Genomic DNA, 144179 nt, shown 5'->3' with positions numbered 1-144179 from the left:
CAGTCGGAGATGTGACAGTACTGCCCTCTCCCACAGCTGGCAGTCCTGTCACCTGCTCTCTCCTGTATGAATGCTCCTGCTGACACAGAAGAAAGTAGACTGGGAGCAAATCAGACTCTTTGAAATGAAACTGCTCCCTCATTCCCCCTTCCTCCCCCACCCCAAGGCACGCCTGACATCCTCCAAATTTTGTGTAAAGCTAATTGTCCCTTCCCTCCAGGGACTCCATCAAACAATGCTGCTATTGTCTCAGCCTTCCAATATGTCTACCCCAGGGCTCCGCAAGGCAAGTGAAGAGCCTCTCTTCATATACTTTGAAAAAACTAAATAACCTTTTATCCCTTTCCTACTTACATTTTGTGTTAAATGAAATTGGACACTCTTTCTACTGACTTTCACCAGTACTCGCCAAATAAGTCTGCTCTCTGAAAAACCAGCAGGCCATCATGCAAGGGATGTGCAAACTATGTAACGGTTGCTAATCAATTAACTTTTGTCCAAAAAACTCTACCTAACTAGGAGGTGTCTAGCATGCAGACCTACTCTCTTGTCCTCTTGGAACCTGAAACAAAACCACAACAGAGCACGAAGTAAATGAAACTTGGGACAACCATTTGCTATGTGTATGAAAGACACCAAAGTACTTTGAGGCAAACTTCCATGGAGTAAAGTACCATTGTTCTGCTGACTTCTGAACCAATTCATCTATCAAATGTGACCTACATTACAGATTACGTCCTGACCTCTGAAGTAACACCACAGCTGTGCTCCTCTTGGACAGTTCAAAGCTCTGGTTGAAGTAAGGAAGGGCTGGAGACAAAACTGTCTCTGTCAAAGAGATACAGAGATAGAGCAAACTTCCGGAGAAGAGGATGATCCGGAGTAGGAAATGTCGCCAACCCTTCTCTTTTAAAGACATCTTTCCATCGTTTGTGACACTGATCAATGCTAACTTCAATTATTTTTTTCTTCAAAGGGAGTGTTAAAAAACTTTTTGTTCTGCTGTTGCCTGATAACTGTTTCACCTAGCAATAAAATACTACAGGAATTAGGTTTTCCAACTACCAAACTGTTAATTTCAACAGGAAAGGAATTGGTGAGCAGTAATATGTTTCATAACTGTGAAATTGCTTTCTTGCCCTTTCAATAGTGTCAGAATTTTGCATACTCTTGAAGCTGGTCATCAGCTTCATAAAAAACAAACAGAAAACCCCTCCTCAAAATTTTTTTGAACTTACAAGAGAAGTTTGGAGGTTTGGTGAAATTTACTGATAATTCTTTTTTTAATTTTATGTGGAAAGTCACTTACAAATTCACATTAGCAAAACTCCTAAGTTTCCTACTTACATCTTCTGCATTACACCAGTGTCTATGCTTGTGCAGTTAGCCAGTGAAACTTTCATTAATGGACCTGGTAAGCCCATAAAATCAGACAGAAAAGCAAAAAATATTTTAACCTGTATTATGTCTGCACTTAAGCCTGTCAATTATCTGGACTTATGTGGGAAAGTGTTGAAAAACACATAACTTAAATACCAAGTATAGGATGAGTTTTCTTGCTCAGCTAAATTATGTCTCATCTCAGTCCCCTCAAAGAAACTCCTATGTCTACAAGATGCCACCTGGAAGGCTTCTTACTTTGGTCTTTGAGGTACAAAAAGGATATGAAAAATTGTTCACAGACAGCTCTTCCCTGACCGCGTATTTGAGAAGATTCAGTTGTGCTGTTGAGCACACCACCTGCACAGACTCATGTACACACGAGCACTTCGGGACGGCTACTGATTTACGCACCATGGAACACGAAGGGAGGAGAAAACAGCGTGTGCTCTAGGGAGATGCAAGGGAATTGAAAGCTTAATGCCTTTAGGATGTCAAGGCAATATGCTTGGAGGTCTGCACATGTTTGCAAGACACAGTGCTCGTCTTGCTGCCCTCTTGTAATTCTATGCTAGTTGCCCTCTCAGGCAATTCTGCCAGTTCCACTGTTTTCCCTCCATCTCTGAAGTAGCCAGCGTTTCCACCTCACTGACGGTAAATTGCATTGCCCTCAGCGCCTGTGGGCACATGATTTGGCACATACCTATTTTTGTAATAGGATTATTTAAGATACTAATATACAAATGAGCTCAAGAATGGAATAAACTGCAGGACTCACTTCTAGGACAGCATTTCTAGGAACTCTTTTAGCGCCATATTTGGAAACCAAAATCTCATAGGAGTACATTTAAGATGCTCTTTTTCCCTTTAACCAGGATATTACTTCTTCCGTCAAGGTATCTTCCACTAATACACATTATAACAACTCTATGCATACATCCCAGGCTATTCCACTGTGGGCTGAGGATTCAGTAATTGCACAGATTTGTTTAAGAGTTGAGGCAGTAAAGCCTAGCTGACTGAGAGCTGGTGTAGACCTTTAACTAAGTCTAAGGTTGTGCCAACAGCAATATTGGCACTTTAAACTTACATCCTACAGAGGGGAAAATACTTTAAAAGTACAGATCTGCACAATCTCATTGGCCAAGCTCTCAGGTGGTTACGAAGTAAAAACAACTCCTTTGCCTTGTATAGTTTTAGATAGTGTAGTGCTTTTCTTGTCAGACTCGGTAACATATATGCTCTGCCAGGGTTTGAAGGAAGGAAGGAAAAATATGAAAAAATAAAAATATATGTATGATGAACAGATGGAAAGAAATAGGGCAAACTTGTTCTCACTGCTCAGCTTATAGGTCTGTCAGGTTATTAAATAAATAAACTTTGTGTGACTGCCCAGAACTTGCTACGTTGATGCTCATTCTTCTGTAACTCACTTACTAAGGGTCTAATTTAGCAGAAATAGGGTCCATAGCTACATAAAGTCAAGCTTTTTCAGTGTTGTTACTGAAGTGATTCATCAGCTCAGTTGGCCTGACTTCAGAACTATTAATTCCTGAGACGTGGTTGTGAGCAGAGACTTTAGTTAGAGTATCTTTTTTTTCTGTGAAACACTAATCTCCAAAGTCAAAACTCACCTTACACAGCCGCTGAAGCTATTTTTGTATATCCAAAGTTAATCCAGCTCTGAGCTACAGTAATGATGATCTATCCCTTTAACAGCAGGCATGGAAGCTTTACTCTCTTCTTTTAAAACTGTCCCTAGCACGTATTCAATTGCACATCTTGGATATCTGACAGGCCAGCATCTGATGGGGTGCTATCATTCTTCCTCAAAGTTATCTAGAAGTTTAAATATGGCAAAAAAACAAAACAAAGATTTTTTGGGGTAAGGCCAACTTGAATTTTCATTTGTGTTTAAGCTCGAGTTAATGAACATTGATTGACTAAGATGATTCTATTATAGTGGACACATACATTTTTGATTAACCATGTTTAAGGATCAAATGTTTGAGTCATGGGACAAATATGTAAACAGTGTTTGCACTACAATTTGTAATTGCATTAATTAATACACATTAAAACAGACTGACAGTTTATGAAACTGCCAGTGGAAAGTCATTATATAATGGGCAATGCAAATTATGGCCTGGCAGTAATTAACAATTAACTCTGTAATTAACGAAGTAATTAACTCTGCTGGGGAATAGAAAGTAAGAATGATTTTACTAATTTCAATGTAAAGCCCAATATCCTAATCTCAAGCAATGATCAGCATGATTCAATAAAGCACGTAAAGCATATAGTGATAGTATATTCTTGTGGTCTTGTCCACTGGCATTTTAGAGCCACAGTTGTATCCAGGACTTTGTGCTTAACCGACCTTGATGAACTTTTTTCTAGGAACTTCTCTAGCTGCTTTTTGAACCCATCTATACTTTGGGCTACCACAATGTCCTGTGGCAATGAGTTCCAGTTTCTTATGTGCTGTCTGAAATAATCCTTCCTTTTCTTCATATTCAGAATGCTGCCTGGAAATTTCACTTGATGCTCCATAATCACCTTGCGTGCACCTATTCTGTGCTATTCCTGACTTTACAGAGCTCTATTATACCTTCCTTCTCATCCCCAGCTTTGTCTTTGAGTCTGATGGGAGCACTTTCACAGCTTCGACCATCCCTGACATCCTTTTATATCCTTTCTGAGCTGGGTGAGCGGGCAGAACTGCCCACAGTATTCAGTGGTGCAATGCCATTTTCTATTTGTTCTTTCTTCTCTGCTGATTTACCCTGGAAAATGGATCATCCTCCCATGCAAATACCACAGGGCATCGTTGCTGCCTGCTCTCGGAAGAGATGGTGCCTGTGTGGAGATCACGCCTTGTGGGATTCTTTCTACCGGACCTAGCGTGGGACTTCTCTTAGGAGCCATTGTAAGCTCTGCAAAATAAAATGAACTCATATTTCATCAATGAAGGAATGGGTTCATAGTCAACTAATTAACAAACTAGTAGTTCTCTAGGGCTGACAAAACAGCTGGTGTTGGCCCTCGTTTCTAAATGAGAGTGCCCATATGCACGATCCCTGTTGGAAATTGTCCCTGGCCTTGGCCAACTCCCAAGCTATGACTGGGAATTGCTTGGGAGAGGTGTGCCTGGGCAAAACTCTTCAAAGGACTACTTCAACAATTTAGCAATACAGACACTTCAGTTCCAGACCATGGCAACAGTCCCAGGCGCTGATTTACTCGTACAGAGAGAAGCTCAGGGGTGGGTAAGATGGGCACAGCGGTGGGCATGCTGAGTGGGTGCAGGTCCTCCCACATCTGTGATATTGTATTTGCTCTGTATTTGGAGCTGGAGAAAAATGTTCGGAAATTAGATGAGTCCAGCTGTTTTCTTCTACAGTATACCTAGAAGACCTAGGAGACATAATAGCGTAAGAGAGCAACACTTAGGACCGAGAAAATGAAAGATATGCCCTATTTATATAGAATATATATTTAAAGAAGGAGATGATTCATGTTAAGCAATTAAATATTTATAAGGTAATCCAGGAATCAAGATCAGGTGATTGCAGAGGGGAGGAGAGGATTTCCTCTGATTTAAGATTAGGAATAATCAGGATTAGATACAGACATTAAACCGTTGGAGTACACAAGTTCTGCAGAGTTAGCATATCCAGAAATCAGATTTTGCTTCATAGCACATGAAAGAATTTTTAATATACATACCCATATACAAATCTGGCCTTGCATGGGAATAGATATCTCCCTAATGCTCTATTTAAATAGTTATGTAAGGGCATAATTTATATGTAAATAGATATTAATTCCTTTATGGCTGGATTCTGATTCCCTTACTCACAAGGAAGAATATTCTGCTCGTTGTCCGATGCCCTTGCTATAAATAGAAAACTGACAAAAAATATTATTCAACCTCTGTTCCAGTTTTATTGAGGGGATTTTTTTAAGGACAAAGACAAAAAATAACATATTTCTCTCATATATATATGGCTGCATGTACGTTTGTAGATGAGTATGTTTAGATGATAATTTTTGTTGCTTGATTAATTATTTAGGTATGGTATAAAAATCAAAGTTTCAGATTAAAATAGCTGTTGTCTGCTTTTATGAACAGTCAGAAACTAGGTCATTGCAAGAACTGAAAACATCCCAGTGGTCTGTCATAGGTCTGTCATATTCTATATTTTCATGTGTAGGTAATACAGCATATTGTTATGTGAGATCTGGCATGTCTTATTCTAGCACTGCCTAATTTAAATTGTGTCAGCTGTGAAACTTGCAAAGTGAAGTAGAAGCCAAGCACAGTCTCCAGGTGCTAGGCTGCCTTAGGAATTTTTATGTGACAGCTCAGAAGGCTCTTGACCTCCTGTCCTAAACCTCCTTGCATATGCACATGAAAGTTTCAAAATTCAAGGTTTCTGCTCTGTCCCTCTGGGTGAGCTCCGCAGAGCATGGTCCTGGTGCTCCATGGAGCTCTGCAATGTAGCCAGGACGTGTGGCCTGAGCATGGGGCTCTGCTGGTAGTGTTTTGTTCATGGGAAACTCATTCCAGTCCCTGGAAGACAGCAGTAGGCAATAAATTAAACTCCTCTGTAGTACTTATCTCCCTGTAGCCTTCTGCTGCTGCTGTTCCCTGTGCATTCCTGTCTTCTTGTCCCACACAGCCACTAACATCATGGGCATGCCGTGCCCTTGCTCTTTGCTGTCAGGTGCTCTCTTTGGCATCCCATGCATATTACAGGCAGCAGCTCGCTGGAGAGTGTCACTTTTCCTCGCTTCTGTAACTCAAGTTACAAATAACCAACGTATGAGAAACCTTTGCCAAAGGGTCTGTGGCTGTGTGCCACTTTTTGGCTATGGCTACATCTTCTAGCACTTTACCATAGCTGCTTTTATCATAGCTTCATTTTCTATGGGTTAATCTTCTTATACATACATTGTCTTCAGAAGAACTGACCTATAAATAGGGAGTTTTTTTCCAAAGTGTACGAAGTAGACCATTCATCTCACTGATTTTTCTTAGGTGGCCCCAAAGAGCCCAAAGAGGGAAATGAGTAACAGCCTAAAATAATAGCTCAGAGTGATGTAAAACATTCTGCTTCTTGTCCTGCACACCCCTTCTTCTCTTCCCAGGATCCACACCCCCTCCTTGCTCTGAGGAAGTTAATAAGATGATGACATAAACAAGGGTGACAAGACTGGGTATTCTATACAGCTATTTTTCCCAACCATATGTATGTTTTAGATGATTAACTCTTCATTTATGTAGTTGCTTACACACATAAAGTTGAATTCTTTGGCAACAGACACAACCCAACAACAAACCTCTCTGAATAACAATAGATATTATAAGAAAGAAAAAATACTATAATAAGAAATAATAATAAAGTTATCATTTATTATCATTATTACTTGTGTTCTGGTGCTCAAGGTTTGTCAGGTGTTTAGAGACTAACAGAGAAGGAATGACCTTTCCTCTCAAATACAGATATGTCAAATCATCCTTTAAAATTGACGCTCGCTTAACGTCCCCCCGTCCCATGTTCCCAAGCCATGGTACCAAACAATCAGCGACCTCCAGGACGTATCCCCAAGGTACCCTGCATCTGTTTTCTGGCTCCAGGGTCTCATAGGCCCCGTGCAGCTGAAAGGCCAACCGACCAGCTGCATATGGCAAGGAGGACAAGGGAGGCCACAAGGTTGAGAAGCAACCAGCAGTACGTGCTCAAAAACAGACTCCCCAGCTACAGTTTTGCCCCTCAGCTGGTCCCTTGTTGTATGATCCAGTGCTTCAAGGAGGGAGCGAGCCACAGGAACTTTGTCACGTGTCCAAATTCAGGGAGAAAAAAGTGGGTGACAAAGATGTCAAGAGGTCTGAAAATTTCAAAATACAAATATGGGTTTCATGTAGTACAGGAGAACACAAAAAAGAAATCTGGAAAAACAGCTGGGTTTTTTTGGAAGCTGAAGCCAGGATAACACCAAGAATCCTATCTTTCCATGGCCTTGCCATGAGCTGTTAAAAAGAAACCTTATCTTAAAGTACCCATCATCCCCATTTGCCTGGCTAGCTCTTTAGACACACTTCTAAACCATATCCTGCCCTCTGGGAAACACACTAGTGCAAGGAGGAAAATGAGACTGCAGCAGAAAACTGGTAACTGTGCATGTCTCATCGGGCTTGGGCTCGTTTGTTTTCTGCCCGTAAGTGCATGTTCTGAAGGCCCAAAGTGATACTGGAAGCTGATGCAGAGGAGAAGGATGAGGATAGTGGTTGTGGGTAGGCAAGTTTTAAAAATCAAAATAAAGTGGCAGAATAGGAAGATAAGGAATGTGATGGGTAAGCTTAGGAATGCAGGGCAGGAAATGGATTGTGAATTAGCATCTTGCCATGGGGGGAAGGTATACATCGTCTATCATCATCACTGTCAATGGTTAAAACTGATGTTGAAAGAAACATCGATCTATAACTTTGTCTTAAAATGTTAAAACTAGAAAATCACATACTGAGAACAGGTGAACAAGTGAATAACATTTAAGAAGCTGATTAAGCATCAGGCAGGAAAAGAAAACTCTCTTTAATGGAATACAGTAACGCTATTAGCTGTCTTCAATGAAACTTGAGCTCGGGTTGTACTGACTGATGTAAAGTTACCCATGAAACCAAGTGCTCTAGGAGCTTCTGGAGTAAGAGCTGGGGAGCTACACTAATCAATTTTGCGACGTGAACAAGCTCTTTAAATGGCAAATTCTAATAGACTGTGTTTAGAAATGTTGAAAAATTTAAATACAATTAACTGACTGGTCTGAAAATTTGATTTTTGTACGCTGGAAGCATTGGACTTTCTGCAGAAACTATCTATGTCAGATACATTTTTAGATAAGTTCTGGTATTTTATTGCCTTGCTGACATTTTGCATTTCTCCAGTGGTACTCATTACAAAATAATTGATGAGTACTAAATCAATGTATGTTAACTCCTGAGTCTATGATTCTATATCCCTTGTGACTGTCGTAGTGGTCAATATGTCTAGCTGCTTTTCAGAGAAGAAAGTACACAGGAAGGAACTGATTTTGTACCAAAAACCAGATTCCAGACAAATCACAAGACAGAAGTTGAGAGAAACAAAAACCAACAGCTTTTCATCCTTCACCTTTTCACTTTCAATATTTGCAAAGAATTACTATAAGTAAAGGATACTGTTACAATAAGTGATGTATCAGGAAGAAGCTTTAACACCCCAAAACATTTTCTCTCCTAAATTTTGAAACATCCTACCATAACACGTTCATTTTACAAAGCACAGAACAGATCTCAGCAGAACACGAGTCATCTTTCAGTCAGGCACAAAAATAACTTACGTTTGCAGACATGCTTGTCCCAGATGGCAGGTGACTTTCAGCCACAGGGTGCAGATTCAGACTTTTGGAGGCTCCACACCAGTGCATCTTCCTCCTTGCCCTGTACGAGTGCATTTTGGCTGTCCCTGCTTTGGGGGTAGTATTAGGCAGTTGCAGGGTGGTGTCTCTGCTCTCTGTTGGCTTCTTACCACTGGAAAGCCCAGAGCCAAACCCCACAGCACCTTTAATCCGCATATTAGGATGCCTGCTCTCTTCAGAAAGCAGAAGAAAATGCCCCAAGGGAGACTGGCAACCATCAAACAGTGCATTATGAAACCTGAAGACACAGCAGGTGAATTAAATTTTAAGGCCAAAGTAACTTTAGTAAAAGTGCTTTCACTTAATAGCTGAATGACAAGAGCTGTTCAACTTCAGTTAGGTGGTTTATAAGGCTGGAGGTGCAGGGGAGGACGACAGCCTGTGTGAGAACTCTGTAAGATGGGAGCCTAGAGCCTGCCTGCCTGCAGCGAGCTGAGAGCCAGTGAAGGAACTAAAGGTTCAGGGCTTAATTTCCTGATAAGAGTTGTGGTGCCTCAGGGCATTTCAGCTACAAGTTGATGTGTAAGGGTTTTAATCGTGTTCTGGGCAACCTATCTGTGATTGCTGAGGAAGCAAATGCTGCAGCTTGTCATTGTGTCTCACAACGAAGGAACTAAACGCAAATCTGGGTCAAAGCATCTTTTGGTGTTTTGTCTGTTTTTTCAGAGCATGGGTAAGATCCTGCTGGGATATTTGCCTGTTGTGGCAAGGTCTCTGTGCAGATCCTGGGTATCACTTTAACTTTTTAAGCGCAACTGAAAGACTGTATGGACCGCAGGAAGAAAGGGTTGAGCAGAGAGACAGAAGCAGTCAGCAGCTTTGCTGCAGGCAGAGCAGAGCAAAGCAGCACAGCGTGAACAACCAGCAGAAACAACAACAGGAGGCTGTGACTGACGGCAGTAGCTAATGGTAAACCCGGCCAGTGTGAGCAACCGGTACCAAACACAAGAACATTGCTAGTGAGAGTAGCTAAAGGCAAATAGAGCGTCCCTCAAAAAAAGCAATTGAGAGCACAACTCCTTCGTCAGCTTTCAAATGGCGAACTATGGGGGAATAAATTGCAAAGTATTCCAGGAACAACGATCAATATCTGTTACTTGGATGTCTCCAAACCTGGACTGGAAATGGAAATTGGACTTTGTCATTATCTTACAAGCATTCAGAACTGTAGGATGAGAACATGGTCAAGAATATTAGGAAAATAAAAATAGCTGTACAGGAAAAAGCCAGAAGTCCATCCAGGCTGACACCCCAGCTCTGACAGCAGATGCTCAGAGAAAGAGCGTAAAAAAAGGGCAAGTGGGGAGTGACAAATGCCTGCTATGTCCTTCCTGTGAGTCTCAAGCAGAAGGGTTAAATCCTCAGCTTTTTTTCTAGTAGAAACAGATGTGCATAGGGACTATATTTGGAGCTGATCATTTGTTTTTCTGAATAAGTTTATGACTAGGAATATTATTCTTAGATTACTTTCTCCACAAAATTTTCAACATGATAAATAGTTTTTCCTTATCGAGTTACTTATCAGTAAGGAGCCAGTCAGAATAATCTACTGTAACTCATTAAGGCTGACATCTTGTGGTTGGTTTTTGTATGCTGCCTTCTGCTCGAGTTTCTTAGAAAAGACTGAATTCCTCCCTTGGCTTAAATAGCTATTGTACATCTTTTCTGTGTCGCTGATTGTGTATTAGCTACACGATTCTGAAAATTACTCGGTAACCTCAACAGGTAGCTGAGAAAAGAAGTAATGCTGGTATCCAAATTTACTTCCATTTTTTTCCAGAGCTTTATGGTTTTGAGTTGCTAATGTACGAAAGCCTTCTTATCACAGCAATCACAGCCCTCTTTAACACGTCTCTGTTTACATGCTGATATTTAGCAGCTTAAATATTTTTAAAACTGTTAGTAATCCTACCCTAGAACACTAAACAAACTTAAAGGCATTGGCTAGAGTAACAAGGGAGTATACTTTAGTTTGAAAATCTCTCTAATGATGTTCTGTCTTTTGTGAGTTAAAAGCTACCAGCATCCAGCTGGAGCAGCAGAATGTGTGTAGCAAGGCCTGCCTTTTGCATATATTCAGTCAAGATAGTTACTTGGAGCACTGCTGTGCTCCCCAAGGTTTCATCATGTCTTTTTTTGTGGTGCAAGCGTAAAAGACACACCGCCAATGTCTGCAGAATAGGATCCATTTCAGAGCATGAAATACTATTATTGCCAGTCCAAACAGTATAGAAATTGCTGCATTATTTTTTTAATCTCAGGGATGGCGTAACAATATGAGGCTACGTCTTCATATTCTTCTGAATTTGAAGATAGAAGTTTCTTTCTTAGACAGCAATTTGCAACTTTCAATATGTTGATACAAAGTTGGAAAGTAATTTGGATGTTTATCTGAAACTTTCTGATCTTCTGCTGGTACTTTATTAGCTTGTTCACAGGCATTAACAACTTCTGCAGCAATACCTTATAGGAGGCTTGGGATACCAAGGGGAGTCCACCTGTATAGCATCAGCAGCAAGTAGCAGAGAAACAGCAGATCAAATATCTCCAGTTATTATTGTGTTAAGTAAGGATGGAACAACCCAATATTTTCTGATGTGTATATAATTCATTCATTTATTTATTTGCTTGAGAAATGAAAGGAGATTGCCTTCCTTTGAAATTTTCTGAGTGACAGAATGCTCCCTTGTCTCCCAACAACTCTCCCAAATTAGCCCAGTTTTAATCCACCTCCAAGAAGGAAATCAGTTGATCGGGAACAAATTAATAGATTTTGCTTGTCCTTCAAAATAGAATCTATTCTAGAATGACAGCAAATAATGTCAGCCTGAATGCAATTTTTACAGAGTTAACGAGGACCTGAAACAGAGATAGATAATGAAAATCTCAGTATATCGTAAACTCTAAATTTGCAGCAAATTCAACAAAATAATTAGTTCCACTCTTCAGGTTGGAACAACATAGGTTGTTCAGGATGCAATATAGTATTTCAGCATTGTTCACCTTTCAGGTTTCCTTATTATGACCTTTGATGAGTATAGAGGTAATTAATTACCAGACCTTAAGTCATTATTACCATTGCACAACTGTAAATACGCATGTTCTAGAAACATGACAGAATATAAAGAAATTGCCATAATTATCTGGAGGAAAACAACCCCCCCCCCCCAACAGTTGTAGAGAGCTGCAGCTGCACAGAATAAAGTTGCAACACAACTAACCGAAGAAGTGGTAGGGAAAACATGACAGCAAGCAAGACTGTTACATGGACAGCATCACCAAGGTTAGACAGACAAGGACAGAATGATTATTAACTTCTTACTGCCCAAGCAGATGTTTAAATAGTCGGCTCTTCACTGATTCCACCTAGACTGATACACAGAGAGAAGCATAATGATTAGCAAAACAAAGGCTTGTGTCTATGTCTTACTCACCTCTTGGTATTTTCTGCTCAAAAATGCTTTGTGCAGAAGATGGGTTTTACTAAAAGAAGAGTGATGCTGGTTTTTTTTTTTTTTAATAAGACATAGTTGTAAGCTTTTCAAACTCCAGTGAAGATCTTGCAAAGTTAAGGGCTACGACATTATGGAAATAGTTCAAAGTATCTTCACTCTAATCCTTGAGCACTGTGGATTTTTTTTTCAAGGCACAGTAAAACTTCCTTTTGAGAAATTAATAGGGAGAAATATAACAGAACTGACAGAGTTGCTTCAGACCAGGAGCATAGATGTGTTAGAGTTAAAAATATATCTCTGAGCCTGGATGCTTTATTACTGAGAAATTTCAGCAACTCGGCTTTAAGGAAATGTAGGTAGGCGTCAGGTAGCACTAACTGCTCTGGAGAGAATAGAAATGGATGCTGCACAAACTGTAGTTGATGGTACTTTAGTTTAGAAATGTTGAGAGTCAGTGTAAATCATGTGGGTCATAAAAATAGGCAGTAACATTTTTAACCTTATGTTCGGTTCTAATTAGAATTACAACAAATTAAAAAAAGATCTGTACCTCTTTTGCAGCACTGTCATAAGTCTCAGAAAGAGAAACCAGGATTTAGTATAGTTCATATAGCAAAGCAGGAAAGAAATAGCAGGAAAGAATTCAATAGTTCAACAATGCAGATAAAATAAAACCAGAAAAAGTGATGGGGAGTTTCTCTGATGTCCTGACCCACAGCTACTCACCCGCCAACTGGCAGAATCAAAGCAACTGCAGTGCTTTCAGAGCGTCCTCTGAGTGAATTTCCCCCCTTGATGAAATCTTTTCATAGTACAATGAAAGGAAACCCAGCCAAAGTATACAAGATTTGTACTTTCTAGAACACGGCCTTCAGTATTATTTGGGGAACTAAGTTCATCCACTAAAAAAGGATATTAAAATGGGTTTATGCGATTATAAAATCAGCATTTTTTACATAGGATAATATTCCTCAAAAGTAAGACAAGATATAGAAATAACGTGTCTTATTTTGTGACATATTCTCTATTAGTATTGCTTTGTCACCCACAGCACGAATAATGAGGCTCAGAACTCAAATCTGAATACAGCCAAGTTCACATTTCATTTGGCAGTAGAAATGAATGTGGATATAAACCAATACTATTATTATTATTGTCTTATAAATCCCATTGACAACAAAGTAAGGTTGCATTGATTTTTTTTAAGATGGATATGCAAATGAAACAATTGATTTCCAGTTCGGATAACAGATAAAAGTGAAACAGCTTAATGCCACATTTTCTTACCCTCAATACTATTGACAACAAGGCTGAAGATAGATTTTGGAATCAAAAAGGCATCTGGAAAAATAAGGATTCGTGTATATATGTATAAAGCCTATCTATCTACTGATACACAGTGAATATATCCCGAAAAGGCTACTGTAAGTCTAACTGCAGTAGCATTTTACATGGTCAGATGTACTAAAATACAGCTGTATGAATTAGTATGTAGTGCAGACATGCAGATGCGTTAGTTGTGGAATTCACAGACACATATAGATCCTTCATCATTGTTTTCACTGGGATTATGCATGGTTCTCTGTCCTGATCTGATTTTCTCAGTCCCTAAGAGCATCTATCCAGCAATAAGAGCAGTCCTCTCAAGAGCAGAGGGAAAGCAGCATGGACTTGTTTTCTGTGAATGTCTCATATCTTTTGATGGTAACATAGGAAAGAGGAAGGTAGCTGAAGTAGGTCTCCGTGAATTAAGTTGATCTCCACTATAATTCTGCAAAGGTCCTCTTTTACATAGCCTCATCTTCAGCACAGGCAAGTTCCTGCACAGAAGATGCAGGCGGTTTCCAACCTCAGTCTGCTGGCGTGTCCAGAAGAAGCTGGCTCAGCCCACAAGGAGCACGTGGCTGTTGGGAAAAATGGCTCCAAGCACACTCCGAAGATCTGCTGACTCCTAACACTGCAATGCAGCGGAGAAGAAAATCTCTGCTGGCAGAGCAGCTTCCAGGAAGAACTTAAATTGCACTCGTGAGTCCACTGCTAGGGAAGGGAATCAAGGCTAATGGAATTGCAGGGGGAAGCACATCGGATCATGCCTGCCTATCTGGAGTATCCCATAAAAATATCATACTCTCTTAGATTTTTAGTTCATTCCTTGATGAAACGTGAGCTACTACGCTATCTGCTCCTTCAGTATGAGTGGCAGACAAAAATGAAGATACTCTTTTACCTATTTGTAAATATTTAATGATATTTTCCCTTTCGGAAGAGATTTGATCTTTTTTTCAAGTAGTCCCGTCTCATAGCTTGCCAGTAACCAAATAGGGCCTGCTAAAGTGAATCTAAACTTTGGCAGAATCTCTTTTTTTGGTAAAAGGAGACAACAGAATATATCTGAAATGCGCTTTCCCACACACTGAATTTGTTCCTGTATTTTGGCATCCAGTGACGCCAAAAAAGGTCCAGTTGAGGACTGGATACTTGGGCTCAGCACTGTCCAGAGAAGACTCTTTGTGAAGACCTAGCAATCTAATGATAGACAAGATGCAACAAAAAATGAGATCCAAAGTTCGCTGAAGTCTTTATGCCACAAATTTCTCTGGGGATTTAAAAACAGAAATTTCATTATCAATTTCTCTCTTTCTTCTATGCTGTAGGCTAACTAGCTTAAAGTTTGTGTAATTTTGTATGTCTGTGTGAAGAATGTACAGAGGAAAAACAGAGTGAAAGAGCTGAACTCTCAGCTTTTTATTTTTACTTAGTACTGCATTCCCTTTCTGACAACAATCTGCATTCCTCCAAGTCCTGAAAATAAAATAATTTTTATCTCTGAAGAAGACTTTGCTCGTAGCAAAATAAATGCCATGAGCTCCACAGTTTTAATTGTTTTGATGTTATTATCTTTTTGAAAAGAAACTCAATCTGTCTCTGGTTTCCCCTGAGAATGCTCATGGCAATGAACTTCCTGTAAAATCCAGGGACAGTGTTTTTCTTGCAGGACTGACAATTGATTTCATTTCATTCACTGTGAAAGACAAATTTGACCAACTGCTCTTAGGCAGTTGAACATGACATCTTTAGATATGCGAGTGCAATGGATAGATATATTGGTGTCTGCTTATCTCAGTATTGAAGAGAACTCTGCTGACTGCATTCAATGAGCAAATGACTTAAACGCCGTAAGTGGTAAGTTGGGAATCAGTCTTTCCTTGGGACGACATTTTTTTCCTGGACACCAAGGAAGTTAATAAAATTTGGAAGTATTATTGATGATACCTGTCATGGTGTAACTAATTTTAGCTAATTGTACTTTCAGCTAATTTTAGTCACTTAAAAATTTTCAGTTTGAGACCTAGTCTTACTACAGGTGTCTTACAGACACCTTAGAAGGTGTTTCATCCCTGTGTAATACCAATTTCTAAACTAGGTGGAATTAATTACCACCTGGAGGTACCTAATTCTCCATGGCCGTCAATATAGGCATGGACAGCAGCAATACCACTAGAAAAGCACACTGTTCAGGTAGAAATTTCCCAGGACATACTAACAGCTTATAGGGTTGAGCTGAGGCTGTTTGGATGATGAAGTCTACTATAAGGTAGTCTACTAAAAAGAAAGACCCTTAGCCATTTATGCAGCCCTCAAACCAGCTGAGTGGATCTGGAGTTTAAGTCAGCCTCCAAAAGTGATACTGAAATTTGTGACCACTGACACTGACCACTGAGATCATGTTACCACTAACTGGTTTGCTTTTCGGCCTCCACTGGATTTTCCTTCCTTGAATTTTTATACAGTCATCAACCAAAGGAGTTGTTAGACTTCAGGAGATGTTTTTCCTTGTAGACTTCTTTCTGCTACAGTGGAAAGAATAAGGCTTCAAAGCTGCAAACGCCCATCAATATATCCTACCTGTTTGGGAACCTCTTGGCAAGTAGAATGAGTTCGTGCAAGAAAACCTGAAATAGGGTAAAAAAATGCAGGAGCAAAATTAGTCACGGGGCTTGGCTGATGATCTTCCCTGATGAGTCAGGGAAAAGGGCCTTGTTTTTCCTACCCTGATGAAGCCCAAGCTGTTTGGCTGGATGCAGACCTCATGAGATCGGTAGTGGAAGACCCTGTATTTAGGTCGAGGAAGACCTTGTATTTAGGGCTGGGAGACTGTGTAGCTTGTTGCTAGGGAAAGGAGTCAGGTAGTGGGTATCCTCCTTCCCTTCTCTCCTGAGCAGTTTGTGACAACATGGAAGGTAATAACCATTGATTCTATCCATTCTGCGTCCCAAGAAGAACTAAGAAAAATCTTAAAAACACAATAAACTCAAGCAACTCCAGCTGAAGTAAGAGCAAGAGCTTATATTGTTCTCTCTTCGCTGTCCACCTGCTCTCTAGTAGCATTTCTTCCCTGCTGACTGCAGATCACAGTGCATCCAATGTTTGACTGTAAAACATTCTCTATCTAAAACAAAATTTACTAAGGATTTTATATCACTGCTGTAACAATCCTTTAACTTTTGAACATGTATCCCTGAATATATTCTGCGTTTAGCACTGAACTGGAAGCTAAATACATAAGAATTTATAACATTTTGCAATTGATTGCATACCCTTAATGTTTTTGTTTTGTTTCAGCCCTTTATTTTTATGCTCTTAAAAGATGCCACTGAATATGTCCTGTGGCAGTGGTGTACCCTTGAAATATCATTGCACTCACACAGGGTCTCAAAAGACATTAATTTAGAAAGGACATATATTTTCAGGTTTCCTTGTTTTTCTCCTCTTTGACTGCTATGATGAGCAAAGGCAAACAACGGTTGTTGTTCACACGTGTTGTGGTTCTACTATTAGGTGTAACCAGAATCATACACACACAAAAGGAAAGGGACCTCAAGAGGTCATTTCATTCATCCTCTGCCCTAGTAAGGCCATTTAGAAATTGGAGTAAGCTCTAGTCTTAGCCCCTGAACAACCTTAGTTCTTCGAAACTTGGAATAAAAGGAAAAAGCTCTGCATATGCGCACAGATTGTCACTTTAAGAGCATGCCAATACTGTTTGTTACTATTAGCAGCATCAGCAGCCTTTAGCGAAGCTGAATGTGAAGTGTTGCCGACTCACCTACAGAAGTAGACCGAGGAGGGGAGGATTGCATTATACTGTTTATTTTACTTAACTAGAATTCACTTACTAATTTTCCTAAGGAACACTTAAGTGTGGAGGCATTCTGTAGTTGGTCCTTTTTCTTTCTTAATACCAATGAAATAAGAAAAAAGACAACTATAGAATGTTTTGGACCAGTAGAGGTAGGCTGTGACACAGGATGGATTTCAAAATCATGCATAACGTGATGACACCCCATTTATATCCTATTGCTTGTTCCATTATCTGCCAGAAGAAACACGTGACAAACTCAAGTTGGGCTAACATTCTTGTTGAAAGGGCTCCTCTACTCCATCAAGTATTTGCAGCAAAATAAATCATGTTTTACACATAATACTTAAAAAAGTATTTAAATTTTGTGCTCTAAAAAGCATTTAATTTTTGTGCTCTAAAAAGCGTGTATAGGACCCATTTTTCATTTTACACCCAAGCCTCCACACTTAGAGAAAGTCTTCTATACAAGTGCTGCAGGTGAATATTGTTTTGGCAACAATATCATGCAGGTCTGGAAGGGAAGGAGGAAAGTGTGGCAAGATCCAGGCAGCAGAACCCTGTGAACAAGGGAAGGAGAAAGCATTGTTTTGGCAACACAGCCAGGGATAGGCACATTTGCTCTTCTGCGGAGCTCAGCAAAGGCATCCGCATGGATTTAAGAATGCCAGAGCAGAGCACATGCTGCTCCAGGTAAGAACCGTCATACCACATAAGACCAGTCTGGCTTCTTGTGTCAGACCATGAAGGGTGATGAGTATGTCCTCTTACATCTCTTGCATACTTACAGAGTTTACGGAACAAGGTGTGCACAGTGTGATTCTTTACCCGGTTTCCGCACCTGGTTGTGGAAGTCTGTAGTTCAGCGACTGAGTCAGATTGCACCTACACCCGTCATGCTTAAAATCTGCTGATGACCCTGTACTCCACGAACTGTTTAATTTTTGTTGGAACACACTTTGCACCCTGGCCTCTGCAACACATTTGTTTTAAGCTTGTTGCCTGTTAACTTCATTTCCTAGTCACCTTCTCCACACTGATAATATTTTAAGATTTTCTAAATCTTTATCATGTCCACTTGAATCCACCCTTTTCCCATGCAAGAGTCCTAGTCATGTTTGCTTTATCTCATAGACAAGCCATTCCACATCATTGACCATTCTTGCTTCTCTTCCTAACTTTTCAGAGGTAATAAAACCTTTTTTTCTGAGGCAGGTTGACCAGACACGTGCCCATAATATTCAAAATATGTAATTTTTTTCTGTTCTTAATTCCTTTTACATATTACAGAGCTATAAAACCAACAGCTTTAAATACTGTAATTCATAATTAAAACTAAAAAATACTCTTCAATCACCAATAAAACAAAGGCTTGAGAAAACAGATGGGCTTTGCAACATTCTTGAAAGTTGATATTCAGACTACCAGATCAATGGAGACAATGAACTCCAACGCTGAAGGTCCTTCACTGTGTATACCCTCTTAGCATTCTCCAGATGTTGTAATCAACCGGCTTTTAGATGGAATACCTCAACTGCTATCATCTACCAGGGGAGTTCAGGCTGTCATCTGGGTACCTAGGAGCTTTCTGAAGATCAGGCAGTGTTATTATATGTTGTTTTTTTTTTTTTTTAAAGATATGTAGGCAGGTTAGCAACCTGTTTTCCTCCTCTGAACCTCCATCTGACTTTTGTTCTTTTTTTCTCTTGTTAAAGGCTGTCTTAGAATTTAAACAACTACTCTCTCTTATCTGCTATCTGTAAACTAAGTCTGATCCCTAGGAAGCACAACCTCCTTTCATTCATCATTGGGGTGTGTTAAATTCACAAGTCTTGTCTGCATAATCAACATCTCAATTACCTTTTAAAAAACACTGTGAAAAATAAATCTGATAAAAGGACTGGAAGCCATCTGATAATTTCTTAGTAAAGACTGGAGTCTAGCCACCACATGACTAGTAGGTATTAGTTTGAGACAGGATCTTATTGACGCAGGACACTAATCTTTCTTTTCCCTCTGTTCTGACAGATCAAAAAAGTAAACCTTAAGCAGTTAGGTATTTAAATTTGTCACATGGAACTAGGTATTGTGGTACACCAGATCATTTCTAGTCTACTACAATATTCCATGTAATGCTAACCAATAGAAACGTACATCTAACAAACCAACAGTAATTAAAATTGCATTCAAATAATTAATTTTGCTGAGAAAAGAAAGTTGTTAGCTGGTATCTCATTTATACATTAATGGTAAAGCTTCATTTCCTGTTAAGCTTATTAGCATGTTCAGAATAGGAAATTTGCACATCACAAATTAACTTACAGAGTTCTTGTTTACAATGCTGTGGGTATTTGGAACATGTATTTTTGAAAAATGGAACAGGTTTTTTTACATTTTCACAGCATTCCATCACCCTTTGCTACAACATCAAAACTCACTGTATAATTTTATTCCTCTTCAACAATTCTGTATTTTCACTTAAAATTATCCTCCTCGCATTTTGGATTTTTTTATTTACATAATATAAAATATTATATTTTTATAATATATAAAATATATAAAATATTATATTTTTATATAATAAAATAATCACAAAAAATATTTTTGTGATTGGGATTGGGGATTCTTGTTCAAAGAGTGTTCAGCATTACTATGATATAAGTAATAAATATCTAGTATTTTCCACAGAATTTTAGGAAGAGTCCAAGGTGGTCATCCTGTCATCTCTTCATCCCAAAGCAAGATCAATGGATCTACATCACTCCTCTCATATACTCCTCTTGCAAATTATCTAATCATGTCTCCTCAGACAAGCTATTCTACTACCACTATGGCTATCAGGAAATATTTTTCTAGTATCAAAGCTAAATCTAAGCTCCAAACATTTTGAGGACAGTTAGGGGCTTCCTGAGGCAGATATGACTTTTATGTATTTAGTTGTTGTATTGGGTTTGCATGGCAAGGTTTTGGTAGCAGGGGGGCTACATGGGTGACTTCTGTGAGAAGCTGCTAGAAGCTTCCCCTATGCCTGATAGAGCCAATGCCAGCCGGCTCCAAGACGGACCTGCCGCTGGCCAAAGCCGAGCCCATCAGTGACAGTGGTAGCGCCTCTGTGATAACGTATTTAAGAAGGGGGAAAAAAAACCTGCACAAGGGAAACTGCAGCTGGAGAGAGGAGTGAGAATATGTGAGAGAAACAACTCTGCAGACACCAAGGTCAGTGAAGAAGGAGGGGGAGGAGGTGCTCCAGGCGCCGGAGCAGAGATTCCCCTGCAGCCCGTGGTGAAGATCATGGTGAGGCAGGCTGTCCCCCTGCAGCCCATGGAGGTTAACGGTGAAACAGATAACCACCTGCAGCCCATGGAGGACCCCACACCAGAGCAGGTGGATGCCCGAAGGAGGTTGTGACCCCATGGGAAGCCCACGCTGGAGCAGGCTCGTGGCAGGACCTGTGGACCTGTGGAGACAGGAGCCCACGCTGGAGCAGGTTTGCTGGCAGCACTTGTGACCCCGTGGGGGACCCACGCTGGAGCAGTCTGTTCCTGAAGGACTGCACCCCATGGAAGGGACCCATGCTGGAACAGTTTGTGAGGAACTGTAGCCCGTGGGAAGGACTCACATCAGAGAAGTTTGTGGAGAACTGTCTCCCGTGGGAGGGACCCCATGCTGGAGCAGGGGAAGAGTGTGAGGAGTCCTCCCCCTGAGGAGGAAGGAGCAGCAGAGACAATGTGTGATGAACTGACCCCAACCCCCATTCCCCATCCCCCTGTGCCACTGGGAGGGAGGAGGTAGAGAAAATCAGGAGTGAAGTTGAGCCCGGGAAGTAGGGAGGGGTGGAAGGAAAGTGGTTTTTAAGATTTAGTTTTTATTTCTCATTACCCTACTCTGATTTGATTGGTAATAAATTAAATTAATTTTTTTTCCCCAAGTCGAGTCTGTTTTGCCCATGACAGTAATTGGTGAATGATCTCTCCGTGTCCTTATCTTACCCACGAGCCTTTCATTATATTTTCTCTCCCCCGTCCAGTTGAGGAGGGGAGTGATAGAGCAGCTTTGGTGGGCACCCGGCATCCAGCCAGGGTCAATCCACCACAGTTGTCTTCTGTGGATGTTCGTTCCATGAACTTCTCCAGTGTTACTATGTCAGTTTTCAGCAATCGTCACATCATTTGGCAAGAACTGCAGTTGTACTCTCTCTTTTTGTTTGCTTCTGAAACTTATTGTTACCAGCTTCATTCAGTGTCACTTTGCCTGACTGCACAGAGTGAACAATAGATCCCCATCTCCTCTCTCCATGCCACTCATCATTTTTCCACTTCTACTTTGTCCTCTCCAGTGTTTCTTTTCCAGATAGCAGAGTTCCAACTCAGTTCCCACTTACATGGAATCCAATCCACATCTCCTGATTGTCCTTGTTGTCCTTTCTGAACCTTTTCCAATTCTTAGATCTCTTTTCTCCAATTTATCCTCCCAGGTTGGAGTCATTGGAACATGTTATGGTATTATCTCACTGCAACATTGTGCAGAATGAAACAATGAAACCATTACACAGAATCATTTCAGGACATATCCCTGTGGATTCCCACACACTTCCTTGCATTTGGAAGCAGATCATTAATAATAACTTGGGGTATGATTATCCCACCATTTTTACATTCTCACTTTACAGCATTTTCATGTAACCCATACTTCCCTGGCTTGCCACGATTATATTAAGTAACACCTGAAGCATCATTAAAGCCAAAATACCTGACATTGAATGCTTCTTCATGCTTGACAACATGTATTATCCTGACAGAGGAAGAAATGAACTGACAGACTCATGCTGGCAGTTGTTTCCTTGCACAATTCTAGGTGTCTAGAGTTTTTGTTCTGGCACTTTCGCTGGAATTTAAGTTACACGGACTTGCTGATAAATCCCCGGGATTTCCTCCTCCACACCGGCAGGTACTACACCTGCTCTTTTTGAACGCACCAGTCTTCCAGGAGTCCATTTCAGCGAGGTCTTGACAAGTCTTAGGAGGGAGTTCATGAGGCGCAGCTGACTTGAGTGCACCTAACTGATCTTTCCTTAGTCTCTTCTCAGAGTATAACAATTTCTTCTTGGATTCAAGTGCTTTATCTGCTTTGTTGTAGTTGGGAGTGACAATGGAAACACAAAAAGACTTGACAAATAATTTATGAACATTTGTTCTTTGCTTCTCATGTCTTACTCTATGTATTGTTGCTATTACTAAACGCTGCTTACTTTTTTTTCAGGCTACAGCTCCTAAATCTTCCTTTTCCTGTGTTTACCTTGAAAGTGCTAGCAAAGTCAATCACTTTTCATCCTTGCTATGCGTTTCCTTCTTCAGTTGCAGTAACCCCTCGGGTTTAAAGCTCCCAGAGTTTGGCTGGTGAAAACCCCTTCCCCCGCCCCCCCCCCCGGCCTGGGGCTTCTCTAATCAACGCTGCAGCGTGGCTGCAGTTTCAGGGCAGGGATGACAGCAGGGCTGCCCCACCCTGCTCAGGTGCATTTGCCAGGCACCATTACGGCCCCTAGCTCTGGGGAAACGAAGGCCCCGCGGCAACGCTGGCAGGGGCCACTCAGCAGAGACGATTTCAAAAGGCAGTTATTTTTTTTTCAAAAACTGTAACAAGCAGATGTTTAAATACCCGTACGCCACAGGTTTTGGAAATTCATCCCCCCCCTCCCTTTTCTTTTGTCCCCTAGGAAAAAAGTGAACTGAAACGAGCCCCGCCGCCTTGCCACGGGCGTGGCCTACGGGCAGCGCGCGCCTCCCGCCGCCCGGCCTCGCCCACCGCGCATGCGCGCAGCCGCCCGGCCTCTGAGCATGTGCAGGGGGTCGGGGGCCGGCAGCGGCCTGGTGAGCAGCCGCGCCGCCGCCGCCGCCGCGATGGGCTGAGGGGCGAGGCGGCGGCAGGGGGGTGTCGGCGGCTCCAGGCTGGGCGCCCCGAGGATGGAGAGAGCCATGGAGCAGCTCAACCGGCTGACGAGGTCCCTGCGCCGTGCCCGCACCGTGGAGCTGCCAGACGGTAGGAGAGGAGCGGCGGGGCGGGGATGCAGCCGGCGGGGCGGTGGCGCGGCGGTCTGCCCCGGGGCCGCGGCGGCCTCCCCGGTTTGGCCATGCCGGGCCGGCCCGGTGGGGGTGAGCTGAGCTGGGGGCCGTTACGTAGCCCCGCCCGGCGAGGCGACTCGGGAGAATGGAAGCCGGCTCCCTTCCTCCCCCTCCGAGGGGCTTTTTTATTTTTAATGGTGGTAACAACGACAGCAACGACTTCCCCGTCCTCTTCCTTTCCTCGGTGTCTCGCCGCCGGAGGACGGCGGTGTCTGTCACAGGGTGCGGGGTGCCCCTGCCCGCTGCTGCTGCCCCTGAGCCCGGGCGAGCGGGTGGTCTGGGGTGCTGGGCCCTCTCTTTATCCGGTTTTAAATCCTTTGTTAGATGCTTCGTCGATGACACAGTAGTGATGACAGATCTTTGTTGGGTTTTGTGTTGTGGTTTTTTTTTTTAATAGTGCTGAATTTTATTTGAAAAGGTGTTGTAAGTCACTGTCGCTGGTCACAGCCTAATTTTTTGGGCTCTAAACTACTCGTGGGTGCTAGCCACCTGGTATCGGGATGGGCTTGAAAACGTGGCTTTGGGTTCTTATGGCAAGTAGTTTAGTGTTCTAGACAGGTACGGCCTTTGGGAAGACTACCCCGCAAAAGCTTTTGGATATGCAAAAGTTTCTGTTTTTGTGAGTCATGTGCTGTCATTGTACTTTCTTCAGGGTTTATTTTTACGGAGGAGTCTTTGGCTGTCTGTCTGCCAGCTTTCATCTCTGGTGGTGGAGGAAAGGGAGTCATACTCTGTTTTCTCTACGCATTCCCTGTTAGGATTTCCTGGCTGCTGCACATGGACTTCCCCCCTACGCTGAGCTGCTACACCCTTTCCTTATTGTCACCCTTCAACAGTTTCAGTGTCTGCCAGTGCGGTTGCTCATAAATTTCACAAAATGACAGACAAGTTTCAGATGGGTTTTGCTGCTTCTTGTAAGCTCTTGAATGGCAGTAGTGAAAGCTGACGTAATACTGTTAATGTAAGCTTAGGCTTACAGAAATAATGTAGTAGCACCAGTTTAACTAATTGATGATGGTAATACGAATAATGCTTAGCACAACCTATGCTGGTTGGAGCTGCTTTAAATTTACTCCAGTACTAGTGTAGGTAAATTCATTCTGAAGTTGAGTTCAGCTGTTTTCTTCCTATCTTGGGCATTATTATCTTACACTTCAGAGGTAATTATGTCTGTGGTAGTGCAAGTGCAAGCCCTGTGACCTCCGGAACAAGTAATTCTCTTGCCCTGTAGTGCAGAAGGAATATCAGTCCTATGTATTCTCTAAGAATTACATGAAACAAATCACAGCTGGACTGAAATAAGGAGATAAATGGACTTCAGGCACTGAAGTCTCAAATTGCATTCCAAGAAAACCTCCATTCAATGGCTGTCTAACTTTGGGTACATCTTAGCTCATTACATGTCTTCTTTCTTGACCTTGGTGTTCCCAAGGTTCATGCAGTCCTGTGCAAACTCTTCTTGAGAAGCAGGTTTGGGTTGTAGTGTTTTGCTCCAAACATGTACTGACAGGATCAGCTTAGAAAATACCGCCACCAGTCTAGTATGGCATGCAGTTTGGTGGCTTCTTCTGCGCTGTGTCTGGCCTCTTGAATTATGATTCTTTTTTTTTTCCCCACATACATTTGAATAGCTTTAATTTGAAAGATATATAGTTTACCTCTCCATCCTTAAACTAAGAGTCATAGTACTCTCAGGAAACAGAGGTGTATGTTTGAACTTCCTTATGCTGAAGAAGGCACTAAATCCAGGTATTTCACTTCCTTTGCATGTGATGTAGCCATTAGGGTATTATATGGATGGTGCTGACACTTTAAGATTGTGATCTCTGCCAAGTTCAAGCCAATATCTCTTATGAAATAAAATAATAAGTGTATCTTGTCAGGGCAGGATTCTAGATGATGAATTTTAAGTGATTTTTTTTTTTTAAAGCAAGCATTAACACCTGAGTCCAGTGATGACCTTGCCAATAGGAATACCCTGAGCTGACCTTGCCAGTAGGAAATAGTATTGTTTTTTTCATCACTCTTCTGAAGTATCCTTCAGCAGGCGTTTTCTGGGCACTTAAGAGCTTGACACAAACTTCTGGACTCTACCGTTAAGGCTCAGTGCCTGAAAACTAGGTCTTGCAGCCCAAAGCTGTAGGTTTTAGGCCCTTTGTTGGCTCTGACTGTGTATTTTGGGGGCTTTTTTTGTCTTTAGATGTTCATTACTTGAAATGCAAGCAAATTAGATAACAAATAAGTTCTGTAAGTGCATGAGGCATATAATGCTTTTTCTTTCCCTGGTGTCATGTACTTTTATTTTAAGTCAATAGGAGTTTGTTTATGAATAGGGATAATATTTACCAAAAATAGGCACAAAAGCTCTTTAGTCCCACACCTTTTTAATTATTTCTGTACAGAAAAACTCTGGGAAAATCTGCATATGCTCCATAGTGTAGATTCTGTTAATAGAATAGCAAAGGGCTTAGTTTTGTAACTATACCATAAACAACTTTTATGGCCCAGCTACTCACATTTAACTGTTGTCTTTTTCTAGATCACTATACTTGTATTACTTAATTAGGATCAGTATTAAGCATTTCAGTTAAGTGTACTGGTATATTTAAAGCTTGTTTTTCTCTTCTCTTTAATATGGCATGATTGTGGAAATACGTAAGGATGTCATGCTCAGATTTAGTTGGCATTCTCAGGTTCTGTGTTTTTGTTCAGTTGGAGAGCTTTATCTTCCTGCCAAGAGATCTGTAGAACAGAGCTCAAGCAAGAAATTTTTTTTCATTTGTATATACTGGGAGCTAATCATGGATACCTCTTTAAAAAGTGATCAAATCTTTTCCACAATTGATATCTTTATTTAACATCTATTTAATTTTATTTCCAGGACTCTCCCTCCGCATGCGTCCCCTCCCTCCCAGCCTGCCTGCCCCCACAGCAGTCAAATTCTAGTGGTGCATGTTGGGGATGGAGTTATCTGATGCTCACAGAGCTCTGCCATAAGGAACATTCTATAGACAGTTCAAACTCTTGAACTCGGTGATGGTTAGAATTACTCTCTGCAGCTTTGAAACATCATTTGGTGTTTTGAGAGGCTTGTGTCTCTTCCGCCATGCATTCACTGCAGGCAACATTTTTTTTTTTTAATTTCTCTAAATGACAGTTAATGTGATTTGAATTTGAATACGACTTATCTCTTTTCAATGTTCAAAGGTAATAATAAATTAGCATTGCTTCTTTCTTTTGTTAGCTACAGACAGACTGCTTCAAATAGTGGGTAGCAGCACTAATCTTGGAGCACTGTAGAAGAATAATAACGAATAGCATAGCTGCAGCATGATAAGGGTTTCTCTGACTCCACTTGATAACTCTGAAGAATTCTGTGTTTAGTATTTGGTAAATGTCAGCTTGCCTATCTAGTGGAAGTAGTGAATGTATAGAAGCATGGTACGTAAAAGGTATGAGAAACTATACTTGTTTGGGTCTATTTTAATTCTTCCTGTTCTGATTGCTTTGTAACTTTGGTATTTGGATCAATTAAGATGATGAGGAAAAAGATCAAAATAAGTTTTATGAGAACAGTCCTATATTTCCATATCCTGGAACCGTGTACCTGGGTTCTCAGAAAGTGTAGTCCCTCCTGTCATAAGCTGGCATCTACGTGAAGAGTCTGTGGAGATTGTACTCCCAACAATGGGTAGTTTGCTTCAAGCTAGAAAATATAATCATTAAATCAATAATAATAATTGTACATTAATATTATTAATAATAATTATACATTAAAACCTTTTAAGTTTTGTCAAATTTATCCTTTAAAAATAGTATCTTACTCCAGAAAGTCTGTAAGTGACCAAACAGGCATGTCATACCCGTACAATGTGCTGGTATGTGCAGCAGTAGTACTGACAGAGGCTGTATAGCTGAATGTCAGTCTGTTCCCACCATTGACTTGGATCTTTGTGTTCTGGCCTTTTTTCATTGCCTTCAAACATGGAATATCAAACTGATCAGAAATTAAAATGAGATTTATTGCATTCAAGTATTCAAGTTTAGAGACAAAAATGAATGGTTATGGAGTAACTTAGTTTAAAGAAATCACTTTTACAAACTCAGAGGTATCAGGACTTTGGAAGTCACCTTGTAACACAGGAAATTTCCTTCTTTTTAAAATAAGCTATTTACTTTTTGTTTGTTAATGCACATTTCTTAAATACTTTGACTTAATTAACAGAATTGTCAATTTAAAGAAATTGATGCCCCATTGAAAATTCTGTAATTATTACTTTGTAAAAGAAAAAAAGCCACATTGAAATGTCACGTATTGCAATCCTGTTAATTACCTCTCCTATCTAAGTATAGTGGCTTTTTCTTTATAATGAAACTTTAGGTATGTATAACCTGTGTGTAAAAAAAAAAAAAAAAAAAAAAGGGGGGGGGCAAAAAAACATCTGTTGAACAGTGGATACTTTAAAAGGTAAGTAAGTGTTGCTAGATGAATTTATTTTATGTAAAAGATTTCTTTATGATAATGGAGTAATTTAATTTCTTCACAGATAATGAAACTGCTGTCTATACACTAATGCCGATGGTTATGGCTGACCAGCACAGGTGAGAGCTTCTTTAAATTTCCTTTTTTTTTTAAGGTCTGAAAAAACAGCGTGTTTGCTAGAGTTGTAGCTGCTAGAGCATTCTCAGGAGTTCTGCTGCTGAATTGCTGAGGTATCTTCTGTAGCTGAAGTTAGTCACTGACTGTGTGCACCCCAGCATATTCTTACCTGAGAAACCTGTTTTATTTTATGCCATAGATCGGAGCTGGGATTTGTTCTGTTGATGCACATAGAGAAATTTGTCCTGTGATAAGAACAAAAGCATTGTTTCGTAACTGGGTTGTAGCTCTGAGTGTGTATTTATTGATGACATAGAAGCTCTTAGTCTCATTAGACGTCTCAGAAAGACATGGAATAAGAGTTGGACAATGAGATTGATACTTCTGGGATTCCTCAGATGAGCAGCTGTTTCTCTTACCCAGTTGTCCTCAAAGTGGTTGGGACCTGGGGGCTTGTATAGTGCCAGCTAAGTGGTGCTACCTTTCGCTGAGTTTTGTAGGGAAGCAGGTAGTAACTCTTACTGAAACTGTAAATTGTTTATCTAATCAGGATAGACATTTGTTCTGCTACATAATATCTTGTTGAGATTGTGTGCAAGGGTTCTAAATTATGTGATCAGCTCATTACTGGAGGTTGAAATCACCAGTTCACTTGCAGTTTTGCCTATTTTGAAATATTTTATCTTAACTAATGTTTTATCTGTACTAATTCATTAGGGCTTGAAGGGTCCTATTTAAATTTCTTATCCTATTGACGTATCATGTGTCCTTCTACTTCATCATGATGATTTTGCATACCCATCTTCCTTCTGAGCTTTGCCTATGTTTGGGAAAGCTGCTGGATATCTGGTTAGGGTGTCTGTGTTGAGATGAGGAGGAAAATGGGAATTTATTGTTTTTCAAACCAAAGCTATTAATATGCTTGTTTTCCATATTTGTGAAGAAGTGATTTGGCCATCTGGTCTAATTCTTACTGGTTTACATTTGAAACAGTTACCCAGTGTCACAGTTCATTTTTTATGTACAAGTAAGAAGTGAAAGAGTAAAAGTACTGTTAATATGCAGATGCTTGAAAGCTGTTGGATCTCTTGTTCAGAAATTTGTTGGAGGAAAGAGAAATAGTGATCAAGTAAGAAATAGAGTGTTTGTGTACAAGTTACAGTATATACTTTGCTTGGATATTGTGTGCTATTTTTTAATTAAATTTATATTTCTGTTTGAAGGTCTGTTTCAGAGCTGCTATCAAATTCAAAATTTGATGTGAATTATGCATTTGGACGTGTGAAGAGAAGTTTGCTTCATATTGCAGCAAAGTAAGACTTACTTGAGTCCAGTCCAGAAGTTAACAATGAAAGTATTACCACAAATCTAAGGCACCAATGTAAGCTGGAAAACTCTGTAGTATCAGTTAACATTTTGTTTTTGCACTTCCTCTTTGTATTTTGTTTGTTCTTTTAGCAGTGTGCCTGCCTCATTGAGAGGACATGTTTTACACGTGATATCAAATGGCTGTCCAAATTCTAGAGAAGGAAGTCTGGTGGATACTTTTTTCCTTTCTGTGAAATCTCAGTCTGTGAAGAAATGTAGCCATTATGTGTATCCTGTATAGCTGGGTTACTCTTGCCTCTTGTAGATTTAGAGAAACTTTGTCTGCAGGTGCTGCTTGTTTTTGAAGTATTCTAAAACAGTGGGAAGCACTTGGATGTTCATTAGGAAGCAGCTGTTCCAAAGTACTTCATGTGACCATAATTGAAGGGAATATAGCTTGGCCACTCACTTCTAATAAATTTTTGTATCCTGAATAAAGGACTTAGGTGCGAATTTCAAATCCGTGACCTAGATTATTTATTATTTATGTAGGTCCTCAATGGGGATAAATCTGTATTGCCAAGAAACAGCCAGATTAACATCCTTAATAGAAATGAACCAGATAGTTTTTGAAATGGCCTTTCAGGAAACTAAACTTTATACTAACGAATGAGTGCTCTATATTTGGGTTCCATTTTAAATGTCTTGAAAGTTCTTATATTTAAACTGTTAAAAAAAAAAGTAAAAATAAAAGAAATAGTAGTAGTACTGCATATAAATAGCAGGTATTTGGACACAATAAAGGTAGAAGTTCCAGCTTTAAGCAGACTGTTTTAGAAATACCTGTTTCCCAAACATTCCATCTCAGAATTACATGCTGCTTATATAAAATTTACTTAAGAAAGTACTTAAAGAAAAAAATGCAAGCAAATTTTTAGCATACATCTTAGAAGTATCTTTGAAAAGCTGTATTTATTGGTCATAAAACCCAAGAAATTGTGTTACAGTTTGTGGATTCTTAGTTTGTGGATCTTGGCTAGTTGTTGGGTCATTAAGAGGTCATAGAGATGCTGTTTTTGCAACTTATTGTACAGCTAGGCTTCAGTTTCTTTGGGTGGTTGTGTGGCAGTTCTGTCATTGGGAAGACTAATAACAACAGATAGGGAGGATAAACATATGGTATTTTTGTATCCGTCATGACCTATCAGCTCTTCCTCTTGCAGAGTTCAGGAGTAAGATAAACACATAATGCAAAGTTTCTTTGTTCTCGGTGACACTGATTATCCTGAAGAGCTGCTATATTATGAAAAGTAAAAGGGAGTTACAGATTCAAAACAAATAGCAAAGAAATATTTGTATGAGTTTTGGAATTTTTCTGATATTTGAACTTTTATACGTAACTTCCAGACACTGAAGTGTAACAAAAGAATTATATTAGAATTGTTATTTAATGGAAAATTCAGTCCTGTGAGTAGATTAAAGATGAGGGAGGTGAGAAGAAATAGTAAGCAAAACATTTTAAACAGTTTACATTTTAAACAATTGGCAGTCTTAAAGATTCGCTGTTGGTTTTAAAGTCACTAAAATCACATAGTACATTAGTACACAGTTCATTAGTACAAGTTATGATCAGTCAGTTCTCACTGCATTTAAGTGTCTTTCCTTTAGCTTTGTGTAACTCGAACTATGAGGGTGTAAAAATGGTTTTGTGTTAATGGTTTTGTGTTAAGATTTTCTACTGAATGTAATCTATAATAGTATTGCTGTTGTCTTTATGTCGATATATATTTGGTTTGTAAATATCCTTGTTACAGTTTTTCCCTTATTTTGTTCTTAGCTGTGGATCAGTTGAATGTCTTGTTCTATTATTAAAAAAAGGAGCAAATCCAAATTATCAGGACATTTCAGGATGTACACCTCTCCATTTAGCAGCAAGGAATGGGTAAGAAAAAAGTTTTTTAAAACCTTAAAAAAGACTTTGTGCGTAATGCACTTGAGCTGATGTTCTGTAATATTTTTGTGTAGTTCAAACAAAGTACTTTGGTTTTCACTTTTGAAAATAGGGATGGCACACTTACAGGGAACTTGGAGGTTAAAAATCTGTACTTTAAATATTCAGAAAATAACTTCCTATTTATATAAAATTATGTCTGACGTGCCAATTTCGGTGCCAGTCATTTTTAGTGTTTTCTGTTAAGCAGGAGCTTAATGATTCTTATAACTGTGATCGAACAAGGGATGAATTCATCTTCTAGTTAGCTAAGTAAGAAAAGAATTCGAAGAGGACACTGGGGGGTTTGGAAGGATTCAGAGGTTTCAGATTTTTACTCAGATATTATCTCCAAGGAAATTTTTACTACAAGGAAAGGAATAGAATACAAAGTTTGCCTGCACAATGTTAGGAGAGGGGAAAAAAAACCCAAAACAGTGAGAAAACACCTTTTTAAGATCTTTTAAGATCTTATTTCTTGAATTGTAGTATGTGGAAACACACAGCTGATAATGGTAATATTGTAATTTTCTTTTTAGAGCATGTATGTGTTACAGTAGCTGAATTGTATCATGGCTGGTACCTCAAGTGAGGAGGAGGTAGTGTTTAGTGGCTCTTAGGTATGTGGGAGTGGTATTTGTAGGAGAAGGGAGAAAGAAGCAGCCAAGTGGTACATGGTGAAATGCAGGAATACACACAGGAGACAGTTATGTGGAAACGAGGCATGAGAAAGGTGAGAGGTACCAAAAAAAAAGGAAAAGTAAGAATAAACTCTTAAGGGTAAAGCACTTAAAGCTTTAGAGAGCATTAAAAGACCGAACAAAACATGAAGTAGGAAAAACACCCCTACTTTCATTAAAGCAGTTATTGTGCTTGCCGAAGACTTGCGAAATGTTGTAAGGAGTGTCTCATTAAATAATGATTTAGTAGTGTACTGTAAATGTGTTCACTGAAGTGTACAGATGATGATGAACTTCATGGATTTCCATTAGCTGAACTCTACCTTCTTGTCTTGAGAGTGTAGTTCATGCTGAGCTGAAGCTGTTAAGAGTGGTAGTTAAGTACTTCTACGCTTTCCGTAAAAACATTCAGCTACACAACTGTTCTTAGTCCTCTGCTGTCATATGCTACACTTGCACTGTACTAGCGCTACTGATGATCACTTCTCTTTTTCACATGCTCAGTACCATATTCCTTATAAAGTAAAACTACCTGCTATGGTTTGTACAATGACGAATTAGAGTGAGTGGAGCTTAAGAAGATACTTGGTCTTCATAAATGATTTTGCCTGGCTGGGTTTTAATGTATTCTTTTGTTTATAGCCAGAAGAAATGTATGAGCAAGCTGCTGGAATACAGTGCGGATGTCAACATTTGTAATAATGAAGGCTTGACTGCAGTAAGTGCTATTGATTCTCATGGTGCTCTTAAAATGAATGAAGAACTTGAAGATTCTCATTTCTTATGCTTCTGCCATCTTACACGTAAATAAACAAAACCACTGTGTGTCCAGCGCCCTTAGGAATCGAATGATGTGATCAAAGTACCTAAGCATATGATAATATTATTCAAAGCTTCTCTTTGTGAAAATGTTGACAATAGTACAGTCAGGTTTAAAATCATATTTATGAAACACTTATCGCTAAAGAAAACATATATCATCATTTTGTACTTAGATTCATTGGTTGGCTGTCAATGGACGAACAGAATTGCTTCATGATCTTGTTCAGCATGTCAGTAATGTAGATGTTGAAGATGCAATGGGACAGACAGCCCTTCATGTAGCTTGTCAAAATGGACACAAGACGGTAAGTTTCTAAATTTTATTAACAAATTTGATTTGTAAAGAATTGGGTGATGCCTTAGTGTTGTGTGTGGGTTTTTTTTTTTAATAAACTGTAGGCTAGTCATGCACGTGATAATGGTTAGAAGTGTGAAGAACTGTATTGTTTGTCTTAGTATTGACTGCATACACTTCCATGGGCATAACTAATTTATTCTTGTGGAGATGATTGATCTCAGTGTTTATGGGAGTTTAAGTGACTTACTGTATACTATTCGGCTGTTCCGTAGTACTATTACTGCCTTGTTGATTGCAGGTTTTGATGTAATGTTACACATTTGAAAATGTTCTTCCTTACTTTTTAGAATGTGTTTGATTCATAATTGTACCAGCTATTATGTGCTTTTGAAGTCTGAAATTATCTTAATTTACTGAATAAAAAAATGAACGGAGAATTGGGTCAGTTAGATATTTAACATTAGAAGTAAACAAGTTCACATAGACTCTTTTCATTGATTTGTGTGAATAATTTTTAGGCCTGGCCTTGCATTAGGGCTGACTATTTACACTCAGAGTACACGTCTGGATGCTTTACTTGAACTGTGTTACAGCCATGTAGAGTAGTGATCTTGAATTATACAGATTGTCTCCAGGACTATTTACCGTTCAAAAAAAATTATCGTTCTACCCAGATCCTTTCTGTTGTCATTGTCGGAGCTCGACTTTGGAAGACTAAATTCTGAGAAACTGTTGTCTATAGACTTACCTACTTTATGTGACTGAAATATAGGAAAAGTTGTTTGAGAGTCTGCTCAATGTTTTCATATTTTAGAATTTGCTTACTTATTTCTTCTATTCTAGTGTGTGTTTAAAACTTCAGCTTGTGATAAGGCTGTTCATGGCTGTCACGAACTTGAGGTTTATTTCTCTAAAAAGTGTTTTCCTTTTTAAAGGGTTTGTAGTTCCAGGGGTCTTTGGAATTAGCTGAAGTTCAATAAAAGGCATTGTTATTAAAATGGAAAGTTCAAAGGAAGCTTTATGAGCTCTGACAGCCATGATTTTCCATCTAGTGTTTAGGAATTTTGGTTTTGAGATTCATTACTCAAAATGAAATCCTTCAGTGTAATTAGACATGTATGACACTAAATAGTTGCAAGCCAATAGACTTCTCTGTTGCTCTTCTTCTAATGCTGGTATTTTTTCTTCTATTCTAGACGGTGCAGTGTTTGCTAGACAGCGGTGCAGATATAAACAGGCCGAATGTGTCAGGGGCAACTCCGCTCTATTTTGCTTGCAGGTATATATTAACTTTTGAATGCTGCGCTAAAAGTGGAATTGATTTTTTTTTTTCCCCCCTTCTGCAATAACAATGATTAGAAAGCACAAAATTTAGGAAACATAAAAGTTGACTGGTATTTAATCTTGCCTCATGTTTGAATGTAGTTTGGTGTCTCATCTAAATACTTATCTTAGTACTGCAGGCTTATATACCTCTTTCTAACAGACGTGTTAAACACATAGCTGTGCATGTTCTAGCGTGAGTCATAAATCAATGACTGCTGAATTTTTTCCTGAAGAAATGAGATCTACCAACTCAGATTATTTTGAGTAAACTAAAAATGCAGCCTTTTATGAGGCAAGTTTGACTATTCTTTAATGTACATTATGGTATTACAGTGTACATGAAATGTGCATATATGCCTTAAAGTTACAAAGTTGAACTGAAGTTATACTGTTGCTTTGATCAGTTCTGTTTTCTTCACAATTTAGTTTTATTTCAAAACTAATCACATATGATAAATTACCTTTTGTTTTAATTGGAGCATTTCTGCTATTTGGTAGAACATTTACAATTTTATAATCCCTGTGCTTTGGTTATAGGTTAAATAGTTCACCTATGATTAAATGTTAATATAAACAAAAAGAGAAATGGACTGACCTGGTGGCCTGCCAAGAATTATGTTGAGGGAGCCCTGGTCTCTGGAGCTCTGGAGTTAGTTTATGCTGACTCTTGGCAGTTGAGAAGAAGGGAAGTGGAGAATAAATAGCTGCTAGCTAATTGAATGCCTTGGTGCTTGATTTAGGGACTGGCATTGGCATCCACTTTAAAAGAAGTAAGCAACTTGTCTCGGCTTGGAGGTTTTCCATGAGAAAGGAATGTGTTGCAAGTACAGCGGTGATGTTCTTTTAGAAATTAACAGTTGGAGCAGCTGGCAGGATGTAGAATGAACAGGGTGTGTAGTGAAAGTTAATGTCTCAGAAGTGCCGGTTGGTGGTGCTGACACCCTGGAAGAAAGGCTATAGGTCCCTGATGACAGGGAGGGCAGGATGTGGTAGCAGTGGCTGGTGATGGCTGGAGAAAGGGTATCGGTGCTCAAAGTCTGACTCCGAAACCCCTGTTTTTTCAAGGTGTTGGGTTGCGCACTTAGTCTAGAGAATTACGGTGAAGAGGTGCTTCAGGTAGGCCATTAGTCTTATCTCCTGTCTGAGATCTGGTAGCTGACTCTGAATGTTTGTTTGCACTGGGGCAAAGTCCAGTACATTAGGTTAACCTATTGGTTTCCTGGGCTGGAAGGATATGGATGAGAAGAACTCAGATGGGAACTATTGAGAGACCCTCAGCTGTTAATTGTTGCTTTTCCTTTGCCCTTCCTGAACTGTTAGTGCAGGCAGCCTTGGTGTGTTCCGGGACAGCAAATACTCATATACGTTTGCGTAAAGGGCACACTGTAAACTAGCTTGCGATCTAAAACTTAATTGAAAGACTTGTATCTGTATCCTTAATTGCTATGTCTTTTGTGTCAGTCTTTCATTTCACCCTTTAGATACTTCTGTATTACATTTGTCAGTATATGCTCTAAATATTGGTGAAGGCAATAGTCAACGAGTCTTTCAGTGTGTTTTTAATGAAGTCAACATCTAATCACTGGTACCCAATTTCTCATTTTCTTCAGAAGAAAGGGTTTTAGAAAGTATGTGCTCTAGGTGTTGAGGGATATAAATAATCTTTGGTCTTATTTTTTTCTAGGCAATGATGGCCTGTTGGAATAGTTGTGACATTCTCAACTCAAGGAAACCTAAGTGTCCTATACGACCTATAAATAGATGAGTGAGACTATGAATTAGTCTCTGAATGGGAGAGTAAAACATCACTCTTCACATTTAAAGGCTAGGCAAAACATTCATGTGTACTGGTTAAAAGAAATCAGCCAAGAGTGATGTATGGAACTCTTGCGCAAAAAAAGACGTTTTATCGATTAAAAAAAAAATCTTACTCGTTTTACTGATGGTTAAAGCACAATTAGATTATTTTTCCCCAAAATCTGGTAGGAGTGAGCAGAGAAATCAGTGAAGAAAACTTTCTCTGTGAAGTAAATTAGGGTGTGAATTGAGAAAGAACTCTCTTTTTGCAGGAAATGCAGCTCATACATATTTATGAGGCTAGGCTAAGATGAATAATTTCTCAATGATGAGTGTGACTCTGGCTTGATAAATGGTCCATACCTAATTTTGCACTGTGCTTCTGCAGTGGCCTTGAAAGGTAGTAGAAGAATGTAAGTGGCATTATCTTCCATCCTTTGTTTCTGCTTAGTTTCATGCCATAACTATTAGTTTTCTCCTAACTTATGTTGCTTTTGTTTGTTAGATACAATAAAGCCAGACTTATCACTCACAGTAGAGCATAAGTGCTGTATTAACTCTATTTCTTCTCTTCTTTTGAATAGCCATGGTCAGAGAGACACTGCGCAAATTCTTTTGATGAGAGGAGCCAAATATTTACCAGACAAAAATGGCATTACTCCACTGGATCTTTGTGTACAGGTATTGAGTTAGCAACGCTTTTTCTGTGAACTTCTATCAGTTACTACAGTGTCACCTGATCAGTGTTATCTTTTTTTATTTTTAAGGCCTATGAAAGATGGTAGTTGTTTGGTGAAACAGAAGTGCAAAAATATTTTTTTTTTTGCAATTAAATTGATCCTACAGGCAGGTTCCCAATTTGTACCCTTTGCAAAAGGCTTTAACATCTTTAAAGACTTTGCAAGATTGGAGCTCATGAGAAACAAAGAGTTTGCAGAACTCCATTTGACTGGAACGTTTGGGAATCCTTGGTATAATGGCAATAGACTCTGTTTAGGTGCTTAACTGTTAACAAGTAAGAGGTAAAGGCATGCAGAAAGGAGTGATCTTTTATTAATCTCAATATATTTTCTTTTCTCTTGAAGAGATATTACTAATTAAAAGCAAAAAAACTTATATGGTCCTGACTGTTACTTTTTAAAGATATTCCAAATACTATATCTGAATGAGGAACAAACATGCTGACTCCACTGTGAAGCTTAGGGTTAGATTTTTTTTCTTTATTATGGCAAAATGACTTACCATTACAATAAAACCACATGAAGTATAGTCAATTTGGAGGCTTTTTGTAGCCACAGACCTGTAAGACAGTATACCAGTGTGTACTTAATGGTGCTATTCTTAGTTTTTATGGTTAGTGTTTCAGATGTCTGCTTCAGTCTCCAGTTTTACAATCCCTAGGGTACCACTTTATACATCAAAATTCTGTCAACTTTTTTTAGGTGTGAGTAGTGACACCTGGTGTTTGCTGTTTTGTAGTGATGATCTTACTATGTTCAAGATCATCTAGTTTACAAGCTCATGATACTAAGTAAAAAAGGAGAAAACAAAATATTTTCTTTCCTTTTATGTGAAGGGTTTTATTCTTTGCTTACAGGTTTGCTTTTCAGAGTAGAGACATGTTTTTAGAAGACTGAAATTACAGATTCGTATACTTCTTGCCAACAGGGTATTACCTTGATTTTGGAGAGCTGACTTTCATTAATTCTTGCAGATTCTGGGTATTTAATACTTAATATTTTGGCATCAGGAACAATTAAATGAATCCGTTTATAACTTGCTTCAGTGATAAGATTCATTAAACTGCCATGCAAAGAGAAGGAGCATCTAGAATTGCAGCATTTAATACATTACATGGTCATCTTTCCAGTGTAGAATTTGATGTGTAGGTGCCTGCTTAAAAATGCAACTATGTTAAGTAAGAGTTGATACAAATAAACCACAAAACCAAAAAACATTTTTCTCAAAAGGTTGTGAAGTTAGTTTGAAGCTGTTCTTCTGAGGCACAAGTGGAATCATATTTGTGTATTGATTTTAAAATTAAATAACCCTTTCATGAGTTTATCCTATTTCTTCCTTTAAGAAGTCAGATTTGTGTGTTATGAACCTTTAGGAAAACATTTGTTTTGAAGGATTAGATTCTATGTGTAATTAGGTAGATGTGTGTCGTGGTTTAATCTCAGTCGGCAACTAAGTACCACGCAGCCGCTCGCTCACTCCCCCCCCGGTGGGGTGGGGAGAGAATTGGAAGAGCACAAGTTAGAAAAACTCGTGGGTTGAGATAAAAACAGTTTAATAATTGAAATAAAATGATAATAATAATATGATAATAATACACAAAACAAGTGATGCACAGTACAATTGCTCACCACCTGCCGACCGATGCCCAGCCAGTCCCCGAGCAGTGGCCCCCCCGGCCAGCTTTCCCCATTTTATGTACTGAGCATGACATCACATGGTATGGAATGTCCCTTTGGCCAGTTTGGCTGTGCCCCCTCCCAGCTTCTTGTGCACCTCCAGCCTTCTCAGTCGGTAGAGCATGGGAAGCTGAAAAGTCCTTGGCTAGTGTAAGCGTTACCTAGCAACAACTAAAACTGGCCCCGTACAGGCCAGTGCTCGGTGCATTATCAACTTTGTTCTCATCCTAAATCCAAATCATCCATCAGCAATGGGAAGAGAAGCTAAATATTACACTGGTTTTAATCTCTGGTAAATTGTTAGGTGAAGTGTTGTTCAAATGTAACTTTGGCTTTCTAAGTAGGAAAGCGTTTCAAAAAAACAGAAGAAAGGGAGTGGATATATGTGAGCCGATATACTGAAAGAATTTGATTCCATCTTCTGAAAGTTTTTGTGATATCTAACTATGATACATTATTGCATTTCTGTTTATTTTAGCTATGGATTTCTCCATTCAGCATTTAAAAAAAAAAAATTGTAATCCTCAGTAGGTTTTAATGCCTATAATAGTATAAACCCCAATTCTAATGTTTCTTTTAATTAAAATGGTTTTTGAACTATTGCTTTTTAGGGTGGGTATGGAGAGACCTGTGAAGTCTTAATACAATACCATCCTCGACTTTTCCAGACAATAATTCAAATGACACAGAATGAAGATCTACGGGAAAACATGGTAATACAGTATTATGTGTTCTATAGCTACCGATCTGTCTGTGTTGTGGAGATCTGATTGCTTAATATGAGCATCCTGGTTAGAACACTACCAGCAGTTGACTATCAGTGCCACAGTAGTTGACCACTATGTACGTTTTTCCCCCCATGGAAAATTTACAGTCTTCATATAGTTTTAAACACAAGAATTTGGGATTAAATGTAGATCTGCTTTAATTTAGTGTTCTAACTTTGCATATTTGTCAGAGTGATCTAGACAGTATAAGAATTGAAAGAGCAGACTTGTTGCAAGCTTCAATACAAAGGTGCAGGTAGAGCATTCTATATATACGATTACTTTGTGTAATGGGGCCTATTTTCCTTCATTTAGTGGTTATCTGCAGATACCCATTCTAGGAGGTGTCTTGAGGCTTAAATCATTTAGGATGAACTTGAGCATTCAGAGTATGAGTGCTCATCTGTATGAAGTTGCCTTTTACAATTAGAGTGTAAAAGACTCTAATTGCAGCTGCAATTTCATTTGGTTATTATTGCTGTAGATGAAACTCTTCTGTTTCTTTTTCAGTGCTGCTTCTATACCTTGTTTCTTTTATTATTGTGGGGTAGTACAATCTAAAGCAAAGAAAAAGCAAGGAAGAGAGTGTTTGTTTTGTTTCTTGATTGTGTAGGGGGAAGGAAGCATGGAATGCTTTTTTTCCCCTTCCAAATCTAGCTAGCTGTAGATTTTTAATATATTGTTTGCTTGAAAATAACTGCAAACAATCTCACAGACTGTAAATTTAAAAAAACCAAAGAAACAATAGATTTATAAGGTGTTGGCTGCCACTTCACTGAACTTGGTTTGCTAGATTTTTGAAGTTTTTATTGTTCTCTAATCCCATTACTTCCACTACAAGACTGAGGATTTATAAGTCTGTATAGAAACAGTATTTAAATTTCTGAGACAGGGTTGAGTTTTACAGAGTAAAATGACAGTGGTTAGAATTCTCAAAGTGTATATTAGAAGCATGGGGAGATGGTGTAGATGATTTCAAATAAAAGAGAAAGTTAAAGGACTAAAACCATGGAACAAACAAGACCTTCTACAGAAAGGTAAATGGCAAAGCATACTATTGTGTATTGTATAAGTGAAGACAATAAACAAGAAAAATGAATGTTTTGTCTGTCCGAGTAATGGTGGAGGTGTGTGCAAAACCAAGATCTGAATGAGAGGGTATGCAAAATATGTTAGATAATACATGGTATAGTTATGCTTCGTTGCCAAAATGGAAGAATATTTTAAGTATGGTTTTCTATGGCCATGTCTGAGCTGTTCTGCCCAAAGTCTTGGATAATGACCAGTTCATATTATCTGAAAATGATGACGTGAAGGGACTGGATGTATGTTAGAAGTCAGGACTCTCATTTTAAATGTTCTTGACAAACTGGAAAAATTATCGACAGACTGCAGGGAGAAAGATATTGCCTTAGACATCTGTAGCTATAGATTCAACTGAACCCTGAGGAAAAACTTTCACATGGTCAAGGACAGTGAAGTATTGGAAGAGATCACTTAGTGAAGCTGCAGGGCTTCCAGAGTAGAAGACATCTAAAAACCAGGCAGGCAAACTGGGCAAGCCAGTTTGGATAGCAGGTACAAGTGCCCCTGCCTTGGGGCAGAGTGTTGGACTAGATTACCTTTGTGATACTCCTTTTCATTCCACCTTTCTGCAGTTCTGTGAGAAGGATTACTGAACTTCCTGAAAGTGAGAGAGAAGGGAGTAAATGAGGATACAATAGGAATGCATGAAGAGCAGTGCCACTGAAGAGTTAATTTATCTGCAAAAAAAGTCTAGGCTAGAGAAAAGTGTAGACCAAAGGAGCTGAAGACAGGGCAGTGTCTGGGCGTTTGCAACATCTAGTCTTTGTGAGCCAAGTGATGGTATTAGCAAAAAAAGGGCAATTTTGAGAAGAGGATAATCATAACAATTATTGATTAGCAGGGTGTGACTTCTTATCCGAGGAAGGACACTCGGTATCTTGAGCAAAAATGAAGGTAGTGAGAGCAAACTCCAGGATCCAAGGTTCATTTACACTGTGTCATAAACTAACTGAGGAGTGAACTGGGGAGACAGGTAAATTATGGAACTCAAAATATGCTCTTAGCTTTCAGAAGTTGAAAGTGTATCCCGCTCATTTTTCAGATGCAAATAAGTTTTTCTTATGAGTTAATAATATATGGTTAAGCATTCAGCATTCATAGCATTCTGTAATATTATATATCTTGTAGTACATACTTTGACACTAGAATGTGTATCTTTTCAGTAATCTTTGTGAATTATAATGAAATGGTAACTGAGGTTAGATTAGATGTTGGACAACATAAACATATGTTAATATTGCTAGATATTAATACTGGGGTGAAAATGTTCTAAATTAATGTTGATCTGACGCTCCATGACACTGCAATTTCTTTTGTTCTAATACATCAGTTGCGGCAAGTTCTGGAACACTTGTCTCAGCAGAGCGAAAGCCAGTATCTTAAAATCCTGACAAGTCTTGCTGAAGTTGCTACAACAAATGGTCACAAACTGCTTAGGTAAGTGTGAGAGGATCATAAGTAGGTTGATAAGCTACCTGGTAGTTAGTGCCACTTAATAGTTTTAATAATCTAAACTATCTGATGCTGGACACATGCTGGAGTAGATGGATCTCAAATCTGTTTCTGTATGACAGTGCCTGTTTAGATGACTGTCTTCACAAGGACTTCAGGAGAGAAAGTTGGTGTCCTTGTATAGCTGCTGGTGCCTAGAAGCTTGAGTTGCAGAGAAGTGTATTTTTTGTTTGGTTACTTTGGCTATGTCAGCTCTAAGAAGGGAAGCTTTTTAGCCAAACATCAATCATTCCTTTTTTTTTCCCTCTCCTTTTTTCTCTTCTTCCACATCTTTACTTTCTGCATGCTTTCTTAGTATGTTTGAGGAGAGTTTTGTTACTTCAGATACTTGTCTCATGTTTGCTGGCTCTGCCTTCCATGGCTACTAATATATATGAGACCAAAAATTCTGTCTCAGTGTGCTGTCTCAGCAGTGCGAGAAGTGATTACTTATGAGAATAAGTGATTACTGTGAGAAGTGATTCACCCTCAGTAAGTTTGCAGACGACACCAAGTTGGGCGGGAGTGTTGATCTGCTCGAGGGTAGGAAGGCTCTGCAGAGAGACCTGGACAGGCTGGATTGATGGGCCCAGACCAATTGTATGAGGTTCAACAAGGCCAAGTGCCGGGTCCTGCACTTCAGCCACAACAACCCCATGCAGCGCTACAGGCTTGGGGAAGAGTGGCTGGAAAGCTGCCTGGCGGAAAAGGAGACCTGGGGGTGCTGGTCGACAGCCGGCTGAACATGAGCCGGCAGTGTGCCCAGGCGGCCAAGAAGGCCAATGGCATCCTGGCCTGTATCAGAACTAGTGTGGCCAGCAGGAGTAGGGAAGTGATCGTGCCCCTGTACTCGGCCCTGGTGAGGCCGCACCTCGAATACTGTGTTCAGTTTTGGGCCCCTCACTACAAGAAGGACGTCAAGGTGCTGGAGTGTGTCCAGAGAAGGGCAACGAGGCTGGTGAGCGGTCTGGAGAACAAGTCTGATGAGGAGCGGCTGAGGGAACTGGGGTTGTTTAGCCTGGAGAAAAGGAGGCTGAGGGGAGACCTCATCGCTCTCTACAACTACCTGAAAGGAGGTTGTAGCGAGGTGGGTGTCGGTCTCTTCTCCCAAGTAACAAGCGATAGGACGAGAGGAAATGGCCTCAAGTTGCGCCAGGGGAGGTTTAGATTGGATGTAAGGAAAAATGTCTTTACTGAAAGAGTGGTGAAACATTGGAAGAGGCTGCCCAGGGAAGTGGTTGAGTCCCCATCCCTGGAGGTATTTAAAAGACGAGTGGATGAGGTGCTTAGGGACATGGTTTAGTGGACATGGTGGTGTTGGGTCGATGGTTGGACTCGATGATCTTAGAGGTCTTCTCCAACCTCAATGATTCTATGATTCTACTTGGGGAAACACATAAAATAGGCAAGCATATTTTCCTAGTATGCTTTCCTAGTTTTTGTGGCATCTGTTTGAGGGAGTTTGTGCAAAACACCTTATCTATAATCTGTTGGAACACCAGTAACATTTTACTGTTTTAAATAGCTAGCAGAATTTGCTCTAACCTTTATGCTTTACTAGAAGCTAAGAAAATCTTTACTGAAAGAGGTCAAGAGCCTGAAAGCATGAGTTCCTTACTAATGTGTTCTGGGTGGCTTTTTGGAAAAGAGAGGTTTAAGTGTGTTCTGTAACTGGAGAGGCCTCTCAGCATATGTTGTAGAGTAATAAGACTTTGAGTGCTTCTTTCAACTGGGGCTGGGGTGCAAGGAGCCTATCAGTTAGATGGAGACTAAATAATATATTCATAGTTCTAGGTCATCATGACCATCAGTCATGTTAAATTTGGATGGAGCTTGTAGATAGCAGGTCAGAACTCCTAGACAATGCTAGGAAATTCATGACACCATTAATCACAGTCTTGTTCCAATGGGTGCTCGCCTCAATGAATGAGCATAAAAGACTGAAACCTCTCAAGTGTTTGGGGTTAAAGTGCATAGACATGTTAATGACATTTTGTTGCTGCAAAGATAACTTTCTGAAGAACTTAAGCTGTTGTTGGGCTTCAGTGTGTAATCAGCTTAAAAGGAATGTGTTATAAGTTGTCTCCAGACTTCATCAGAGTCAATAGATCTCCCACAAATAAACTGTGATAAAGTGTAAAACCGTTCTGCAGGAAGGGGTTTCAAACTTGCTTTGTATGGGGACATCATCAGAAGTCGTGGTAGCTGGATTAGATCATGCGAGGCAGTATTTGTTTCCATTTCAGTATCTTCAGAGATAAATTAAACTGATTGTGTGTTTAGATTTGATTTATTGCTGTTATTGCTCCTCTGTATTGAGCAATGTTCCCTCAGTATGGCTGTAGAAACAGTGTCTATGTGCCTGTACTGTCTCTGAACTTGAGCCAGTATGTACTCCTGTACTGCTGCATGTGGGTTGACTAGCGGAGGCTGAAGACAAGTTGGAAGCTTCGCATTGCGCTGGATGGGCAGGCATTTCCAGAGATGCCTGTACATAGGGTGTCCTGTGGGCTTTTACTGGTCCGCTTCTCTTTGGTACTTTGTAGTATGTCACAAGGGAAATGGAATTATTTTCTTTTTCTATTACAAGATACAGTTTCAGAAAAACTGTCTCTGTTCTTTCCAATTCTGTTCCCTGTCAGAGGCTTCAGTCTCTACTTCAGCTAAGTTTTTCTCAGTTTATTAACATAATGAGGATGAAGGTAGTACTTGGTGAATACAGACCTCCGAGCTTGGGCCTCTTTCCTCTTTCTCCTCCTTCCAACAAATAGTATGTAAAATGCACTCTGTACATTAAAACCTCCAGTAATGATATTCTTGCATGGCTGAACTAATATCATCACTTGTTAGTTTCCTGGGTGCTAACCCGCAGCCCATTGCTGTTGGGTTTTTTGTGTTTAGTTCAAAAGTGTCAAAAGTTGGTTTTTGTAATGCTTCTGGCAGGTAGCCAGGAGTGCCACGAAGCTTCTGCCTGAGGACTCCTGCCTTGAATACCAGCAAAGAGCCTGCTCAGTTAGGATTACCTCCATTGTGTATTTCCTCCTTCCAAGAAACAATTGTAGTGTGACATGATTTGGTCTTGCTGGGGCAGATTGAGCCTAGCTGAATGTTTACAAACATGCTGATAAAAGCTTCAGTAAACTATTAAAAGCGCTTTAAGGTTTTCCTATATATGTGGGTCCTCTTCCTGGAGACCAGGAGACTTAAACTGAAATTTCACCAGGAAAACACTGCTGCTGAGGGATGATAAACCTTAATTGAAATGTTTGGTTTTTTTTTTTAATGCTTAAGTTAGCTTCTTGAGTTAGCTTCTTGTATTCATAGATTATTTTGGTATATATATGCAAAGATTTTATAAATGCTAATTTGTGGCTGTGACCAGAGCTTCTGGTAACATAATTACAGCCTGCTAGTCAGGTGATATTCATTACCTGGTTGAAGACTTAATGTTTCTAGTGTTACACTGTTTACTCTTTGTGTTCCTTTCTTGTCTCAATTTACTGAAAGCTTCTCTAGTTCAAGTCTAGATTGTGACAAGAAACTCATACTTTGTGTATCAGCTTGGTAAAATTCTTTGTATATGGCTCTTCAAAATGAACACGTCACTGGCAGTCATTAAAATGTAGTGCTGAAAAAAAATGTCTTTTGCTTTTACCCATGCCATAGGGAGAGTGAGGTCATGATAAAGGTACTGTGATGTTACAACTAGCTATGTTTCAGATTTGTGAATTAACAAATTATTAATTGCATCAGAGGTTTACAGCATCCTCTAAGGTGTCAGTTTTCTGGTGTATACTGATCTTATAGTTAGAAAGCATGCTTTTAAGCTGCAAGTACTTTAAGGATAGAATTGAATATGTGCTCACTTATAAATATTATAGAAGTGAGTAAAGTTCAGTAGGAAAAGTCTTAATTTCTTGCAGTTTTTGTTACTGCAGAACAGTAAGACAGAAGAATTCTTACTACTTGGGGTTTAAGGAAAGAAAACCAAGTTGAATTTGGTGGAGAATGTTATGCTTGTGCATGAACTCATGAATATCTCATATTCTACACTGTATTGGTACAGAGTTCCGTGTTGGCCAGTTCAGTTAAGAAGACAAAACTTTTAATATATCGGATAAATAAATAACATAGTGGTGCTTTTATGTAGTATCTTTTAGATGATGTTTCTCTTGAGTAGAAGTAGTGGCATCTTTACCATTCTGATCCCTTGTCTGATTAAGGTAGTCAATAAGCATTTAGGATAATAGCTAGGTGAGGATGGGCTGTGGCAGCATATCTAATTAGTCAGTATGCTTTTACCATTGGATGCTATCTCTTCTGGATTGAAAAACATTTTCATCTGGATATCCCAATTTGTTTCATACGTTGAGATCCTTACTGTAGTAAGTTGAATTTCTTACCAGCAGTTCATGACAAGTGTACATGTGCGTAAAAAGAAATGCAGTATTTTGCAAGATCTGCAATTTGCTGTTCTTATGTCAATTCTAGTTAAAATCATGAGTACATGTTAGTAAAATTATAGTGCTTATATTTGACTTTTGGGGCTGGTGCAGGAAATTAAAGTTAAAATTCACTAGGGTTTAAAGCTTAGGGTTTGTTTCAGCATGTGTGTTAGACCCTACCATTAGATTGCTTACTCCTTAATATACTAAATTGTTTCATCTAGGAAAAGAAACTTAAATATTCCATTTTTTCCCCCAGCTTGTCAAGTAATTATGAAGCTCAAATGAAGAGTCTCTTAAGGATCGTGAGGATATTTTGCCATGTCTTTCGCATTGGCCCATCCTCTCCCAGTAATGGAAATGACATGGGCTACAATGGAAATAAAACTCCAAGAAGTCAGGTGTTCAAGGTCAGAAAAGTATATGATGTTGTTAGGAAGATAGACGTTAAAGAGATGAATTTCACAAAGCATGCATTCATTAATCAGACATCTCATGAACAGGAAGTAAGTTTGGTTGATGTCCCTATCCCTTCTTAAGTTAAGCCTACCTCTTTCCTTCTCCTTAATTATTTTTTTCCCGCTGGATTCATTTAACCACTGATGCACATCTCATCTCATAATTTCTGTTTATTTCTTATTTAATATATTGTTTATTAGATGTTGAAAGTTTAGTTACCCAGCTGATTTTGGTAAGCTTTGTTTTTATTTCTATTCTGTTACTTAAGAGTGTAGTAATCTCAAAATGTGGTAATATTTGTATAATAGATTGTATTAATGTAATTTCAAAATGATATTTGAAGTCATTGGGAGTTCTGATCATTCAGTTTTACCTAACTTCACAAGATAAATGGAAATAATTGAATTCTTAATCTGTTCATTGTTTTCACTGTAACCACGAAATTTTTTTCTTGAATTTTACTATCACATGCTTTAAACATACCAGCTTACTACTACCCTCGCAAGGTTATTGATTTATAGCTGTTTTCAAACACTTGCTTTAGGTGCTTGCCGTTTAGATGTTTAATTTCTGAAGGTTGTTTTTTATGCTTGTTGGTTGAGGGAATCCCTCTGTAGAAAATCATAGCTTGCCTTTCTGTAAAGCAGTCCTGGTTTCCTGCGTGCCACTCAATCTGCATTGGGTATATAACTGACATACTATTCAGAGCACTTAAATAATGAGAACTGAAGGCTAGTCTCTTTTCCCCTATCTTCTGCCATACTCTTACATGGCACAGTTCATATCACCAAATTTAGATGCCAATGATTACATGAGAATTTTACTTAACCTTTGCACTTCTTCCAGGGTGTTGCGAAAACAGTATTTTGAAATTACTGCATTTACTTGATGATATGTGTTCATCAAGTTACTTCTAATGACTTTTAAGACAGAGCTGTATTGATAAGGTCATGAAAGATGATACTCTAATTCCAGCTATATTTAGTTAAGTAGCTCAGTTTTTGTTTAAATTTCTTCTCTTGGAAAGAAGGAAAGCATTAGACTATTTAAAAACGAGCACAAATGTTTGTGTTTCTGATAGCAAAATAGTTTTAATAGCGAATTGATTTATATTATTAATATAAATCTAGTGCTTGAGTGTGAAAAATACTGTGTGCAAAATGTAATGCATTGTACAGTATGCAATGTAATAATTGTCCCTTAGAGTTGTTCGCTGAAATATATTGAGCTAGATTGACACATTGTGAGTTTAACCAGATTACCATTTTCAAAAAACAGACCTACCCAAATCAGAAGAATAATTTTATTAAAGACCTACCCAAATCAGAAGAATAGTTTTATTAAAGATAGCATTTTCTAACAGTTTTAATGAAAATTGATTTAAATATACTAGATTAAATAACAAGCAGATGTTAAATGTGCTTGATACAGGAACTATCTGCAGTGAGATCTTCTGTTACCTTTCTGTGTAGATATTCTGCTACCTCTTTTTCTTCAAGGTTTTAGGAGTAGCTGACCTCTTTTTGCGTTTTGTGTTTGCTCATAGCCCAAAAAGGGGGGAAAAAGTTTCATGCTTTTCAACTCCAGATAACTTCAGAACTCACTATAAAACAAACAAATATGCAACTGCAATTTGCGGAGGAAACTGTATTTCAGCAGAATCACTTATCTGTGTGCCCAAACTACTTTGTATGCTGAAAGAATTGTTTCTCAATTTAGTATGGAGTTAAGTCTTGTGCAGTAGACTTACATTACACAACTGGCACGGTTGTCCCAGAAAATATCAGTAGTTCTTAATTGTGTAAAAAGAACATTTATGTTTTTTAATAAATAAGCAAAATATGTACTACTGTTGCATTAGCTAACAAAACAAAAATTTCAGGATGATTTTAAAATTATTATTGCTGCTATTTTAATTTATTTATTTTAGAAGTATTAAAACCGAGGCAGCCCTTCATTAGGGCCACTGTTGTGTCCATGATATTTTTAAGGTTGATTTAAATTTCAAACTCAGAAATACAAAACTGCTGATGAGAACTTATTCTTGTTTGGGAATGGGGCACACAGGTCTGGCAATGCAAAGTTAATCTTCAGTTGTGGTTGGATTAGCCTGTTCTTCCCTAAATTTACAGCAACTGGGTAGCAGGAGATTAGACGTAGTGCTGAGTCAATTGGGTGACTTCCCATTCTCTTATTCTTACCTTCCCTTTTTCTTTTTTGTCCTTTCCTTGAAAACATGGTTGTGATCATCCCTTTAACCTTTTGGGAGAAGGGGAAAAAGCCCACTATATCTCTAGATTATTACAATGGTACGGAGGCTACCTGAAGACCTGGCAGTTGTATGCCTTCATTGGTACCAGTACTTGCATGTGGGACATGCAGGTCAGTGACAAAGAACTCCTTTTCTGGTTTTTGTTTTATTTGAGTTTTCTTGAATATAGGCTGTGTAACTGTTTAGTACAGGCTATTAGGGAAACCACAGAGGTTGCTGCTCCAAAACGGGAGTTAAATCCGTATTAAAAAAGTCAACATGGAGCTTAAAGATTTTAAATTTGAGATCCATATTGAAAATTTTAGAGGAAAGTACCTGTAAGTTGGAATTTGCTGCCGATCTTTGAATTCAGTTGTTGGGGATAAATGTTGTAGATAATTTGAATTCTGATACAGGTTTTATGGGGAAAAACAAGTCTCTGACTGCTTGTTCATGTCCCATGTAAGGTCTTGAGTAATTTCCAGAGCATGAGAAAGTGATACAGGTCACCACCCACTTCTTTGAATGCTCTTTATTTGTGCAAGTGAAGTCCTCAAGATATTGTCTTTCTTTACTGTATAGGAAGCTAATCTGTTGTTCAATACTGTCGTCTTTCAAGAATGGACCTCAAAACTTTTATCTGGGGAGGACTGAGGGTAGCAGTGGCAGGAGTTCTGTCTTGTGGTACCCTTGTGGGATATGCGGAGGAACATTATCAGGCTTTATTGCATGGTATAAGGGATTGTTTCCTTTCCTTCTGAATGCACTCCTGTTAGGTCCAAATAGATCTGTACTTGATGACCTTTAAAGATGTACTTCATAACTCGTTCTAAAAAGCTGGTGCAAAAATATTTTATCCGGTATAAGAAATGAAGAACAACTTTCCTCTGACTCTTTTCTTAATGCTGTGTTAAGGTTTTCTGTATTAGTGTACTGATTGAACATATTTTGAAGAGTTGTCACTGTAATCCAGCTTGGAAGGGATTGAAAATGTGAGTATATCTTGATCTGAGGCTGCTGAGGAATGTTATTGCTTGACAAGGACAAGAAAATCACAGGGCCATCTTTGCTTTACTGAAGTTCCCTGTATGTAATTCAGTACAGGCCTGGTCAATTCAGGCCTATTGAAATGCTTTAAAGTGGAAATACTAGCAAATTAAGGCACGCTCTTGTACTGATCTTGCAAGAAACAAAACAGTCATTGAATTTTGACACCCAATCTTGAAACAAGCTACTGCTAACTCAAATGAGATCCTAACAGCGAGACACTTTATGAATAGTAATTTTGACCAGGTTTACATTCATTACTTCTTCATGTATCGCCCTTCCAGTTGCTGTTCAGTATGATGACATATTAGGGAAACTTGCTGCAAAATATCCCTGTCTAATTGAACAAAGTTGGGAAGCCCGTAACATTTTTCCTTCATTTCAGATACTGTTCTTTTCTAGAATAGAATTGACTTCTCTGCTGTGACACAGTCGCTTCATGGATTAGTGATCGCTTGCTCCCTGTGTCTTAAAAGACTAACTATCTGTCACCTGGCAAAAGATTTTGCTCCAATGTCGCAGTTTGAATATGGGTTTGATTTCTAGTGTCTTGCTTTCTAGATGGGTAGAGAAGAAGGTGTTGCATAGCTAAATCCTTGCATTTGAGAGACGAGGTATGCAGCTGTAAAAGCTCAGTACTTGATCACTCAGATGTATAATTCCAAAGAAACTTTTCTGAAAAGTGAGAAACGAAAACTGAAGGTTGGATGGAGGTTTGTGTTCAATATGCAGTTCATGGTAAGAATCGACTGAAGAATGCTGACTTGTAGTTTTAAAAAATGCTGCTAATGGTTTGATTGAATATATCCATATTATGCTTGAAAAGGTCTGATCATGGATGCTAACATAAAATGCTGACAGCCATGGATATGGAGGTGATGGGCAATATTTAGGAGTGCTTTATATTGTGAAGTTAGACTAGGAAAAAAGAAAGTGAAATGTCAAATTTGCTATGCTTGACTACGCTTTTGAATGAGTTTGTGATCAGAATCTGTGGAAAAACTAGCTTTGGAAAAACAAATCAGTTGTAAGAGTTCTGAAAGGCATGCTAAGTCTGTGGGAAATAAAAGATAAAACACAAGATAGCGGAAAAACGGTGTCTGGCAAGCTAAACACTGAAAAGTTTGGGAGAAGAAAACTGCATTTTAGTATTCTAGTAAATAACTACCTAGTTTCTTGTGAGTTACATGTTAAGAACACAGCTGCATTTTAATTCTTCAATGAATCCTATTTTCCATTAGACAGTTTTTCTACATTATGTTTTGTGGTGAAGGTTTGCCAGGTAGGTCTTGGAAAGAAGCTAACTTGATCCTGTATGGCAGATATTTATGTAGAAAATGATACCCACACTGGAGGTATTCAGATCACCATCTAGAGAAGTGTGTGGTCACCGGGAGTACAAGGATTAAGTGAGTGTCATACAGTATGTTGAGCAAAGCCTACCAGTCTTGGAGATCAGGCTGGCTTTCCCTGAAATTCTTATTGGGGGAAAAAATGGAAGCATAATGGTAAATTTTTTTTAATGGTAAATTTCAACAGGATTTTTTAATACACAGCTTTTACGAGAAGTAATTTATTGTGTATTGAGAGTGTGTTGCTATTAGGTGTACTGATAGTGCTCCAGATACTGTAGACTTCTGGTATAGTGTGCTGTGAACAGCTCTTAATTTTTAAAGGCAACTTTAGAAGATGAGAACAAAATTTTCAGTATCTGCTAAGTCTTTGAATGCTTTAATTGGTGAAAAATGTTGATGCAACAGTACTATATGGAAAAAGTTCATTCACTTCAACTATTTAGAAGTCACTCTTACTTTTGGAATGCTCTGAAAGACTTGAGTCAGAATTGCCTCCCTGTAGGATACATATCCCTGCGCTCACTAGACTGTATGCTTGTGAAGCGTCCCCTTAAACACCATTAAGGGACAGCACAGTCAGCCCTCATGTTTTTTTGAAATGCTCGTGAGAAAGCCACAGGTCTCTCAGCCCTTTCTCTCCTCTGTAGTAGGTCTGCACCTCAGAGCAAATGTGTAATGATGGAATTGTACCAGGTTTCAATTATATTGGTTTTAAGCTGCTGGTAGTGAATAAAGAGTGACTTTGTTAAAATAAAATAAAATCTACAGCTTTAAAAATTGACACGTGATTCTGCTGATATTTGTTTCTGTTTCATAAAGCTAGGTGTTAGTGACCCTTACTCTGAGATGTCTGGGGTATTATCAAAACAAGTTGTATGAGCTCACACTATGCATAAAGCACATCTTGCGAGATATGTGTATGAGTCTGAATCTCAGTGGCATTATCTGGGGTTTGCTCCATCTACCTGGTAGAGGGAGCTGCTTTGACCAGGGCCTTAAAGAAGTGACGCACTCTTATTCTGGAAACTCAACATGTGTATTATTGTCTCTCTGCTTGACTGCAGCAGTCAGACAGTTGTGTGCCATGTAACAACCGTGACGCCAAACTCTGTTAAATAGTTCAGTGTTTCACTCTTTCTAAATTACTTTATCTTTATTCCATCTGCTGCTTGATTATTTTCCTTCTATATGACGTTTTTCTCTCTGCGCTCTATGGCTACAAGTACAGAATTTTTTGAGTCTTTGACTCTTATCTCTAACATGACTTCTAAAGGGTCATTTAAAGCTTTTAAATGTGCATGATATTTATTTGCCTTCAGAGGATTGTCACATCATTAATATTATCTAATGTCAACAAGTTCCTTTTTTGTCTGTTTTTGCATGTGTTTATTGCAGCCACTGGAACTGCTCTGGCATTCTCTAGATGAATGGCTCGTTCTTATAGCCACGGAGCTGATGAAAAACAAAAGGGACTCTGCCAATATTACTTCTATTTTACTGAAGCAAAAAGGACCAGATCACCAGGATGCTACTCCTATGCCTTCCTTTGCTGCTGCTGCAGGAACCGAGGGCAGAAAAGAGCTATCCGCTGACGCTGGCGAGTCGAAAACATACGATGTTGCTGGGAAGCAGGAAGCTTGTGCTGATTGCCAGGATGTTATCTCCATGACAGCAAACAGGCTAAGTGCTGTCATTCAAGCATTTTATATGTGCTGCTCCTGTCAGATGCCTCAGGGGTAAGGAGGGGATCCCGTTTGTTACCTAAACTGTTACCATTTTAAAATCATATATGCTTTCTTGGAAGAATGTTCGTGCTGGCCATATGATATTAGTGACAGTGAAGGGTATGCTTTTTAATGCTTTCACTAGTTCAATTATTTGAATGCTTTTTTTTCCCTGCTTTAATGGCACCAAACAGCACAGCAAATTTTCCGTAGTGCTACTGCCTATGGACGTAGCTGTGTTGGGGAAGATTTCGTATTGAATGTCTAATGGCTCTATGTAATCATGTGTTATACTTGCAGGTAATGTAATTTTCGTCTCTTGAAACTTAGCTGTTCTTGCTGTTGGTTCTTAATGTGAAATCATCCCTAAATTTAATGTGATTATTCAACAACAGCTATAAGCTCAGAAAAAAAAATGCGAATTATCTTTGTGTATGAAGATGACAGCTGGGGCAAAACTTGTTTGGCTATATTGCAGAAGTTTATAACAAGGAGAGTTCAGTCTCAAAGTAATGCTTGCTTGGAATCCTGTCCCCGGTTTACAAACATAGTTTTGTGTGGAACAGGCACTACAACTTACGTAAATTTAATACCATCAGTGTCTGGTTTAAAAAGGAAAATGTGTCCACTGTCACTGAAGTCTTAGTCTGTCCAAGATTGTTATGGACTATAGAATCATAGAATCATTGAGGTTGGAAAAGACCTCTAAGATCATCGAGTCCAACCGTCAACCCAACACCACCATGCCCACTAAACCATGTCCCTAAGCGCCTCATCTACACGTCTTTTAAATACCTCCAGGGATGGGGACTCAACCACTTCCCTGGGCAGTCTCTTCCAATGTTTCACCACTCTTTCAGTAAAGACATTTTTCCTCACATCCAATCTAAACCTCCCCTGCCGCAACTTGAGGCCATTTCCTCTCGTCCTATCGCTAGTTACTTCGGAGAAGAGACCAACACCCACCTCGCTACAACCTCCTTTCAGGTAGTTGTAGAGAGCGATGAGGTCTCCCCTCAGCCTCCTTTTCTCCAGGCTAAACAGCCCCAGTTCCCTCAGCCGCTCCTCATAAGACTTGTTCTCCAGACCCCTCACCAGCCTCGTTGCCCTTCTCTGGACACGCTCCAGCACCTCGACGTCCTTCTTGTAGTGAGGGGTCCAAAACTGAACACAGTATTCGAGGTGTGGCCTCACCAGGGCCGAGTACAGGGGCACGATCACTTCCCTACTCCTGCTGGCCACACTAGTTCTGATACAGGCCAGGATGCCATTGGCCTTCTTGGCCGCCTGGGCACACTGCTGGCTCATGTTCAGCCAGCTGTCGACCAGCACCCCCAGGTCTCCTTTTCCGCCAGGCAGCTTTCCAGCCACTCTTCCCCAAGCCTGTAGCGCTGCATGGGGTTGTTGTGGCCGAAGTGCAGGACCCGGCACTTGGCCTTGTTGAACCTTATACAGTTGGCCTGGGCCCATCGATCCAGCCTGTCCAGGTCCCTCTGCAGAGCCTTCCTACCCTCGAGCAGATCAACACTCCCACCCAACTTGGTGTCGTCTGCAAACTTACTGAGGGTGCACTCCATCCCCTCATCCAGATCATTGATAAAGATATTGAACAAGACCGGCCCCAGTACTGAGCCGTGGGGAACACCGCTCGTGACCGGCCGCCAACTCCATTCACCACAACTCTCTGGGCCCGGCTGTCCAGCCAGTTTTTGACCCAGCGCAGAGTACACCTGTCTAAGCCGTGAGCCACCAGCTTCTCTAGGAGAATGCTGTGGGAGACGGTGTCAAAGGCCTTGCTGAAGTCCAGGTAGACCACATCCACAGCCTTTCCCTCATCCACTAGGCGGGTCACCTGGTCATAGAAGGAGATCAGGTTGGTCAAGCAGGACCTGCCTTTCATGAACCCGTGCTGGCTGGGCCGGATCCCCTGGTTGTCCCGCTCATGCCTTGTGAGCGCCCCCAAGATGAACCGCTCCATAATCTTCCCCGGCACCGAGGTCAGGCTGACAGGCCTGTAGTTCCCCGGATCCTCCTTCTGGCCCTTCTTGTGGATGGGCGTCACATTGGCAAGCCTCCAGTCGTCCGGGACCTCCCCCGTTAACCAGGACTGCTGATAAATGATGGAGAGTGGCTTGGCGAGCACCTCCGCCAGCTCCCTCAGCACTCTCAGGTAGATCCCATCTGGCCCCATAGACTTGTGAGCGTCCAGGTGGCGTAGCAGGTTGTTAACTGCTTCCTCTTGGATTACGGGGGGTTCATCCTGCTCACTGTCCCTGTCTTCCAGCTCGGGGGGCTGAGTACCCTGAGGAGAACTGGTCTGCCTGTTAAAGACTGAGGCAAAGAAGGCATTGAGTACCTCAGCCTTTTCCTCATCCTCAGTGACAATGTTCCCCCCTGCATCCAATAAAGGATGGAGATTATATTTGTGAACTTGCAAGGAAAGGATCCTTTGACCCTCTTGAGTGTAGGATTAGGCAAATATGGTGGTATTACAAGCTCCCTGAGGAATCTGGAAGCAAGGTTCCCACTACATGACAACTCTTGGTTATTCCCAGCCACTGTAAGGGTTTTTCTTTCTCTGTCAAACCTAGTGGAATAAAAGCTTTCAAGTTGGTCAGTACTGTTTGTCTGGGGCATGCTCCTTTGTGGACACTGGAAGACAATCTGGGGATCAGCATGTTCCACAAGCACCTCAGTACTTTCATTTTTAATTTTACTCCACCTTGAAAAAAGAACTGCTGGTTAGCCATTTCCCTTGAAGTCTCCATCAAACCTTGCTAAAGATAAAATGCCAGTAAAGTATTATTTACAGCAGCCAAATGAAAAGTGGAAATGTTTATAGAAGTTATTAAGTACATTCCCCCCCACCCCCAATTTATCTCTTTATACTGAAATTCAGTCAGAGAGGTGACTGTCTCCCTGTGTCCAGGTGACTTGCCCAATGGGTCTGTCCCTATGCATAATTTACGCTTCAGGTTAGGGAGAACTCCCATGGATACTACATAAGCTTAATTGAGAGTTGTTATCCTAGAAGCCAGGAGAGTAAGAACTGTTTTGGTGACAACTGGGAGAACTCCCTGGGATGCCGGAAAGTAAGGCAGAGCACACCTGAATTCTGTGTTGCTTTAGGGCTTTTCAGAACTGTGTAGAGAAGTACAAAGATCTGAGACTTACTCTGTTTTACTGAAGTTTTCATATTAATAGGAGTAAGTGGCACAGTAGTGTAACTCAATACTGCTGCCATCTCCAAATAACATTTGAAATTATAACAAATGACATTTTCAGACAAAATAATTTAAAATGGCTCTAATTTTAGATTTGAGTGTCTTTATGTTTAATGGAGGAGAGTAAACAGAGCTCATAGTTTTCCATTGTTCCTAATATTCATACAATAAAGATGACACATCATGCTGGTTAACATTTGAAATATTGAGGTTATTTTCTTTTACTTGCCATGATTGCTTTTCTTCTGCAAATGCTGGTATTGAATCTAGGCATTCTTTGTTAATATACTGAAATACAATGTTCCAAGTTTTCAGCATCAGAACTGACGAGTGTATGCTAAGGGTTTTTTTTTTTTCCCCCTCTGTATATTGCATCTTACAGCTTTGTGTAGATGTAGGTAGAGAGTGTTAATTTTCTTTCAGGGAAGACTTTTAGTTGTTTAATACTTTCAGATCATCTCTCAGACTAGAATTGTGTTTAAAATGTTTATATTTGGTCCCTGGAATATTTTATTTGCTTGTTTGTTTTTTGTGTGGATGAGGGGAAGGATATGGTGAGACTTGTTTCTTCAAAACAGAGTAAGGGAAAGAAGGAAAATAGCTCAGTTTTATACAAAATGAGCAGCTCTTGTCTAAATTGGTGTGGGGAACAGCAACAGTTCTAGGATTGTTATCCTGGTCTTTTTAAAGTACTATTTCTCACAACCTTTCAAGGCACTTGATGAGAGGGTTTTATTCTTGTTTGCAAGTATTCATTAGCTTTTGCTGAAGCTAAAGGATCCAATTAAGAATTTATCTTTAAAAAAAAATGCAGAACATAGATATAAATAAATGGAGTAAAATTTGCACCCCTGTTAATCCTTCCCTTGTTCTCCATATATATATATATGAGAAAAAATAAAATTTCATACTAGTGTATGAGACGCTTGCCTGACAAGTAATTTTGTTACTTCTTGAAGCCATTAAATACCACCTTGCCCCCCATTATTAAGTTTGCTAAGTTTGTAAGGTTATTTTTTCCTGGCTCTTTTCCTCACTTACCACAATTTACAAGGTATGTGGTGGGAGTTTTATACAATGAACAAGAATATAGAATAATGTGCATATCGTGTATATTGTGCATATAATATCAGTCCTTCCATATCTGTGCTTCCATTGTTGTATTGAAAGCTGGAAGGATTCAATAGAAAAATGTGTATCTCCATTAGTTTGAGCTTCTCTTGTTCATGTAGTTAATAACAGTTAGTGGTCAGGTTGCTTGGCCTTCTTGATTACTGGCATTTTTGCCTTTTCTATTAGTTTATTAGAGACCTTAATGCTGCTGAGTATTTCATTTCATGATTGACTAGTTGAACAACATCAGTTTCTATTTGCGTAGTATTTTATTTAAAAAAAAAAGCAACAACTTATGTAACTCATACTCTTTTCAATTTCATTAACCAAAAGCATCTTATGATTTTTTTGAACAGGATGACATCGCCTCGTTTTATAGAATTTGTCTGTAAACACGATGATGTCCTTAAGTGTTTTGTTAACCGGTAAGCTTCAAGAAATATGGTATTTCTAATTTCCCCCCCCCCCCCAAAATAATTCAAACTCATATTTTTCTCCATACGGAGTTGTATTTTTAGGTTATTATTGTGACATATGTACCATATGCACTTTAATGGTCTTGCCAAATTCAAGGGGAGTGCATGTTGATGATTCAGAGCTCACGCTTAAATGAACTCTTCTACATATGTAAGTGATCCTTTTGTAAGATTCTGTGAGATTTCATGAACAAAATTTTTTTCACAGAGCAACAGAATAATTTCCTTAATGGATTCTTTTCTCATCTTTGTTCCAAATAAAGCCTTCCCTTTTGACGCAGATGAAAACTTTCATTCTTCCTCAAATGTGTTATACTTAATGACTTCTTAAAGGAGTCTAAACCATCTTTGTACACTTGGCTGTTTCCAGAGTTTCTCTGGGACTGTCCCATTTATAACCTTGCTTCTGTCTGGAGAGCTGCTTGTAATCCTCCATGTTCAAAGGATGAGGTAGTATAAGTCATTTGGAAACAAGAGTTAGGAAAACATTATGAAATAGAAGAGTCTGTTGGAACTCTTCTGTATGACTAATTGCATTGTCTCTTTATGTAGACTTCATGTATCATGAAGCATTATATTAGATCTCTGACTAACAGGCTTCTAACCTATTTTTCTTTCAGAAATCCCAAAATAATTTTTGATCACTTTCATTTTCTTCTTGAGTGTCCTGAACTAATGTCCAGATTTATGCACATCATAAAAGCTCAGGTAAATGTCAGGAGATGCTTAGTTACAACTTCTATGCATATAAAGAGGATGTTTTGTTTAAAAATAATAATATTTTAAAAAAATCCATTTGGGGAGGATGGAAGAACTAAGTGGGACCTCCAGTGCTTCTGAATCTGGGATGTTGAAAGATCAGATTAAACGTGGCAGCCAGATTTCTGTACTTCTAGTTCTTTAATATACATGTGTAAGTCCATTTGAGATGACCAATGTTAAATATGTCTTACAAGTCCAACTTTCAGTTAAACAGAGTTAACTTTCTATTATTAAATCTATTTGTGCACATCTAATAGATTGAGCTTTAAAATGCTGTGCTTTTTTCTTAATTGACTTACATTTTGAGACAAACCAGAAGATAAATACACCACTATTAGTTGATTTGGCCATCGTTAATTAGCGGCAGCTCCTTCAGTGAAACATCATGTTGTCTTGTTACCCTTTGCTCTGTTTCATACCATTTCCTTTTGGGTTTTTTTTGAGTAAAATCCTGAAGTCTTGCATAACCTAAACTCACTTCTCAGTTTAACATGGGACATGAATTCAAGACTAAAGAGTTACTCTAGGGAAGGCTAGTGTAGTTAAGTGGAAAAAATTAGTGAGCAAACCCCCATATGGAAGTCTGCTGCTTTACATAACACAGTAGTGTTAAGCATCTGCTATGTTTTCATCACTTACCTTTAAAAGATTATGATTGTCTATGCGTAGCGCAGGGACAGAGCTGTGTATTTGTTTTATTACAAATGAAGATGGTCTTTGGGCAATAATGAGCTATTTGGAACTCCTTCATTTAGCACACACTGGTTTACTTTTGCTTTGTTCTCAATTAGAAAGGTTCCTTACATTAAACTGTTTTGGTCAAAGACAGAATTTGTTGAAAACAAAGGTAAAATTCCTCTAACCAACCAGAACGCTCCCCCCCAAATAATTGTGGAGGGTCTGTTCCAAAAGCTTTATTTGTACCGTGCGCTTATTTTTAGATGTACATTGGTTTTGGTAATCCAGTTTCATTTTTAGGACATGGTGTATGTGTACTGTTTACTCATTCTTTGGTTGAAATGTGTGTTTTTGAAATTCATTACCTATGAATAATGAAGAGACCCTGAGAACTGATACCCTGTTTGTTAGATCAACTAAAAGTACGTGCTGTGAATCATGATAGATGAGAGAGGCCATACTTGTGGCATACTCGTCTCAGAAGAACTGCAAAATGTCAATCTAAATACCGAGTCAAACAAGCTAGGACCTTCTCACCTAGGAATTGCTTTGGAAGTTTTCTGGTTCCTTTGGGCTGTTTTTTATTGCCAATGAACTTTACTACAAATACGACTTGTTTATGTCACTCGTGCTTCTGTGCTTAGCTGTGGTTAGTAGTGTTACAGAAGCCAGTGACTGACTTCGTATCTAGATTCCTTCCCCCCCTGCCCTGGAAGAAGTTTTGTGCTGTTTTTCTCTTATGCGGTGAACTCTGATAGCTATTTCTGAATAACTGGTGGTCCAGTCTTTCTGCATACCAGACTTCAGCAAGTACTCAGGGGCATGTCTAGTCCTTTCCTCTTCCCAAAATACTGTATAGCATATTGAGGTAGCACCGAGTAACTCTCTGCACATCTCAAAAATGAATTGAGAAGTATGCATAACCACTTTCCAGTCATGCTTATGAGAGAGGAATTATTCAGTTGAATGCATCTATATAATATGGTTTACCCCTTGTTTTGTAGCCATTTAAAGATCGCTGTGAATGGTTCTATGAACATCTGCATGCTGGGCAGCCAGATTCGGACATGGTGCACAGGCCTGTTAATGAAAATGACATCCTTTTGATTCACAGAGGTATTGTGTTATAAATGGAATTAGTATATCTTTGAAATACATTGAAATATAATGAATTAAGATAAAAAATTAATTGGTGCTTTGTATTTAGATTCTATTTTTAGGAGTAGCTGTGAAGTTGTGTCTAAAGCAAATTGTGCAAAACTAAAGCAGGGGATTGCTGTGAGATTTCATGGAGAAGAAGGCATGGTGGGTAAAATGTCATGGTTTTCCTTTATAGTATTTATATATGGAAATATTAATTCTTTCACAAGTATTGTTTTGAACCAAATCCTAATTTAAAATAACTTTTATACTTTATTAAGAAAGATGTGGTTACTCAGTGTAACTTTGTGCAGTGAAAGTTCTATGTACTAATATGTTTTATTCTTTTGACATGCAGGGACAGGGTGTGGTGCGTGAATGGTTTGATATCTTATCCAGTGAAATAGTTAACCCAGATTATGCCTTATTTACCCAGTCAGCTGATGGTATGTCTCTGCCTTTTTTTTTTCCTAATTTTAAGGTGTCGTCTTTTATAAAAGCATTTTTATAATCCAAGAAAAAAGTCACTTAATTGGTTTCAGAATAGAAGATTGTTACTTTTTACAAGTAACACTGACAGAATTGATCTCATATATAGAGAGAGAAGTCATCTATTCATTGTACTTTTTTTATAACTACAGATGAAATTTTTTTCTTAATTTGGAATTTCCTTGATTTTCTTCTCTCTTTTGTAAGAGGAGAGCGAGTTGTTGGTTTTGATGAATCCATGGTATTTCTGCTTGGTAGTAGGAGGACATGGCACTTTGAGAACAGTATTAAAAGTGTTTTCCTTTCTTCTGCATCTGCAAGGGAACTGTGGAGGTATTCCTTTATTTCCTTTTAGAAATCCACAAATTCAGTCAGTTAATTTGTGTGGTAAACCCAGATGTTGATCTCCACAGGTCTGCCTTGTGTTTGACTTTTTGTCTTTTGGGTGCTTCATATAAAGCAAATCTTTATCCATAAAAGATTTCACATCATCATCAGTGATAAATGTTTTGCTTTCCACCTTACAAAGTCTTGAGAAGTGGCAAGGAATTCAGTCAGCAGTAGAGGCATAGATTAGTTCCTGAAAGTTAAAAGGAAAAGTTCAGGGACGTCTGTTTGAGGTGGTCTTTTCCAAGGAGACCAGGACTGGACTGTCTCCTGTTTGCATCTGGCTGGAGCCAGATTAAAGGAAGTAGGTGCATTCTGATCCTTCCTTTGAGCTTGTTCACAAGTTGATAGAAGCGTGGCCCATTAGAGTGAGCAAAAAATGCACATAGCAATATAGTAAGATGGAGGATGAAACTTAGCAGATTGTCATTACCCTTATGTTGATGATAATTATTTTAGAGTGGTGCCTTGGAGAGTGGCTAAGCAGTATCATTGTAATAATAGGATGTCATTACATTCTAATACATTTCTTTCTGATGTCTTTTTGGTGTAAACAAAAAACCCCGAACAATCTTCCAGAACCCCAAAATAAAACTCTTTCAGTGGTTTCAGATGCTTTAGTGTATTTGATAAATACGAACTTCACTTAAAAAAAAAAAGTCATGAAACATGATAATCCTTTTATTTTATAGGAACAACTTTCCAGCCCAACAGCAACTCTTCTGTAAATCCAGATCATTTGAACTACTTCCGTTTTGCAGGCCAGATCCTGGGGCTCGCTCTGAATCACAGGCAGTTGGTGAACATCTACTTCACGAGGTCATTCTACAAACATATTCTTGGTATGGTTTTATTAAAATCCTGTTTATTAGTCATATCAGTTGTCTGAGCAGTAAACCTTTTCCTTTTTTACTTTTGTGTGTATGTGTTAAAAGTGAAAAAGTCTTGGAAATGAATGTCTTGCTAATCTTTTATGTACATCAGAGTCACAACATAATATGGCAGTAATTGCTATTCCAGTCTGAGCCTCTCCTGGGAACTGTTATAGTTGCAAAATACAGAAATACATTAGCAAAACTATGTGGGAACTTTATACAGTTAGCAACTTTTAATAAAATAGCTAATCTTTCAATTTATATTTGAATATGAATCTTAAATTAAAAACAAGGAAGGCATTATTAATCTGTCTAAAGCATAATCATATAATTTAGTTGTCTTTAACGTTGCTGACTAGGAATGTCTGAAAGGCAGACTAGTGCAGCCAATTGTTTTTGTGGTGTATGCAATTCTTTGCATCACAGTTGTGAAATTCATCTGTCCTGCCATGTGATGTCACTCTTGAGAAATGAAAATAATTGTTCCCTAGTTAACTTAGGACAGACTTACAAAGTTGATAATGATTATGAACTCTGGCAAAAATCTGTCAGGCATTCTTAATTATGCCTGCAGTTCTTCAGTCATGTAATGTTTTAGCAAGGTGAATCCATACTGTTGCGAACCTCCCTGTCTACCCACACCAACAAATACTACTTACTAATTCATACGCTTACTGTAGCATTCAGGAGGATTGGTCAGAAGTCTCTATAAAAATGTAAGTTTTCTATTTAATAGAGAAGGACCACTGTTAGCTGGTGGTATCTGTGGTCTAGGGCTCTTCTCCGCTCTTCTTTGAGAACCTTTGTGCCCCTTGTTTGTCGAACATGATGCCCCTGTTCTGCATTGTCATGAAAAACTTTTCCTCTTGCATGAAGATGTGATGGAAGGGTAAATTCCCTTTGCATTCCTGTTACTCCTCTAAGTACATAAATTCCTTTGTTGCTGCATGCAGAATTTCCTTTGTGTTTAAGCGCTATTCTTTAATCTTTGGAAGTATAAGATAGCTTGAATCGAAGTTTTACTTTTCCTCAAGAACCACTCCTTACTTTAGACCTAGCAAGTTTTTCAAGGAATTGTTTGCATCTCATTCTGTTTTTCTGTAATCATTCTGTCTACCTACAGTCTTCCTGTGATGTTTGCTGAGTCCAGGACAGATCAACTCTTAACTTCAGATTTACTGTTCTCTTCCCTGAAAGTGTTCAGGGAACACTGTTGCAGTTTGTCGATGGTGCAGGCTCAGTCATCTTTGTCAAGATCTTCTTGACAAAGGGATTCATTTTACTTCTTTCCTTCAGTACTGCTTTCTGCTGCACAGGAGAGTGACTGTGTACTGGGCAAGAGGCAATGGAGGAAAGCCAATCTGAAGCAGCACCATGTTGGCAATGCCTCATTGGGCTTCTCTAGTCACTGATCTTCACATAGGAAAGCGGTTCCAAAGTAGACATATCTTTGTGTGGCACAATTTGGCACTGATGTAAGGGTTGGCCTCTGACATAGAGATTCCTCTCTGTGAGCAGAAGAATGACACAGGCTAATCTCCATGTGATGTATTCACAAAGGAGAAAACCATCTTTTTCTGCTATTCAGTGACACCTTGAGAATAGTCAAGTGTTGCCCTTGTCACCTCTTTTGGAAATGACTCCTAATGAATTTGGGTTCTTTTCTAGTTTGACTTGTGATTATATATTGGATTTGTCAGTTTCTGAATTGACAAGATGACCTATGATTTACTCTTTTTTTCTTTTTTTCATTTTGCTAGAGTAACTGTTGCAAACGAAACAGCAGTGTGTAGTCTCTGTTAGTAAGATCTCACCAGTCCCTCTTAGTAAGGTCTTGTCATTCTGTTGAACAGGCATCCTGGAACTCTCTAGAGGTTTATGCACATTCAACTTCAAGTTCAAAAGGTTCACAGGTTTTTATCACTTGTTACTTACCAGACACAGAGAACGGGAAAAATTACACCTCCGCTTCCCAAAGTAGTTGCTTTTTCTGCCTCAATCACAGTGGTTTCTTTAAACCTTCCCAAGGCCTTTTCCCTCAGCTTTGTGTATCTCCTCCCTTCTTGTTCAAGGAACCCAAGTTGCACAGCAGCAGATGCTCCTGCGGGGCTTTTGTTTTATTTTTGTTTCAGGTTCAGCTATGGGTTATGCTAACTGCTGTTCATGCCAAATACAAGTTACCAGGTTACAGACATAGAGATTCCCTTCAGCTACTTGTCAGGCCTTAAGTAATGGAGTATGAAATCTTTCGAAGCCTGAGCCCGTTTCCATTCCTTTGGTTTCTCACTTTGCACTGAGATCCTTGTTTTCTGTAGCCTTTCCTGTTGATGGCACTGAATCCACCAGTTGTGTGGTAAGACCTCCTGTATCTGAGGAACAGTGTGAACCTCTTTCAAAGGAACTCTTCTCTTTAGTCAACAAACGTGATGTGGAAGTGCCTTAATTAGAAGCCGAAACCTGTATGAACAAATGTGGCTACTTTTTTGAGACTCAGGTGGGTGCATCACCTTTTTTCACTGTGCTGAATTGAGATCTTTCTGCGACAATATCTCGTAGGCAAGGAAAGATCACCAACTTAAGTGATGACCCGGGTAACACACAACTAATGTGCTTTATAAGATGTTAGATATGTAGCTTGCGTGATTTTTTTTGTGCTGTGAAATCAAACATGATTCCATAGGTCTTCATGTTTATTAGGGCTGCGCTGTATTACGGATGTAGAACTGAGACAGAAGTACAGTCAGAAGTTAATAAGGCCTCTTAGGTTTCTTTTTCTCAAACTTCCTGTATGTCTGCCTTCTGCTTAAACAGGGAAGGAGAAAATAGCTTCACTAAGTGCTGTTGTCCAGTTACTTTGTATTTTTTCGAAGGAGCCAATTACTTTTCTGTTTGGAAAAAAAAACTTCTACCTCCAACCCACAAAGACACGTAGCAGATAAATTCCTGGCTGTGCTATCTGCTGTTAGACTTAAGTCCCCTCTTTCACAGTATAATAGAAAATACTCCTTGAAATGGCATAAACAAAAGTAAAAATTAATTTCTGGGTCAGTGTATTTTGAGCTGGAGGCCTTAAATCCTTGAATACTTACTGAACTTGTCTTAAAGCTTACTTGCAGTATCTCTTTGAAGTTCTCTGTTGCACAGAAATACCTGTTTATCACAATTATGCTAAGATAGATTTCTCTTCCTTTTCAAAATACAGGTGCCTTTAGGGTATAGCAAGAGAAAGATACATAGTATTTCATGGGATTCAAATTTTGTCCTGATAAATCTGACGGAGTTTCTTTATAACTGTCTGGCTTGAGTCTATTGATTGGTAAAATATCTGTCAAGCAAATGAGTGAGCTTAGTGCTTTGGTCTCACAACGTGCTAACTACGAGTGTAGTCTCATTGTAACACTCCAGTTCAGTTTCTTCTCTAAAGGAGTCTGATTCCTACTTTTCAGTCTCCTTTTCCCACATGTTTTCCTTATATCCCTCAGAGACATCATTATTTCCACATTTCATATGTGAAATGCACATACGCTTACTAGTTGGCAAAAGTGGAAGTCCTCTAGAAACTACTAGACAATTGTTAGGTTTTTTTTGAGAGAGAGATGACAGTGAAAACTCATTAGTAAACTACCTATCCCTCTCTTAAACTGGAGCGTTGCTTGATTTTATTAGAAAAACAATGCCTTACAGCTTGTGTACACACCATTTCAGCACTAGTCAGCTCTTCCAGGGAGCTACTGTAACAGTTTTTGCACTTAAATTTTGCACCGGCTGCTAACCTTTGAATTTTGTGTTACTCTGGGGTACTGCTTCTGCAGACCATAGCGTGCTAAGACTTCTAATAACGGGCACCCTTCACAATGCACAGAAGATGGTGAAGCAAAGAGAGTACTTCCCGGTAACTTGCTTTTCTGTAAACCTACTACCACCCTCACCCCCTGTCCCTTTTCCCAGGTATTTATCTGTCTTGGTAGAGTTAAAGTATTTATCATGACAGAGTTAAAGCAATTGGGGTTTGCTTTCTTGTGTAATGAAGAAGGTAGTTCTCTTGCGCAAACTCAGGGTCACCTTGTTCTGGGCACATTTGCTCAAATTTGTTCGAGTGCCATTTCTGTGAAAGGGCTGTAAATAAGCAGTTTCTATACTTGGATAAAAGTCAAACTTCTAGCAAACCTCTTCTTAATGCTTCTAAATGACTTGCAAGTTCAGTTTGAAAATGTAAAATTCCTATAAATAATTTTTTTCAATTGTATAGTAGGTCTCATAGCAAACGATTAAAAAGAAGAAAACTGAAGAGCGAAGAAGTTCTCTAAGTACAGAAAAGTTGTCTTCCCCCCCCCAGTTCTAAATAATTTTTTTTGGGAAAAGATGATATTGTACAGAAAAATATGATATTTGGGTTTCTAAAAGTTATGTAGAAAACTTTAAGATTTTTTAGGAAACTCATTTAACATTGTATGTTCTTTATGGTTAGATGCTTTTACTGAAATCCATTAGCGAGCTAAAATTGTGCACATTGTTGTTGCTCAAGTGATATGCCATTTGCTTCACTGGGAAGAAAAACATACAGAGGAAACGTGATTCTTTAATACTTTTAAAATGTAGTAAGTACAGTTCTGCTGTAGTTAGTAACGGTGAATCCCTTTTTCCCTTTTCCTATTACTGCATTATTCTGGTTTCTCTCTAGAGGGCAATCTTCTACCATATATTAAGTTAGAACCCTTTTTGCTTTATCCTATTTATTTGAGGGGTTTTGTCTCTTTGTTTTTTCTAGGTATACCTGTAAATTATCAGGATGTAGCATCTATTGATCCAGAGTATGCAAAGAACTTGCAGTGGATTTTAGATAATGATATCAGTGATCTGGGTTTAGAGCTGACCTTCTCTGTTGAGACTGATGTGTTTGGAGCAATGGAAGAAGTGCCACTGAAGCCAGGGGGTGCAAGTATACTTGTAACACAGGAAAACAAGGTGAGTATACAGGTTTAGTCAGAAGTTGAGAGAAGAAAAGCAATTGGACTGACTTTCTGAATAACTGGAAGCATAAATGGTATACCCGTTTTGAAGGAAATACACAAAATAAAAAAGTTGTCAACACTCTTCCCCCTTTTTTCTAGCTTAGCATATGATAGAAATAGTACTATTTAAAATCTCCAAGTGTTCAGGTTTGAGGTTCTTCTTTCTGACAGAACTTTTGGAAAGAAAATAGGATCAACTTTAAATGAAGTGTTTATTTTAAAAGTTACAAATATTCCTAAAGTTAAGTCATGGCTATATATACCAGGAAGGTAAAACAGTAGCAATTGCTAAAAGTAAAATTGTAGGTAATGTTGCAAAGTGCGCTGCCTGCTAGGGCAGTCTGTGGCACTGGATTGCTCTACAGTAACAGAGATAATTCCTGCAGCCTTTCACTGTGTCAAGCTTTTTCAGCCATTTGCAAGTCACTTGGTGTGTATGGAAATAATCTACCTTTTTAATTTACTTTAGCAGTAACAGCTTGGAAAGTCCCTGAGTTCCCTGCAGCATTAGTTCAAAAACGAATATGGAAAAATGCAGCCAGATTTAAAAAATGATCTAGAAATGAAGATAGACATCGGTCTAATAGAATTCTGCAGTTACCCACTAGATAGTTTTGAGTAACTGCAGAAGTGTCATGGGTAGACCTGCAATTTTTTCTATCACTGACTCTTTTGATCCTTATGTCTTTGTTTTGATTTTCATTTGTGTTGAGCTAGCCTAACTTGCTTTGTGTGCACAGTATTCATTCAGCTCTACGAGTCACGTAGACAGCTGCTGTATTGGTAAATGGCCACTTGGTGTCAGCATTTGTTCTAACAAAACTTTAGTTTGGGTTGGAGCAATTGGCACTGGGTTCTTGTATGATTAATCCTCATTTTCATTAATGCAGAGTGTCATTCCAATAACAGGAATACGTATTATTAGCCTTATTCTGCACTGTTTCCTGCAATATAGTCATTCATGAAGGAATACACATGGTAAAACAAGTCTAATTGTGAAGGCAGCGGATGATTAGTTTCTTTATTACCTATCAGAGAAAGCAAGGATGTTGATTCTTGTTTCTGGGCAGTCTTAGCTTCTCTCTATATAAAATAGATGTACTTGACATAAATTGTGGTTTCATGACAACTATTTAAAAACTGTTATCAGTTAGCATGAAATTAGAAGTTTGCCCACACAAGGATACCCTCAGTCTTTAGTAGTTTACATTGCCCTGTGAACTTCTGACTTGGGGCACAGACTAAAAAGGGTGACTGAACATGTGTAGAACGGATGCATCCATTCTAGCTCATCAGCCTTCCTCAGCTGTGGCAGGGAGAGGACAGGAGTTTGTGTAGCTTTTATTTGAAAGGTGGTAAGGAACAGATGACTGTTGTGTGGTAGCTTTGAAACTGTTAATATTAATTGATTTTTTGAATTTGAAGCTGCAAAATGTGAAGTCAACGAACATTTGTAAGATGGCACTGTCTCTTGTTCACTGATTTTTTTTTTGACACTGGTGAACCAGATTTGTTGAAAATTGTAGATCTGTGTTTTAGTGGCATTTGGGGATTTTCCCGAATTTCTTTAATGTGATGTGGTTTTGCAGTATGTTTTAGCTTAGCAGTTCGAACAGGTTAAACAGGAAAGTGTCTACTTTGCTTTATAAAACATCTTTTTTACCTACAAGAGAGAGCTTTCTTTTATTCCTCAGGAAAAGGCAGAAAAAGATCACTGTTTAAAACTCATTGTATTTGCTATACCTCTGGGAGAAGAAAATTCAGCTTCTAAAGGAATTTGCTGTGTATGCACACTAGCAGATTACCTGTTCAAAGGATAGCATTTTTTTAAATAAAATTGAGTGAATCTTTATTCCTTAAAAAACCCCACGACCAAACCAACAAACCCACAAAAAACCCCATGCCAAAAACAGTGCCTCCCCGCCCCCCCCCCCCCCCCCCCCAAATCACCCAAACAATCCATCTCCCTCATATTGAAAATCAAAACAAAAGAGAGTAAATGCCCCATTGAGGAGCGGTAGTAATAGCTGTTTGTAAAAAGTTGTTTTCTTTGAGCGAGGGAATTTTCTTTTTCTACATCAACTGTGTAATAGGTGAATGGTTGTGGGTCCATACGATGCAAATGTTCCAGTCTTGCAATTGGAGCGTCCATGTAGCTCCAACTGAAGTATGATTATAGTAGTGGTTCAACTGCCTTTTGTCATGGTAATGGGGAGACTTCAAAGGGAAAAGTCAGGCTTTTTCCTGTGTCTGTGCTATGCATTTCTCTTTGTTCTTTGCTGTGTATATTTTTGCAGCTTTCTACTAACTTTTTAGGAAAAAATAAAATTAAAGCTAGACAAAATTTGACCGTATGCTGTTTTAAAAAATGGTGCAAAACTCCACAATCCTGTGGCTTTCTCTGTCCTCCCAGGACTTGTCTGTCTGTGAGCTGGCTGTGCTGTTTGGCAGTAAAAAGTTACATATTTTTTTCAACCAGCTTTGGAATGGAGCTGCTCTCCGAATCTGAACATCATAATGAACATTGATCCTCGTCTTGCAGTCTATGGGGTTGTGAAATCAGGGAAGCGTGATCTCTGCTTGATTTACCTCAAAGGAAAATACAGAACAACCCCTCACACAGACCAGACTTTGTCATCATATTTGTGATGCCTGTCTCATGTGTGTTCAATCAAATTTCCCCTCTTAAAAGAAGGCTGGATTGTACGTTTTATGCGCTATGTAGGAATGCATATATAGATCTGAAATTATGTAGGTATTTCTGTTTTGTAATGTGCTCCTAAGGCTTCTGAGAGGGAATAAAATGTAAATGAAGTGAACAGAGGGAAAAACAAATTGACCGTTTTTTTTTACTGGCATATATTATGTAAATTCTGTGGTACAGGTCTTTCAGCATGTGCCAGTGCTGATAGTCAGGATACTCGGCTGTTCCAGGCTATTTAAAACATTTCTTGTTACACCTAAAGCTCAGCAACTGTTTTCTCTCATAATGAGTGTTTGATGTAAATATTTTTGTAATGCAGAAAATAAGTTTGTTGGTTTTTTAATAGATTTTTTTAAATAAGATTGTCATTTTTCTTTCTACAACCCTGTTTTCTGAATAGCCTAACTTATGTAACAGGAACTTACGAGATGTCAAACAAGTATTTCTGATCATTAAAGACCAGTGTTAACACTACTGCTAATCCTGATATTGCTAAAGTTTCTGATTTCTTCCTAGAGCTCATAAGATGTATTCACAGAGGCTGACTTTTGTCTAGGGCAGTTAATCTCCTTTGGCTACCCCTCTGATTCCTTAGAGAAGGGATGTGTCTTTAGTTCCACTGACAGCAGAAGCAACCTAGGGAGATTACTAGATTGAAACTGGATTTTTGGGAACAGCTCTGCAGTTGAAGATATGCTTAGGTAATGTTCCTCTTCAGAGCACTTCACAAATTAATTGTCTTCTCACTCTAATACAATGGTGGTAACACATTTAAAAATATCTTCCAACTGCAAAGCAAATGACAACGCCTCTATACGTCTGTAATGAAAGGAATTGCCTTTGAAGAATATTCTTCTGTTTTGAAATGCTTCATACTTCATTCTGTTTTTCAGAAAGGGAGGAAAGAAAGAATGCTTGGTTGCTTTTGTGTAGGTTCAGAACCTAAAAGTTTAGGTTAATGTTTTTTAAAATTAAAAATCAAGGTAGTATTTCTGTAAGATTATTGTCTTTTGAAGGAAGGTGATAGTTGAGATGGTTTAATTGGGAGGTATGTTTCATGATTTCATTATTAAAAGTCATGATTAGGAAGTCAAAATATTACTTTGAAACCGAGTACCTTAAATAATCTAGGAATTAATTTTGTTCTCAAGTAGAAATCTCTTTTCTTGAGTAAAGAAACTTTCAGACTTGCGTAGTCTTGTCAGGGTAGATGAGACATGTTTATACAGCTTTAATGTAGGCACTTTTGTCTGTCTCATTCTGAAAAACCTTCCTCCATTAACCGCCTCCTAGGTTTTTGTGTTTTCAACAAAAGCAATGTTCTGGTGGATTCCTCTTCTAACTGGCATCTTTTAAAGGGGATGGACCCCCCCAGATCTCTGAAGCATGCAAACTATGATATTGTCTATTCACATGGTTATGGTATAAATGCTTTTCTGTCTTTTTTTCCTTTTTAAAAACTGAGGAGACTTTCAAGACTTTCTTAAAAATTGAAATTGTTATTAAGACAACAAAGCTTTCAGGGATAAGTAATATATTCTGTTAGACTTCCAGAGATAGGGGGAAAGCAAGAAAACTTTTTGGCTCACAAATATTCCTTCAGAAGTTTACCCTTTTTCCTGAGTTATGTCAGTTTGCTTAATAGAATACTTTTCTTTATGATCATTGCCTTGTTTGTCATAGAATCATAGAATAGTTTGGGTTGGAAGGGACCTCTAAAGGTCATCTAGTCCAACCCCCCTGCCGTGGGCAGGGACATCTTCATGTCCTTAGATGATCGCAATGGTGGTTGCATTGGATGCAGGCATGACAAATTAAGTTTTATTTACTTCCTTTATCTTAGTCCAAGTCCCTGTTTTTTGATTGGTTTGTGTTAATATTTAAACATTTCTGTTTGGGAATTGTCTTTGGAAGGAAGGAAAGGGGAAGAGCAGAAGGGGCTCTGAACTCTGAAGGGCCTTCTGAATTATTTTGGGTTGCTTCTGTGTGTGAAAAATGCATAGGGAGTCTTAACATCTTACAGTAGATGAGATTTATAATGTATTGAGGACTGCATTTGTGTGTGTGAGTTTGCGTGAGCACTGTGTATTTTTGCTATTGTATGTCTTAATGTCACTTTCTCTGCTGCAGGCTGAGTATGTCCAGCTTGTCACAGAGCTTAGAATGACAAGAGCCATTCAGCCTCAGATAAATGCCTTTTTACAAGGCTTCCATATGTTCATTCCACCATCTTTGATCCAGCTTTTTGATGAATATGAACTGGTAAGCAGAAATGCCTATACTTTTTAAAATTCTTTGTTCAGCATACTTCATCAGTAGTGTAATGATGTAGAAGTAAAGCTCAGTACCCACAAAATAAACGCTTTGTATCTTTCACTTTGGTTTTGCTTCCTGGGCATCTATCAGTGAGGATCTCACTACGTGTATTCCTGCTTGTCCTAATTACTTAGAATGACCATCTTCCTGGAATGTGATAACTTCATGTGCCAGTGATAAATGCCTTAAATTGTAATTTCAAAATGGAATCAGGGTGTTGTGGCATTTAAGCCTTTTCATATTTTCTTTCAGGAGGACAGAAGTTCTTTAAAAGTAAGGATATGCTGTCTATTACTTTTTCTGAGTCACAGAATCAAATTCCATTAAGTTTTTGTGGTGGTTTGATCTTCTGTAACCAATGCATCTCAGGTTTTGTCTCAATTCATGCCAAAACTCAGAGCTTTTTTCTTTTAGGTTCTTTGGCAATAATTTCTATCTCTTGATACTATGTGCTTAAATTAAACAGATCATATGAAGGTACCTGAATTCAAGAATCTTCTTGTATTAAAAATCATAGGTTCCATAAGGTTGCAACTAAACAGAAAAAGCACTGCAATTTTTATACTTCTTAAAGCATTACTTTTTAAAATAGCATAAACACTTGAAATTAATGGTTAGTCAGGAGGACTAATCACAATCTGTGTGCTTCTTCTGAAGGAGCTTTTGTTGTCTGGTATGCCAGAAATTGATGTGAATGATTGGTTAAAAAATACAGAATACACCAGTGGCTATGAGAGAGGAGACCAAGTTATTCAGGTAAAATTATTTTTTTAATAACGTAGACTACTGCATTTTAATTCAAAAAAAGGTGCTGCTGTTGTTGTTGTCATTCTCTGTGTGTGTTTATGGAAGCTTGTTTTGGCTGAAATTTGTGGAGGTTTTTTATACTATATTCCTATATTAAGTGACTTAGTTATGTATGAATTTCATATGAAAACTTCCATCACTTAAGTAACAAACACACAAGTATTCCATTTATTGTTTTACCATTATCTTTTAAAGTACTGCAAGTATTTAATGGAAAATACAAACTAACTTATTTTTTGTTTAGTGGTTCTGGGATGTTGTGGAAGAACTAACTCAGGAAGAGAGAGTATTACTATTACAGTTCGTTACTGGCAGGTGAGAAACTCTTCTGTAACAACAAATGTATTGTCTGGATACTCTCAAATAAGTCAAGAGAGTTCAGATTACCATACAAGATCACCTAACTAGAAACTGTTTTGTGTACTTCGGTGTTCTATATGTTGATCAAAGTAGACAAAGTGTGTGTTAATACTTTTGCTGCCTGTTATCGCCAGCAAAATGATTGATTACTTATTTATTATACTTGACTACTGTGCAGGAGGCCTTTGTTGCTGTCCCAGGCAATTTTTAACCAGGCAGTAGTGAATTTAACTGTGCTTTATATTCTTCTTCCTGTTGCATATTTATGTGGCTCTTGGCTTCTCCAGTAATCAATATAGGCTTTAATATATGAGATAACTAGGTATCACTTCAGTAAGTGTAAACAGAACATCCTCCTCCTAAAGCTGAGTTGAATTTAACATTAGTGCAGTGTGTCAAGATCAAGTGAAGATATAACCTTATGTGAGACTGTGTTTGCTTTATATAGGATTTTGGTCCTAAATTCTAGTTGTTCTTCAGGGAAAGCCACTTATTTCCTTTATGGTTTGGGGGCAGTGGGAGAAGGTTTTGAGCAGTAAATGCCTCCATGAGCTGCCGAGTTTGTATATACAGACATTTTACAAAGTGGATCCATAGGTATGCATGTGGCACCTGAGCTGTGTAATCCGTGTCTTTTTCTGGTGGCAGGTAGAGATCACACCATCTTCTTAATTTGATATTCCCTTCATATTCTAGGATTAGTAGAGTAGTTGACCTCTTTATAAATTTTGTGGTTAAGCAATGGTAAAATACAAATTAAGATCATCAAACCTTGTCTTTTATACCAAGGAATTTCAGTCACGGATGTATCATCAAATGCCACGGTCTTAAAATTCTATTAGTTTCACTTGATTTATTATGAATTTCATTGTTTTTAGGGATTACAGACAATTTAAGAAGCTAGTTCTGTGCGTATCAATCTTTTCTTTTTGTCCTCTGCAGAAATGATTCCTGCAGTTCTAACTGCACATCTGTTGCACACCAGCTGCTAGTCTTTCATTTTTAGTGGACTAGTCCATTTCTAAATTTAGACAGCAAATAAGGATCTTTTAAGATGTAAGGTCATGTTTCAAATGCTTCTTAAAACATTCTAAATGATACTGAAGTGGCATTCACTATTCTCATGACATTTGGAATAATCTACTGGATTCTAAGGGATGCTTTCCATCAAGTAAACAATTATGTTGTCTGATTAATACGTGTTTGAACACCATTCATTTTGGTCACAAATCCCATACTGACTTGTTCTTATCCATTTCTTGTTAGTAGGAAAGAAATTTTTGGTATGTCTTTTAAGAACTCTGGGCTGGAATTTAAAAACAAATTGCTTAGTTTTTTTCTGTATCAGCTAGTAGGAACCCATTGTGTTTTTTCTTCAGTGATTGAAATGTAATAAGTATATTTTTCCATAAAAATTTAACCTTTGAAAGTTACCTCTAATAGTGGTATGCAGCTGGCATTTTTGCACATAAATCCCCAGACAGTCCTAGTTTCTGGGCACGGAAGATCTAGATGCCGAGTTGTCTGTGAGCTAAAACACCAGTTAGTCTAGTACAGGCCAGTATCTTATGTAAAATTGTGCACTAAAAGTATACCCAAGGCGTCACATTTCCTTAGTGAAGAATTTTGTTTCTGTGTGTACTGGTTGGCAGGCTGCATTCAAAATTTTCATTGTTTTTTTCCATTTCCCTTTAATCTCTTCTGCATATTTACTTACTTCATTTTTTTGTGTGTGTGTGAAGTGATACTATTCTGTCTTTTAATTTCATAGTCTTTGATTAGATTTAGCAAATTAAATAAAATTATGAGTATGTCTTTGGTGTTTCTCTGACATCTCTAAATATTTCCTAAACTTCACCTTTTGTCTTCCTCCCCCGTTCTTACACCGTTTTCTCTTCAATGTAATGAAGTCTTGCTTTGGTAGTTTCAGTGGAGATACGATTGCATTCCTCATTAATACCAATTTTGAGACACCTTTTAACAGTAAAGTAATTGTCGTGAGCAATGTTTGAACAGCAGATTCTGTGTGTTGGGGATCTGAAAGTTTACTTGTGCACCACCTACTTTTTCTCTGCTGACAGCTGCTTGAGATGGTATTGCCAATTCCACATGCTTTTACTCCCCTCCCCTCCACCTTGATCTGTTTGGTGTTTATAATAGTATTTGCCTAAATTATTGTTAATTATCCATTGCCAATTTTTGATCAGGTTTTTAGTTAACAGTTGGAGGGAATTGTTGACAGCTTATGATAAATTCTACTTTATTGGTATTCTACAGGTATCAGGATTGCCGTTTAACTTCTTAGGGGACTGTAGCTTCTGTTGAGTAATAAGCTATATGCTATTTTAAGGGAAGTTCAGCATATTTGATAAATGTGAGATAGATACATATATATATGAGTACTTTTAAAAGTAAAACAAAACATACGGGAACTGACTTAAAGTATCTCTTCTACACTGTTTTCATTTCAAGTAAATTTATGCAAAATCTGTAAGTGGAAAAATAGGTAGAAAAGTTAGGATTCAGATGTAAACGTAAACATTTTAATAGTGTTGAAGTTTCCAAAGCTATGAAATCATATTGTTGCTCTTGCTGAAATCTATTTGCACATGCAGTAAGAGAGGTAAGATCTTGTGATCTTATTTGCACATATTTGGAAGGCTTTCTTTACTACATTGGCTGTGTTTTGCTTGGAAAGAAAAGTAATTCTTGGAGGCATAAGTTGGCAGCCATCTGTTACTTTTAAATGTTCAAAGCCCTGATCATACTGTACGATTTTGAGCTGTTGTATGAAAAACATTTTAATAAGTTAAGTTAAATTGTAAAAACTTTTAGCTAATAGTGGGCTGGAGAAATTTTCAACAGTTAGGTCTGTGTTTTATTTCTGATTTGAATATGGAATTTTCTTGGTTCATCGGAAGGAAAAAAAAAAGTCACTGCAGGGGAGGCAGCACTGTATTAGAAATGCGAGCCAAAACCATGGTATAAAAGAATACCGCTGTAAAATCTTTACAGCTGTTCTGAAGCGTGGCTGTGAGCACAATTCCGTTTGTATGTCAGAAATAGTATGCTGCAAATAATCAGTACTTCCCTCCATAGTGGTTGCCTTATATACCAGTGCTAGAACCATATGCCCAATGTTGCTGTCATTAAGCTAGCTGATACAGATTTATGTGTTGGATACTCTTAAAGGTATGTTTAGAAAGTATTACTGTGACATCTGTCCTAGCTCCTTAATATTTGGCAGTGGCAACTCTTACTCTTCAGTGTTTCTGCCAAGTAGTTTTACTGTGAGTGGAAATTCTACTTCATTCTTCTTTTCCATTCTTGCTCCTGGTTTTTTACAGTCACTTTGATTTTTGTGAACATGAGAGCATTGTTTTTAATGTAAGTACCTGTAATCCAAAATTCTAACAGCTGTTACGTATTTTATAGAAGGTTTGTTTTGTTTTATCAGATTGTTTATTTGCTAGCTACAAAATCGCAGAATAGCTGAGGTTGGAAGGGACCTCTAGAGATTGACCCATGCTCAGATCAGGGTCAGCTAAAGCTGGATGCTCAAGGTCTTGTCCAGTCAGGTTTTGACTGTCTCCAGGGGTGCTGACCCCTCAGCTTCTCTGGGCAACTTGTTCCAGTGTTTGACCACCACACAGTAAAAAAGTTCTTTTCATGTTTAAATGGAATTTCCTGGATTTCAATTTGTGCCCATTGCCTCTTGTCCCATCGCTGGGCATCACTGGGTGCTTCATCTTGAGACTTGTGCTCCATCTTATTTGTTCCTCCCTTCAGGCAATTATATACATTGGTCAGATTCCTCTGAGCCTTCTCTTCTCCAGGCTGAGCAGTCCCAGCTCGCTCTCCTCCTGTGTAGGGTGCTCCAATCCCTTATCATCTTTGTGGCCCTTTGCTCAACTTGCTGCAATATGTCCCTGTCCCTCCTGTAGTGGGGAGCTTGGAGCTGGACTCCAGATGTTTCTCACTGAGTACAGGGAAAGGATCACCTCCCTCAACCTGCTGGTGACATTCTTCCTGATGCAGCTCAAGAGGCTGCTGGCCGCCTTTGGTGCAAGGATGCATTGCTGGCTCACATTCAACTTCTTTAGTCCTTGTCCTTTCATCATAGTTGTGGTTTTTTTTTTTTACTTTTTCTTTTTTAGTGTGAGGGCTGTGCTAACAACATGTTACCTTGTAATGCATTCCAACTTAAGTTGATGTTATAAAAATATCTGAATTTTATTCTATTTGTCTGTGTTACTTTAAAAATTATAGGGAGGGACTCTGAAGACTCCAGGGCTATTGTCCATTTACGCCTTCAGTAATCTTTGAGTAATATATTGGTAAAAGGAAAAAAACTATGAGTAATATGGTTAAGTGAGAATGCATTCCTGAAGATGCTCGTGATTTTTTTAGTGTGTTCTGGTTTTGCCATAGGTTGTCACTGGGCGATAGTGTGACTGATGTAGTGGTTTTATTAGTTACTTGAAATATTTGGTCTGAAGTAGTAAATGAAAAGACATGTCAAGAACACTTTGGTCAATTGTCCCATGGTTAGTAATCAGAGAATAAACTTTTTTATGATGCGTTTCTTAAACTGTAAATATAAATAACCATAGATGTCTGCCTAAACTGAGATAACGTTCTGTTATAAAACTGGTTGTAGAAATGAGTCCTCTTTGCAAACACAATTCTCTGAAATATCATTCAAACAATTTGATGCCTAATGTAAATGGACAAATGCGTAACTCAATATTGTAATTAAAAGCATTTACACGATGAGAATTTTGATATGGGTAAGAAAGGGGGAACCTTGATAAAAGTGTTAGTAACTGTCTAATTACTAGCAGTAGGAGGTATTTGCAGGGTATAGATTATATCTTTTGGCTTATGACATTGTTGTAATGGTCTAATTTCTGTGAATTTTCTCAGTTCCAGGGTGCCTCATGGTGGCTTTGCCCATATAATGGGTGGCAGTGGATTGCAAAATTTTACAATTGCTGCTGTGCCATATACTGCAAATCTTTTACCAACATCAAGCACATGGTATGTTAACTAGTCTCATTGAAGTATCTTAAACCCAGGGCTTTTTCATGTCAGTCACAGCAAAAATACAGTTCTTTTGACTATTTTGATTAAAAGGCCAAAAAAAAAAATTTAGGCAGTTTGTGGAGTATTCACTATCCAACATGAAAGTGGTGGTTTTTAACCCAGATGATGTTACTTTATGTTTGCTCACTGTTTACTACGTCATTTTGCTTTACTAAAGGCAGTGGGATTAATAGGGGAATATTAAAGGTAAATTATTGTATTACAAATATTACAAAGTGAAAAAAACCCTTAATTTCCTGTAATATATTTGAATGCTCAGTAGTACTATAATGCAGCATAGGTTTGTTTTCTTCCATAAATGTGACATCTTCAGGGTTTTCATTCAGAAAACTTTACCGTTGGGTTTCTTGCCAAACTGTGATGTGGCTCTTTTCTTTTCTTTTCAGTATCAACATGCTCAAGTTACCTGAATACCCAAGTAAAGAAATCCTTAAGGACAGGCTTCTTGTGGCATTGCACTGTGGAAGCTATGGTTACACGATGGCATAATGAAGTCTAGAAAACTCATCTGACTACTGATGTGCAATTCAGAGTGGCAGAAGAAATTTTGGAAACTGTCAATAGAAAAGCAGCTTAGACACTGCAGCCCATCGGCAGGGCTGGGCTTCAGAATTCGTACAGGATCATCGGCTTTTCCTCCATTATGTGTTGTCAAAGTAGCTTTGATACCGTCACAACAAACTTCTCAGTATTCTGTATTTTCATTTTTTAAAACGACAGATCTGTATGGAAATCAGTTTACATGCTTTTCATTATTACTTCAGTCTGAATCAGAAAGTTTGTCAGAATCTCTTTCCACAGTTTACTTTTGATTTTCAACTATATGGTTGAATAACATTTGTGTGTTAGTTTACTTTGTACTCAGATGGCATACTCCTAATGGACAGACTTGTACTTTATGCCTTGTTGCATGTGGAAGTGCCGTTTATTTTTGCAGAGAGCACTATAGAAAGTTCGATTTGGATATTGTACAGTAAGACAGATCTAATGTATTTTCCATTTCTTTGCATAGTAACAGAAATAAAATTTTATAACTTTTTAGTATTTGAATGTATATAGTATGTAAAGATAAGACTGTTATCACTGGAAAAAATAACAGATGAAGTTAATATCTAATTTATATTAGAATTTACACTCTATTCTACTAAATACTTAAAGTATTTGTGACTTTATAGTCAAGTTGCAGTTTAGAATTTGTAAATACTATAAGATCTATATCCATTTGTTTGAATGCCTTTACTCTTTCCTTGACATAATTGTATGTTCAAAAGGTATTATTAAATTTTAGTATTTTTACCAGAATCTGAATGTGACAAGTTTGTGTATCTTTGTGGGTGGTTTATCCTTTTTTTTTCCCCAGGATTTTATTCATCTTACTATAACTTAAATTGTCATGGAAGCAGCATTTGAGAAGGCATAGTCAAAGCGATGGATGGACATAAGCAAATGCACAAGGAAGGAACTTGAGCTTACTGAGGTTAACTGGCAAGACTATAATAGAATCTCATGTCAAAATTTGTATAAAATTAGACTATATTACTCAATATGTAAAAAATACATAGCAATGGCTCATCAGCATGTGTTTTTGATGATAAGTAGCTGGACATGTTGGGGTAGATGATACATTTGCATAACTGCTTTTTAGGGACCCTAGGGTAGGTCTACATTATTGTTTTGGTTCAGGCTAGGAGTGGTGGTTTTGTTTGTTTGGTTTGTTTTTTCTTCTTTAAATTAATCGGGTCATCCCTGCTTATCATGCTTTTGCTGCAGAGAATGCAAACTGGATTCTCTCCAGGTGAAACTAAACAGAAAAACATGATCCAAAAATGTGCCAAATGCTAACAGATGAACATCTAATTATGTCTGCAAGACCTAACTGATCTGAAGAGTTAGTAAATGAGTTCAGGCATAGTGAACCCCCCAAACACGTAAATTTTAAGGTTCAGGTCCTCAGCACAAACTGTTTGCTACTAATCCATTCATGTTTTCCTACATTAAGTGCTAATACACGTGTAGCCTTTGTTCACCAGCTGATCTGTCTAGGCTGCTTACTTGGTGCTGTTTTTTTCAGATTTCATTTATTTTAATCTGAAGCATACACAACCTCTCTGGGGGTGTGAGAGAGAAATCTGTGGATCATCTGATTCAGTGGTGCCACAGTAATTTTCCTTTGGGCTAAGCTTTATACATAGACTTCCTAGCTTTATTTCTCTTCCAGTTCTGTTTGTGCACACGTATGCATAAATGTTGGTTTAAATTCTTATGCAGTGTTTGTGACTGCATCTTATAGCAGAATACCGCTGTTAGTTAGCGGAAAGAGCAGACTCTTCCAGCAGAACAATCCGGTGAAAGCTGGTTAAACTACTGCTTCAGTCAGTGGAGAGGTGCTGTTCCTGTCTGGCATGCTCTAGGAAGCTTAGACTATGTAGATAGGTTAGATGTTTGAGCCTGTGGGGGGTTTAGCTGAGTTAAATCCCAGTTATCCTGGATCCTTCAGTTAGCAAAAATACTTCGCTTTTCTGCACAATTGGGCGGTGCTTGGGTCCCTGGCTATAGAGCTTATTGCTTGGTGTGCCTCTGCAAGGTAGATTGATTGCAAGACAGTGTTTTGAGCAATACAAGGTATTTGTCAGGAATTATGTATTTCTGTTTTCTGCATGTAAACTGGGATTTTATCTTTATCCGAGGGTTTTACTGTAAATACTGTTGTTCATTTACGACCACACAATCTGTGATTTTGTTTTTTCCTTCTTTCATTTCACATGTTCTGTTTCATGGTAAGATACAGCGGTTTGCAGGAAATGGAAACCTTGCGTACTCCTGCGTAGTGTCCAAAACATGTCATACCATAACGCTGAGTGAAGGGGAAAAAAGAATCAGATTCTTTTTTGCACTTATACTTTTTTTATTATACTGTAGGTGACATAGGTATCAACAAGCTGAATATGGTCTCAAACAGTATTCCTAAAATGGTCGGCAACTGGTTTTGAAATGTAACGGAGCGCAGAATTTTAATGTTCTCAACGGTTCCCTATGACAGATCTCCCTGTTACAGCCTCACAAATGGTTCAGAAGCAGATTACTCCTTCCTTCCCCACACTGATGTTACTTGTGTCCCGCATGAAGTATTTGTAGTATTTCTTGTAATATTTGTACCAAATACTCCCTTGATAGGTCAGAATGAAATTTTGTTAAAATACTCCTGTAATAAAAAAGCATGATGAAAACATGTAGAAAATGGGAATAGAACTCTTGATACTGAACTCTTGGTAAATAGCAACCTTGTTATTGCTCATTTTGAGCAGTTTTTTTTTTCCTGCTGAAATGGTAAACAGTACTGTCTGCTGCAGCTGACCATGTGAAGTTAGCAGGATTTAATTATTGCATTGAAAGACTGTTTTTAGGACACCTGTGCCCTATTAGCAATGGGGTATGAAAAGCCTGTTGAGAAACTATAACTTAATATAGCTTATAGTTTAGGATGATTAATTGGTTTATGTTTGTTCTCTCCCACTGTGCCAGAACAAGGCAGGGTGAGTGTTTTATCTCGGAAAGAACAGAACAGATGTCTTGTCAGATCATAGATCATGAGCACTCATTAACTTTTATTATCTTTATGAAATGTTAGATAGCAAAGCCTAGTTTTTGATGCTTGAAAATGTGTTGTGCATCTAATGTTGCAAAACCATTAAAACCATAAACTGTGAAATGTAGCTTAATGACTGCTACTGTATGTTCCATAGTCAATAAGATTGAAACGAAAATGGAATGAAAGGGAGAAGGTGGCTGGCCTGAATTTTCCGGAGACTTGGAGACTTCCACACATACAGTAGAAAAATATTAGGACCACCTATGCTTTGGAAGTGTGTGAACTCTCTGTTTAAGAGTATAAACACAAAATTGTAGTTTTAGTTTAGTTGGACTGTTCTTGAAATCTAATGAACTGATTCAGCTCTGCAAGTACAGCAATAGTGCCTCAGAAAAGTCTTGCTCTTCCCCATCCAGACCTGAGCAGGAGTGGAAGCTCTTTTCAGTGATGTCATAGAATCATAGAATCATTAAGGTTGGAAAAGACCTCTAAGATCATCCAGTCCAACCATCGACCCAACACCACCATGTCCACTAAACCATGTCCCTAAGTGCCTCATCTACTCGTCTTTTAAATACCTCCAGGGATGGGGACTCCACCACTTCCCTGGGCAGCCTCTTCCACTGTTTCACCACTCTTTCAGTAAAGACATTTTTCCTCACATCCAATCTAAACCTCCCCTGGCGCAACTGGAGGCCATTTCCTCTCGTCCTATTGCTAGTTACTTGGGAGAAGAGACTGACACCCACCTCGCTACAACCTCCTTTCAGGTAGTTGTAGAGAGCGATGAGGTCTCCCCTCGGTCTCTTCTACGGACTAAACAACCCCAGTTCCCTCAGCCGCTCCTCATCAGACTTGTCCTCCAGACCCCTCACCAGCCTTGTTGCCCTTCTCTGGACACACTCCAGCACCTCAACGTCCTTCTTGTAGTGAGGGGCCCAAAACTGAACACAGTATTCGAGGTGCGGCCTCACCAGGGCCGAGGACAGGGGCACGATCACTTCCCTACTCCTGCTGGCCACACTATTTCTGATACAGGCCAGGATGCCATTGGCCTTCTTGGCTGCCTGGGCACACTGCCGGCTCATGTTCAGCCGGCTGTCGACCAGCACCCCCAGGTCCTTCTCTGCTGGGCAGCTTTCCAGCCACTCTTCCCCAAGCCTGTAGCGCTGCATGGGGTTGTTGTGACCCAAGTGCAGGACCCGGCACTTGGCCTTGTTGAACCTCATACAGTTGGCCTGGGCCCATCAATCCAGCCTGTCCAGGTCCCTCTGCAGAGCCTTCCTACCCTCGAGCAGATCAACACTCCCGCCCAACTTGGTGTCGTCTGCAAACTTACTGAGGGTGCACTCGATCCCCTCATCCAGATCATTGATAAAGATATTAAACAAGACCGGCCCCAGTACTGAGCCCTGGGGAACACTGCTCCATGTCCAACCTGGATGTACAGTGCATAGAGCAAGGAAGGGGGAAGAAGATTGCTCAGATTGCTTTTCTAAACCTTTTGAATAAATAAAAAACCCCCCTTATTTGTCCATCATGATATGCAGACAAGCAGTACTCCGTAGGTGTTCCTCCAAGTCATAACGTGTAGGTGATTCTCCAGTAATACTTCTGTGGCGTTGCACAGGAATCGGGTGTAGAAATTGAACCAAGCGATTGTCATTCCTTTTGTACACGTAGTGAGCTGATCTTTCACTCTGAAGGCAAGTAGTCTTTGCAGTTGTGCTCCCTGGACGCAAGAGGTCCTTTGCTGTTCAGGCAGTGGAAGTCTTTTTGTGGCACTGGCTTGCTTCCATTCCTCCCAGTGCCCTCTGCCAGCCAGGCGTCTGTGGCCAAAAAGCAAAATCTAGAGTTCCCTCAATTATGAAGACTTAGATTTTTTAACTAATTGACTCTAAAGAATGCAGCTGCTGAATGCTCCCAACAGGATTAACTGTTTTTGTAATAACGCTATTTTAGTGCTTTGTGCGAGTTATTCTTGGTATTATTTAAGTACAGTTGCTGAGTTCTGGATTCTTGGTTCAGTAAAGACCCTGGGTTTGGTTATGCTTGGTTGTTAGCTAGAGTAACCTTGAATGCCTTGCAGTGTACTACTGCTGATTGGGTGTCAGCAAATCTTGACAAAAGGCAAATTTCTCAATTGATAAATTTTTCATGTTTCTTCTAGAACTAAAAAAAAAAAAAATTAAGCCCATCATAATCAGAAGTCTTGCTAAGAGCACCCAGTCACCATTTTAAAGACCTTGTAAATAACTGCTTATTATAAAATATTCTATTAAAAAAATGTTTCAAGCAATTATTAAAATACTAAAGGATATTGAAAAAGTATTTTAGCGTATCCCACTTTCTAATGGAACTTTCATGTTGATAATTTCAAAAAGTTCAGTGAATTCACAAAGGAAATTTTTTTTTAGGCACCTTTATGAAGAAGGCAGACAGCTAGTGAATTAAGGAATGCCTTATCTTAATACCTTGTTCCTGCTGTAACACCACTGCAGCCTCCAGAATGGAGACAATATTCACCTTAAAGGGCTTATAATCTGTAATGATAGGGGTGTTCTCCTGTGATTTCTGCCCCCGGCCCCCCAAGTTGCCATTTTGCTTCTGTACCTTAGCTTTTGGGGAGTGGTTTTCATCTGGAGAGAAAAGGCAAAAGAGGAATAGTGCTTCCTGGCCTAGCGATGGGGGAAGCAGAGGAGAAAGTTGAGATCAAATACAGTAATGCTGGTAGTTTAAGAAGGAAGGCTTCTTCCATAAGGTCTGGCGTCTGCCTAATGCTGGCAGACCGGAGTAGAAAGCAGGACTTCTTCAAGGTTTGTTTTCTCTCTTTTTTCCCCATCTTGCATGCTTCTCTTTTTGTGCGTGTTAAGCAGAAGTTGTTGGTTTGTGATTGAGGTCACCCTCAAGTCTCTTGATTAATCAACAGGGACGTGAGGAGGAAAAGAAGACAGGATAGCTTCTAGAAGACATCTGAGGTGGTGTCAGTATATAATGCACAGGAACAGCTGTTTGCCTGGGAACCTTTACACTGGTCAATCCCTACTTCTGATGCAAGATTATTCTCTAGGAGCTGCTCTCTCTACAGAAAGTCTTTCCGGAGTGGGTACTTTAGGGAGCCAAATAGCTGCAGTATGAAATTGAACGTATTGCTTTATTGACTGCCATTCTGGTATCCTCTATTCCAGGTGGTAGGTAATCAGTTCCCTTTGCAGAAATCAGGAGACAAAGATGGTACTATCTCTGTGGGAATTTTTCTTGCATGTTAGATAGAATGCTCGAAGAAAACCTGCTGATTAATTAACAGACTGATAAATATGAACTGTGGTAAGAGGAAATGGATGACCCTGTCTTAATTCTTACCAGGCAGGCATAGTGATCTGTGTTTAGCACCTTTATCTCCTCCGCAAGCTTTTGGACTGTGATGCAGATGTTGAAGAGTGGAGAACAAGAAGGTGTTTTCCCAAGACAGCTTTTCAGATTTTGAAGGTTAGTTTCTTTTTATCTGTAGTTTCCATGCTATCTTATATATACTATAGCAAACAATATTTAAATAAGTATAAAACAACAATATATACTAAATATATACATTACATAAACCCAAAGCATTTTAATTATATATAATATATTTAAAATATATATACAATATTATTAGTACTACTATAGTAAAATGCTACATACCAGAATGTTTTAGGCTATGGAGATTTTGGTTTCCTGTATTAAAGCTACTAACCGGGTGATTTTTGTATAGATTAAATAAAGTAGGTTCTCAATTTTAGCCTTGTAGTTGGGGATTTTGCATGTATGTTTGTGTTTTCCTTACCTTCATTTTGAAATGGTGGCTTTTCAGTTGGGCTGTTGAAATTATGGGCAAATCAGTAATTTGTATATGCAGCTGTTATTACTAAAGAATTTTAGTAATTCTAACTAAAGAATTTTTAGCATGTCCATAGAAGAGTATTTTTCCAGTTAAGAGGTAAAATTGGCCAACTACTAAACTGACGTTAAGAACCAAAGCTTTAAATCAACAAGATTAAACTTCCTCAGGGATTCTTGAGTTGTAAAGATAAGTGCTTTTCAAGTCAAAACATCTGTTTATATCTAGACTTACTATAGATAATCATACAGCTGGTAGACTAGAGACTGTGATATGTGTTTTATAGACTCAATTTTTTTATTCTCTAAGGACAATAACAGAGTTAATACACTTCTGTGGGACTAGCTGTAGTTTAGAGGTAGTAGGAATCAAACCACATAAGGAAACCTAGTATAAGGTTACTGGCTTACTCTTATACGTAGTTTCATTTGAAAAAGGGCTCTATACAGTTAGGTAGATCGAAACATTTCTAGTTATGCATATAAAGCAGTATTTCTAGTTGCAGTTATAAAGATCTGCATGTAATTCAAACTAATAGAATAAATTAATAAAACTTCAATTAAAATAGAATGGGTTTCCTATGCACCTTTAGTTTGGGTTTAAAAAAATGGCATTATTGCATGTCTTTCCATACATGGCATATAATTTAGTTGGAGCACATTATTTTTAAATTTCTCACTTAATATGTTTGGAATGTTACAGATAGGCTCAAAACATCAATGAGAAGGGCTGCAACAGTCCATTGAAATATTTCCTCTGAAATCAGTGTCTTCCATCCATTTTGGTCTCCTCATGTCATTGACTACTGTATATTGCTAAATTTTCTCTTACAACAGAACCCTTCCAATTTCTCACCCAGATTTTTCTGGACCATTTTCTCTGAATGTAACATGTATCCATTGATAGGAATAGCAAATAATATTGCTAAATGTGTGTTAATTTTTTTCCATGAGAAATTGTTAAAAAAAAAAAAAGTTATGCTAGTATGATTAGAAACTGATTAATACCAAAAGGTGTAGAATTTCAGCGTGAGTGCAAACACTGTGAAGGCATGCGTCCCCGAGCCCACTGCTTGCAGATGTATATACTTGCTGCATTAAGTGCTTGTGACATTCTGTGCCAAGAGTTCAACTACTGAGTTTCATACAGCGCCAAGTGATTCATCAGGATTATTAGGATTCTCCTGGTATAGCGTCACTGTACTGATTGCCTCTGACAGATCAGTTTGCTTAGATTAAAAAGCAATTGTTGCTGTCCAGTCAAATTTATAACCTCTGGTAAAGGGAAACTGAACCCTAGTGCTGTCCAGTATATAAAAACACCTTGGGCTACAAATTATGTGGACTGGAAAGAAAACTGAATGCTTGAGGAGTGATACTAGTTTACATGCACGCGGGCAAAGATTTCACAGGTATCTAATACACAGTTTGTCTTTGCTAATAAGTTTATTCTGACATATTTAGGTGAGCCTATGTGTAAGCATTATTTTAGATTAATGCTTCTAATTGCTGTCTTTGTGGAAATAAAGCGATACAGCTATTGATTGGTATTTGGATGCCTGTGGATGTTATGGCAGTATGGCTTTTAGGTGTATGTCACCTAAAGGAAGGGATTGTACTATAGGGAATCTAAACTCCATAATAGATTAGGCCTAGTGAGCTGGCCTGGAGACAACTACTGCTCTTTACCCCTGATTTGTGGCACGTATTAGTGATGCTCTAGGTGTAAGATGTAAGCAAGAGAAAAGAGAAAATAAATGGTAGAAGCACGCTTCTGAAAGTGAAGAGTATCTTCAGGGAAGAGGTGAATAGTGTCCTGAGTGTAAACGTGGAATAACAGGGGTGTTTTTGACGACAGATGTGTCATTCAGCTGGCGGGTGGGAAAAGTGCGCGGGCCTCCTTGGGATGTGATCCTTTTTTCTTTCCCACCTGGTCTGAAGGCCGCAGTCTGTTGCCACAGAGACTGGGAAGACTGGTTGGGCTCGGCACGTCTAGAGGAGGGTTGGTGGAGGTGGTGAAATTTCTCTTTCACGTTTGATGCTAGCTCAGAATGAGTCTTCTGCTGATTGTCATTTTGATATTTCCCCCCCCGCCCCCGCCCAGCCCCATGCCTTAAGGTAGATTTTCTTGGCAGTATTTGCTAAAGCAAGTTAAGCTTCTGCTGAAAGGGCACTGCTTCAGATTGTATATGAGAAGGGGCTCCCTTCTGTACAGACAAAATGCTCCCCATTAAGCACAACGGCATGCATAACTGCTAAAATGTCTCTACTTTAAGAAAACTCCGAATGTAAACTCCATGGGCAGGACACATGAGGGTTAATTATCATGTTTGTGCTTTTGGTCCTTAGCTCGTCGACATCTTTTTGAAATGCACCTTATTTATGTTGCCTTATTTATGTCTTGGAAATAGTCTGTGTGTGTCTGTACTTTTTTTTAAAAAAAAAAGTTCTCAATGTTAATATTGCCTTCCTTTCCAGCAAAGAGCCATTCCTCCTGACTTTACTCGGAAGTAATTCACACACAAAGGTTGAAAATCCAGTTGGATGAAATTCAACTAGTTGTTGCTTTGTTTATTAAGGTTTGGGGTTCTTTTGGGAGTGTTTTTATTTTAGCATATTTAGCATGTCCGTCTCCAGTCTTGACTGGATTGTGGCAATTTAAGAACTGTCTTAGAAAGACCAGACAAACGTACTTGGAGTCTTTGCTATTCATTACAGTTTCTTTCTTTGTATTTGGTGATGATTTCCTGTGTCTTCTGTAATAGTGTTACCAGAGAAATGGACTGAAATAATGAAAAAGTATGAGTAACTGTGATAACCTTTAATGTAAAGCTGTGCTTTCTATAAGTTGTATTAATACTTTGATTAAAACTGTTCAGGAGACCAGCTGTGTGTTAATTACATCTCATAGCTATGTGTACTTTATTTGTGTGTGTGTGTGTAAAAGCCTGAAGAAAATCTTTTCCTTATTGCCGTTCTCAGAAAAAAACACCTTTGGCCATCACTTGCACTGCTGGACTGTAGGTTTTGTTTCTGCTGCTGTGTCTGTCTTGTCTCCAGTACCAAGCTTTTCTGTTACTCAGTCTTGACTGGTTTGATGTGAGTTCACCAGGGGCTTTTGCTCTGTCATGTATCTTTGTGCTTAACAGCCAGCAAAGTTCAACAGACAGACAGATTACACAGAGACTGCCGAGGCTCATGTTTGATGTCTACCTCTGCCACTGACCTCCTTTGTAACCTTAGTAAATCACTTCATGTCTCTGTACATAGGCCCATGCTATTATAGTTAGACTTTAAACTTCTAAGGAAAGGAGACACCCTTTGTGTATCTGTGTGACACCTCACAGAATAGATGAGTTCAGTAGGGACATCTGGAAGTATCCAGATGTAGTGTCTGTATTTTTACCCAGGGTTTATTTCTGGTGACCGTTCCTCGGAGACAGCCCTTGAGTGGGGCCTCAGGAGTCTACTTGCTCTTCTTCTGTCTCACTATCCTGCTGAGCTCTTCTGGCAGCTGGAGCAAACCAGAGTGGATAGCTGTCATAAAGATGCAGTTAGGAAAGAAACCTCTGTATTTTGAAAATGCTGTTCAGTGCTCACTGGTCACAAATTTTGAAAATGGTAATAAAGTTGTACAGAAGGACTCAGGATCAGCCAAACATTCTCCAAGGCTTACTTCTGCTTCAGCGTCTTGTCCTCCCTGTCACCTTGACCATATGCTTGGTAAAGCGTGGGGCAATAGGTTCATTCCTGTGATCTATCTGCAAAGTGATCGTGTTCAAGAACTAGTGAACTGGTGGGGATGCTCCATAAGAGCGTGCACTTACTCCATAAGAGTTAAAGCACTCAGGTGCTTTGACTTGAGAAGATGATACCTCTAGGTCAAGAGCCTTCATTGCTTTGTTGCTGGAGGCTTTTACATCCAGAAACTGATGACCTGAATGGAGAGGTGCATTTGATAAAGGTGGGAAATCCCCATGGTTTAATGCTGATTCCTTAACTTTCAGATAAATAAGTTTCTAGTTATTGCTTTCCAACTTCTGACAAAGTTGGAAAGTTGCTTTTAAGCAGTAGGGGTTATCTTAGGATAAATCTTACTTTCTCCTCGCAGCAGAAATGAAATTCATTTTCAGAGGCCTTGATGTCACTGTCATGCTCCTCTTGTTTGGGTCTTTTTCTGTATCCATTCAACATCACCTGGCAACTTCTGTACCAAGACCAACCACTGCTGAACCCACAGTCAATCTTGTGTCGATCCTACCTTTTTTTCTATACGTACAAGCTCTCACTAATACAATCTATACTTAGGAAGGTCTGCATTTTTTTCTCCGTTATGTAGAGACTTTGACACTAAATCTAATATGTGCCTTCAATACATATTTGCCTACAAATAATGATTTTTTTTTTTAGTTTAATAAAATAAACCCCAATGCCTATATTCTAGCAGGTTTTGTCTAACTCAAACTCCTGAGTTATTTTTCCCCAGTATTGCATTGGCATCATGCTTTAAAGCCTACTGTTAGTGAGACTGGTATAGGTGTATGCCTCCTGCTTCTGTAAAAATTTTCCTGGAGGGGAAAAGTGAGTTGGGTGTTGGTGCTTCCTACAAAGTGGAAAGCAGTTTCTGGGCAGTGTAAATATAAGTAAGTGTTGTTTGGTCTGTTTTGCTCTGCGTTTTGTGTCTTTGTAAGATGAACAGTTACATACATGAAAAATCTTTAAGCCTGTATTTGAAGCAGGCAGCACTTAAAAGAAAGAAAGAAAAAAAAAAAGAAGTAGTTGGGGAGCAAAGGTGGGGAGTTTCTTGGTTTTCCAGAAATGCGCCAGTCTCTTCATCCAGCTTGCTCTCCTGCATCTCTACAGAGAGAGACTTTTTTTTTTTTTTAAAACGTACCTTATTTTTCTGTGACTGTGGAATATGAGGTCTTTAAATTTCATGCCATCCTCCCCTTCAGACAAATCAAACTTCACAGCATCAGGAATGCTTCTGAGCATGTCTTGATGAAGGCAAGGATAGAAAGCAGTAAACCAGCAAAGAATCTGCAAGGTCTGAAGGTCTTTAATTCCGAAGGTGATATATAGCCAGGTGGTGATATATGCGAAACATCAGCTCCTACCAACCCTAAAAAAAGGAGTGCCAAATATAAATCTATCTAAAATATTTCGGTTGCTTTTTCTGCCTTAGGATAACTATCTGCCCTGATTCTGGACCATAAAGCTGTGCTAGTTCAGTATGTCTGAACCTGCTTAAGTAAGGGAACTTAATTATTTGTGATTTTTATGACATTTGTATTTCCCTGGGTGTAATACAAAGATCAACATTATCAGAAGCAAGAAATCACACAGTAAAAATATTTCATAATGAAAGATAGGAGCCATGTGTGTAGGTGGCATAACCTCTGTATCTCTGATTACAGCACATGAAATTCAGATTATGGCCTCAGAGTACCGGATCTCAAAGTGTACAGGGCTACTTGCAGAACACCCACTTTTGCTGACACTTGAGTTTTCTTTTTGACTGCAGGAGAGTTGAGATATTGATGGCACCCAGCTTTACAAGTGAGATCATCTTGCCAGCCATTCCATTAAATATTATAAGACATTATTACTTCAGGGCTTTAAGCTGCTTTTTTGGCATATAAAGTTACATCAGAAGGTAAACATCTGGTTTTGCTTTGTTGCACACTTCATATAAAGAATGGATCAGTATCATCAAGCAATGGGAACGCATTTAAGTGTAATTATATTGAATTATTTGCTGCTAAGTCTCCCTTGCCAGTGGTAGAATGCTCTGATTTCTATCTTTGCAGGATGCCAGGCCTTAAACCTGTCAAAGGCCAAACTAAATGTTGGCCATCTTGTACATCAGCCTTTTGTAACTTGGTGGGTAAAGGGAAGTCTCTATTCAGAAATCTTTGCTGAACATCCAAAGGTGCTTGGCTTTTAACTTCTTGGTGAAAGGCATCATTTGTTTCAACAGCTTGTTTAAAAAAATGGTCTCTTGCTTGTAAATTGGTATAAGAAATTGCTGGAATGGGAGGATCATACAATATTCCTCTAATGAGCAGTATTATGTGATAATTAGTCTAATTCCTCTTTCCTCTAATGAATTTAGTGTTTGTATATTAGCCCTTTTTTAACAGACTGCTGTCTATGGGAGGTGTGGGTTTGACCTTTGAATAACTTGCTTTGTCATTTCTTTCCATTTTTGATTACTGGGCTTTCTTTTTATTGCCAAACTTCTATATTTACGTTCTGAGCAGAGACTTATCTAAATCTTTACTGAATTCAGGTAACACAAATAAGGACACTTATCTTAAAGGAGTCTTTTACTCTCTTTAGATTCTCTTTCTCCATGTGGAAGAGCTCCTTGAAATATGAGAGTTAACATCTGCCCTACACTACATATTTTTACATGTACTCTTGAGGAGTTCTTAAAATCCTGAATTTTAGAGGAGCATGTGGTTCTGCTTATGTTGTCCTAAGACCATATTTCCTCTTTATCGCTGGATCTCGGTTATGGTAGGAAAGGACTCCGATCAGCAGTCTCCAGGGAAAATATCAGTGTTTTGGGAAGACATTTCTTCTGCTACTTATCAGAGGGATACCTAGGGCAAACTGCAGAAGAAGTTTCCGCGGAGATGTGGTGTGTAGAGGCTGCTGAATGCAGCAGTACACACCATCTATTTGCTTCGGAGCTGGGACCGCAAACGCCTCTCAAATGTGTGCAGTAAAACAGCTTTACTTGAAAGAGGATAAAATTAATGTTGTGAGGGAGTAGCCCGATGGGCAAACAAAGGTACTATAAAAATGTTGAGGCCCCATCAGATGCATCAACGGGAACAGGCTCCTTTCATTACTAATCGTTTGCAGAAACTGCAGTACAGCTGCTGCAATGCTAACCTGAGGCTTGCCAGCTCTTGGATGTGTTCCCCCTTTCTCCCCAGCCTCAGTGGCTGCAGACGCCCTTCTCTCTCTTTCTCTGTTGCTTTTCCCTTTCTCTCTCTCCCCCCTTTCTCCTTCTCCCTTGTTGTTCTACTGAATGGGAGAATGATCCTTCCCTTTGTCACAAAGAAAGCTGGCCAAAAATGAAGAGCTCTGTTTTGTGGAAACAAGTTATGTTTTCACTCTGCATTGGATCTTATTTAGTTCCTGCCACCAAAAGTGGCCAGTAGTCTGAGAGACTGTCTTCACCCTAGCCTCCTCAGCTCACTGCTATTAATTGTTTTGTGCGTGTATGACACTGCTCTACTTGCAAATACATCATGCATGTGCCCGTATTAGCCTTGGGAAATGCTTATAATAAATTTTCCTTATGGACAAAACTTTCACAACTATTCCATGTTTTCATGATCAGCTCTAATTATGAGAATAGATATTTTAAAGGTTGGGACATATTAGAAAATGCAGCAATTAAGATCATGGCGATGCCGGTGGGGACTCTCCGAGATCATTGTCACAGGAGTGAAAACAGGAATATTTAAGGCAAATCAGTTCTTACTGTGCTCTTGATTGTATTCAGTCATTACATCATGTTTCCCAGCTGAACTTAAAAGTTAACACCACCCCCACCTCTTCCTGAAGTAAAGGTTTTGTGGCAAGGGTTCTGCCTTTCACTTTGAGAGAAAAGTCTAATTACCATAGAGAAGAAATAAATCTATAGCTACACAGATTGTATTTTTTTTTAAATGTAAATTGCATCTGAGTGAAATTGAATCCATCTAACTCATCCAAAGCCTGATAAATTGATTCCTTCCTTTTGTACCACCTGGATTTGGGTTTGGCTGCAAAGCTGATGTGGATTGAGTGGTGGTGCCCAGGCACGTCGCTTTGAATGCTCTGCCTAATGAAAATCCAAATATATTGATAAATAAGAGTTCTCTGTATTTACTGCTGTGCGACCGTGCAGGTGGTATCTCTGATATAAGCCCCTGACCAGTGCTGTTTGTTGCACTCAGTGAGATGCTAACGGTCGGCAATAGGTAAGATTCAAAGAAGTCTGTGGGACAAGTCTACCTAAACATTACTGAGGCTGCGGTATTGTTCTTCTTGAAAAGCAAAAGCTGTAAAATTTGTCGATGCTGCAGTAGATTCTACTGCCTCCTACCCCTATCCACCCTGCAGCTCTATTGCTGGCCATAAAATTAAGTTGTTTTGTCACCTGTGGTTATTCATTTTAACTTTAGCATAGTAAATTTAATGCAGAGACATTTACTTACTGTAAATTTGTCTCCCATGAAACAAAGGGGCACTAACTTTGCAGAATTGTGTAAAGAGTATCTGTTACCATAAAAAATAGTAGAGGCTGCAGGTTAGGACATCTTGTAGAGTAAGTATATACACTAAGAATCAATAAGTGTTTTATTAGTGCCTGGAGATTATTTGGTTATAAAGGGGTTTTGTTTTGTTTTGGTTTTTGTTTTTTAAATCCAATCGCTGTAAAAAGGTAAATAAAAAAGTTAACCATCTGTTGCCTCACTTTCATTTAAAATATTGTATTTAATTTCTTCTTTCTAGGTAACCAATTTTTGTTATTTTGCCCTAACATTGGGGCTTGGAAGAAAGTGGCTTTAATTTATAGCTTTTATTTATTCAAATGTATTGTCAGCATCATAGGTTTTACACTTCCTATCAGAAGTTTGGAAAATATTTCTTGCTACACTGAAAGAGAACAAAATTCAATTTAGAAATATAATTTCCTACCACTAAGACACTTGATAACATAGGAGAGATTAATGGAGCCTCATGACAGAAACTTGATTTAAAGCAGGAGATTAATGCTGCTTTATCGGCCCATACCACGAGTGAATCAGCTCAAGAAATCTGTTTGAAGTTGCTGAGTTGTCTGTTAGAAAAAGGTCTCTGAACATTTATTTGATCATTGCTGAGTAGTTGCTATAGGCTTGTCTATCTAACAACACAGGAACAAACTTCACACCAGCCTTGCTTATTTTACAGTAGCATGTTTCTTATTATTCCTTGTTATCCCACAGGTAGCTGGAATGCTTTGGAGGTCAGCTACTGGCTTGGGGGATTATTCCTAGTAAATCAAGCTAAAATTAACAAACAGAATTACACTGACGTTCTGATTTCATTGAGGACAAAAAAAAAAAAAAATGCTTAAGTGGTGTTTTTAATTGGAAAGGTTCTGTCCCAATGCCTGTTGTAAATCATTTTTATCAGCAAAAGAAGCCTCTCATTTCCTTTCCTAAATATAGGAGTGTTTATCTTTGGAGCACATTAAAGCGGTTCAGAAGTTGGGCCTGACAGGTTGATATATCTACAGATGTACACAACTAACAGAGAAATCTGGGAGCTCATGCGTTGGGGCCGCAGCTGGCTGCTGGTCCAGGTTGGCATTCCAGCTCTGCTTCTGATATAAATTATATCAGCATCAAATAAGAAAAAAAAAAAAACTATCTGTGGCGATCAATCCATTTCTCTGTCATTTGGCAGATGTGCTCTGTATCTGAAGAAACAGCCACCAAATTAACTGGTAGTTCTTAGGATCCTGTATGCTTTATTCAGTGTAAAGGAGAAATCGCACCATGTGCGTGCATAAATATAATGTATGTGTCTGTGTGTATGCACAAGATACGCATGTGTGCACACAAATGCTTTTTCCTCCAGTGGCTTTCAATTCTCTTGGGAAAATGTCTGAAGCAACTGTACTTGTGAGTTCAACCAGTCCAAAATGAAGTCTGCATGATTTTGTAGCTTTTAGCTTTTACTTCTCCTAGAATTGTAGCTTCCAGAGTTTTGTTTTTAAATCTCTTTCTTTTAAACATTTTTGCTATGCTGTCTATGCAGATGAGTCTGCAGAGTTGACCTTCTAACATATATATTGGATGACTGTGCAAATGATACGTTGTTACACTAAGCTTGTATTGCCTGCAATATGGTAACGTGTAAAGGCACATTTTCAAATGCTGCACTGCAGAGGTGTACACAAACAGTGGTGTTCTGTATGCACTACGTATGCAATGAAAAGTGCTTAAAGAGTACTTCATTGGGTATCTCAAAGAGCATCCTCTTTCTTTGGCGCAGATGAGAATTAACAGTGAAGAGCCTGGTAAGGCATGTAGATTTTGCTGATGTAAATAGTTGCGTACCATAAAACCAAAAGAGTGTATCTGCAGTGTGCAGACAGAAGTGTGCATTTGCGGACAGAAGACTAGTATTTACCTGCAAACAATCTAAAGCCTATTTGTGAGAGTCGAACAGGACATGGGAGTCATCTTGGGGAAGAGGGAAGGGGAAAGATCTCTCTGCTTCCAGGCCCTTCTGGCTGGAGCGGCTGGGCTTTGCTCCATGCCTGCAGTGTGGGCGTGAAGTTCTGCTCATCGCGGTGGGGTACCAGACCAGCATCAACGACTGCAGCTTGGGGTGTCAGGACAGCAAGCTGTTTAAAAGGGGCTGATTCAGGCAGCAAAAGAAGAAAGCTAAAAAAGGATTGCTGAATGTGAGCAAATGATCAGAGACCCGAACAAAAAAGGACAGCTACCTGCCAAAACACTGTCCTTGTTTGCTCTCGCTTTAGGATTTCTCCAAACATTCTGATACACTTCACCATAGGCTTGAACTACCTTCAAAAGTTCAGCTGAAGAAGGCCCCAGTCTCTGAAGACTGTGAGGAGCAGGTGACAGCCCTCTCCATCTTGACAAGGTTGCCACATCTGTTCCTCTTGATGAGCTGATACCCAGCCAGGCTTAGCCCCATGTAAAGGGCAAACAGAAAACAGCCTTGTTGCTTTGGGAAAGCTACTGTCAGTGGAGGTGTTACCTTGTGAATTGCTGAGATTTTCTTTGTGCTCAGTTCTTAGGGGCTCTCCTTCCCCCGCGTACCATCAAGGAGACCAGTCGCAATCTGGTCCAAAGCGTTTGTAAAGTTCACTGCTGCAATAAGTGTCATTCTACAGCAATACAAACGGGCTGTTGCCCTACTGCATTACTGGTGTATTCACATCAGTATGCCTAAAACTTTGTCTGAATTTATTAATGCAAGAAAAAGGAAAATGAATCTTCTCCAGCAGAAAGTGCCTTAGCAGCTACACTGAACGTGGTGCAGTTGGGGACACCTCTGCTTGCTGAGTATTTTTTTTGCTGTGTAGGCAGAACCAAGAAACTACGTGCTTTATGCTGGTTTCAGCCTATGAACATTCAGGTCTATCGGTACGTTCGCATCTGACCTTTTGTGTAAGAGGCCACAGATACGTTTTTTCAGGAGCCAATTATTTCTGTTCTGTTAAAATATACTTTCCAGAAAGACTGCCAGGAAAGAGAATTGAAGAGCTGGAGACTCCACCTTTTTCTTTACAAATGTGTTCTAGTAGTCAACTGCCACACTATTTTAAAAACTTGTAACTTTTGTATAACTTAAATACATTTGGCTTCAACTTCCATTGGAGCTTGGCTTTTTCTACTCCATTAAATTAAATATTCCTCCTGTAAGTTGTGCTTTCCATGTCCATGGCACTTGGACACTGGATAGCCAAAACCTTTCTTGCCTCTAATTAATTCTTGAGACTTTGAAATAATTTAATTCTGTTGTCCTGGTTTCGGCAGGGATAGAGTTAATTTCTTTTCTAGTAGCTGGTACAGTGTTTTGGATTTAGGATGAGAACAAAGTTGATAACGCACCGATGTTTTAGTTGTTGCTAGGTAATGCTTACACTAGCCAAGGACTTTTCAGCTTCCCATGTTCTACCGACTGAGAAGGCTGAAGGTGCACAAGAAGCTGGGAGGGGGCACAGCCAAACTGGCCAAAGGGACATTCCATACCATGTGATGTCATGCTCAGTACATAAACTGGGGAAAGCTGGCCGGGGGGGCCGCTGCTCGGGGACTGGCTGGGCATCGGTCGGCGGGTGGTGAGCAATTGTACTGTGCATCACTTGCTTTGTGTATTATTATTATTATTATCATATTATTATTATTATCATTTTATTTCAATTATTAAACTGTTTTTATCTCAACCCACGAGTTTTTCTAACTTGTGCTCTTCCAATTCTCTCCCCCATCCCACCGGGTGGGGGGGAGTGAGCGAGCGGCTGCGTGGTGCTTAGTTGCCGACTGAAGTTAAACCACGACAGTCCTTTTTGGCGCCCAACGTGGGGCTCGAAGGGTTTGAGATAATAACAGGTTAACCGGAGCGTATTAAAGAACTTATATCTGTTAGTAGTTGTGGGTCACAATGTTGGTTTCTCTGTTCTCAATATTGATTTGTATAATCTGCATCGCGCTCTTTTTCCTGCTGTACATGTTAAAGATTGGTGTTGGGTTTTGCAGTTTGCTGTGGTCTGCAGTGAATAGTAATGTCTCGCTTGTGAGGTTTGTTTTTAGAACATTGACCTTGACGTTAGTGTGGTATGTAAACTTCGCAATGAAGCCGTTACTGTACCACGGAGATAATTTCGTGGAGACAACTAGCAATTGCAGTAACTTTTCTGAGAGTTTTTTTACGGAGGAAATACAGAATGGCAGGGTCACTACCTTCTTCTATAATGTTTCCTCCTTCATTACAGTAATTTTTCAGTATTTTGAACATCCTTGGGCAGTTAAGATACTTCTATTAATACTTCTTGGGAATACTGTTTCGGTTTTGTCTAAAGTTGGTAAGCAATTTAAGAATATCATCCAGAGATCTGCCCCAAGGCTGAATAATTATGAGTGGCAGGGTGTGTGGGACAAGATGGGCAAGTACCTAGGCCAATGGGCACCCCCAGTGTTTTGGAACTTCACCCCTGAGCAAGTGCAGAATCCTGAAAAGTTAGTGGAATATTTGGAAAAAGTATGCTGTCACCCTGGCAACTCCAGAGAGATGCAGCTCATTGCAACGTGCTGGGGCCTGGCCCATGCCTACCGAGCCCTGTTCAACACCATTCAGTGCCCTCAAAGGGAAGGGAAGGTCTCTGGCTCTGACAGTAAAACGACAGGCACTGCGGCCACTCAGACCCGGGCAACGCGCCCTGCGGCCACTCCGACCCCAGCGACAGGCCGTGCAGCCACTCAGACCCCGGCAACAGGCCCTGCGGCCACTCAAACCCGGGCAACACGCACTACGGCCACTCCAACCCCAGCAACATGCACTGCAGCCACTCAGACCCCGGCGACATGCACTGCGGCCACTCCAATCCCGGCGACATGCACTGCAGCCACTCAGACCCCGGCAACATGCACTGCGGCCACTCAGACCTTGGCGACATGCACTGCGGCCACTCCAATCCCGGCGACATGCACTGAGGCCACTCAGACCCCGGCGACATGCACTGCGGTCACTCAGACCCCGGCAACAGGCCCTGCGGCCACTCAGACTCCGGTGACATGCACGTGCACTGTGGCCACTCCAACCCCGGCAACAGGCCCTGCGGCCACTCAGACTCCGGTGACATGCACTTGCACTGTGGCCACTCCAACCCCGGCGACAGGCCCTGTGGCCACTCCAACCCCGGCGACAGGCCCTGCAGCCACTCAGACTCCGGTGACATGCACGTGCACTGTGGCCACTCCAACCCCGGCGACAGGCCCTGTGGCCACTCAGACTCCGGTGACATGCACTTGCACTGCAGTCACTCAGACCCCGGCAACAGGCCCTGCGGCTACTCGGACTCCGGTGACATGCACTTGCACTGCGGCCACTCCAACCCCGGCGACATGCACTGCGACCACTCCAACCCCGGCAACAGGCCCTGTGGCTGAACCAAAGAACCAGCCTGTGCCGGTATCAGTCGCCCCTGTACACAAGAAGAAATTTTGGAAGCGGAAGTCGGCTCGTTTAGTAAGGGAGGAAGAAGCTTCTTCTAAAAGGGAACCGGAGGAAGAACTGTACGAGTACCCTGGAGAAGGGCCATCACGAGAACGGGAGGAGGAGACCCGGCCGCTGATCGGGGAGGAGGAAGAGGAAGAACTCATAAACGAGGCAGTGACCACCCGATCTCTATCCCTGAGTGAGCTGCGAGATATACGAAAAGATTTCAGCCGTCGTCCAGGTGAGCATATTGTCACCTGGCTGCTCCGATGCTGGGATAATGGGGCCAGTAGCCTGGAATTAGAGGGTAGGGAAGCCAAGCAGCTGGGATCCCTTTCTAGGGAAGGGGGCATTGATAAAGCAATTGGAAAAGGGACACGTATCCTCAGCCTTTGGAGGCGACTCTTGTCAAGCGTGAAGGAAAGGTATCCCTTTAAGGAAGATGTCATATGTCGTCCAAGCAAGTGGGCCACCATGGAGAAGGGTATCCAGTTTCTGAGAGAATTAGCTGTGCTGGAGGTGATTTATGGTGACCTGAACAATAAACAACTATCCAAAGATCCAGACGAAGTCAAGTGCACACGACCCATGTGGCGGAAGTTTATAAGGAGCTCACCATCGTCATACGCCAATTCATTGGCAGTGATGACCTGGAAAGATGGAGAGGAACAAACAGTGGATGAATTGGCTAGTCAACTCCGGCAATACGAGGAAAGTCTTTCTTCCTCCATCGTCTCGGCTGTGGAGAAACTGTCCGAAAAACTGTCCCGGGAGATCCAGCAACTCAGAGAGGATAGGTCCTACTCCTCACCTGTACGGACCAGTATCTCGGCTATTAGAAGTAAGCGTTCTTTTGCTCAAGAGAGAGAATATAAAGGGTACACACCACGGGGCACCCTATGGTTTTATCTGCGTGACCACGGAGAGGACATGAGGAAGTGGAGAGGGACCTGGACAGGCTGGATGGATGGGCCCAGGCCAACTGTATGAGGTTCAACAAGGCCAAGTGCCGGGTCCTGCACTTCGGCCACAACAACCCCATGCAGCGCTACAGGCTTGGGGAAGAGTGGCTGGAAAGCTGCCTGGCGGAAAAGGACCTGGGGGTGCTGGTCGACAGCCGGCTGAACATGAGCCGGCAGTGTGCCCAGGCGGCCAAGAAGGCCAATGGCATCCTGGCCTGTATCAGAACTAGTGTGGCCAGCAGGAGTAGGGAAGTGATCGTGCCCCTGTACTCGGCACTGGTGAGGCCGCACCTCGAATACTGTGTTCAGTTTTGGGCCCCTCACTACAAGAAGGACGTTGAGGTGCTGGAGCGTGTCCAGAGAAGGGCAACAAGGCTGGTGAGGGGTCTGGAGCACAAGTCTTATGAGGAGCGGCTGAGGGAACTGGGACTGTTCAGCCTGGAGAAAAGGAGGCTGAGGGGAGACCTCATCGCTCTCTACAACTACCTGAAAGGAAGTTGTAGCGAGGTGGGTGTTGGTCTTTTCTCCGAAGTAACAAGCGATAGGACGAGAGGAAATGGCCTCAAGTTGCGGCAGGGGAGGTTTAGATTGGATGTAAGGAAAAATGTCTTTACTGAAAGAGTGGTGAAACATTGGAACAGGCTGCCCAGGGAAGTGGTGGAGTCCCCATCCCTGGAGGTATTTAAAAGACGTGTAGATGAGGCGCTTAGGGACATGGTTTAGTGGGCCTGGTGGTGTTGGGTTGACGGTTGGACTCGATGATCTTAGAGGTCTCTTCCAACCTCAATGATTCTATGATTCTATGATTCTAAGTGGGATGGGAAACCTACCGCAGCCCTAGGGGCACGGGTACGCGAATTGCAAGGGAAAACAATCACAGAAAGAAGTTCTTCCAGGAAAATTGCTGCTCCAGTTTCCAGCGGGCAGTTCCCCAGAGAGAGTAGAAGGGCTGATCTTACTCTTGATCTTAATGAAGAAACTTCTGACCCGTACGTACAAGAAATGAGAAATGAGTACTGTGATGAGGATTAGAGGGGCCCTGCCTCCAGCCAGGGGGAGGAAAGGGACAACCGGGTTTACTGGACTGTGTGGATTCGGTGGCCTGGCACGTCAGACCCACAGAAGTATAAGGCTCTGGTAGACACCGGTGCACAGTGTACCCTAATGCCATCAAGCTATATAGGGGCAGAACCCATCTGTATTTCTGGGGTGACGGGGGGATCCTAACAGCTAACTGTATTGGAAGCCGAAGTGAGTTTAACTGGGAACGGGTGGCAGAAGCACCCCATTGTGACTGGCCCAGATGCTCCGTGCATCCTTGGCATAGACTACCTCAGGAGAGGGTATTTCAAGGACCCAAAAGGGTACCGGTGGGCTTTTGGTATAGCTGCCTTGGAGATGGAGGAAATTAAACAGCTGTCCACCTTGCCTGGTCTTTCGGAGGACCCCTCTGTTGTGGGGTTGCTGAAGGTCGAAGACCAACAAGTGCCAATTGCTACCACCACAGTGCACCGGCGGCAATATCGCACCAACCGAGACTCCCTGATTCCCATTCATGAGCTGATTCGTCGACTGGAGAGCCAAGGAGTGATCAGCAAGACCCGCTCACCCTTTAACAGTCCCATATGGCCAGTGCGGAAGTCTAATGGAGAGTGGAGACTAACAGTAGACTATCGTGGCCTAAATGAAGTCACGCCACCGCTGAGTGCTGCTGTGCCAGACATGCTAGAACTTCAATACAAACTGGAGTCAAAGGCAGCCAAGTGGTATGCCACAGTTGATATTGCTAATGCATTTTTCTCAATCCCTTTGGCAGCGGAGTGCAGGCCACAGTTTGCTTTCACTTGGAGGGGCGTTCAGTACACCTGGAACCGACTGCCCCAGGGGTGGAAACACAGCCCCACCATTTGCCATGGACTAATCCAGACTGCACTAGAACAGGGTGGAGCTCCAGAACACCTGCAATACATTGATGATATCATCGTGTGGGGCAACACAGCAGGAGAAGTTTTTGAAAAAGGGAAGGAAATAGTCCAAATCCTGCTGAAGGCCGGTTTTGCCATAAAACAAAGTAAGGTCAAGGGACCTGCACAGGAGATCCAATTTTTAGGAATAAAATGGCAAGATGGACGTCGTCAGATCCCAATGGATGTGATCAACAAAATAACAGCCATGTCTCCACCAACTAGCAAAAAGGAAACACAAGCTTTCTTAGGCGTCGTGGGTTTTTGGAGAATGCACATTCCAAATTACAGTCTGATTGTAAACCCTCTCTATCAAGTGACCCGGAAGAAGAACGATTTCAAATGGGGCCCTGAGCAACGACAAGCTTTTGAACAAATTAAACGGGAGATAGTTCATGCAGTAGCCCTGGGGCCAGTCCGGGCAGGGCAAGAGGTAAAAAATGTGCTCTATACCGCAGCCGGGGAGAACGGCCCTACCTGGAGCCTCTGGCAGAAAGCACCAGGGGAGACTCGAGGTCGACCCCTAGGGTTTTGGAGTCGGGGATACAGAGGATCCGAGGCCCGCTATACTCCAACTGAAAAAGAGATATTAGCAGCATATGAAGGGGTTCGAGCTGCTTCAGAAGTGATCGGCACTGAAGCACAGCTCCTCCTGGCACCACGACTGCCGGTGCTAGGCTGGATGTTCAGAGGGAGGGTCCCCTGTACACATCATGCAACTGATGCTACATGGAGTAAGTGGGTTGCACTGATCACACAACGGGCTCGAATAGGAAACCCCAGTCGCCCAGGAATCCTGGAAGTGATCATGGATTGGCCAGAGGGCAAAGATTTTGGAATATTGCCAGAGGAGGAGGTAACGCGTGCTGAAGAGGCCCCAATGTATAATGAACTACCAGAAAATGAGAAGCAATATGCCCTGTTCACTGATGGGTCCTGTCGTCTTGTGGGAAAACATCGGAGGTGGAAAGCTGCTGTATGGAGTCCTATGCGACAAGTTGTAGAAACGGCTGAAGGAGAAGGTGAATCGAGCCAATTTGCAGAAGTAAAGGCCATCCAGCTGGCTTTAGACATTGCTGACCGAGAAAAGTGGCCAGTGCTCTATCTCTATACTGACTCATGGATGGTGGCAAATGCCCTGTGGGGGTGGTTGCAGCAATGGAAGCAGAGCAACTGGCAGCGCAGAGGCAAACCCATCTGGGCTGCCGCATTGTGGCAAGATATTGCTGCCCGGGTGGAGAACCTGGTTGTAAAAGTCCGTCACGTAGATGCTCACGTACCCAAGAGTCGGGCCACTGAAGAACATCAAAATAACCAGCAGGTGGATCAGGCTGCTAAGATTGAAGTGGCTCAGGTGCATCTGGACTGGCAACATAAGGGTGAATTATTTCTAGCTCGGTGGGCCCATGACACCTCAGGCCACCAAGGAAGAGATGCAACATATAGATGGGCTCGTGATCGAGGGGTGGACTTGACCATGGACACTATAGCGCAGGTTATCCATGAATGCGAAACATGCGCTGCAATCAAACAAGCCAAGCGGTTAAAGCCTTTTTGGTATGGAGGACGATGGTTGAAATATAAATATGGGGAGGCCTGGCAGATCGATTATATCACACTCCCACAAACCCGCCAAGGCAAGCGCCACGTGCTTACAATGGTGGAGGCAACCACCGGATGGCTGGAAACATATCCTGTGCCCCATGCCACCGCCCGGAACACTATCCTGGGCCTTGAAAAGCAAGTCCTATGGCGACATGGCACCCCAGAAAGAATTGAGTCAGACAATGGGACTCATTTCCGAAACAACCTCATAGACACCTGGGCCAAAGAGCACGGCATCGAGTGGGTGTATCACATCCCCTATCATGCACCAGCCTCTGGGAAAATTGAACGATACAATGGACTGTTAAAGACTACACTGAGAGCAATGGGTGGCGGGACGTTCAAACATTGGGATACGCATTTAGCAAAGGCCACCTGGTTAGTCAACACTCGGGGATCTGCCAATCGAGCAGGCCCTGCCCAGTCAGAACTTTTACGTACTGTAGATGGGAATAAAGTTCCTGTAGTGCACATAAAAAATATGCTGGGGAAGACAGTCTGGGTTATTCCTGCCTCAGGCAGAGGCAAACCCATCCATGGGATTGCTTTTGCTCAAGGACCTGGGTGCACTTGGTGGATAATGCGGGAGGATGGGGAAGTCCGATGTGTACCTCAAGGGGATTTGATTTTGGGTGAGAATAGCCAATGATCTGAATTATGTGATGTTAAGTACTAATTATAGTTATAATAGTTATACTAATAATACACAGATATACTAATAATACTAATAATATTATATGCCATACTAATGTTATTACAATAAGAATCACCCAGACTAATGAAGAATAACTTCAGTGAAACCAAGCAAAGCACAGTGATGATGGTACCAGAACTGACTTCAACATGGAACAATCCAACACCACATACCATCTCCATTTTTCCTGCCCTGAAAGATTATTATGACAGATGGAGCCCGAAGTCATGGACTAAATGAACTCACCGAACATTTTAGAGGGATGGCCCACAGATGAAGGGAATGATATCTGTGTATGTGTGTGTGTGTATATATATATATATATATATATATATATATATAAAGGGGTGGTGATTAATGAAAATGTACTGGAAAATGTGAGACTTGAGCATGACGCAGATGGTATAGAATAAGGGGTGGATATTGTCCTGGTTTCGGCAGGGATAGAGTTAATTTCTTTTCTAGTAGCTGGTACAGTGTTTTGGATTTAGGATGAGAACAAAGTTGATAACGCACCGATGTTTTAGTTGTTGCTAGGTAATGCTTACACTAGCCAAGGACTTTTCAGCTTCCCATGTTCTACCGACTGAGAAGGCTGAAGGTGCACAAGAAGCTGGGAGGGGGCACAGCCAAACTGGCCAAAGGGACATTCCATACCATGTGACGTCATGCTCAGTACATAAACTGGGGAAAGCTGGCCGGGGGGGCCGCTGCTCGGGGACTGGCTGGGCATCGGTCGGCGGGTGGTGAGCAATTGTACTGTGCATCACTTGCTTTGTGTATTATTATTATTATTATCATATTATTATTATTATCATTTTATTTCAATTATTAAACTGTTTTTATCTCAACCCACGAGTTTTTCTAACTTGTGCTCTTCCAATTCTCTCCCCCATCCCACCGGGTGGGGGGGAGTGAGCGAGCGGCTGCGTGGTGCTTAGTTGCCGACTGAAGTTAAACCACGACATCTGTGCTCAGTATAGGGGAATACTCGTCACTACTGGGGAAGAGTATCAATACCCAAGAATACCTAATTGTACATCCCTTCTCTCTTCCTGTCTGTCTGTAACACTCCCTTCACACCCCATTTCACCCTCTCCAGTTTATCTGCTTTTTTGTGTGTTTTATTTTCAGACTATGGACATGGGAGTTATAGCTAGTGTTTGACTATTGACCTTGTGAAACCCATATATAGGCAAAAAGAAAGCTTTTAACTTGCTATTTTAGTTTTTAGCTATCCAAGAACTGTGATAGCATTGATATGTATATAGATAAACAGAACTTCTTATGCGAAGTATTAAAGGAGGAGAGTTTGCTTATTTTCTATAAAGGCAGACAATTAATCAATCAAGTGTTTGTGCAGGTACATATGCATCATGGGAAACAAATAAAAGGAATTTGAAGTCTACGTGCAGTTGCCAGACTTATGATATCATTGGGATTACAGAAATGTGCTGGGGTAGCTTGCATGACTGGAGTGGACCTGGACCTGGTGAAGGGCAACAAGAAGGGCTTCTACAAGTACACTGGCAACAAAAGGAAAACCAGGGAAACGTGTGAGGCGATGGCTCAGCAGGGCACAAGACCTAGGGACAAAGGACATGGAAAAGGCTGAGATTCTCAATACCTTTTTTGCTTCAGTTTTTACTGGTGAAGTTTGTCCTGAGGCCTCCCAGGACAGTCTAGTGGTAGAGAGTGGTAGAGATTGGGAGAGTGATACTTGACCTACAGGAAAGGCAGACTGCGTTAGTGAACACGTAAGACAACAGGGCAAACACAAGACTGTGGAACCACATGAGCTGTATGACCACTGCAAGACCCCTCTCTATCATCGTGGAAATGTCATGGCAGTCAGGGGAGAGAAAAAAGGCAAATATCTTGGCCATTGTAATGAAGGGCAAGGAGGAGGATCTAGGGACCTCTGTCCCCAAGAAGATTATGGAGCCTGTCTTCCTGGAAGCCATGTCCAAGCACGTGAAGGATGGGAGGGTGACTGGGAACAGCCATGGATGTACAATGGGCAGATTGTGCCCGATCAGCCTGGCCACCTTCTGTGGTAAGCAGATGAAAGGAGTGATGTTTACACTTTAATGATGTCTTCTGAGGTGCACTGGGAAAGAATAAGAGGCAACAGAGAGTAGCTGCAACAAGGAAAATTCCAAGTAGATATTAGGAATTTTTTTTCCACCATGAGGGTGGTCAAACACTGTAACAGGCTACCCAGAGAGGCTGTGGTGTCTCTGTCCTTGGAGGCCTTCAGAACTAGACTGGATATGGCCATGAGCAACCCGATCTAGTGGATCTGCTTTGAAAAGGAGGTCAGATCACTTGACCTTTTGAGGTCTTTTCCAGACCTGGGATTTCAGAAAGACAAACTGAAGTCTCTGCTTTGCTTAATTGACAGTAAGATCTCAAATGTGGATCTCCCACTTTTCAAGTGACTGTCCTAATTGATGGGTGGAAACGGTGACATTTTCTTAATAAGAAACGTTGGAAAGACCTTGCTTTGTTTTCATACTAGCGAGTTTTGCAAGAGGTGGAAATGTGAGTTCTTGGGGGTTATATTTTCCTATGCCCTCTTTCATCTAAAAATAATTTAGTCCTGAACAGATAAAACAGATAAAATCATTACATAATTTATTCTTTGCTACATATTTTTGCACAATAGTGGAAGCCAATGCTTTTTTGGGAGATTTTCTTTTACAGCCTTTCATTTCAGACATCTTTGACACTAACCAGAGAAGCAATTTTCACACAGAGAGAACAACAAACAAATAGGACTTGCTTTGTGATTAAGGACTCTGTGATTTTGTATTCATGTCATAAACTGCATGAAAGTAGCTCTGATAAAAAGAAACAATCTTCAAGGTTAAGTATCATAAGAAGACATCATTTTGTTTAAGCCATTTTACTTTCATTTGCCTCGGAGAGTGTATTTTCAATAAGAGGTCTAAGTCTGCTGGTTCCTGCAGTCATGCCGATGTGTTCCTGTGGTCATCTGACAGAATAAATTCTGCTTTTCCCCTCAGCCAGCTGAAAAATGTATTTCAGCTGGAGGAACAAGGTGCAGTAACAGTTGCCACCCTCTTTCCCCCAGGTTCCTCCTACCCCAAGAAAAGCTATTCTTCTGGCAAGAGCTGTCTTTTCTAGTGCAAAGGACTAAGAGAAGATCCTTGAGCAGGAGTAAGTGGGTGACCGCATTGCTGCATCTGTCACAGTGTCAGGCAGGCAGCTGCTGTGCCTCCAGGTCTGGCAGCAGGCAAAACCATCACTTTGTTGCTCCTCCTGCTGAAATACACTTTGTTCCTTAAAGTCTAGAGAGATGTGACAATCTCCAGGTTGTTGAAATTTTGCTTGCTGAATATTTTGCAGATGATCCTAGGTGTGTTTCTGCAGCCTCTCTCCCACTGTGCATCTGGGATTTGGAAGGGACGTGCAACACCTCTGGAAGAGAAGGGAAGAAAACCTTCCCCTGACTTCCTGGACAACAGAATAGGCTTGCTTGACCAGGAACCAGAGACAATGGCCCTGCACACCCAACCAGTTGTTAGAGCCTTTGTGCTGATCACAGCCACAAATCAAAAAAAGGGACAAGTGGGTGGAAGAGCTTCAGAACTAGGTAAAGGTGTTACATATTTGCAGATATTAACTTAAATAGTTGAGATAGGGATGAGGTTTTTGTCACTTATCCTCACTTCTATTTAATCTGAAAACCAAATGGCAGGTGCCAAGGTTTGGCTTTGTAAAACATCCATGAGGTCAGCAGACAATCCCCTTGAACAGGGGCTGCCTACACGAATCTGAGTGCTTGAGGGATTCAGAGGCTTCTGAAATAGGATGCCTCAATACAGAGTTGTTCACTCAGATGGGGGTATTCAAAATTGGGAGTGAAGCTCTTAATTTTGGGGGCAAAGTAATTTCCTGAAGGGTCATGAAGCTGATCTGAACCTTCAGAAAAAAAAGTTCAGGGATCAAAAATTGCTTCTTCCTATTTTAAAAAAGGGGCTGTAGTTCAGCACAAGTAGCAGGTTTATATGTCTCGTGTTTGAACTATTCTTTTTGTCATTTTGCACTTAGATCTCTGAGCCGTCTATAAGAGTAAGAAAGTTATTGCTAGAGAGATTGGAAACTGGTAGTTGATAAATAGTGCTACATTGCTCTGCAAAGAACAGTTGATGAATGTTACCATTGTATGTGAAATGTTTCTTTTTTTTTCTCTTTAATAGCAATGCTTTAAACTACATTGTCCTGCACAGGGGACTGCTAAGTAAACCAGAACTGACATATGATAAATGCAAAGCCGTGGTTGCAGCTTCAGGAATCGATGAATTGCATGTTTCACGTGTAGAAGGGCAGTCATGCTGTTTCTGCTTGCAGAGTGATAGATGTAATTCCATCTATGAGCAGTAAAACATGAGTGTAACTTGCTAATGCAAGTGCATGCTTCCAAGAGGAAAGAAAAGTATGTGAGAAGCTATACTGCTCTGCTTTGAAACCACCTGTAAAATGGTTAGTTCTAAAATTTGCAAGGAAAATGTACAGGAGAACCATGTTAGAGTATAAGTCAATAACCCAGGGAATGTTTCTCTAATAAATGTGGTTCAGTACCTGTGGGTATTGTTGCTCCATCCCAGACACAAGAGCACCCAGCAAAATATCACTTTGAGAGATACTAAAACAGGAAAGATAATAAGGTCGTAAATGAAGGCCATTATTTATGACACTATGGATGCAAAAACGGACCTGTAGGAATGACGCCCTACAACTCAGCAAGTTAGAAAGCATGTTTTAAATGATGGTCTGTAGGAAGTGGTTAAACGAATTCTAGAATAAAGGGGAAAATACAGGTTAAAATATACTTCAGGGACTGGAAATGAAGGTGACATACTTTCAGTTCTTGCTGGGCACCCTGATTTTGACATTTGCCCAGTGGACTGCTAATCATGGGTGGTTTCTTATAAAGAGAACATACAGCAGCTTCCTGCTAAAAGCTACTTCATTTTGTTTTGAATTCTGTTCTGAATTCATATTTAACAAAGATTATTTTTTCTCAGAGCAATTCAAGGAAACTCAGACAGTGTCACAGTTCACTGAGCTTGTGGCAGGATGTTGTAGTGTTTCTGTAAGATTCAAAGAGATATTTTTTAATGTTAATATGCTGTTAAACAAGGCAACCCTAGCTGTCAGCTCTGCCACGGCAAGACCTTATTGTTGTCAATAGGCCAACAGACCATGCCATTATTGAATGGGCATGCAGAAGCTGATAAACTCCTTATGTAGTTCTAATGTATGGAGGGTTTAATAACACCCTCAGCAATATCTTAAAGTGTATGGAAGTGCTCCAGGAAAAGTCTAACCCTTCTCTCCCATGAGAAGGAGCTTGGGGTGATTGTTTCAGCAATTGCTTTTCTTACAAGTTAGGATAATGACATGAGATATATCCATTTTGAACAGAAGGAAGTCAAAAGTGTTTAATTTGGACGTGCAGCTCTCCTGGCTTTTGTATTTTAACTGAAATGCCTTCCTATCCACAGAGCTTTTTCCTAGACCCTAGTTTTAGGCAGGGCAAATGCATGGGCAAATGCACAGGCAAATGTCTGCTTGGCATCATGTGGGACTCATCTTTACAGTTTTGAGAGTTTAACTCCAAATTTGACATCATTTTGACAAACTGAAAGGCATATGTGTGACAAAACAGACCATGCAACTGAATGGAAAAACTGCAGTAGACTTGTGGATTTTTTTTTCACTCTTCATTTTGGTTTAACACACACACACCACCTTGATGCTTTATATGGGAAATCCTCCACTGTCCTTTGACACTGAACTTAACGCACTGCTGATCTCAACGGAATGCAGCAATGCTGCTTTGATGCTGCGCATCAAGATGTACCGTCTATGCAAATAAAGTGCAGATGAATATTGCAAATAATGATACCTTGTACTGCAGAAGTGCTTAGAGATCCAGATGGAATAGGTGGGTGGGTATCAGAAGAAAGAGCTGCCCAACCTTAGTGCTTGCTAATGGTGTAAAGCAAAAACTTTATCTGTGTAGCCCCAAATGTGAAACGGACCTGTACGAACTGTCAGGTAATAATTAAATAGAGTGCACCTAGCTGGCAGTATATTTTTGAGCTTTTTGAAAGGGAGACAGGATTGGATGCAAATGAACAAGCAAAAGCGCATCTGGTTACCTCTGTGGAATAGAAAAAAGCAGAAATGGAAGATGCGTTTGTGATAAACAAGATTGAAATTCCTTGGGTGAGCGCATGTGTATTTAACCTCTTAGTATGAATGTATTTGTTTTTTGTCAGAATAAATTGCTAAAACCAATCATGAGATAGAGAAGAGAAGAAATATGAGGAAGATCTCTGGATTATGGTGCAACTAAATTCACAAACCCCAAAACTCCCTCTAAAAATACCGATTAGAAGAAATCAGCATCAAACTATGATGTCTCTTAATAGTGGCTGAGAGTTTCCAAATAGATATTCTTATCAAGAAATGAATTATGAATACCTCCCCAGCTGCTAATACATTGTTTTAAGAGGTGTTCTACTTAGAAGTTGATGTCTTTTATCTCTCTTTTTAAAAAAAAAATATTTTATAACAGCATATAACATTTCAGTATTTGATATCCAGGCATACTTACAGTAAACATCTTCTCTACACTTACTATTTTCACAGATGCTTATATGTTTTTCTGTCAGTTGTGTAAAATCGATCCATGCCCTTGGGAGAAAGCTGAAGCTCTGCTCTCAACATGTGTATGCCAGGGGGAGAACACGGCAGAGGACCTGTCTCTGAGGGTGACAATGACACCCCCCAGTTTGCTGGCAACCCAGTTTCTACTGGTTTCACCTCTCAGCCAATTCCACAACAGTCACAGGGTATGTCTGATACCTCTCTAGATCTGGTGTGCTTTAAAGATAGTTAAGCTATCTCAAAAAACCAAGCCACAGTCCAGGTAAGTGTTGTGCTGATGGTAGTTAGAAACCAAATGCTTCATTATGTTAAGTTTCATTCTCTTGTTTTTAAGAGCTCAAAACTGATCACCTTAAAGAAAAACCTAGATTAAAATATTTTGGAATTGTAAATAAAACCACTTTTCTCTTAATTGTTTTTTTAAAATCATACTGCTTCTAATGATGACAGTGAGTCAAGGAAGAAGTAGCAGCTGATTTCTGGCAGAGACTTGAGTTTAGTTTGGGAAGTGACATCTCAGAATTTAAAAGAAAAACAAAACCCCACACCCTGAACCCTTGTCAACTCAGTGAAAAAGGTCAGTAACAGTTCCCCCAAACTAGGAGAACTTTAAACTTTACTTCTGTGCAGTCTTTTTTCAAAACAACTGAACAATTGTTCATCCCCTGTGCCAGGCGCCTTCCCTCCCTCTCCAAGGCAAGTTGAGGTGAGCACACTGGATGAAAAAAGCACCTGTGTAGTTATTCCTCCTTATTCTTCTGCTGGTACTAGACCCTTTGCTTGTGGTCATCTTCCTCTAGCATAGCAGTCACTAGACTTCAAGACCCTAAACTGGCAGGTCTTTTTAGTTTCTGTTTTTTTACAGACGTGCTGTCTTGTTTTTGAAAAATGCTGGTAGGCTATGGAGAGCTTGAAGCAAAATGTGGAGGACCGCTTCATGTGGCACTGCCTTCTGAACACCACTGGATATGCTGTTTGAAAACAGGTATTCAGGTGAAGTGTCCAGGTCTCTGTTTATCCCTCAATCATATTTTATATGATCAGACTGGGGAAAATATTCAGTGAATCTGAAAACTCACTTTGCAGGATTTCAGAAGAAGAAAACTGAAAGTCTTGTTGAAAGGTCCCAGGTCTAATAACCTCTTGCACTTTACCCAGTAAGACATTATTGATGGCACTTGTTTAAAATCTACCTTCTTCCTCCCTGCAGCCCCCAAACCCTGTGGTGCTGGAGTCGATGTTCTTCCAAGCAGGGGACCGCTGGCAGTTTCAGACAGAAAGAGCATGGTTGTCCTTAGTGGCTGAGCTGCTAGTAGTTTTTTTGTTGAAATCCACTTGATAAGGTTTTGCCCTGGAGTTTTTTTTTGTCAGATAAGTGAAATGAAATCTCACCTGAGTGTGAAAATTGTTCTGCTTTAACTGTGTCAGGATAATGGTAGGGGCACAAACTTTCCTCCTCTCATCCAGGACAGACCCATGAATACCACTATGAAGGTGTCTGATAGTGGTACCAATGACTCCCATGTGGCCAGCCTGTGACTCCTGAGCTACATGCAGCATGTCACTACGGGATCCCGTCACTAGATGATGTTTGGCTGAATGTTGCTGGGGCACTCTTGGATCCAGCCGGATCCAACCTTGGATCAAGCCCTGGTCCTCATGGGGGACTTCAACCATATCTGTTGGAGGGACAACAGATGCACGGCAGGGCATAAGCAATCCGGGAGGTTCCTGGAATGCGTCGATGATAACTTTCTTCTCCAAGTGGTAGAGGAGCCAACGAGGAGAGGTGCTATGCTGGACCTTGTTCTCACCAACAAGGAGGGGCTGGTGGGGAACGTGAAGCTGAAGGGCAGCCTGGGCTGCAAGGACCACGAAATGGTGGAGTTCAAGATCCTTAGGGCACCGAGGAGGGCGCACAGCAAGCTCACTACCCTGGCCTTCAGGAGAGCAGACTTTGGCCTCTTCAGGGGTCTGCTTGGTAGAGTGCCATGGGAAAAAGCCCTGGAGGGAAGAGGGGCCCTAGAAAGCTGGGTAATATTCAAGGATCACCTCCTCCAAGCTCGGGAGCGATGCCTCCCAACAAAGAGGAAGTCAGGCAAAAATGCCAGGAGGCCTGCGTGGATGAACAAGGAGCTCCTGGACAAACTCAAACACAAAAAGGAAGCCTACGGAGGGTGGAAGCAAGGACAGGTAGCCTGGGAGGAATACAGAGAAATTGTCTGAGCAGCCAGGGATCAGGTTAGAAAGCTAAAGCCCTGATAGAATTAAACCTGGCCAGGGATATCAAGGGCAACAAGAAAACCTTCTATAGGTATGTTGGGGATAAAAGGAAGACAAGGGAAAATGTGGGCCCTCTCCGGAACAAGACAGGAGACCTGGTTAGCCAGGATATGGAGAAGGCTGAGGTGCTCAATGACTTTTTTGCCTCGGTCTTCACCAGCAAATGCTCAAGCCCCACCACCCAAGCAGCAGAAGGCAAAGGCAGGGACTGGGAGAATGAAGAGCCGCCCACTGTGGGAGAACATCAGGTTCAAGACCGTCTGTGGCACCTGAAGGTGTACAAGTCCATAGGACCTGATGAGATCCACCTGCGGGTCCTGAAGGAACTGGCGGATGAAGTTGCTAAGCCACTATCCATCATATTTGAGAAGTCGTGGCAGTCCGGTGAAGTTCCCACTGACTGGAAAAGGGGAAACATAACCCCCATTTTTAAAAAGGGAAAAAAGGAAGACCTGGGGAACTACGGGCCAGTCAGTCTCACCTCTGAGCCTGGGAAGATCATGGGACAGATCCTCCTGGAAGGTATGCTAAGGCACATGAGAGGACAGGGAGGTGATTCGAGAGAGCCAGCATGGCTTCACCAAGGGCAAGTCCTGCCTGACCAACCTAGTGGCCTTCAATGATGGAGTGACTACCTCAGTGGACACGGGAAGGGCTATAGGTGTTGTCTGTCTGGACCTCTGTAAGGCCTTTGACACGGTCCCCCACAACATCCTTCTCTCTAAACTGGAGAGATATGGATTTGATGGGTGGACTGTCCGGTGGATGAGGAATTGGTTGGATGGTCACATCCAGAGAGTAGTGGTCAACGGCTCAATGTCCAGATGGAGGTTGGTGACAAGTGGTGTCCCTCAGGGTTCCGTATTGGGACCAGTACTGTTTAGTATCTTCATCCATGACATAGACAGTGCAGGAGTCCTGCACCTGGGTCAGGGCAACCCCCAGTATCAATCCAGACTCGTGGATGAAGGGATTGAGAGCAGCCCTGCCAAGAAGGACTTGGGGGTACTGGTGGATGAACAGCTGGACATGAGCCAGCAATGTGCGCTCGCAGCCCAGAAGGCCAACCGTATCCTGGGCTGCATCAAAAGAAGCATGGCCAGCAGGTCGAGGGAGGTGATTCTGCCCCTCTACTCTGCTCTAGTGAGACCCCAGCTCCAGCTCTGGAGCCGTCAGCATAATAAAGACATGGACCTGTTGGAGTGGGTCCAGAAGAGGGCCACAAAAATGATCAGGGGGATGGAACACCTCTCCTATGAAGAAAGGCTGAGAGAGTTGGGGTTGTTCAGCCTGGAGAAGAGAAGGCTCCAGGGAGACCTTATTGTGGCCTTTCAATACTTAAAGGGGGCTTATAAGAAAGATGGTGACAGACTTTCTAGCAGGGCCTGTTGCAACAGGACAAGGGGGAATGGCTTTAAAGTAAAGGGGGGCAGATTTAGACTAGACATAAGGAAGAAATTTTTTACGCTGAGGGCGATGAAGCACTGGCACAGGTTGCCCAGAGAGGTGGTAGATTCCCCATCCCTGGCAACATTCAAGGTCAGGCTGGACGGGGCTCTGAGCAACCTGGTCTAGTTGAAGATGTCCCTGCCCATGGCAGGGGGGTTGGACTAGATGACCTTTAGAGGTCCCTTCCAACCCAAACTATTCTATGATTCTATGATGCTATATTTTGCTGAGTCTCATCCTGCAATGGAGCCCTAGGGTCTGAGCAGCTGTTATGCCCTAGCCTTTCTTGTAATCTGCCTCCTCCTTTCCCCTTAGCTTTCTGACATACCTGTTTTTATCGCTCTTGGTCATAGGAGTTTTGTATGCTGCTCACAGGGTCAGTAAGGCTGGTTTTCTAATTGGATAGGTTTCTTTCTAAAGAAACACTGTTCATATATGATACTATCATGATGCAGTTGGTGTCTATGTAACGGGTTATGCTGATAATTTATCAAAAGTCACAGACATAATTTTATTTTTATAACAGAGTCTGCCCTGGGATTGTAGAAGACCTCTGAGAAGCTGTTGTAAGAGATGAAAGAGCTGAAAAATCCTCAGATGGCACTGAAGGAATAGGCTGCAGGGGCATGGAGAGGGGATGGAGGCTCCTCAGTAAATGTTTGAGGCTAAGTGTTCAGCATATCAGTTTTGCAGCATCACTGAAGTGGTGTGGAGCTGTTTCTCTGACCTCTTTCAAGACAGCATTTTGCTTTCTGTATCTGAAATAATTTCTGGCTCACCTTCTGAAGACCTTTCTAGCTCAATCTACAAAGCCTTTTGCAACTCACTGTTCGTCAGTGAAAAGCTATTTGGAAAGGCAATGAATCGTGAAGTGGTCTGATAAATACTTGGCAGAGGAAAGATGCTCCAGTGCTTGGGAGGGTAGCCTGGGATTTGCATGATCAAGTTGACTTTTTTAATTTTCTTTTTTTTCTCTTCAGCAGAATTCCTAAAGAAGCTTGGGCATGTTATTTAGCCTTACTTTCCAGCTCATGGAAGTGAGTACGGCCTATGAGGTGATCAGTGATAACAGCACGAAGGTATCAAAAGAAAAATTGGAGCCTGTTCTACTGGTCTTTTCTTCTAATTTTTGTTAAATACACTGCCAATTTCAGTTGATTTCATATCCTTTCCTGAGATATATTAAACCAGACTCAACTTTTCTGGGACAAGGCTGCATCTTACACTCCTCTTTTGACACCCAGAGGATGCAGCTGTAGATTGCTCCAAGGTCTAGAAGAGTCCTTTGAACATCTCCCTTACTGCTGCATTCATGTTAGCTTTGCATGGCAAGGTTTCGCCAAGGACATGATTGTGTTAATCTTTGCAGAGTGATGGAACAGACCAATTGTTTCTATTTATTAATCTCTGATCACTTCAAAAAGCATTTGAAGCTATGGAAAATGATAATAATAAAGAAATGATGCTTGACAACTCTCTCCCTTCAGTGCTGTAGATGGTGAATCATACAATCAGATATTATGCATGACAACTTGAAGAGGTCAGCTGCTGTTGACAGAGAGCTTTCTGTGTAGCACATGTAATTGCAGAAGTACTGTTTGTCTTCCTGCTGATTCATTACTATCGTTTTCTGTGCAATTTCAATGTCATTTTACTCATCCTGATTTCATTTCATGATCCAGAAAGGCATTTGCTATTAGCACAGGTAAGAGGATTTTTCATAGCACTTATCTGCGGAAAGTCACCCTGAGCAAACACACACCTGAAAGCAAATGTGCCTTCAGACAGCATTTAACATAGGCAGCCAGGCACCCATGGAGTGAAGAGCAGAATCTGTAGCAGATTTGTGCGATCCATGATAGTGCACAAAACAGGGGATCTCCTTCCTTTCCAGTTCCCGAAGGGGATCTCCTTCCTTTCTTTGCTTCCCAAGAAGCAAACACTTCTCCCAAGAGACACTTCTCAGCAGAACTGAGAACTTTGTAACAGCATCTGACTTCTGAAGCTGTTTCTTGATGTCCTGAGGTCCCTCTGTCTTGGCCTATTCATGTTGGGTTCAGGAAGACTCTGACAGAGAGGTATCATCTTGTTGATGCTACTCTTCTTCCTCCTCTTTAGCTGACCCTTTCTACTGCACTCCTGAAACACAGTGAATCTTGAGGAGAACTGTCCAGATTATCTGGAGACAAGTAGCCTATTTGTACAAACTGTCTTGTGGCATCATGTGGTTGAGACCTGGAGGATCTGTCTATTGAAACAAAAAGTTGGTAATGTAAGAAACCAGCAGTGTAGGCTGTGCATAGACGTCTTTTAGCTGAGCTGGTGGAAGAAGTTACTTCCCATGTTGGTCAGACTATGGGGACTTCTGTGCAAGCTTTCACTCTTATTTGCTTCATGAAAAAACCACCTGTGTTGTTATGTGAGCTAATTCACATGGTTTGGCTTGAAACAAGATGAGAGTGCTTGGACAGATTTCTCCACTTACAGACTGGCAGGGACAGTAGCCTCCAACAAGGAAGAAGAGTGATGGTTGCCCTTTTTTCTGGCATAGCTGAGTCTGGAAAAAGATAACTACTTGAGGTTAACCAGAATTAACTTCAGTCTGTGTTTTTTAACATAGTAGTGCTGCTAGAGAACAGCTCAGGGCATGAGCAGCAGTGGAGTATTTGACACACTGAGTCACGAGTCATCCTTGCCCTGTCTCAGCCTCACACCCACCCCCAACCCAGACAGGGAGGCAGCTCTTCATTCATGTCCTTGCCACATAGCAAAGCCAAAAGAAGGGCCTCAGAGAAGATGACTTTACAACGATGCTTGACAACAGTAAGTCAAACTGAGGCTGATCACAGATTTGACACTCAATCAGAGACCACACAAAGGTAACAGGTTCACAGTAGAACTGCTTGCTGCTCCGTCTTGCTCTCCGTGTTGAAGGCTGAGAGCCACTGAAGCAAGGGTCCTGGCTGTTTGCTTCATTAAGCCAGCAGTCTCAGGCTTTCTTGAAAAACCCATTTGCTATCTTACAAATTAAACCCTTGTTAATATGTGCTGGAATAACATTTGTTTTAAGTGCTGCAGCTTCATACTGGTGATATAACTCAGGCTGATTTGCCTCTACCCTTCTGAGCTCCCAGCAACCTCCACTCTCCAGGGTGGAAATGAATCGACACATTTATGACTTTAACTATTGCATGGGAGAACTGATCACCTGTGAGCTTCATCCACCTCTGATCACTGAAGCACAGTAACTCTGAGTATAATTATAAGGAAAAAAATGAAACTAGAACAGCTAGGTTGTAGCTTACCCAACTTAATTAAATCAAAGCCATGATTAATTGTGTGTCCTTTTTTCGTAATTTGGCAAGCTCTTGAAAAGCTGTCTTGCTGAGACCTGATTTTTACCACTTTACTTGTCTGATGAAGATGGCCATTTTTATGAAAGCGTTCAAAGAAATAGATTAGTACCTAATAGCACCAAAACACTTGAAATCTTCTGGTTCAGATGTCAATCTTATTAGCTGTCTAAGCCTTTTCAAGTAGCACAAAAGCTATTTATTTACAGACTGACACATAGCAGCTTGCTTTACTCCTTCTCCCTCCCCTAAAAAGAGATACTGTTTACTCAAAATCAGCTCTCTTTTTCAGTATAAGTACTAAAGAACACTTTCTATCTTCAAAGCACTATAGACATTCTTTTAAGCATTGACTGCTGTTATTAGCTATTACTTTAAGCTTAAATGGTATTGAATTAAAATAATCGCTTAATGATAATCTCCTCCTCACAGGACTTAATGGTTTTTAAATTGGGTTTTGGCAAATATGAGACTAGGCAAGGATGCAAGCCTGGGTCTTATCCAAAGACCATTTAAATCAATGAAGTCATCAGGTTGTTTAAATGCATCACGCCACAGCACGACAACTAACATTTAGTGGAATGTTTGCAGAATATTATGATGTGTATAAAATATGGATTAAGTGTACCTGAGATACAGCCAGTTTCCTGACAAACCAGAGATGAAAGTTTGGTTTTTTTTTTTTCAGATTGACTCTGCTGATCTGACTTGCTGCAAGCTGTAGAAAATGCCAGCTTCCAAGGAGTAATATTCACTATGGCAGGCAGTCCAACAAGTCTCTTCAAAATGGACTTTTCTATATGATTTTTTTTTTCCCCTGAAGATTGATGATTTTGTTAGATAAATGACAGATGGAAGCTGTAAAGGACTCTAGTGACTAACATCCCCCTCTCCTCCGTACCAGTGGAAGATGGTCTGGACCTTCCTATTCATACTACTGTCCCTCCCTGAATGGTCGGTAAAGTGTTGCACCTTGTCAAGGAGTGATTTTTATGCCTTTTCTGAGTTTTGTCATCGGTAACGACTTTATATTTCTTTGCACATTTCTCAGGAGTTTGCAATTCAAACAAATAAGCTGCCTTCAGATGCCTAAGGCTCAAATCAAAGTGTGGTCTTAACTACCGGGAGCTGGTATTGTGTGGCCTTTGTTTCTCCTGCACATATATGACTGTTAAAAGGTACATTCCTTACTTGTATGAAGCCAAAGATGTTTTGGATAATCTTAAAAGTAAATTAAAACAAAACCAACCAAATTCTTCAAGTCCCATGTCCTTTGTGTTTAAGTTCTGAATTAATGCAAAAATTCAACACATTTCTGGAAAAACAATCCTAAGGGTAGTTTGATGACAAGGTAGGAAGACGTCAGTGAGGACAGGAAGATCTGAGGTGCTCTAGGGAAAAGAAAAAGACAGGGTCTCGAGCTCACTACTTTTATAGGTAAATTTTAGATCCACCCTTGCTCCTCTCTTCCGCTGTATGTGTCAGGCAGTCTTTGATACAGAAGAGAGTAGTTTTGCATGGTAACATGCAAATTCAGAAAACGATGTTGTTTTTGTGGATGGTGAGATTTGCTGATCCCCTTTTCCTTAGGGCTCTGAAGCAGCCATATTTTGTGGGAAAACATGAAAACCTTGTTCCAGAAGAAAACAACTGTCCTCTGCAGGAGCAATAACTAAAGGCAACAAGAGTGTACTGCAGAATCTGAGCAAAAAATAGCTGAATGTATCACACTTGTGTTTTTGTGGGCCCTCAAGCTGTAGAGTAAGAGTCTCTAGGAGATAGTTTTGGATCCTCTGTTTTGGGAAAAAAGCGCACACTGTGTAATGCCAGTCCTGGGTGTTCCTGGGATGCGTTGCTGTTCTGCAAGCAAAGCCAGGGCTTCTGTTGGAGCCAGAGAACGAGGGAGGACTGCCACCCAAAAAGGCCATAAGTAGTATAATTCCCCACAGGCAGTGTGAGGGAGACTGTTTTGGAAAGATATCTTCCTTATCTTCCTTTCTCACTCTGTTTTTTCAGACCAAGTTAATTATATTTGCATATACAGTCACTGTTTACTCCTGTGACAAGACCATAGGGAGTGGTGGTTTTGGTTGGAAAGGATGTTATATTTGTGGGGGAAGGAGGGTGGGATAGTTGGGCAGAGCTGAGATTCCCTCCCTCCTTGCTCCCTGGTGTGATGTTAAAGCTTGCTGTTGATTGCCCCTGTGTCCTCCATAACTTTTCACAGAGATTTCTTGGTTGTTTCAAGGCTAACTTTGCTAACTTTGTTTGTGCTTTGTTAATACTCATAGTTACTGCCATTTTGCAACCTTCCTCTACTTTAGCTCAGGCAATTACATTCTGTCTATTGAAGATTCCCATTGCTGGATCAATAGAAGAAGTTTATTCTTCATTTCCTTCATAATAGCTATTGTATAGTGCTGCAAAATGGCTGTTGTAGCCAGCTGTAATTTGGCAGTGGATGAGCAATCCTGCAGTCTGAAAAGCATCCAAAGATCTTATGGGATGAAAAGTGATATAATTGTTATTGGTAGCTCTATTGCTCCTTTGACATCTCCTTTAAGTATTAGTTGAGAATTGGAGGGTTAGCTGGGCATAAATGTTGCTTCAATCAATTATCTGTGCATTTTCCCCATCCCATCTGATGATTGCTTCTGCTGCAAACATCTAGTATCCCACAGGGTCCCTCGATTGAACTTGAGTCTACAGAATTTTGTATCTGGTTCCCTGCGGCTTCCCAGTCATCCAATGCCCCTATACAGAACTGGGCCCTCGAGATTAGGATTGTTGGTTTCCTTTCTCTCTCAAACAGCTGGCGTGTCATTGCTGTTGTCTCTAGACATCGAGCAAGTTGGCCCTCTACAAGCCTGCTGGCAACATCTGATGTGTAAAGTTACGTGCCTGATGACAGAGAAAGTGTTGAAGCAACCCACTAATTCAGCTGTGATGATACCAGCTTCTGCCTTTTGTCCCTGAAATAGAAGACCTTCTCAGGGTCCTGGGTTACAGATTGTAGAGTTTTGTCGTTAAGAATGTCTGGGTCAAATAACAGGAAAAAATGCTTTTAGTGTTGCATGGCACTGTGAAGCCAAATGTGTGCTTGATTTTCTATTAGCACAGTGCATTGAGCTGGCACCTATAATGGTTCTGTCTTCTTAAAGAGCTTGGCAGTATGAGAGACAGTAATCACATCTTGAGCAGGGAATGATGCTTGTACCACTGCAAAAAGTAGGTGGAAATGCTACTGGGTTGCAACACTGGTGTTTAATATCTGACTGTTAATGGTTGAAATGGCTGTTCATGTTTTGGGTAGTGACAGTAGCCGGGTCCTGTGATTTTAGTATTTTTAAACACCGTCTCAAAAGAAAAACTGAGGAGGTTTTATTATATTGCACAGCCCCTGATGGGGGGCTAATAGAAAATGGGAACTGAGGGGGCAGGTAACTTGCAATGATGATGTTAACATAGAAAAGCATAAAGGAGTGTGTTGTTTTGGTTCATCTTTTGTGAGGGATGTTAAAGAAATTAACCTTTGCTTAGGAAATAGGTAAATGTCATATTATGAGAAGAGGTAAGGAAAGAGTAGGTCCAAAATTTGGAAGCCTGAATGAGGCATGCTCTCCACAGTCATTAAAAAACCCTGAAGTCGTCTTGTATGCATTTGTGATAACGAACAAAGAATTCTCCAGTCTTTAAATGAGCTACCACACAGAAAGCACATTTATATAACAATCTTCTTATTGCATCTACATCACCATAAATCCTTTTGGCATAGCCTTTTTATAACTCCTGTCTGCATATGCATCTCATGCAAACTATTTGCTTTTGAGTATGATAGTGAGGTCTATCGAAAACATTAAATAATAAATTATGCAACTTTCTCATTCCCTTTCAGCTGAAATGCTTAATAGACAAAATTCAAACACAGGTTTAATTCACCTATAAAGTACTTAGGCATCTGAATTACAGTTTTAATCTGCAGCAGCTGAGTTATGTCCTACTGTTACAATATATTCAGGGAGGGAAGGCTGGACAGGTAGAATCTCCTTATTTTACGGATTGTGGGGATAACTTATGCAGACAGCTAACAGCCTGTTCCTACTAGGTGGGGAGAATTTATTGGAAGGGCTCAGCATTTTGCTCCTCCTGTCACTGGTGGGTTATTAGCTTGTTCCTCCCCCTGCGGAGCTGATCCGTTTGGGTTCACCCTTGAGCTGACTACAAGTACTGCCGTCTGGAGAAATGGGCTTGTGATATGAGAGGAGGGTTGTGCCTGCATTTGCTCCTGACCAGGAGGGATGGTCAAGCGAGTTAGCTTATTTTTTCATTATTGCAACCTAAAAGAGACAATTTTGCCTGCTATTGTTTGTGCTGTTGGCTAACATATGAAGTACCTATACAGAGAGGTGGCAGAATACGTACCAATTTATGTAAGCATGAAGACTGTCATGGTCTGATATTTGTAAGGCTTGAACCTGCAAAACTTTCTTCTGAATCCTCAAGAGGGTACTCAGCTGGAACGTAAGCTGGCAACTCAGGCTCCCGAGGACGGTAGGTATCTACCCAAACTATTGGATGTTCTGGTCTAAATGACCATGAACTGAGTGTGAATGAAGCATATTGTTAATCTTACTGGGTGAATAACAAGTTTTCTTTTTTCCTTGGGGCACCCAGAGAGACAAAAACTTGCTACTTGCTCAGATTCCCACATCAGCTTTCGTGAGTTTTACGGGTAAGCAGACGTCTCCCTTGACCTCCACTTCCTACGTTGACCACTTGCTCTCTGACAGACAGAAGACAAAGGCTTGCAATATAACCAACTACTAGGTACTTTTGCCTACAAGTTTTTCTCCAGCCCCTCCAAACTCCTGAGGAAAAGGACTGGGGGTGGAAATTAGAAAGGGTTTCACTCTCTGCAAATATCAACACATCATGAAGGTCATTATGTGTGTTAGCAGTTCAGAATGAGTCAGGGGGAACACTCCTTTGAAAAGACTCCTATGGCTGCCTTGGAAAAAACACCCATGCTTGGATTCTGGCCATACAGGGAACAGAAACTCAAATGGATCAAGAGCAGAGAAAGAAATCTCATTTGGTAGCATGTTAACCATTTTTGGTTAATACCTCAAAAGCCACTTGAGATTGTTGGATGAAAGACAATATGGAAAAAAAGGTATTAATGCCCGTTCTGTAGTGTGTAAGAGAGTTACACAGCTAAATCTTACTCTAAAAATAGCTTTTTGCAATGAAACCTCTGCATTTTGCAATGTCTGCGGGTGGAAAGGAAGATACAATATCCAGATTTAATGTTGGATCCATGCTATTCTGTGTAGTATTCGCCTGCTAATGTAAAAATCTGGGCACATTGCACTTATATTTACTAAAGATGAACTATATCATTACCAGTTGCCTTCCCTATTAAATTTAACCTTAGACTGGGTCGGGTGATTTTGATACGACAAACTACAACTTGTCCCTAGGACAAGTGAACAAGAAACTAACTGAGAAATATAAAAATGGAAATAAATAAAATAATTTTACCTAATGGAGCAATTTAAAAGGGGTGTTTTTTATGGTCTTTGAGAAACATTTTCAACTTGCAATGATTTATTTCCGCTGCTCACAGAAGCTACATGAATAACTAATATTCTCCAATAAAGGCTTTATCCTATTAAGGAGTCAGCTTTGCAGTAAAGGCAAAGAAGAATATAAAAAGTTGCAAAGACAAGGTAAAGCTATTAGCAAATCTCCATTCCAAAGTTGTTTCCTACTTGCTGTAAACCATTTCTATCAAGGGAGCAATCTCCTGTGTGCTGCCATTAGTGGATAATATTTTCCTTCAAATAATGGCCTGTGGATGGTGACTAACCACAAATGGTAATATTCTCTCTTTTAAAAGCCTGCACAGCACACTTTAGTGTTCCACCACGATGCATTAAAACATAAAGTAGACTGTTTCCAATATGAAAACTCATTTGTTTAGAAAAATCTCTCTCCCTCTCTCATTACCTCTCTCAAAACAGCTGAATGAGAGTTGAGGTTCCCATTAAGTTTCAGTTGTCCCGGAGTTCAAGGGTACATTCTATACTTAGCAAACCTTGGAAGAACATTTTATATGAGGCTTAAAAAAATACAATAAAATCTGATGAACAAGGCAACAGCATGTGCGTATATGCCATGAGATATGTTACCGCTTACATCTCTGGGCTGCGCAGACATGCACACAAGATAAACTGAGCTAGGATTAACCAGGTGCAATATAACAGCGTTCTGTTATCTGTCCCTGACAAATTACAGGCTGCTAGCTGGAATTGCCACTTGCAGATAGTAGTCATTTAGTAGTAAACTGTGCTTGTTTTTTTTTTCTAAAAGTCTGAAACAAGGGCATGTTTATATAAGTATGTTGAAATATGAAATGCTTTGAGTACATGTAAAGGAAACGAAAACCTTCCTAGCCTTTCATTTCCTATCAAACATTTACTGCATTGCAGGTCTCTCCAGCTCAGTAGCAATGTCAGTGTAGCATACCTCATACACACCGTGCTTTAGAGTGTCATGGTAATGTATTATGCAAGGCCTTCTTTAAACCTGTATTCTGCTTTTATAGAACTGACTTTGATTAAAGAGAATACAGAAACACTTTTTGGATGTTTTCAAGTGTGACAATTTATGAGGGAAAGTGAACACTCTACACTTGTATGGTATTGCAGGATTCATTGCTCTGGAGGAAAAGTCCCTGCTCAGTGGAACAAGCACAGCAGAAAATACTGAGATCCCTAACTTAGTTTTAAACGATTCTGTTTTCAAGTGGTTTGATTTTTATTTTTGGAAAAGTGAAACAGCAAAATAAAGGCTACTGATTTGCACTGCAGTACCATGACACTTTCCTTTCTAGAATTGTCTTAAAACCCACTTAAATCTCATGTCCTGCCATTGAGGCATATATTGGGGGATCATTTCACTCACCATCAAGTGAGAAAAACAAAACCTTCACAGCTGCAGGAGATAGGTAGTGAGAATACTGCACCTAAAAGGCATTTACATGTAAATTTAAAAAGAAAATGTAACCGGAACATAAGAGCAAATGCAGTTCATTTTTTAAATGCAGTGTAAGTTATTGGTTTCATGGATTATCAGAAAGCTGCACCTTTGTTAATATCCTGTTCCCAGCTCCTTGCTCATTGCAGAACAGATTAGGGAAGTTTCATACTGAATACTCTGAAGTTCATACTGAAATATCTCAGTCAGCAGTTACCAAGCTGTTGGTTTATGAATCTCCTTAAAAAGAAAATTGTGATGTCACTTCCATTTTTCCATCTCCTTGTGCACTTCTTTTATGTCTCAATAAGCTAAATATTTTCTAGAATATATAGTAAAATAATGCCAGGGGAAATATAAAATGCTCAATTATAGTGTCCTTTTAAAATATGTCAGGTCTTTCAGGCAATATATCAAAAAGGAACACAATGAAGCAGTCATTATTTTATCTCTCTATTACTCAGTTTGCAAGAAACAATTAATAAGGCCATAAACAGTGTCTTGACCCATTTTGGTTTGCTACTGAAATACCTTCAGTGATCTGACTTTGGAACTTGTCTAATTTAAGTGTGAAGTTCCTACTTGCTCTTGTTTGGATCACTTCCAAGCATGAGGCAAAGTCTATGGTAGCAATATTACAGCACACAGCCTTAGTAAAATAGCAAAATTTTGGCGGGGCTCTTGAAATAGCTGAAAGACTGTTTCATTGCATGTGTTGTGGTGAAAGAGAGAGAAAAAGAGCAAAACCAAGGGGATTCAGAGGATGTGACACTGGGTGTGAGACAGCCTCAGTTTCCCCTTGCATCTCAGCACTTGGAATGTCTTTCAAAGTACATGGAGGCTAAATACATGCAAAGGGGCTCCCTCTGTTGTAAGGCAGCAGAAAACCTAGTCAATTAAGTTTTCTACTTGGAAAGACCAGCAACGTATCTGCCAAGGAGCTAATGCAACTTTTTGAACTGTTGGCTCAGTCTCCTAACAGTGTGTCTGCCCGGACCAAGGAGTACATGTGTTATTGCACAGGGAGAGCAGCAGCAAGACTGCGTTGCGGCAGCAGAGGTGCAATGGCACTGACTGGCAAGCGAAATACGTACTCAGCCCACTGGAGAGTTTAGGCTCTGCTAGCTTCTGCCGAGCTGAGGCATGAGATGCAGAGTGCAGTGTTGTATGCTTAGCTGTTTAAGAGGGAGACAGTAAATGAGACCAGTGGTCCGTTCTGGTCATGAACCTCTGATCAGCAGGTCTCCTGTGTTACCCATCCACTCTAACTTATCAGCAGGATGGTATAAAAGATGCTGCCACTGGTGGTTTCATTTGCTGAATATGGAAAGCACCATGTGGGTTATAAAGTTATGCAAGATGTTTTCAACAACTAACGTAGGAACACTGCTTTTTAGGTCCTTTACCAGCTGCATCTTGTTCCTTTTTGCTGTAAACTAGCTCTTTTTTGTTAGTTTAGACTTTTATGCCTGTCTGTTTAAAAAGTTAGGGGTGGACTCAGGCAATAATGCAGGAAAGCAGAGGTGGACCCTTCTTTGCTTTGTGGCACCTACAGCTCCCTTTGGAGTGTCTTGAGTACTGGTGTGTAGCAGATTTTACTTCTCAGCAAAATTGAGTTGGCTTTATTGGGGCTACCTGGAACACTACACTGGGCTCAGACCACACACAGAAAACTGCTCTATGTGGGTGTGTGGACAGCTTGTTAGCAGCTGTATTTCTAAGGGATCAGCCACCTTGTTCTTTACTTCTCAGAAGTTGTTAGTTTTGCTAGCATCCCATTTTACTGTCATCTGGTGACAAGATATTGGTTCCTTTGGTCATGCCTTGTAACTCCTTGAGTCATAACTACAAATACCAAAATTGTTCCCTTATACCACGTATCACAGGCAAAATTCCTTGTTCCTACTATATTACCCCCCAGCACCTTTACTGCAGGTGGAATCAATTTAGCTTTTGCTATATTTAAAAAGGATAGATGCCCAGAAGATGAGGTCTGAGAAAAAATATTTTGCCTTTCAAATAGATTATTCCAGGATTAAAATCTGGGATAGTTCATTTTTCCCCCAGTTTCAATCATTTCTGTTTTTCAGATACCCTTCCTAGCTCTTTAAAGTGTAAATCTTATAGTTTTTATGTGTCTGTAAATCAAAAACTGCAGAACTCATTTTAGCCTCTTTAAAAAAAAAATCACATCTGGACTAAGGACTTCGTATGCCAAGCTACAGCATCATGCACATATGGAGATGAGTTAAAATCTTTGAAACAGGGAGGAGGTTTATAATGGGAATGCTTTTTGGAGTGGAAGTATGAGAGGGCACCACTACAATAAATCTAGTGAACAGAGATAAAATGAGATCTTCTGATGCTTTCATGCAGTCTGGCAAAAAGCGGTTTTGCATCTGAGTTCAGCTGATTCTACCCAGGAGAGGCTATTAAAGATGTACTTTTCAAATGCTTATGTTTCACTATGTCCTTCTTTTGGGTTTTTTTCAGTGTGAAGAAAGTCACAAAGTCAATGACTCGAAGGCAGAGCTGTGCTCGAGAGGTGCTTAAGATGGGATATTAGCTCTCTCCAACACTCACTCCCCCCCACCTCTGGGTTTGCTCTGACATGTGCCAGCTCCCCTTGGGGCTGCTGAGCCGCAGCTAACCCTGAGCTAGGCACATTTTGCAGATGTTTGGGTGGTTTGGTGGTGATGCAAAATTTACTATGGCGTTTCTCTGCCCTTTGGGAGCTCCCTCTAAATACACAAGGATTCAAAGGGATAAAGAAAGCAGCTCTGTACTACTGTGTTGGGGACATCTAGGCAAAGTGCTAGAGTTGTTTATGGAGGCTTTGTGCCCTCCAGACATGCCCAGGCAACACTTACCCCAGGTTTTGGGCTCCATTGTGCCAGCAGAGGAGCGCAAAATAGCCTTGCTGAGACAAAAAGACCCAGCCTTGAGAGCTCCTGATTAGGAGCATGGCTGTTTTCAGATGTCCTAATAAAGACTGGAGCCCTGCTGAGTCCAGAAGAGCTTGGCATCTCCTGCAAGTGAGAGCCTAATTTTGTGGTAAATAGTTTTTTTTAACCTTTGTGACAGCCTGAAAATGTTCGATTTAAGCTTTCGTACACTGGATTGACCAAAATAGAAAGATTAGAACAGAATGAGAAGCAATATGCCCTGGAAAGTGCAATTATGCAGGAATCCATCTGAAAACAGCTGTCTGCAGGAATAGACCAGAGGAGGCATTTTTAATACATCACCAGGCAATGGGGAAGCTGCACCTGTAGCTCAGCAGTTTGAACCCTCATCACATCAGTGCCATGTCACTGTCATTTTAGTTGCTCGTTACTCTTCTGCATGAAAAGAATCGACTTGACTAGCAGGGGACATAAGGAGCAGCAAGAAATCATTCTTCAGCCATACTTGCTAAAGGAGATGACGCCCAAGGAAAGGGTTGGTTTGTTGCTCAACAGAGCAGGAAAGCTGTGGACCAAAAATGTCATTGAAACAGAGTGCCTAAAGCCTTTTGCTTTTCATTTTCATTGCAGGTTCAGGTACATCCTAATTAAGTTTGGGAAGGTGGAGAATAGTTATCTGAAGTTCAAGCTTTTGAATTTTCTGCTTCTGCTGGACAGTAGGAAGTTTAACACTAGGATGTTTAGAGCCTGAAATGATCCTGGAGCCATAGGAAGTTTTCTCTGAAAGCTCAGGGAGTGTGGATAAGGTTCTGGGAGAAGATCAGCTGATGTCTCTTTTCAAGAAGGATAAAATGGGTGGAAGAGCTGCTGAAGGCCAGTCAACTTGAATTCAACTGTAGGAAAATAGAGGAGTAGATGAACTACATACAAGTACCTACTGGAAAAAAACAAAACAAAATGAAAAAAACCCTTGAAGTTTGTGAGGCTTCTGAGTTTGTCCTTACAGCGTTCTTGGAAGCACGCTGGGAACTGTGGACTGAACGAAATTACTGCAAGGTAGATGCAGAACGCATTAGAAAAGTACTCAGACAATATGTCACTGCCAAAATGGAAGTGTATCTGCAGGGGTCTGTTCTTGTACAAGTCGATGCTGTCATTAATGTCCTATTTGAGGGATAGGAAATATCCTATTAATTTTAGAGCTGAAACAAAATGAGGAGGGGAGAGCAGCCATGTGAAGGACGGTTAAATGGTGTTGGCAACATGCAGAAACAGTCAAAACACAAAAAAGATAATGACAAAGGCAGGACTCTATGCTCAGCACAGTTGTTTACTGCTGCCAAAACCAGGATTAAGAACAACTGGCTGGGAACCAGTCCTGTGGAAAAAATCTGAGGCTGTTGTGGACCACAAGCTGAATGTTCTTGAGGCAGGATATGGAACCATAAAAAAAAGGCAGAAAAACTTTATCCCCTGTTCCGCTCATCACTAGAAAGGCCTCAGCTAGAATAATGGTCTTATTTTGGGTGGACCCATGAAATTTCTTGCCACAAGATTGTGTGGGTGCTAAAAGTTTACATGAGTTTAAAAGATAACCTGACAAACTAGATGGAAACAAAGTGTGTTTGAACAACAGCATTTTATTTAGGGGCTCGAAAAAGTCCTGGGAAAATATTGCTACGTTTGCTCTGTGCTTAACCCCTTTGCAGGTCTGGGCTAAATGAACTTTCAGGCTGCCACACTATGTCCATTCTTCTGTTCTGCCATGTTCTTAGAGTCAGCAGTGAGGATGAGGGATGGGGATGAAGGGGCATCAGGTTGTACCAGAAGATGCCAATGGCTGCCAGGAGCTGCCCAGTTAGTACTGGAGGACCTGTGGTGAGAGATGGCTGGGCGAACTGACTTGCTGGAGTGACAGGTTTCCTCTGCATATAGCTCTTGTATTATCTCCACACCAGACCTTTGTCAGTGCAAGTCCTTCTCTCCTTCCCTCCTTCTGTCCAACCTGCTTCCTCCTTGCCACATCCCAGGCTCTGCTGACACCCCCTCTGAACGTTGCTATACTGCAGTAATACTGCTTTTAATTTTGTTCCTGCACATAATTCTGAGGTCATCTGGTAATCCAGGCAGGTGTCCAATGTAGAATTTGGATTTATGTTTTAAAAATCTCCCTGACCTGAACAATAGATTACAGTGATTGTGAAGGAGATGTTGTCCTTTCTCGGCTAAGTTCTTATGAAATTTTATATGACAGATTAAAAAATAATAAAAGGAAGAGAAATAATAAAAGAAGACATTATAGTAACAAAGGAGCAGAGCAATCGAGAAGATTCAGACTCCAGACAAAAGCCAAGGGCAAAAATCCATCTTACTCTATGAGGTTAGTGCTGCTTTTTTGGTTTTAAACCTTTTGCTTTGGTGCTCCTACCCTTTGCAGGGGGTGGAAGCTGAACATTATACTCTGGTGGTTTAATAAAGCCTATCATCTTGTTTATTTCAATCATTTCCTCACTGGGCTGAAAGCTTTAGGGATTTCTTTCACAATAATTCCCCAGACCTCATTCTTGGTCATTACAGTGCAGCTGATTGCCACTAAGCAGATAGTTCCTTCTTTTTATTCTTTGCTTTCAGTCTCATAATTCTGTGCTTATCTGCACTGAACTTCATTTGCATTTATTAGCTGTGTTGGTATTTAAAATATCTACTCTAAGACCTTCTTTATCTATCTGCATTGTTTCTTATTATTTGCTGTCTCTCCCAATTTAACTTTAAATGCAAACTCAAAATGTTTGTTCCAAATGGTTGTCAAAATTCTTTGCATAAACTGTTGAGTGTGGACGTGTTCCCATTTCCCAACTATCAAATTCTTTCTAGCTGAGAGGTTACCTTTTACAGTTGCACTTTCTCCATGAATTTCCTTATAGCTCCAGCTGGTTCCCGCCTCTTGCTCCTCCTTTCCTCCCTGTCTGGGGGACGTGACTCTCCAGTGGGGCGCTTGGCAGGGCAGGGCTGCCCCTTGTTCCTACCGACACACTCGCTCATCTCCCTGAAAGCACCCACCTCGTCATCCCCGTGCAGGTCCCCCCATGTTGGGATGAGCATGTTGTCTTAGCGTCCACACTCCAACACTGCCATGGGGCGACACGTATCTTCTGGAGAGGGTAAAAACCACCTTGATGGTGCTGGATTGAGGATTTTCACATGGTGCCGTAGCTGCTTCTTATGTTTTCTCTGGTATCAGAGGTAATTTGGTTAGTGAAGGCACCACACAGGATGTGTGGTGAGGATAGGTTGGTTACAGTCAAAGCATGGACCCTGGTTCCAGTTTTTGGTTCTGGCATAGACTTCTGTGATTTCAGGCAAACAAATCTCTCTGCCCTGGTTTTCCATTGTGTGAAATGGAAACTATAACGCTTATTAGCAGAAGTTCTCTTTTTTGTTGTTGTTGGCCTTTTCTCACATTTTAGGAGATGTGTTGTTCCCAAATAGAGCAGAACTAAGAACCTGCAAGTCCCAGGATGGTTGTGGGACATGGTAGGGCTGCAGTGCACAGCAGTGTAAATACAGCAGCAATCACCTACAAGCTGTGACGGACAAGTAAGGACAGATTCTCTGGGAGGGGATCAGCTCCAGATTGAGGCTCCAAAATTCAGGTATTTATGGAGTAATAAAATAGCACTTGCCTGTAGCCATACCTTCAGTATCTCTCCTCCTCGCTCCCATCAGAGATCCCTTATTGTTTAGAGCTTGCCAGTGCTGTTGAACGTGATAGTCTTCCTAAAAAGTGGTGTCAGAGGCCAGAGCCACAGGGGGTACAGGGTTTCTGTACTAATATCTAGACCTCATGGAAATGCATATGGGTCCAACACTTCGGGCAACGGTTATCACCATTTCCTTTCATCTGAGCCAATTAGTTGGAACTGAAACTATACTTTTAGGGTCAGATCGAAAGTCGAGAAAAGTCAAAAGATCATTTCTATCGGCATTACAAGGTTACAGCAGTCTCAAGGGCATAGCATTGAGCAATCTAAAACTGTTCTTCAAGTTTCTTCAATATTTTAAAGCTTGAAGGTATTTTACCACGCTAACTATTTAAGGTAGAGTGTTATAGTGGTGGGAAAGTACAAAAATATTCTGCAGTCTGTGGAAATTTAAAACCAAATGAAGCAGCCTACTGTCCCTGATGTTGCCATACAAAGCTTTGAAAACACAGGAAACCATAAAATACTATTTTCATTGCTGTTAGCTATAACATCTGTTTCTTGTGGCTCACACAGAAGGTACACCTCCCCCCCGCCCCCCAAGAAATTAAAACTCTCATAGTCTTTCCCTCTTTGTTTTTAATTATAAAAGAAAGTTATAGTCCATCCAGAAGATAGATGTGGAAAGTATGAGAGTTTTGGTTTTGGAAGAGCAATTAGATACAAATTCTGGAAACAGTGCTGTAATTTCCATTGCAAACATTTTGAAACCTGCTTTCTGAAACTGTGAATTGTTTCTTTAATATCAGCTCTTTTGAACTTTTATCTCCAGATAGGCAAAGAACAAGTATATGTTTATGTATGCTAAAGCATACTGTCAGTGAGTTGTAGAGACCAAATTTAAACTGTCAACTAAAAGAATTAAAAAAACTACCATAATTTTATATGTAAATAGTTTCCTCGCATCACTTCTTTTGAACTTTCTCTGCCAGTGTGAACACTTCCTTGTTGCTTGCTCATTTTCCAGGGTGAGTAGGATTTTACCTCTTAATGAATATCCTGCTATTATGGGGACCTAAAAAACTGGTGATGCCTGCACTCTTTTCTTGCTTTGGTACCTTGTAGTTTATGGCTTGCTTTTGCCCTCCCCCCCCTCTTTTTTTTGTGGTATGAGTTGTTTGTTAACAAGGTTCTGTGACTTGTGGTGCATTAAGACGACCATCTGTTAACTGTTTAGGACTGTTTAATGGCTGTTAAATGATTTGCTAATGTTTCAGGGAATTGGACTTGAAAAAAAAAAGATGGCACCCCTTAATTCTGGTATCAAACAAGTCTTTACTAATTCATTTAGATTAGAAGACTAGGCTGACCAAGTCTGCTTTCATTTTTTCACTTAATGTAATCTGGATAATAAGAATAACTGGCATAATGAAAAAGAAAAATTCCTACATAATTATAATGTTAATTATACTTCTTATGAAGTTTTTTGCCAACAACTTTCTTTTTATTTTTTTTTCATTATAATAAACCTGCTTATTAAGCTATTCCACTACATGTAATTTCTCATGGAGGTTAATCTATTGTACAACATGTCAGTGTCTGTGAGTGTATTTAGTTTATTTAACATTTTGCACAGTCCTTTTATTCTTTTACTGAAGATGTCCACAACCTTCTTAATGTTATAATTCTGTTTACTTCATTATTATTCCAGCTATAGTTGTGTATTCATGGTTGCCTTAAGCTATTGATGAATGTGTCTACACACATAGAGATCTTCATGAAGATATAAATTAACTGTCAAGTGAAGTCTTTGGGAAAGACTTCTGGGGAAGGCTAGCACTTCATTTTTTGCACTTTTCTCCTTAACATCTAGGCTGAGCCATAGCAGAAAATCTTTTGTACCAGGGTTATCTCACATCCTTCTTTCATCCTCCAGACACGCTTGTGCTGCTGCCCTAGACCTGTGCCTGCTCTCCTTGGCTGCTGGCAAGGCTCGGGCCCATTTGCCTTTCCTCATCTGATGCCCAAGTTGGAGACCCACCAGGCATTCTCTGGTGCTGCAAAAGGCTGGTATTTAAAATTCTTGCTTCCCAGCAGGTTTGTCAACAGGGCAGAATAGAGGAAGGAGTTGAAAAGAGGTAATTTCCTCATGTTTTATGAGCAGGGTGGGAGAGGGGTCTTTGAAGATTGATGGATTCATCCTGGGGTCTTCTCAAGTAGAGTGGGAAGAAGAGGGGAAGGTGTGCATTATTTCTCCTCCTCCAGTAATGCAGCCCCAAAATACCCATGCTACTTCTCCAGCCAAGACTTCCAAAAGAAAAGGTTCATCCTTTCTGCATCAAATCACCATAACAAGGAAAAACAAATGTTTGGAAAAAACAAGTTAAACAGAAAAACATTCTTACAGAAAGCATAAAGTCCACTAAAAAGTGATATCAAGTGTAGAAAAAAACCATAAATTACCAACTTCAGGACTTGTAACTGTCATTTATAATTTGGTTGTCTTGATACATGTTTCCTCTTCTCTCAGTTCTGCAATTAAATATCAGCAATATATTCATGACAGGTCCTGGCTATGAAAAATGCATGACAGTTTGCACAAAATACTAGTAATTAACTTTCAGAGACACATCAACCTTTATGTAAGAAGACCCTATAAGTCTATACCATATCATAGTATTTGACAATTGTCCTCAATTACTCAGTTGACTACTGCCTCAATTACAATTTGGTGTAGCAGGTTGTGTTTCTTGACAATTTAAGTCAGAATGTAAAAAAATTCAATTCCTTTTGTTACTGGAACTTGTTTTATTCTAGATATGTGGCATTAAATCCAATTCTTGGTGTTAATCAACTGAGAAAACTTCATTGAACTTAATCCATGGAGTATTTGAATTTATGTCAGGGAGTTTTGAGGTCTATGAAACTATTTTGGGTACCTCTTGTCTGTTTTAAATGAGCTCACAGGGAGTTTACAGTGGGAGAAGAATGGTTATTTCAGTGTGCAAACTGAAGCAGCCCTGTATGCTCTGAGTTTGCTTGAGGCTAGATTAACTCAGATGAAAGAGGATGGTATTTCTAGGATTTCAGTAAGACTAATGGAGCTCTGAGTTGCTGCTTATCTTTTCTTGTGAAATTCGGGAGCTACAGGGAACATTACGACTATCTGATTATGCATCTGGAATACACACAGAATTTCCTGACATATTTTGTGCTCCAGTCCAATAACTTCTGGTGCATTTGGAGCATGGGTGGCTCTAGCGAAGTTTTCCTAAACTTTTCAAAAGTCTATTTCAAAATCTGAAGCTTAAGAATCTAATTTTAAACTCCAAAACACATCTCTGTGAATGATGACCATCTCACAAGAGGCATTAAAACATCTTATCTACTTCTGGATGATAAGGAAGTACTTCGACACATGTTTAATTATAGAAACCTGCAACAGGCTCCAGTAGCAAGAAACAATTGCACCCCTACGTGATTTGTGCATTCAGGAGACACAAGTAGAGCAAGTAACAGCAGCAGAGCAAGTTTGGAGTCTTTTAATTACAATCAGCTTCCTGAAATGTTCCACGAGGTCAGCTTTATTTGGGAAACAGAGAAAAGTGACTGGGTAGGCCTACTCACCCTGACAGGGATGAAATACGTTGGCTAAACTTCTGTAATGAAACGTGGCTGTCATGAGTCTCATGTCAGACAGTGGTTTCTTTTGGGTCCTTCCATTCGCCATCAGTTAGTTAGCAGCAGGTTAGAGGTTCTCTCTCTCTTACTAAGAAGTGGAGAACTGCACTGAAGTGCAGGGTCTAGCTGATGGTACTCTTCCTTTTTCTCCTGGGTCATGAACATTTAAAGGATACCCTCTCCTCTTTTTTTTAAACACAGCTTCATTTTGTTTAGGTCTTCATCATTTTGGTCTTGAGACAGTGACAGCAATATTTGCTATATGTTCTTTTCATGTGACTAAGGTGCATGCAAGTGTGGAAATTTCCCACAATTGGAAGATAATAGGCAAACCCCTAAACTTTTATAGGTAAGATGTGTCCTCAGAGATCTGAGCAGGGGAAGCTTTAAACTCTTCATCATGGTTACAAGAGATTTTGGTTGACAAAACAGAGATAGAATCATGAAAAAGTCATCTCATTTTAAAAATAGCTTTATTCATCAGATATGGCTTATGAATCCTATTTGGATGAAATGGGAATCATATAACCACAGCATGAAATATATATTAGCTGTGTTGTACGAATTTGCAGTGTGTCTTCACTATAGTTCAATAAATAAAAACAAGAGTAATGCACGTAAGGCACACAGGAGCAATTGAGTGAGCCTTCAGACCTTCTACAAGGAGTCACTGTGCTTCTGGGCGGAAGAGAGTCAACTGGAGGCCTGGACTTGGGATCTATTCCTCATTTTGCCCTGGCATGGTGGACGAGGTGGAGGCAAGGCATTTCTCTGTGAGATGATCCTGCTAATCTGTTCCTGCTTCCGAACAGACGATCTCAGTAGGGCCCTGCTGTCTGAGCAGTACTCAGCACAGCACAGCCCTTGGTGAGCCAACTAACTCTAAGCACAAGGAGACAATCAGTGGTTTTTTTCTTTTTTTTCCTCCCCTTCCATCTATCTAAGCGAAACCTCCATATTTATTTCATGTGCCACTCTGTCTCAACATCCTCAGTATCTGAATTTCCAGTTTGGGAATTGTAAACTTTAAAATCATTAGTCAAGTTCAGGAAGTTTGCCGACTTCTTTACTTTCTTCTGTAACAACAGGGCACACGGTTCTGCTTAAAACCCCTATCTGCTCTTTTCCTGTAACCTGTTTGTTAATCGTGTTTTGGTGACTGACTTTTGGGCACAATCCCAAGAATTTTTAAGGCAGTCTTTAATAACCACTAATATGTCTGCATACAAAACCAGATGATTATTATTCATGGGTGAGATTACGCAGAATTAAACTTTCCAAAACTGCAATGAACATTCAGCTAGACATGAAAGTAAGCTGAATTTCCATTTGGTTTGCTTCTTGCTGAGCCTTCAAATTATAAAGGGAAGCAAAGCCAAAAGATTAATACAATGAAAACAAAGATTGGGAAATTAAATGACACGATGCAATTTTCTGCCTCATTGGGCTGGCACCAATAATATGCAAAGGAAAGCCTGCTTAGTGTTGGTTAGCTGCTGTATAAATGCGGGACAATCAGTCTCCTTCTCCAGGGAAGGTATTTTTTTGAACCATATAGCCACTGACTCTTCCAATTACCAGAGACCCCATGAACAGCTTGAGGCCTATTTTTTTTTTTCTTTTCCTGTCCTGCTTTGCCATATTACTGTTATTAGAGTTTACACAGGTACATGATTTCTCATTATCTCTAATATTTTAGTGACAGATAAGGAGAACACATTGAAAAGAAAGAAGGGAAACCCTGCAGCCTGCTGCCACCTCCATAATTAAATATTAATATTTCAGAAAATGTTACTTTAGGGAGCCCATAATGGTCTGTCTGTTAATCATCTCTTTCACTGTACTTTTAATCTATTACATATTCAGGCTGCTGTTAGGGTATTACTGGAAATATGTCATTGCTTATAACTGTCTGGGGAGAGGCATCATCCTCTAGTCTGCTTCTTTGGATTATTTAGATATTAAAAACCTAAGTCCTCATTATTTTAAAGATTTGAATAATATATTAATTTCTGTTACATAGCTATGAACCCAAGGCCTGTTTACTCCCAGCAGGTCTACTTTGCTTTACCACTGAGTCTGCAAGACTTGTGACCTTGGGAGGAAGGATTCGTTATCTGTGAATACGCTGATGTTCTTGCAGTCAAACTTGGAACCACGTTGATGGCTTCATGGCATCCTGCGGTGTGCCCAAGTTATTGGCCAATGGTTGACTTTTCTTATGATGCAACATCTAAAGAATAAACTCTGAACTGGAGTTCAGGAGGACTAGTGTTGGTCCCAGTTTGAATACTGACATGGTGCATGACCCCAAGTAAGTTTCTTCTGCCTTTGTTTTACCTTCTGTTTTTGTTTGTTTGGTAACTTTAAACTCTAAACCCTTGAGAATGGAATATGCCTTGCAACTGGACGGTTTGTACAGCACCTCTGGGTCCAATCCCTTTCTGCAGCCCTGGTTTTGCCACTTTTGTGTGGAATAAAAGAAATATTTAAATTTTTCATGGTGCTTATACCTGCCAGGACAGAATGAGGCGTGCATGAATTAACATTATCTTGTATTCTCTAACTAGCGAATGCTTGAATCTTGATGTACTTAATACTCTTAATATTCACTCCTGTGTTATTTTATATTTAGTTTTCTATTAATCCCATAGTTACACGTGAGGGTGCAGCATTTGCCTGGGGATATCAGCAGGCTTTGCAAAGCAGATCTGGTCAGATAACAGAAGACCCATCAGCTGCAAGTGGGAAATACGTAACCTGAGGAAACAATACAGGTGCATGTACTGTTTAGAAAGAGTGACAACTTCTCACTGATCAGCCAGGTCGGTGGGTTTGGTAAATTCTTTGTGGGGTGCATCTGACTAAGAGATGCTATTTACTGCAGATGAGGTAGTAGTCCATGTTATAGTATATATATCTATATATATTACAATATTCTATATTACAGAAGAACCTCAAATAGTCTTATCCTCCTGTTACTGCACCTTATTGCCTGGATGTGATATTATGACACTGATGTTTCTTGTGAAAGGTTTTAGCAGCCTGACATTTCATAGTGAAATTTCCATTATCTTCTGTCCGCCGTGCTCTATTGTATTCAGTGATTTGCACCTCTGGGTGTTACACCTTTTCTTAGACAGGGTGCTTCTTGCACTTTTAGCATCAGTGCTGATAGAGCTCCACAACTTGGTTTGAGTAGTGTACTAAACTGAAGTATGGCTTTCAGTGCCTCTTCATTTGTCTTGAGTAATGTCTACTCAGTTACTCAAATGTGTGTTTTCAGCCATTCCATTGGACTGCAGTTAATACAAACTGCTTGTTGTGTGTATGAAATACTGTCCTTTGCAAATTTTTGGAATTCCTTGAGTATGTGTTGCAAGCCATTATTTCAAATTAGCTTGCTGTAAATACTATGCCTGGTGAATATTACTGTGGTCTGATTCATTGCAGTACTGTATAATGCGTTTCTAAGTTGAGTCACTTTGACAAAATGACTGTAATAATCAAGTATCAGCAGGTAGTGGTTCTGCCTATGTTCATATAAATCAGGCACCAATTGCTGCCAAGCCTCTATTAGGTGCATCATGAACTATCATTGCTTCCTTGCTGTTTTTTCTGATGCTTTACATAAATAAAACAGTCTAGGAGAATTTATGTTACTTGTGAAGTCTTTCTGGAAAATTCCTGTGCATTTGTTTGCCTTTTGTACAGTGCCACATCTTAGCGTCCCTCACAGACTTTCTTCCAAATGTCTGGAGGAAATATTCTCTGGAATCCCTTGTTTTTTTCTTTAAACCACTTTTGGACTTGTTCATATCCCACACGCAGAGCCTGAATTTTTTTTTAATCCAAACATCTCTGATGGCCATGCTGCGTGCCTGACATACAGGCCTCGCTGGCTGTGTTAAAAAGAAGTCAATGGTATCTACACACTGTGCTTCCCTTCCCATTTCCCCATTTCTGTTGGCAGATCATAGGTGTGAGTGAACATCTGCCCCTTCTCTTTTGTATACCATAATCCTGCTGCATGAGAGGACAGCTGCTACAGGATTCTCTCTCTTTTTTTGACTTTTAATTCGAGTCATTTGAGTGTGATTGTCATCCTTTGTATTTTGGATGCTCTTGTCCATCTCCTTCACTGCCAGTTGCTCTCTTCTATCCCTCAGACCTCATGGAAGTGCTGAAATTTCTCTTAATCTTTGTGTAAATACTAACAGGGAGTCCACAGCCTCAGTGTGGTTCAGTTCTTTTGTGGAGGTTGGTGCTTTAAATCCTTGCAAGCTTTCTCCTTTGAGGATTAGATCAGATCACTTCCCCTCTCCTAATCTCATTGCCTTTTCTAAGATATGAAGTGCTTCTAATGTATAGAAGTGCTTTCCTCCTAATGCAGTAATGGAAGTAATGACCTCTCTGCTTCTCCCAACAGATGAGAGTAGACTGTATCTGTTCCTATGCACTGAACCCAGCCTTTGCAGAATCCTTGCAAGTTACATCTGGGAGGGTGGCTGTGGTACAATTTTCCCTGTTTTAGCTGTGTGTGGGTCCCAACGGCCTTTGCACATTCAAATTGGCCCAGCATGTGTTTGGTTTTTTTATTACTTGCAGCAATCAAGCTAACCCATTCTGAGGATTCTTCTACCTTTCCAATTACACTTAATTATGCTGTATGCTGGAGCTGCTCTCCCACTTTGGCCGTAATGCTACTGACGCATGTTGCTCTGCATGCACCACTGACACTGGGTTCAGTGATAGCTTGAGTTCTTCAATGTCTTAGCAGATGTCCCATGCCATCCAACATGTCAATAAATCTCTTAATTTCCTCTGCCTTGAACTGTCCTTATGTGGATTCCACTGTATATTGCCAAGATTAATGATTTTTGCAGCTTTCAGTCCCACTGGTAAATGTTTTGGTTTCTTTTTTCTTTTTCCTGTTGTGCTAATCAGAATGAAATCTAGATATTTGACAGTTTTCCTTTAACACTGTATTCCTCTGCTATGTGTAGCAAATACCTCCTGTATTCTGCTGTTGTCATTCACATTCATGCAGTGCTTGGGTCTAGAGGTTGGCTTGGCTCTTCTTTCATTCTCTTTCCAGGATACAGTTTGCGAATGCCTTTCTGGAAGTTTTGAGGGTTGGTAGCACCTTTCCTGGAACTATTAAGATGCCTGTTTAGCTGTAGCTCCTTACTATCTCTTTTCTTACTCTGTTTAATAGCTTTGTAACCACTCAGCTTTGAAGGCAAGAGTGGGTATGCATGGACTAGTTTTGATGCACTTTGTCCATCCCCAGGCTGCCTTCAGTGTTGCAGGAAGATGATGTTGCCCCTTGAATGGAAAGCCCATCAGCTTTCCACAGAAAGGATAACTACAGCCCTCTTTTTCTGTAGTCAGAGGCCTCTCTCTACTTCGCCTTCCTCAAATTGACCTAAGTGAACACTGCTCTCGCAATGGTCTCAAGAGCATGTTGTCTTGTACTAGGTTTCCTTTGAGGAGATGTTCCTTTATTACTAACTTTTTATTCATTTAGCAGCAGAGCCTGCTGCTAGCTAGCAGTTCCCGGTTCTTCTTATTCTGCCAGACCTACCTGTTTGTGCTGTGGGCACTGCCGTTGCTATCCCAGAGACAAGGATAACCAAGCAAATCAGCCCCAGGAAGAGAGCAAGCATGGGCATTTTCAGTTCCCATGCCTCATGTGGATGCAATGTTAAATGTTATTCAGATTTCATAAGTTTAGATTACATGGGTGGTGTTAATAATAAAGGAAAATCTTCACATTTACCTTACGACTCCTTACAACTGCTCTTCACTACTGTTGCATTTCAGAACCTCTGAAATTTCGTTTCTCAGGTAAGCAGATAATTTCTTTTGTTAAAGGAATTGTTAAAATGGGTGGGTATGGCAAAGACGGGAGTTTTTTATGTTTAAATCTCTGATGTTCTAGCCACTGCAGCCCTGATCAGTAGGATTGCAAGCAAATAAAAAATCACTTTTCTTCATAAATTAACACATAATTAAGTGATAAATTGATTTAGTTTCACCAATTAAAATGGCAGACCTGAAATTTTATAGGGGGTCAGTGGTGAGGCACTGTGCCTGTTTTATGTCGTTAGCTTTCCTACAGCTGTAATAAGTAACTAGTTTGGCATGTGTTTTCCATTAGTGACTACAATAAAGGCTTTATATGGGCACAGTACGAAGCAACTCACAACCAACTCTGTAATGGTGGATAGGGCTTAGCTTTACAAGGACTAGTCTTGTTAACTTAGTAACTAGAAAGTTTCTGTAGTAAAATCAGGCTGGATAGGCTCCCCTGTAGCTCATGGGGAGGCAGAAGTGCTAACAACTGAGCATCAAAAAAGTTGAGTGAAGAGGTGCCTAAGCTCCCACAGAAAAGCTTTCTGTTCTCTAGCATGGGTAGGCAAGCACCCAACCCTTGACTGGAAAGAAGCGCTTCGCTCCTCCTTTTGGGTGAGCAGTCATGAACCTGTTTCAGAAGCTAGGGGAGTTGAGATTGGTTCTTAAAATGATTGATTTATTCTTGCTCTTGGTTCTCCTTCCTCTACACCCAAGATCCCAGTGATGACATTCCATATTTACTTGGGAGCAGAAATGTGAAATGCTGTGTTGGGTCTGAATTCCCTAATGGCGAGGCTATGATGTGGGTCTTCCTCTGCTTACTCATCCAAGTCAGAAAGAGTGAGAATTTGAACTTGATCTCTGATATCTGAACATGCTTACAGGATGTGGCCTCCCAGGGGGGCTTGAGACTCTGACTGGACAAGAGATTTTGGTCAGTTCAGTGACAGTGTAATAGAAATATTTGTACATTGGAAATTGTACAGTCAGCATCTGACAATAGCTTGAAGATTTAAGTTTTGGATTAGGTCACCTGAAACTTCAGTGAGGTCATGCAGGTACATCTGTAGGCGTAACCTTGTATCTTGCCTTTCCTCTGTGTGAGAGTGTCCCAGGCAAACCTATGCCTACTGGCATTTCAGACCCCTAAAGCCTCTGTCTTGGTGTGCCACTTTGTTGTACTGTAACTGGTCGCCTACCGCTCAGCTGTGCATGCTCAAATTACCTGTTGAGTGGAGCAAGAACTGTTTCAGCTTCCTGCAATCAGACTTTATTAAAAGGTTAGAGCAAGTATGACTGATTAAGAAGTGCTGGCACCAGCTAGCACAACTGAGTTCTTTGTCTGAAACCAGCTAGGAGCTGCTGTTACTTAGTCTTCTGTGTAGTTTCTTTTAAATGTCTTCTGTTTTCTCTGTCTCTCTCTCTCCCTTAAAATGAACCTATAATCTGATACTTTCTTCTGAACCATAATTGGCTACCTTCTATTGTTGGCAAATGTCATTCCTACTGATAGAGGCAATTGTTACTTAAATTAATAACACCCAGGTGGTACCTGAAAGTTTTACATGAATTCCCTGGCAGCTCTTCATTCTACCCTTACCTACTTAAATGGTTACAAAGAACTTGCACGAAAAAGAAATTCTTTGTACTCTTAATACTATCTTCTCAGTTCCTTATGGGAAGAGTGGATCAGTAGTTTTCCAAAGTGTGAACTCCTGTGTCAGAAGTATTGATCAGCTGAGAAACGTAACTGATGATTTGTATTGCTCCTTACACCATGTCCTGCAGGATGCCACTAAAAGTAAATAAACAAACACATGGAACAAGATGTTTCTATAAAACAGGTTTTGTTTTGTTTTAGTGCTGATCCTAACATAGTTTGCTTCATCTGTAGCAGATGG

At 40.2% G+C, this 144179-nt stretch overlaps 1 protein-coding gene across 6 annotated transcripts; it reads left to right on the top strand.

Moving 5' to 3' along the window:
• The first annotated feature begins 23308 nt into the window (after positions 1 to 23308).
• HACE1 (HECT domain and ankyrin repeat containing E3 ubiquitin protein ligase 1) lies at positions 23309 to 80194 on the top strand. Of its 6 annotated transcripts, none has more exons than XM_076333309.1 (24): positions 23309 to 23472; positions 28103 to 28157; positions 29379 to 29468; positions 31301 to 31405; positions 32776 to 32851; positions 33129 to 33260; positions 34450 to 34532; positions 36961 to 37057; positions 39405 to 39506; positions 41977 to 42083; positions 46842 to 46992; positions 53090 to 53430; positions 58112 to 58180; positions 58852 to 58939; positions 60676 to 60787; positions 60879 to 60976; positions 61170 to 61257; positions 62380 to 62529; positions 67331 to 67527; positions 72409 to 72540; positions 73252 to 73350; positions 73646 to 73716; positions 78688 to 78801; positions 79254 to 80194. In XM_076333309.1, the coding sequence occupies exons 1-24, from the start codon at positions 23397 to 23399 to the stop codon at positions 79354 to 79356; spliced, it is 2736 nt and encodes a 911-aa protein (XP_076189424.1). In that variant the 5' UTR covers positions 23309 to 23396; the 3' UTR covers positions 79357 to 80194. The 6 variants fall into 6 exon arrangements, with proteins under 6 accessions (XP_076189424.1, XP_076189423.1, XP_076189421.1 ...); XM_076333308.1 differs by having other exon boundaries at positions 46842 to 47088; positions 62449 to 62529; XM_076333306.1 differs by having other exon boundaries at positions 46842 to 47088.
• Positions 80195 to 144179: the final 63985 nt, after the last annotated feature.

This window comes from Aptenodytes patagonicus, chromosome 3 (assembly GCF_965638725.1).
Source record: "Aptenodytes patagonicus chromosome 3, bAptPat1.pri.cur, whole genome shotgun sequence".
In the NCBI taxonomy this organism is placed as follows: Eukaryota; Metazoa; Chordata; class Aves; order Sphenisciformes; family Spheniscidae; genus Aptenodytes; species Aptenodytes patagonicus.
Note: the sequence above shows the minus strand (reverse complement) of the source record. Positions and strands in the feature narration are given on the sequence as shown.

Bases quoted from the DNA above. Each gene is read 5' to 3' on its own strand.
- HACE1 (XM_076333306.1), top strand. From the start codon at position 23,397: ATGGAGAGAGCCATGGAGCAGCTCAACCGGCTGACGAGGTCCCTGCGC. The intron at 28,158-29,378 runs GTGAGAGCTTCT...TTCTGTTTGAAG, and splicing joins GTTATGGCTGACCAGCACAG to GTCTGTTTCAGAGCTGCTAT. The intron at 34,533-36,960 runs GTATATATTAAC...TCTTTTGAATAG, and splicing joins CCGCTCTATTTTGCTTGCAG to CCATGGTCAGAGAGACACTG.